The sequence below is a fragment of the Cetorhinus maximus genome, chromosome 20, assembly GCF_964194155.1.
Source record: "Cetorhinus maximus chromosome 20, sCetMax3.hap1.1, whole genome shotgun sequence".
Classification (NCBI taxonomy): Eukaryota; Metazoa; Chordata; class Chondrichthyes; order Lamniformes; family Cetorhinidae; genus Cetorhinus; species Cetorhinus maximus.
This window is the reverse complement of record NC_135898.1, coordinates 52,999,591-53,121,486: the sequence shown is the minus strand read 5'-3', so window position 1 is coordinate 53,121,486 and position 121,896 is coordinate 52,999,591. Positions and strand designations below refer to the sequence as shown.

General features: G+C 41.8%; 1 protein-coding gene across 1 annotated transcript; it reads left to right on the top strand.

Moving 5' to 3' along the window:
• Positions 1 to 382: 382 nt before the first annotated feature.
• fhip2a (FHF complex subunit HOOK interacting protein 2) lies at positions 383 to 67,176 on the top strand. Its single transcript, XM_078564686.1, has 17 exons — positions 383 to 675; positions 21,365 to 21,443; positions 23,828 to 23,997; positions 31,799 to 31,903; positions 32,934 to 33,056; positions 38,278 to 38,613; positions 39,189 to 39,385; positions 42,728 to 42,842; positions 44,237 to 44,313; positions 48,591 to 48,780; positions 50,659 to 50,828; positions 53,478 to 53,621; positions 54,801 to 54,891; positions 56,670 to 56,813; positions 62,319 to 62,459; positions 62,645 to 62,748; positions 65,538 to 67,176. The coding sequence occupies exons 1-17, from the start codon at positions 631 to 633 to the stop codon at positions 65,641 to 65,643; spliced, it is 2,337 nt and encodes a 778-aa protein (XP_078420812.1). The 5' UTR covers positions 383 to 630; the 3' UTR covers positions 65,644 to 67,176.
• Positions 67,177 to 121,896: the final 54,720 nt, after the last annotated feature.

Below are 121,896 nucleotides of genomic sequence, written 5' to 3'. Positions count from 1 at the left end.
AATTGTACTCTTCACAGCCCCCTGGCGATGGGAGGACCACACCATAAGTCAGTGAGTGAACCAGCCCGGACTGTGCTCTTTACCGCCGCCTGGCGTTGGGAGAACCACAATACCAGTCAGTAAAACACGGCAGAATGTGCTCTTCATCGCCCCCTCGCGCGGGGAGACCACATTACCAATCAGATCGTACGGACTGTGCTCTTCACCGCCCCGGGGCGCTGGGAGGCCAACATTATCAGCCAATGAAAAAGGCAGTGCAGACTGGGCTCTTGCGCGCCCTCTGATGCCAGGATGACCGTACAATGAGTCAGTGAGCGAGCTGTTGCAGAGGCAGAGCGACGCCCCCTGGTGCTAGGAGGGCCGCGCTGCGTTTGGACCAACAGTCAGTGTTGGCGGTGCCACGGTGTCGGTTGTGTTCTGTTGTTTGGGTGTTGAGTGTTGACTGTCCGAGTCCCCGTCTGCCCTCGTCCGTTTAATTTAATTGGATTTTTTTTTTATTTTTACGGTGTATTATTTCATTGTGTGTGAGTCGGGGGGGCCGCATGAACAGCCAGGCTGGATCGAACCAGGAAGAAGATTGAGGAATCCAAGGAGAAGATCCGCCGGGAGATCCGCGAGTCCAAGGCCAAGATGTTCACCAAATTCACCAACATCCTGCAGCAGGCGGTGGAGGCGGTGAGTACCGACCCCGCGCCCCCCCGGGGGACAGCAACCAGCCCAGGATCCATACCCAGCCTGGGCCGGGCTCCCTTCCCCTTCCCTTTACGACGGGGATCCCACCGAGGCCTAGATTGTGCAATTAAATAAAAACTGGGGGTTTTCCTTCCGGGGGGGGGGGGGGTGGGATACCAGTCAATTAATTTTATTAATACGCATAAAATCAAATTCGAGCTTCATTAATTTATCGATATCTATTGGGGGGGGGGGGGAACTTCTCCGGGAACGATCAGGTTTTGAGGTCAAAGGGTTATTGATTTTTTGTTTGGAGTTGCCTCCCTGCCCAGTTTGTGTGATAATCCCAGTTTACTGGATCCTGGAGCAGTCAGTCCCGCCCGCAGTGGTAAAGGACTGCGACTGCTCCCGTGTTGTTGTCCTGGAAGCAGCTGTTATTCCTGAGGCTGGGTTTGTTTCTGCACTGCCCCCCCCCCCCCCGCCCCGCCGCTTTCATTGTGTGCAGGAGATGCTTTTGTCTGGGTTATGGCAAAATCCAGCAACGGGGGATGGCGATGATGCGGAGGCAAAAAACTTCTTCCAAAACACGCTGCAGAATACTCATGATCTAATATTTTGGTTCATTTCTACCTGCTTTGTGTTTAACTTCAATGTGCAATGGGGGAAATAACTCGCAAGTGGAGATTTATTTAAATGCAGCATGCCATATTTAAGAATTGAGGGAGATATGTTCAACAAAGGTGTAAATAGACTCAATGCATTATCAAATAATCAGTGTGTCTTTTGGAAAGCCCATATATTTATACACAGTTTGCAATGTGCTATATAGCACAGTAACACATTGTGAGGAGAAATTAAATGATGTGTCACAACATTTGAAAGTGAAGCACCATCGTCAGTTATTTGGTCTTAACAGATTCTACTCATTTTTCTCTTACTCGTTGTCTGCTTTTCCCCCTTTGTGTCATGTAAATTACTCTAAGACATATTATCGACAATAAATGGCACAGGGAAGTAATGTTAGTCTGTAGATATTTGGCGTTTATAGAAATCGTTTTATTCAGATGTTTTATGTTTTGTAGCAGTTATAGTCTTGCTTGATGGAGGAAATGCGTGATTTTTAAATTATAATGTTATTGGAATATTTGAACTGTCAAGTTTTATTTTGGTCTATTTTATAACTATCACTTGTAGTTATGTAGTGCATTTAACATAGAAAAACACCCGAGGGTGCTTCAGAGAGGCATATTGGGGGAAGAATGGATACTGAATTAGGAAGTAGATATTAAGAGGGCTGAACAAAAGTGTGGTCAAAGAGGTGGGTTTTAAGGGAGGAAGGGATGTGGAAAAAAATGAGATCCCATAGGGTACAGGGGAAGGTGGTGAGTTGGATCCAAAATTGGCTCAGCAACAGGAAACAAAGGGTAATGGTCAATGGATGTTTTTGCGAATGGAAAGCGGTTTCCAGCGACGTTCCACAGGGCTCAGTGTTGGAGCACTGTTTGTTGTTCATTAATGATTTGGACTTAAATGTGGGAAGCGTGATTGGGAAATTTGCAGATGATACAAAAATTGGCCGTGCAGTTGATAGTAAAGAGGATAGCTAAAAGCAAAATACTGCAGATGCTGGGAATCTGAAACAAAAACAGAAAATGCTAGAAAAACTCAAGAGGTCTGGCAGCATCTATCTATGGAGAGAGAAACAGAATTAACGTACTCGAAGAGGATAGCTGTTGTCTCCAGAAAGATATCAATGGGTGGAAAAGTGGCAAATGGAATTCAATCTGGAGAAATGTGAAGTAATGCATTTGGGGAGGGCAAACAAAGCAAGGGAATACTCAAAAACAGGAGGATATTGATGGGGGTCGAGGAAGTGAGAGACCTTGGAGTACATGTCCACGGGTCCCTGAAGGTGGCAGGACAGTTGAATAAGGTGGTAAAGAAATCATATGGAATGCTTTCCTTTATTGGACGAGGTATTGAATACAAAAGCAGGGATGTAATGATTGAACTGTATAAAATGCTGATTAGGCCACCGTTGGAATTTTATGTACCGTTCTGGTCATGTGACATAATTGCTCTGGCGAGAGTACAGAGGAGGTTTACAAGAATGTTGCCAGGGCTGAAAATTTGCAGCTATGATGAATGATTGGATAGGCTCGGGCTGTTTTTCTTAGAACAGAGGAGGCTAAGGGGTGACCTAACTGAGGTGTACAAAATTATGAAGCGCTGAGATAGGGTTGACAGGAAAGACTTGTTTCCCCCAGCTGAGGGATCACTTACCAGGGGACGTAGGTTTAAGGTGATTGGTAGAAGGATTAGAAGGGACATGAGGAAAAACTTTTTCACACAGAGTTTTGGGTGTCTGGAATTCACTGCCTAAGTTGGTGGCTGAGGCTGAAATGCACAACACATTTAGAAGGTACCTGGGCCTGCACCTGAAGTGCTGTAACCTGCAAGGCTACAGGTGCTGGAAAGTTGGATTAAAAATGAGCAGCTAGTTTCTTTTTTCTCTTTTTTTGGCTGGCATAGACACGATGGGCTGAATGGCCTCTTTCTGCACTAACTTTTCTGTGGTTCTGTGGAGAGGTGGAGGATTTGTGGACAGATATCTATATACATGGAGTTGAGATGGTGAATAGGACAAGGGGTTGTGGAAAGATAAAGAATCTGGAATCGGACGAACTGGAGTTGAGGTGAATGGGAAGATTGTTCTGGAGGTTATTGAGATTGGGGACAGATAAAGCAATATAATCATATGGTAAAGTCACACCTTCAACAGACAATAGACAACATATGACTTGTCTTGTACTATACTTAACAGCAAAGGCATGTTTGGTCACTAAATTTGCGGCAAGTGTTTCAACTTTTGAACGGCATGTGTTCAGAAACATCTGATTGTTCTGTCACTCTAAGTCAAATTGAGGACCCTGAGTAAGAGTCCAGAAAATCATAAGATTTATGCCCCTTTGTCATCAGAATTCCATATTTTGTTCGCTATGTCATTTCTGTTGATGTATACTTGTTTTCCAAACATATCTCCTGAACAATAGCACAGTTTTTCTTTGGGAAACCGACACATTTAGAAGTCATGATGGGGTGCATCACTAGGCGAGTAAGTGAACCATGCATGTTACCATACCTAAATGATAGACACCCTGCCACTCCTGACATAATCCCGGATCTTCAGTCCTAATTTCTGAAGAGCAGTATTTACTGCCGAAAGAAAAACATTATTGTGTTTGCATAAAGTGTTTTCTTATTAAAAGATTTACATTTTTATAGCGCATTTTCACAACCAGATGTCTCAGAACACTTTACAGCCAATGAAATACTTTTGAAGTGTAGTGTTACAATCGCAGCAAAGACCAGTGACTTGTTTCTTAAAAAGAAATCCAAAATCCTAGTTATTTACTAAAAGAATGAAGCCACAGGATTCCACAGTTTCAAACAAACTTTTTTTACCATACAAGAGTCAAACAAAGCAAACATTAAATCTTGGGTAACCTCCTATACTCAAACCCAGAATCAACATAAGTTAAACATGAATTAACAGGCAATTTGCAGTCAATTATAAACAATAAATTACACTTTAAATGGCAGACACAACTAATATGGATCTTATGAATTGGCTCAGCAGTCGCCTCAGCATATAGATCATCAATCTCAGTCACAAAGCCCTTCAAAACTTTGTCTTCCTCACAAAGAATTTCAGCTCCTCTTCACAGAGCTAGCCACATCCCTAACCAACAGCAATGCGTAACCATTCTGAGTTCCACAGGCATGGTCTTCACCAAAAATGGCTCACGTTTGTAGAACCTCCTCAATTCGGCCTGGGTGGTGTAGATCCACCAATGTTATCTCGTAAGAGCTATATCTTTGCTTATTCTCAGCTTCTGGATCTAGATCTCCAACTTCTTCATCCAACCTGTACAGCAACACTAGGATCATCATCTGCTACTGAGCTTAGATAGCTCTGTGTCTTTGTACATGCTTTCAACCAGGTTCAATCTCCCTAGAAGTTTTGGTTTCCAATCACGGTTTCAGTCTTAGTTTCCTTAGAAACTGGTAGGGCCAGTTTCTTAGTTTCCCTTTTTAGTTTCCCATTTCTATTAGGGTCTGTCTCAAAAAATACAAGCTTAGGTTCTTTAAAGTAAAATTTCAGTGCCAGAGAGATGGTTTGGCCATAATTAAAAGTGACCACACCGTTAAAATTTCACTTACACTTGTGCAGACAAGCCCTAACCTTTTCTGATGAATTTAGTGGGTAACTGTCGTGTAAATACAACAAAATGTATTTTATGCTTTTCAATTCCAAATCTCAATAAGATACTGTTATAAAGCAGCTTCTGGAGGAGAAGGGCAACTCGAACAACAACTTCCTGACTTAACTTTTTAAATGCACGTTTGCTCATGCAGAGTTGCTCTCCGATATGCTGTTTGATAATGGTGAGCATTGATACCTTCACCATTATTCCTACGGCAAAGTCCAGGCTATTGTATATTTGAGAATTGCATCAGAGATGTGGAATGTCATAAAAATGGCAGCAGAACTACACTATCTCTGAAGTATTACATTTGGTGGTAATTCTCTGATTTCTCAACAGTTTACCTCCTGCGTTTTGTCACTGTTTTTCTAACCTTTAGTCAGGTTATTGTCAGATTATTCAAGACTTTGAACTACTCTCATAAATTGAAAACTTGTAGCCTATCACCTGATTAAAAATAACTATAAGCAGCTAAAATGTTATTGTTAAAATGTTATTGTAAGTTTCAAGTTGCAGTGTCCTTATCATAAATTGAGACATGTTGTTTACATTGATGCATTTTCTTTTGAATTTTAACTGAAGGTGATAATTTGTGCTGGAGTATGGCTCTACTGATTTCAGCAGCTGAGTCTGATTTTGTCTTTGCTCAGTGTGTACACTCTTGCTTGGCCCTGTCACCTTACCCATGGAAACAGAGACCACTTGTGACATGTGACAACCTCAGCACCATTTTCGCTGAGATCAGCTAATTTAGCACAGTGGTCAAACCTGAGGCTTGGTCCACATGACTCAGTCACATATCACTGTAGTGCATTTACTGATAGTGAGAACTGTTTCAGGTATGAAAAAAAGCCTCGGAGTGATCTCATTCCAAATGTTTGCATGCAGGCCAATTGACAACACAGAACAGCACTTTGAGTCAAACTGCTAAATCCATTTTGCACTTGTAGTGAATATAATTACTCTGCTCATGTTGCACCTTGATTTAAAAATATTATTTGCATAGGGTACTATACCAAATTAGAGTTGGCAATTTGAGTAAGGGCAATTCACCCCATCTTTCAATGTTAATGGATTCTTTAAAAGATTTTCAGGATCTAAACCTGTATCTTCACCAAAAAACTAATCCGTTCTTCCTTGGGCCATGTACTATCTGTGTACCAAGTTTCGTTGAAATCTATCCATTAGTTTTTAAGGTATATTGTTTACAAACAGACTAATAAATGGGTGAAAACATTACCTCTGCCCACCTTCAGTGTGGAGGTAATTATATTTATTTCTATTTCTACAATTAAAGATCATTAATTTTGATGTTATTTGCACTTCGCCCTATTAGGAAAAGTTGCAGTTTGCAAAGGTGCTTAAACCTTGAGTGAATTAACTCCTAAGAATTTGTTATAGCTTTCACAGTATTTTCAGCTGAGCATTCAACATTACAGCAGTGTCAGTGTTAATAAGGAGCCATTACTAAAACCTGGCATGTTTTGCCAGTCTAACATAACCTGTATCGCCTCTAGGTTCTGTGTTAACAAGCTTTAACAGATCCCTTGTTAAAACGTGCCTTTTTGTATCACTCCCTAAGACTGCTTAGAGAGGGCCTGCAGGGAGGTGTCAGCTGTGGCTCAGTTCGTAGCACCCTCGCCTTTGAATCAGAGGGTTGTGGGTTCATGTCCCACTCCCGGAAACCAAGAACTGTGATTGTACTTGAAAGAGTTGCAATCTGTGACTGTTGATAACTTGAAAGAGTTTCATAGTGACTGTACTGTGTTGACCTAGATGGTGAGGTCATTTGAAAATACAGCTTAGAGAGGGCCTGCTGATTCTATCAGAAGAGCTCATGAATAATTAGAATTAGTTGGAGAAAGAAAATTAAGAGTCAGATCATGCAGGATTGGAGAAAAAGAGGTTGGCAGCATTAAATCGCATTCTAAATTGGTTCTAAATATGGTACTGCAAGTCTAAATCTTGTGTTTAGATAGCTGTGTGAACCATATGGCTGGGGTTTGAAACAAAAGCAGTTTCCTGTTGATTGTTAGTCAATCTGACCAAACTGTGCTGAATATGATGCAAATTCATTCCCCTAATTTAGAAAATATATTCTAGTGCAGATAGACGCTGCATCCCAATCTCTATCGTCAGATATGCACTGTAATGTTTATGACTGCTTTTAATGATTTTTGCCCCATTTCTGTTTACTGAAGCTCATGCACTGATTTAAGTGCATTTTAATCTTTCAAATATCCAGCCTGTTCTGAGCAATGTGACCAGTTTAACAGGAGAAATAGAACATCAAGGCTCTAGTTTTGATTAATAACAGATATGTGTAAGGTTGTGCAAATGCAGTGCAGCAGGTACAATGCAATGGCTAAAGATTTCAATAAATGTTAGCAATTGTAGTTAATTGGCTCTTTACTGCAGCTAACTAGTGCTCAATGGGATGAATCTTTAATCATGCATTATTCATAATGAAATATTACTGGTGGGGACTGGCCAAAGATTAGCAGTGCTATTACAATGTTCTGTTAGTTATTGCTAGATGTAAATGTTGTTTTGGATTAAATGCACATCCATAATAATGGCATTGCTTATTTTATTTTGGAACATTGTATTTTGGATTTACCATCTACAAGTATTTTTTAGCAAGCAATTGAATGTTGTGATTTATTTTCAGAAATAAAATATTGCAGTGGTGTAAAATTGCCTTGAATGGGAAAAGTTTGAGAACTTCATGCCATCAGAGTTGGTCTCTTTTTACAGGTTAATGCAGAAATACCAACATACTGCCTGCAGGAACAGTTTCATTGGGCTGGCAATCGGGCTGCGAGGTACACCAAGCTGCTTTCCGACTGACGGCACTGTCAAAAGTCACTCTCTGGGATCTCAGTTAAGATGTAAATGAATAGGACAGGATCCATTTTTGTTGGGTTATTAATATTTCAGAATAATACACAGCAGCACGGAGTTAAACTACTGCAATTCAAATTGAGTAGAAATGAAGAACTTACAGCGCTGAAAAGAAAAAGCTTGGACAGTCAGTGAAAATGAACAGATGAATGAAGTGCAATTTTAGGATTAAACTTGCCCTCTGTCTATTTTTTGTTCCAAATGATGGATATTGAATGGTGCACTTTTTAAATAACCTTGAATTTTGACTTTTTAAATACTTTACGTGTGAGCTAAGGGAGTAGGATCAGAAATGTAATATAGGTACTACAACAACTGTGAGCACTTCCACAAAATAACATGTCCAAAGGTACATTGCAGGGACATTATGAAACAAAATATGACACTAAGCCATAAAAGGAGACATTACAGTAGATGACAAAATACTAAAGAGGTAGGTTTTTAAAGAAGGAAAGATTTCCATTTATATAATGTCTCTCGCAACCTTAGGACAATCCAAAGCACTTTACACCCAATGAAGTTCTTTAGGAGTGTAGTCACTGTTACAGGAAATGGGGCAGCAATTTGATAATGACCAGTTAATTTGTTTTTTTGTGATGCTGATTGAGGGATAAATGTTGGCCAGGACACAGGGGATAACTCCCTTGCTCTTCAAATAGTGCTATGGGATCTCTTGCATGCACCTAAGCAAACAGGTGGCGCCTTTCATCCAACAGATGGCAGTTCCAACGTTGCAGCACTCGCTCAGTACTGCACTGGAGTGTCAGCCTTTATTTTTGTGTTCAAGTCCAGAGGGGGACTTGAACCTGGAACCTTCTGACTCAGACTCGAGTGCAAACACCTGACCATGGGTGAGGCAGTGAGGTTTAGGGAGGGAACCGGAGAGATTAGAGCCCAATCAGCTGAAGACACCTTCCACTAGTGATAGAGTGATTAAATCAGGGATGCTAAAGATGCCAGAATTAGAGGAGCGTGGATATCTCTGAGGGTTGTGGGCTGGAGGAGATTTCAGTGATCAGGAGGGCTGTAGCCATGGAGGGATTTGAAAAAAGGGATGAGAATTTTAAGATCAAGACCTTGCTTGACCAGGAGCCAATGTAGGTCAGCGAGTATAGGGGTGATAGGGAATGGGCCTTGCTTGCGAGTTCAGACATGGTCAGCAGAGCTTTAGGTGATGTCAAATTCACAGAAGGTTGAATGTGGGAAGCTGGGCAGGACTGGCTTAGAGTAATCAAGCCTAGAAGTAACAAAGGCACAGGTGAGGGTTTCAGCAGCAGCCAAGCTGAGGCAGAGATGGAGTTGGGCATGTTACGTAGATGGAAATAGCCGGTCTTAATAATGACACGAATATGTGGTCAGAAGCTCATCTTGGGTCACATGTGACACCAAGGTTGCAAACAGTCTGTTCAGCATCAGAGAGGGATGGGGTTGGGAGCAAAGGAGCAGAGTTTATGGCGAGGACCAAAGACGATGGCTTCTTTGTTCCCAATATATATCTGGCAGAGGTTTGACAACTTGGAGACAGTGGACAGGTTGAGAGAGGTGGTGATGAAGTCGAGCTGGATGTCATCAGCGCGTATGTAGAAACTAACATGTCACTGATTATGTCACTGCATGTAGTTGAGAAGTATGAGGGGACCAGGTAGAGATCCTTCGACACCACAATAATCCCAGAGCAGGAAGAAAAACTATTACACCTGATTCTCTGGCTATGTTTAGATAGATAAAGAATTAAGCAAGTACAGTCCCACCCAGCTGGGAGATGGTGAAGATGCATTTGAGGAGGATGTCAAAGGCTGCAGACAGGTTGGGTAGGATGAGGAGGGATAGTTTGTCTTTCTCACATTCACATAGAATGTCATTTGCGACTTTGATAAGACTTGTTTTGGTATAATGGCAAGGGTGGAAATCTAATTGGAAGGTTTTAAACATGGAGTTCTAAGAAAATTGAGCACAGCTTTGGGAGGTAAACACATATTCAAGGACTTTGGAGAGGAAAGGGAGGTTGGATTTGGGATGGTAGTTTACTAGGTCAAGGGCTAGTTGAGAGGTTATGGGATAGTTTTTTCAGAGGGGTGATGATGACAGATTTGAAGGGAAGGGAGATAGTACCTGAGGAGAGAGTACCTTAACAATATCAGCTAACAAGGGAGCCAGAAAGGATAGGTGGGTGGTCAGTTTAAATGGAATTGGTTCAAGGGAGCAGCAGGAGGTGGGTCTCATGAACAAGTTGAGATCAGAGAGGGCATGAGGAAACGGGAGAGAAATGAAAGAAAGATACAAATTCAGGGCTAGGGCAGATACAAATCCTGAAGTTAGCTAAAGATGGTGTTAACCTTCCTTGAAACAAAAGCAGCAACTGATTACCAAGAAACTAAATAGGAAGTCTACATTATAAAATCAGCACTTCAAACTTCTCGTCAAATCTGCATTCCCTACAGTCCGAGATGCCCACTGTGATTGAAAGAATATTGTATTCCATTTTTGTCATCATTTCAATTTGTAATTTCCATCTTTTTGTGGGCTGAAAACAATTGCAGTCTATTTATGAAATAAATTGTTTTAAATCTAAATTATAATAATGATCAATGAATTGAAGGCATTCAACATGCATTATATTTGACAAGCACTCTGCTACGTACGGTAGGGTATTTTGTACAGACAACTAAATCCTAGCTGTGTTACTGTCCCTGTAAGCATAGGTAAAAATGAAGGATTATGCTAAAACTGTTTGTCAGCCACCGCTGCAAGTAAAACAGTTATCAGTAAAGTTTTAGCCCCAAACAACAGAAGTTGCAAGGGTAGAGCACTTGGAACAGGGCAAAGGGAATTAGGTATATCCCCTTGGCCTCTTGGAGACGTGCTCAAGTATGTCCCATCCACAAAAGGCAGGACAGATTCAATCCAGCTAATTACCACCTCATCAGTCTACTCTCACTCATCAGCAAAGTGATGAAGGTGCAGTCAACAGCGCTCTCAAGCGGCATTTACCCAGCAATAACCTGCTCACTTGATATTCAGTTTGGGTTCCATCAGCACCACCCAGTTCCAGACCACGTTACAGCTGTGGTCCAAACATGGAAAAGGGGTGAGGTGAGAGTGACCCAAGATGGCATTTGACTGAGTGCGGCATCACGGAGCCCTAGCAAAATTGAAGTCAACGTGAATCATCAGGAGGCAGCTGTTGCAGAGCAGGGAAAGGGCGCTACCCACTGTTTGAGGCCACACCTAGCACAAAGAAATATGGTTATGGCTGTTGGAGGCCAATCATCTCAGCCTCGGGACACTACTGCAGGAGTTCCACAGGTCAGTGTCCTTGGCCCAACCATCTTCAACTGTTTCATCAAAGACCTTCCCTCCATCATAAGAACAGAAGTGGATTTTTTGGCTGGTGATTGCAGCGTGTAAAGTATCATTCGCAATACCTCAGACACTGAAGCAGCCTGTGTCCACATGCAGCAAGATCTTGGCAACATCCAGGCTTGGGTCATAAGTGGCAAGTACCATTTATGCCACACAAGTCCTGGTCAATTACTGTCTCCAACAATAGAGAGTCTGACCACCTCTCCTTGACATTGAACAGCATTACCACTTTCAAATCCCTCACCATCAACATCCTCAAAGTCACCATTGACCAGAAACTTAACTGAGGCAGCCATATGAATACAGTGGCTACAATAGCATGGCAGAGGTTGGATACCCCGCGATGAGCAACTCTACTCAACTGACTCTCCAAAGTCTGGCCACCACCTACAAGGCACAGATGAGGAGTGTGGTAGAATATCCTCCACTTGCCTGGATAACTGCAGCTTGCACAACACCCAAGAAGCTCGACACCATCCAGGACAAAGCAACCCACTTGATCAGCACCCCATCCACCACCTTAAACATTCACTGTCTGCACCATTGGTGCACCATGTCTGTGCCATTTACAAGAGGCACTGTAGCAGCTCGCCAAGGCTTCTTTGTCAGCATCTCTGAAACCCACAGCCTCTACTGTCTTGAAGGACAAGGGCAACAGGTTGAGCAGCATGAGAACAGCAGCCCTTTCAAGTTTCACACCATCCTGACTTGGAAATTGCCATTCCTTCATCTTTGCATCAAAATCTTAGCATTAAAATCTTAGCATTTTGGTCTATTGAGGACCTATTGAGTGTTTTTTTTAAATTAACTATGTTCCTTCAAATTCTCGGTGTCCTAAAGTTCTCTAGGGTCAGATGTAAAGTGCTAGCATGATAACTTTATCATGTCGACCCCACAACAATGAGCTACTGTAGTTGAGATCTTAAAATGTAAAAGAACAGGTTATATGTTAACTAGCAAAACAGATTTTGCACAAATTGTAATGCACACAATATAGATGTGTTTGAATGAAACTCTCAGCAACTGTGGCAACATTGAGAGAGTGCCAAATATATATATATATATATATATTTCTTTTCAGAGTGCTCTATCGAGCACCTAGATTTATCCTTTTCATACAATTTTAGTTTTCATATATTTATGGTTTATGATATGGAGACATGCGCAGTGCAATCTTTCATTGTAGCACGTTGAATACCAGCAATTAGTCCATGACTCACCGCCTTCTAGCATTCCTGGAATAGCATGAAATTCTTGGCCTAATGTCTGAATAAATCAATAGAAGTAAACAGGAATTTGTAATATATTGAAAGTCTTTGTTAAATTCTTCAACTTGATCTTTTTTTAAATCTGTTGAGATGTAAACTATTTGTAATTAATTCTTGTCCTGCTCATTGAAAAGCTAAAGTTGTGCATATTGATAATATTAAAAGATTGTGTTGGGGAGTGGCTCTATTAGAATATACATTTCTGATTTTTGCAGTAGTTTGTTTTAAAGATATAGCATACCTTAATTTTTAATAAGATAGAAGTATACCCTGATTCCTCATACAGGTGTATAATATATACCAGAATAAACCTAAGCCTGTCAGTCCTGCCTTTTTTCAGTAAGAATCCAGTTTTGATGTCTACCGTGTCTATTCCTGCTGTGGCAGAGGGTTCAGGTACAAGTTGAGTAGAATGTATAGTTTAAGTCTGTTCATTCTACCCGCTCCTAAAAGTTTTAATACAGTTTCAATAGGGCTAAATTAAGAACTTTTTAAAATATAAATAAAATTCTTTTACTGGAGATAGACACTTTTATAATTGCTGATGGAAGAAAAATATCACAACTGGGAAATCTGACTGTATTTTGGGCACCCACATTTGAATCAAGAACAGCCTAATTACTGAGTAAAATTCATTCTTCACCTTATTTCACCATTGTAACATTCTCATTTTCCTCACCTATCATCTGTATAGTCTTTCTTACTAAATTTGTCAATTTCTGTTGTGTTGTCTTCCCAAATTCACTTCAATTAAGACCTTAATCCCCTGTTTGCTAAGTTTCTTCCCAACATTCTGGGAAAGATTCAAGGCACAAATTTGTTGTATAAAATAGTGATATTTATAAAAATAAGTTAATTACAGCCTTCCTATGATTCTTTTTAGATTTTCCAGAATCCACTGTAACATCTTTTAAAATGCTTTCTGCTTACTTTTCTCCCCCCTGCCCCCAAAGAAAACTCTGCCACAATAGCAGTGACTCATTTTGAAATATCATATTTTTAATCTTGTATAAAACAAGATTCAACTTTGAATTGAAGCAGTTCAATTACAAACTTCAGGGCTTAAACTTTGAAAATTACTTCACATTACCTTCAGCAAGTTGGAGAGTCTCATGATCAATTCTCAGTCCACACTGAGTTAATCTCAGCCAATATGATGGTAAGAATGTTATAACTGGCTCAGCACTCCTGGATGAAAAATCAACCATTGTTCCTGCTCTTGATGACTGCTCAGTTTCTCCTGCTAGAAAGTATGCCTGTGTGAGCAGTGGGTGAAGTCACATGATTGTGATGCTCCTTGTGGTTGAATAGCCAACTGATGGCCACAATCTAGACTCTCCAGTGAAAAGCTGATTAATTGGGTAGGATATCAAAGTATTCTCATGGCTTGGCCATGCACTAAAGCAAATAGTCAGCAATTTTCAGGAGCATGTTCAATGCCTGTGGACTGTACCCATGCATGTGAGCATCTTCAGGAGAGGAAAAGGGGAGAAAGTTAGCCAACTGCCAGTTGAGTGAAGACAGTCACTTTTAACAAAGTACAATGTTAAAGGAGCCATTTCCTGTTTTTAAATAAATGTCAGGATACTATTTTGCACACTATAATAGCATTAGCAAATCATGGGAGCTGCTGCCTCATGCATGTGAGTGAAACAAATTTGAGGAAAGATAGTCTCAATCCCTCCTGAAAAACCACTGCTTTTGAAGATACCTGTGCTCTTAAGTGTTGCTAATGCTACCTCCTGCAGCTACCATTTTGAAAGTTGATGAGCTGAGTGATTCCAGCAACTAAAACTTTTGGGAGAGTGAAAATATAACCAATGTTTGAAAAGGAAATAGATTTTTGATTGTATAAAGTTATATCCAGTTTAACGCCTGATGTCTTTGCAGTGGTTCCTGTATTTTTGTTTGCTTGCCTGTGAAATCTAAGCATGTTGCAAACAGACTTGCATAATCTAATTAGAATGGTTGCTTTCAAACATCTTTTTAAAATTTGAGTAACCCAAGATAAGTTTGCCAATCAGCAGCTTAAGGCTGCTGCTTACTCAGTTTTATACATTATTGCATATAGAGGGCAGGTCCTGCAAATAGGAAAATGTGAAATGCAGAGTCAAGGATCAGTCATTTAAAAAAGCATTCTGGTGTTTTAAAGACACAGCCCATTTTGAAAGCACTTACAGCCTTCTAATTGGAAATAGGGACCAGATGTAATTGCTTCTGGAATTCTTAAGTGGTAATGTTTAGAGAGGGGTGTAATGTCTGAAAATTAGTGATGAGCGAGGAGTTGATTGGGTGTAGAGGTGCAGAGGGATATGCAGCAATGTAAAATGGGAGGAGATTGCAGAAGTTACATACAAACATGGCAAATTTATGGCACAGAAGCAGACCATTTGGCCATGATGCCTGTGCTGGCTGAAAAAGAGTTAGACCTCTGGATTTGACCTGAGGTCACAGCCAGGGAAGTGAATGGATTCAAAGCCAGCGTATTATGTACTGATGGAAACCAGCGAGGATAATGTCAGTATTCCTGAGGTTTAGCTGTGGGTGGAATTTCAACTCACCATTGCCTCAGTTCTAACTAGGCAGTTAGATACTGCTGTAACAGTGGAAACGATAGTATGGGATAAAATCATAATAATCACTTAAACAAGTGAAGGATAATTAAGGAAAGCCAGCATGGATTATCAAGGGAAATCATGTTTAACTAACTTGCTGGAGTTTTTTGAGGAAGTAACAGAGAAGATTGATAAAGGAAACACTGCTGATGTGGTGTATATGGATTTTCAAAAGGCATTTGATACAGTGCCACACAACAGACTTGTAAGCAAAATTCTAGGTCATGGAATAACAGGGAAAGTAGGCACCTGGATAAGAAATTGGCTGAGTGACAGGCAACAGAGTGGTGATAAATGGTTGTTTTTCAGATTGGAGGCAGGTTGTAGTGCAGTTCCTCAGGGATCAGTGTTGGGACCATTGCTCTTCCTGATATATATTAATGACCCTGTGGTATGCAGGACATGATTTCAAAATTTGCAGATGATACGAAGATTGGAAATGTTGTCAACTGTGATGAGGATAGTCCTAAACTTCAAAAGGACATAGACATATTGGTCTATGCTTCTACCTTCTACCTCCTACCCAAAATCCACAAACAGAACTGTCCTGGCAGACCGATCGTGTCAGCCTGTTCCTGCCTCACGGAACTCATTTCTCGTTATCTTGACACCCTTCTCTCTCCCCTTGTCCAGTCCCTTCCCACCTACATCCGTGATTCCTCTGACACCTTACGTCACATCAACAATTTCCAGTTCCCTGGCCCCAACCGCTTCCTCTTCACCATGGATGTCCAATCCCTCTACACCTCCATCCCCCACCAGAATGGTCTGACGGCCCTTAGCTTCTTCCTTGAACAGAGGCCCGAACAATCCCCATCCACCACTACTCTCCTCCGTCTGGCTGACCTTGTTCTCACACTGAACAATTTCTCCTTTAACTCCTCTCACTTCCTCCAAATAAAAGGTGTGGCTATGGGTACCCGCATGGGCCCCAGCTATGCCTGTCTCTTTATGGGGTATGTGGAACATTCCTTGTTCCAGTCCTACTCCGGCCCCCTCCAACAACTCTTTCACCGGTACATCGATGATTACTTTGGTGCTGCTTCATGCTCTCGTCGGGACCTGGAAAAATGTATTAATTTTGCTTCCAATCTCCACCCCTCCATCATTTTCACATGGTCCATCTCTGACACTTCCCTTCCCTTCCTTGACCTCTCTGTCTCAATTTCTGATGATAGACTGTCCACCAATATCCATTACAAGCCTACCGACTCCCACAGCTACCTCGACTACAGCTCCTCACACCCCGCTTCCTGTAAGGACTCCATCCCATTCTCTCAGTTCCTTCCCCTCCGTCGCATCTGTTCTGATGACGCTACCTTCAAAAACAGCTCCTCTGACATGTCCTCCTTCTTCCTTAACCGAGGTTTTCCACCCACGGTCGTTGACAGGGCCCTCAACCGTGTCCGGCCCATATCCCGCGCATCCTCCCTCACGCCTTCTCCTCCTTCCCAGAAACATGATAGGGTCCCCCTTGTCCTCACTTATCACCCCACCAGCCTCCGCATTCAAAGGATCATCCTCCGCCATTTCCGCCAACTCCAGCATGATGCCACCACCAAACACATCTTCCCTTCACCCCCCCCCCCGGCGGCATTCCATAGGGATCGTTCCCTCCGGGACATCCTGGTCCACTCCTCCATCACCCCCTACTCCTCAACCCCCACCTATGGCACCTCCCCATGCCCACGCAGAAGATGCAACACCTGCCCCTTCACTTCCTCTCTCCTCACCGTCCAAGGGCCCAAACACTCCTTTCAAGTGAAGCAGCATTTCACTTGCATTTCCCCTAACTTAGTCTACTGCATTCGTTGCTCCCAATGCGGTCTCCTCTACATTGGAGAGACTAAATGCAAACTGGGCGACCGCTTTGCAGAACACCTGCGGTCTGTCCGCAAGAAAGACCCAAACCTCCCTGTCGCTTGCCATTTTAACACTCCACCCTGTTCTCTTGCCCACATGTCTGTCCTTGGCTTGCTGCATTGTTCCAGTGAATCCCAACGCAAACTGGAGGAACAGCACCTCATCTTCCGACTAGGCGCTTTACAGCCTTCTGGGCTGAATATTGAATTCAACAACTTTAGATCTTAAACTCCCCCTCCCCCCATCCCCACCCCGTTTCTCCCCCCCCCCTTTTTTTTCAATAATTTATATAGATTCTTCTTTTCCTACCTATTTCCATTATTTTTAAATCTAAAACTAAAACTTTGTTAGTCTTTCCACCCCACCCCCACTAGAGCTGTACCTTGAGTATCCTGCCTTCCATTCTTAATTAGCACTTTTCTTAGATAATATCACCACCTTCAACACCTCTTTGATCCTTTTGTCTGTGACATCTTTTGATTATCTGCTCCTATCACTCTTATCCCCACAATCACCCCACCCTCAACTTCTCTCTCCCCCCGCCCCCCCACCTTAGACCAGCTTATATTTCACCTCTCTCCTAACTATACTCAGTTCTGCCGAAGGGTCGTGAGGACTCGAAACGTTAACTGATTTCTTCTCCACCGATGCTGCCAGACCTGCTGAGTTTTTCCAGGTAATTCTGTTTTTGTTTTAGACATATTGGTAGATTGGGCAGATGAGCAGCAGGTGAAGTTCAATGCAGAGAAGTGTGAGGTGATTCGTGTTGGCAGGAAATATATGGCGAGACAATATAAAATAAAGGGAGAGCCTCTAAAGGAATTGCAGGAACAGAGGGACCTCAGTGCATATGTACATATGTCATTGAAGGTGGCAGGGCATGTTGAGAGAGCAGTTAAGAAAGCATATGGTATCTTAGGCTTTATTACAAGGGGCATTGAGTACAAGAGTAAGGAGGTCATGTTGAACTTGTATAAGACACTAGTTAGGCCTCATCTGGAGTACTGCGTCCAGCTCTGAGCACCATACTTGAGGAAGGATGTAATGGCATTGGAAAGAGTACAGAGGAGATTCACAAGAACGATTCCCGGGATGAAGAACTGTAGCTATGAGGATAAATTAGGGAGGTTGGGACTCTTTTCCTTGGAGAAAGGAAGGCTACGAGGAGACTTGCTAGAGGTATTCAGGATCCTGAGGGTGTTGGACAGGGTAGATAGTGAGAAACTGTTCCCAATTGAGAGAACATCAAGAACTAGAGGGCACAGATTCAAAATAATTGGCAAAAGGAATAAATGTAATGTGAGGAAAATTCTTTTCACCTAGAAGGTGGTTGGAGTCTGGAACAAAGTTCCTGAAAGGGTGGTAGAGGCAGATTCGATCAAGGTATTCAAAAGGGAATTGAATTGCTACCTGAAAAGAGAGAATGTGCAAGGTTACGGGGATAAGGCAGGGGAGTGGGACGAGGTGGAGTGCTCTTTCAGAGAGCCAGTGCAGACTCAATGGGCCAAATGGCCTCCTGCACCGTAAAGATACTGTGAACAACATTTGGATCAATAGGCTAAAACTAGGTGTCATCGGCATATTTGTGAAGTTGACCCCTTTATCCCAGATGATGATTGCTGAAGGTTAACAGTAAGATTTTCTTAAAGCATCTCTGAAGTTGGGAAATATCATTCTAAATAGAAGCATAGAAAATAGAAGCAGGAGTAGGTCATTTGGCCCTTCGAGCCTGCTCCGCCATTCATTATAATCATGGCTGATCCTCTATCTCAACACCATACTCCCCTTGATGCCTTTAGAGCCGAGAAATCTATCTATTTCTTCTTAAATATATTCAGTGACTTGGCCTCCACAGCCTTTTGTGGTAGGGAATTCCACAGGTTCACCACCCTCTGAGTGAAGAAGTTTCTCCTCATTGCAGTCCTAAATGGCCTACCCCGTTTCCTGAGATTGTGACCCCTTGTTCCAGACCCCCCCGCCCCAGCCAGAGGGAACATCATCCCTGCATCCAGTTTGTCCAGCCCTGTCAGAATTTTATAACGTTTCAATGAGATCCCCTCTCAATCTTCTGAACTCCAAGTCGACCCAATCTGTCCTCATACTTCTGCCATCCAGGAATCAGCCTGGTGAACCTTTGCTGCACTCCCTCTGGCAAAGTACATCCTTTCTTAGGTAAGGAGACCAAAACTGCACACAATACTCCAAGTGTGGTCTCACCAAGGCCCTGTATAGCTGTAGTAAGACATCCTTGCTCCTGTACTCAAGTCCTCTTGCAATGAAGGCCAACATGCCATTTGCCTTCTTAACTGCTTGCTGCACCTGCATGCTTGCTTTCAGTGATTGGTGTACAAGGACACCCAGGTACTTTGTACATCAACATTTCCCAATCTATCACCATTTAGATAACACTCTGCCATTCTGTTTTTTTCTACCAAAGTGGGTAACTTCACACTTATCTATGTTATACTGCATCTGCCATGTATTTTCCCACTCACTCAACTTGTCTAAATCGCCTTGAAGCCTGTTAACATCCTCCTCACCACTCACATTCCCACTTAGTTTTACATCGTCAGCAAACTTGGAAATATTACAATTGGTTCCATCATCTAAATCATTGATATATATTGTGAATAGCTGGGGCCCAAGCATTGATCCCTGTGGTACCCCACTAGTCACCGCCTACTATTCCAGAAAAGACCCATTTATTCCTACTCTGTTTCCTGTCTGCTAACCAATTCTCAATCCATGCCAATATATTACCCCCAATCCCATGTGCTTTAATTTTATACACTAAACTCTTATGTGGGAGTTTATCAAAAGCTTTCTGAAAATCCAAATGCACCACATCCACTAGTTCTACCTTATCTATTCTGCTTGTTACTTCCTCAAAAAACTCCAGCAGGTTTGTCAAACATGATTTCCCTTTCATAAATCCATGTTTACTTTGTCTAATCCCGTTGTTATTTTTCAAGTGTCCTGTTATCACATCCTTCATAATAGACTCTAGCATTTTCCCTACCACTGATGTTAGGCTAACTGATCTGTAATCTTCTATTTTCTCCCTCCCTCCTTTTTTAAATAGTGGGGTTACATTTGCCACCCTCTAATCTGCCTGGACTGTTCCAAAATCTACAGAATTTTGGAAGAGGACCACCAATGCATCCACTATTTCCACGGCCATCCGCTGGGATGTAGATTATCAGTCCCATTAATTTCTCCAGCACTTTTGTTTTTAGTAATACTAATTTCCTTCAATTTCTCCTTCTCAATTCCCTAGTATTTCGGGGAAGTTATATGTGTCTTCCTTCTGGGAAGTTATTTGTGTTATTGTTTGCATTTGTGCAGTCGTCTGAAGTCACTGACAGTTGCATTTATGACATTCCTGCTCCATAGTGTTTGGATATTTCCATTCATTGGTACAGTGGTATCAACAGCTAAATTAGTACCAAAGTTTTCTTAAGCAAGGATAGCTGACCCATTAGCACCTCATGGCAAAGAATAAGGCATATCATGCCTGCATCAGCTCTTGGAAAGAGCTATCCACTTGATCGCATTCTTCTGCCTTTTCCCATGCTTTTAATAAAATCCAATATTTATCCAGTTCCCTTTGAAATTTATTATTGATTCTGCTTCAAGCCTGTTTCCGGTAAGGTATTTGAAGTCTGAACAACCCACTGTTCAAGATAATATCTCCTAAGCTCTCCTGTTCTTTGGTACTGATCACTCTTGTTAGCAACTTGCCTAATCAATGGAAGTTCAGCTTATCAGTAAATTTCAGAATTTTTGAACACTATCAGATTTTCTTTTAACCTCTGACCTAGTGAAAAGAACTCCAGTTTCTTTAATCTCTCAACTCTAACATTTTAGTGAATATCTTCTGTCCTCTTCCCATATCTTTGACACTCGCCATTAAAAGAAGTGCCCAAACCAGGACACAATGGCCTGAATTTTGTAGTTCAAAACAACATGGTGTCCTCTATGGGGGGGGAGGCGGGGGAGAGATCTGGCAACTACATGAACAGGTCAAGCAATGTCTTTTTAACCAATCGTATTGAACAATCCTTACTGAGACACGGAGAGTCACTAGGAAGTTAGAAACAAAATAGAGGGATATAAATATGGAATGAAGAGAATAATAAGGGACTGAAAGATAAAGTTTTTTTAAAACTCTGCTTTAATATGGTAAGCCAGTAACCTGTTTTTGGTATTGTAATGTCACTAAATATTGTGTGAACTCCTTCAAAAATGAATTTTTATCTCTATTTTAAAGCTATAGTAGGTGATTCATAATGAGGTTGTCATTTAGTTTAATTGCATAAACCAGTGAAATACTTCACTTGGAGTATTCATCAAAGCTTTACATTTCAACAAGCCTAACCTGCTATTATCATTTCTATTTTGAATTTGATAGTTGGCTCCTTCCCTTCCACTGCAAGAAGACTTTGTGTTTCACTGGAAGGCCATTACCCATTATTACATTAACACATCAGGTAGGAGTCTTTAAGTTATATATTTTTAATTGATTTGTTTTATCCCGTGACAGCAAAAATGTTTCTGTGTTGCAGTACAAAAGACTCATGACTAGAGTCTAAACAGAATCAATAATTAATGGGGAAACTGAGCAGAGATAGTGCAACACAAGAAGTTCCATAGCCTTCCAGCACAATTTTCCTGCTCAGTTTCTTTTTTTAATTTTAATCAGCTGTATTATTGAAGTACCAATGTTCTATCCACTTAACACTGAAAGAAATTTGTGATTGATTACTATAACAGCTAATTTCAGCAAAGTGCTCAGCTCACAGGAACTACTTTAAAGTAAAATTTAAATTTAAGTGATAGTGAGCAAGAGTGTTGAGTCTTTAAGAGCAGCTGATCTAAACAATTGTCAAGCAGTTAGGTCCACTTTCCTCCGCAGCACTTTTGCCAAACTCTGATCTTAACCAGTGCTGGTTAAACAGGCACCATTGCATTCGTGATTCAGAGGCCTTGGATCATGCTCAGGGGACATGGGTTCAAATCCCACCACAGAAGCTGGTGGAATTTAAATTCAATTAATAAATCTGGAATAGGAAACTAGCCTGAGTAATAGTGACTATGACAACTATCATTGATGGTCGCAAAAACCCATCTGGTTCACTAATGTCCTTTAGGGAAGGAAATCTGCCATCCTTATCCGGTCTGGCCTACATGTGACTCCAGATGCATAGCAATGTGGTTGACTCTTAACTGCCCTCTGAAATGGCCTAGCAAGCCACTCAGTTCAAGCGCAATTAGGGATGGGCAACAAATGCTGGTCTTGCTAGTGGTGCCCACATCCCATGAAAGTGCAATAAAAAGGTGAGCAGAGCAGATTACTTGTTGACTGCGAGAGTAGCTAATGCAGTAACCAGCTGGAAGTTTCCTGTATTGTTTGTTTGAAATTGATGTGGTGCGAAGTGGAGGAACTGACCAAAACCGTATGGGGAAGTGGAGGATTTCTTCAACTGTCCATAATTTTTGCAATTTCAACCTTGCAATATGAAGTTTTTGCCATGCCAAATCATTTGACGTAGCTAACATAATATTCATGTTAGGGTACTGTAACCAATGTTTTAGATTTTTCTTGGCTCCATTTCCATCTAGGAATTTAAGTTCACCTGCTTGTCTGCAGAGTAATTACCAAGTTATCCTACTCATTTTCAAACTTGTCACAGGGACATCAGGAATCCATATGTCAGATTTTGGCTGTTGTGGATACATGGGATTTAAGTGCTCCTTTACTTTATTAAATTTATTGCTTTTGACCTTTTATTTTATAATATGCCTTAGTTCACTTCTGTAATGGCCTGTTCCTGACTTGTCTTCTAATTCAAAATTGGTGGTTTCTGTCAAAAATGCTTTGCATAGTATTATGGAAAGACGTTGGTGTGGTGGTAATGTCACTGGACTAGCAATCCAGAGACCCAGCCTAAATCTCTGGGGTCATGGGTTCAAATCCTACCATGGCAGCTGGTGGATTTTGAATCCTTTAAGAAGTTAAATGCAGATTAAGTTGTGTTGATATCATTTGGAGCTGTAGTATATTATTTCAGGCCCTTCCAATTGTTTGTTTTAATTTGGCAATTGACCTTTTAGGTAACTATTACTAAAAGTATCACTAGATTATCATACTGTACTCTCTATGTGCTAGAAACTAGCAGGTTAACTTCTTCAAGTTCAAAAGATAATTTTGTCCTTAGAACTTAATTTATAAATAGCCTTAATGTGGCAAAATTTGCATGCATAAGCTTGCTATTCAAAGTTGATGCAGTTTTTGACACATCATTCATTCCAGCATCAAATAATTCACACTTTGTCACAATTTCTCATTTTCAGCGGCATCTTGGCATAATTGCCAGATAAATGAAAGAGGAGAATTGGATTAGTTGTCCCATAATCCTCATTCTTTGAAAATAGTTTGTCCTCTTATACTGAAGGTTGTTCTTCTACTCTGTTGTGCATAGCTCTGATTTTGAGCATGTGGGCATTTGTTTAATTTTTGCCAAATATATTTTTGTCTGATAAGTAAATATTTCCAATGGTTTCATTCATTAAAGAACTTGGATCTCATGACACACAAGTAGGAGGGGATCGCTGGGCCCATAAGTCTGCAGTGAATAAAACTTTAACAAGTCACAATTATTTATGTGACTTTCCCCTCTTCTCATTTCCAATCCCCTGTTGGATATAATATTTAACATATATAAAGATTGAAGAAGTTGATATTAAAGGTAGACACCAAGCTTTGTTAAAGCTTAATTTTTCTTATTTAAATACATTTGCTATTTGATTAGATGTTCATCTTGAAAGAAATAATGGGAACATGTAAAACACGAGCTGTTATGTTTTTTGACAGATGATAAAGCTCCAGTAACAGATACAAACATCCCATCACACCTGGATCAGATGCTGGATATTTTGGTTCAGGAGGAACATGAAAGGGAATCTGGGGAGACAGGGCCATGCATGGAGTACTTACTGCATCACAAGATTTTGGAGACTCTGTACACATTGGGAAAAGCTGATGTATGTTTTAAGTACTGATGCTGAATTGTTCCTTTTAATCAATCATGCTGAATAATATTGCAGGTTTTTAAAGCTCTTGGAAGACCTTGTATGCAATGAATCATTAGCCAAGCATCTGCATAACAACTGAAAGTAAAAATGTAGATTACATTTTGAATATGACCCTACCAATGTAAATTTTAATTATGGATTAATTAAATTAGTAAAATTCTGGTCAGCACTTCTCTTGTAAATGTAACTTAATTTCATTCGGGGCGTTGAAAAGACGGACTAGATATAGCACTTCGTAACACACATTAGTTTCTAAACAATTCAACACTTAATTTGTTATTCTATCTGTCCAAGATAACACCTAAATTAAAATGAATGAGCACTTTCAGAAGCTTATGGAATCTATCCGCCAGAATCGAACACATGGATTTTGATGTCAAAAACACTTGGGGGAGAATTTTCTCCCAGTCGGTCAGGAGTGGGCGCGGAGCTGATCAACACCCACGATCGGCTCCGCGCCGCCGTTTTACATGTGGGCCAATTAAGGCCCGCACAGCGTGAAACGCAGCTCCCGAGTACAGTGGGAGTGGGCGGGTGGCGGCAGGACTGCAGTGACCGCCGGGTCCAATGGCGCTCCTGCAGCCTTGCAAAGGTTGTGAACCATGGCCAGCAGAAGGACGCTCGAGAGCGCTGCTGGTGAGCAGGCGAGGCAGGAGGGTAGGTCAGTGGGGCACTGTGCCCCTCGCTTTTCAGACGAGTGCCTTGCTGCCCTCGAAGTGGCAGCACGGCGTGAGATCCTCGTTCCCATGGACGGGAGGAGGAGCGCCCCCCCACCACCACATCACCAAACATGCCTGGGAGGAGGTGGCAGAGATAGTGAGTTCACACGACGTGGTGCGATGCACTTGGGTTCAGTGCCGCAAGCGTTTTCAACGACCTCTTGCGCTCGGAAGGGTGAGTACCGTGTTGGCATGGGTCACTTAACACAGCAGTAAGGCTCTTTCCCGCCCCCCCCCCAACTCTGAATGTAGTTACTGCATTGAATCATTCATGGCATGTGTCATGGGCCAGCGTTTATTGCCCATGCCTAATTCACCCTGAGAGGGTTGTGCTGAGCTGGGTTCTGCACCTGCTGCATGTGGTGGACTGACACCCACAGTACTGTTTTGGGGCTACCTCAAGGATCTGCACCTAGGCGCAGTGCTAGAACTCCAAAACATGTCATAGTCAGGCTACTGACACGCTGGGAGGGGAACTTCCAGGTGGCGGGACACCCATCCATCTGCTGCCCTTGGCGTTCCACGTGCTTGTGCGTCCTTGCTTGCAAGGTTAAACCGTGTGGGTAGCAAATGTGATGGGCGCAGCATATGGGCAAGGGGATTCAGCTCTGGCTGCTTGGCATGAGTGTGCGGCAGCTGCAGAGTCACGATTCACTGCAGTCCTGCAATGTTTCACTCAGGTTGGGGTGGCAGGGATGCAATGGCAATCCAGGTACAGGGTGGACTAATCAATGCTCCTCTCTTATTTTCAGGAGAAGACTGCACACAATAACGCAGAGCGGATGCGGACTGGCGGAGGTCAGGCACGGTTGGCCATTATAACCAGGTACGAGCAGGAGGCGATAGAGCTGGAGAGGCGCCATGTGCCCAGGTCCACCGGTGGCAGTGAGGCTGGGGTGCCGGGGGAGGTAAGAGTGCCATGCACTGAGGTCACCATATCTGTCCCTGCAACCATCCCACTGTTGAATGTTTAGTAATTTAAGCTTCCAACATTGATTATGGAAGGATGGGCGCATACTGATCTGGGGGCCAGGCATGCACATTGACATTGTCTCGACTTTTAACTAATCAAATGTCCTTGTTCTTCCTTTCAGCATCACCGGAGCAGGGCCAGGAGGAGGAAGCAGACGGGCTGCCACTAACATCTGAGGGCCCAGAAGAATTACAAGCACCAGCGTCACACCATCTTTGCCAGGCAGGCACCAGCGCAGATACTAGCATGTTGGTGGGGATTAGGTCGTCGGCTAGTGTCTCGGGGCACAGCGGTGAGGGCACACTTGCTTGAGGTGCAGGCAGAGACAGAGAGTGCCCATGGCACCGGCAGTCAGAGGACTGCAGGGAACCAGGAGCATGCTCAGTCGGTGTCTGATGATGTGCCTCTGGAGTTGTCCCTGAGGCAGTAGATGCTGGAAGACCAGAGGGTCTGCGGGAGGATCTGGCGGAGATACATGAGGCTATGCGTGGCATGGCCTTCATGCTGGAGGAATCCATGCGGAGCATCAGTAATGCATTGACCCTCATGGCCGAGCGCAATACTTTCTCCATGAAGCAACTCTCGTGGAGAGGCTCCTCCAGGAGAACAATCAGGGCTTCCTGGGGTTGTGCTCGGACCTGCAAGCCCTCACAGCGGCATTGACCTCAGCTGGTCAGTGCCAGTGGAGAGATGGATTGGGCACCCAGTATCCCAGCTCAGTGCCCATCTGTCAATGGTGAGTAGGGAGGTCCGAAGCAACCTCACGTCGGTGCATGAGCTGCCTGTCGTCTCTGCAGCTCCTCTCAGGGCACTCCGGATGAGGGTAGCAGCTCCTCTGCCAGTGACCGTAGGACCCGATGAGGCTGTGGTGACTGGGGAGATGCCAACCGTGGAACTGGCTGCTCCCTCCCAGGCTGGGCCATCAAAGGCTCCACGGGGCGGAGGACGCCCGCCAAGGGCATCAAGGCCAACAGGTCAGCAGAGTGAGCAGACTGTCTCGAATGCCAGTGCCAGCAAGGGGAGCACCTAGACGTAGCACTCGAAAACGTAAAATTAAGGCACCTTAGGCACACCACGGGCTTCTCGCTGGTGGTTTTAAGTTGCCCTGCTACTAGTTGATTATAATTTAATGTGCTGCTCAACATCTTTGAATTAAGTTTCTTTTCTGTTTTATTTTGTGAATTAATTAAATGTTTCATATGTGAACGTGGCTCAGGGTGATTCCTTACTTCTGCAGATGGACAGGAACCCATGATGTTATGACTGACTTGTTTGTCATTGAGCATTATTGACAAGGCACATAGTTAATGTTCCTGACCAGGCAGATGTTTCTCTCAGGTATCGAGTATGGAGTCTGCAGCCCTGGCGTGTGTTGGAGACCCATCTGTGGTGGGCTAGCTGAAGCTTCGTTGGATTAAAGCCTCCCGGGCGTCCCTGCCTTCCTGGAGGTTGCCCAGGTCTGCGTCTTTCTCCTCAGTGTTCTCCTGAACGTGCTCATCCTCGGACTCACTACTGGACTCATCGTGTGCAGCCGGAGCATCTGCATCTACATCCCCTTCCTCTACTGCGTCCCCCCTTTCCAGCGCCAGATTGTGGAGAGCGCAGTGTGCAACCACTATCAGCAACACATAATCGGGGGGGGTATTGGAGCGTGCCCCCTGAACGGTCCAGGCATCGGAAGCGTGCCTTGAGCAGATCGATGGCTCTCTCTCTACCACAGCCCTTGTGGAGGCATGGCTCCTATTGTATCACTGCTCAGTCTCTGTTCTTGGATGGCAAAGGGGCATCATGAGCCACCTTTTGAGGGGATTGCCCTTGTCACCCGGCAGCCATCCATCCAGCCGGGCTGGAGCACTGAAGAGCCCCGGCACCTGGGAGTGTCTCAGGATGTAAGCGTCATGGGAGCTGCCTGGGTACCTTGCACAGACTTGCAGAATCTGCATCCTATTGTCACATACAATCTGCATGTTCAAGGAGTGGAATCCCTTCCTGTTGACAAAGGCACCCGGCTCAGCTGCTGGCACCTTGATAGCCACATGTGTGCAGTCAATTGCACCCTGGACGCAGGGGAATCCAGCAATTGTTGCGAAGCCTCTGGCTCGCACGGTGTGGCTGGCCTCATACCAGCGACAGTGAGTGAAAGTCAATGCGTACCTGAACAGAGCATCTGTCACCTGCTTGACACAAGTGTGGACAGCTGACTGGGAGACTCCGCAAAGATCACATCTAGAAAGAGCCGGAGGTATCGAAGTTGAGGGCAGTCGCGATCTTCAACGCCGGTGGCATGGGGTACCCACCCACACAGTTGGTGCAGATCTCAGGGCCTATCATCTGACAGATGGAGGTCACTGTCTCCCTTGAGAGACAGAGCCTCCTTCGGCACTGCACCTCAGACATAGCCGCTTTGCCACCTGTAAACCCTGGCAGCAGGATAGTGGCATCTTGCACTTCCTGTTGGCCCTGCGTCCCTTGCGCCTACACCTGTCCTCTCAAAGGTGGCTCCCCTGGAGGCTGAATATGGACTCCTGGCCTCCTCCCCCTTCTAGCCCTCCCTCCTTAGAGGAGGTGTCTCCAGTGGATAGCACAACTTCCATTCCCAGGTAAGGGAAGGCTTCCTGAAACCAGCAAGGCCCCAAAAATGATGTTTACTCCAGAGTCCTGACCAAAGCCTGTTATTCCTGTCCAAGCAGCTGTGAAGAGATTTGAAGTTTTCCTGCTCACACAGACAAGTAGCAGTAAACTTAAACATTAAATGTCTACCAAAGACCATTCGCGATCCTACTCACCCCTTTTATCCCGCCCGTGGATGAGGTTTTTAAAAATATGGCCTGCCCGTTGTGCCCATGTGACAATCTAAATATCGCACGGGCCCCAAAAAATCGCCGTCAATTAGTGGCTCAAGGGCCTTAACTGGCCCATTAATTAATGGCAGGCGCGCATCGGAGATCATCACGCGCCCGCCCACTGAAATATCGCGAAGGCATATGATGACGTAGGGACGCACGCCCAACGTCACCGTGCGTCATTTTACGCGTAAGCATGCAGGACCCACCCCTGCACGCCAACGAGAAAATTCTGCCTTTGGTCACTCCCATTGAGAGGGAGGAAGTATTTAGGTGGTAACCAAGCTGGTTCCTTGTTGTGATGTAAAAGATCACATGGCACTATTTATAGAAGAGCAAGGGAGCTTTGGCATCCTGGTTAACAGGTATCCTTCATTCAGAATTTCCAAAAACCGATAAACTTGTCATTTAACTCATGTTTGTGGAATTCAACTATGTTCAAATTGGCTGCCAAAGTTTGACTACAAAATAATGACCGCACTTGGTAAAACAGTTCATGGCCTTGAAGCTCTTTAGGACATCCTGTGGATCTGAAAGGCGCTATGTAAATGCCAGGTTTTTTTGCTTAAAAAGGATCTTCTCATGTCTGCAGAAACTAATTTACAATTATCTTCCATGCAGTAAATTACTCAGGTAGGAAAACAGGATCTCTGAGTTAGAGAATTAGAGATTTTCATTGTTCAGTAGAATCCACATGATTCTTATCTGACCTCAACCAACCACAGACATAATTCCTGGTCTAAGCAAACACCCTCTGCAAATTTCAGGTTTAAAGCAGCAGGTCTAGAGTTAAATGTTTTCAAATCTATTTAAAAGTCTGTTTTGAGTTGATGTTTGATATTTCTTTCAATATAGCACTCACGGCAATTTAGAAAATAAATTTCTGCAGCATAAGAATATATTGACATTATGAAACAAACAAAATTGCAAACTAAACAACAGTGGATTCTTAATGGGGAGCAAACTCTCCCCTGGAATACCTCATCACATTGAATTGTGCAGACTCCCTTCCAGAAAGTTTATCCAGGTTTTCAATAGTTGTCATGATATTTGTCCTTATTCACCTGTTTTGAAAAGAAGGTGTGCAGGTATTATCAAACCAAACTCGTACCAGTGACCTGAGAACTGAGAAAGCAGAGCCGTTGCCTCCTTTTAGCTAAAGTGCATGTATTCTATACAGGAAGACCTAGCTTAACGTTGTTAATGGGTTCCAGGAAAACATGCAATGTGCAAAACATAATTTCCCATGGACGCAATGTTATAAATAGAGGTTACTTTCCTGGTGGAAAGCTTTTGGAATATACATTTCTGTGCAAACATATACATTAACACTACAAAGTTAAGAAAAATTAAGAACATCAACAAGAAATTTATCCTACAGTGAGAAAGCTAAGAAAACAAAGTTTGGGTACTCACCAAGCTGTGAAACTGTCCCACTTAGGGGAGTGGATGAGTGCTGGTGGGGTTGGGATTTACTGGAGGTTGGGAGGAGTTTTAGTAGGACTCTTCTCAACATTCTTTAAAGGGTACTGTACAGTGGAACTTTTCAGAAATTTTTCCAGTGACAGCTGCACTTGGCTTTTTTCTTTTCTCTGTAGAGTTCCCTGTAGCAGTTGACTGCTTTGTTAATGCTTCTGTTCACTCTTGAACTATGTTCTCTGTCAGGATCGTCTTCACCAGGATGGCCATTGCCTCTTCAAGCTTTTTCAAGGCATTGATTTTGAGCTAAATGTCTTGGCTAGTTGTCCTTGCTCATCCCCCTCCCTCCTCTCCATCCCTCAGTTGTTTCATTTCTTTAATCAATATATCTGTGTGGGAGACAAGTAATTCTGCAACATCCTTGGTGTTTAACTCATCCAGTCCAATTTGTTTGCTGTCTTGTTGACAGCTTTTTGCTGTCTTTTCTCAACAGAAAGCCTTCATAATCACTGGCCTTTTTTGGCTCATTCTGAATTAATTTTATGGGAAAAATAAATGAATAATACCACAACAATTCAAGACAACCAAGATGGCATTGGGGCGATAACTGTTTTGCTGGTTCACCTGATTATAATATTGCATGCACATTACCCATCTATACAAAGTGGTGAGTGTTTAACTAGCGGTCTTTAAAAGGGACCACTGGAGACCATTACAGAACATTGCAACCTCAGCTCCAGCACAAATAAAAAAATCTGGGCTGTTTCTTGTCTGAGGTTCAGATCCCCTCTCAAGATTGCCTGCACCCACCTCACCCAAGACCCAGCTCTTGGAGGCTCAACATGGAAGTTACACAGGAATGTCCAGGTGTACGGGTTTAGATGTGCAAACAATATTAATGTGAAACAGAAAAATGCAGTGCGAATGCAGGGTATTGGAGAGCAACGTTAATGTGAAATGACACTTTGTGGGATGACATTAAGTGAGGACTTCCTGTTCTCAGTTAGATTGTAAGGATTGATCTTCCCTGATCAATAAAATGACTAGCGTGTAACCTTCAGATTAGTTATTTTGTTAGTGAGCACCAACTATGAATTTAAAATAAAATCAACGTTTAAGTGATGCTACTAAAAATGTTGTATGTCGCAATGGCCTGTAAATTTCTTGTATCTGTTCATCATTATTTCAAATTATTATATTTTTTGCTTGAATTTATGAAAATGTGACTAATTTAGACAGCACTGAAATGTTATTTTTTTTCTGAGAAGTGATTTTAATTAAGCCCTAAAGTTGTTTTGTTCAATAAATGTAATATATTTTCTTCCTAAGTTCTTTCATTTGTACATGCACATGCATAATTCCTATAGGCATACTGGTAACTCAGGACTTCTCTGACAGTTAATGAGTAGAAAGCATGCAAAAGAGGGACAGGATGCCAATTGTATCATGCATGTTTTATGTTGAGAAGTCCCAGAATAATCTTTACATCAACTGAAAAGCTGAGTGTCAGCGTTATTGGAAATAAAATTGCTGTCGTCAAGATTGAAATAAAAAAGAACCAGGCTAATGCAGAGTTTTTTCTAAAGGAAATGTTAGCTCAATATTATTAAGCCAAAATGATGCCAATGACCCAAGTATAGATGAAACAAAATCAGTGTCATTCCAGTTAACTGTGCATGCATTACACATTGTAAACAAGCAGTTGTTTATATTGTGAAATTTGAGTCATTTGTTGAATTTATTTTCCTCAAGTGAGTTTAATTTTTCATTGTTACTTTCTTCTGTGTGGTTTGTAGTGCCCGCCAGGAATGAAGCAACAGGTCCTGATTTTCTATACAAAATTACTAGGAAGGATCAAACAACCCCTGCTGCCACACATAAATGTCCACAGACCCGTCCAGGTATGATCTCGCTACAGCATCTAAAAGTGACAGCTGCAGATATTCTTTCACAGTGATGTGCTAATATTTTTAGAATTATGCAAATGCACACTTTCTGTGATGTAAACAGGTGAACTGGCAGCAGATCTAGTTTGAATAGAGAATGTTATAAAAAAAAACTTCAGAAACAGTTGTCAGTCACTCTAAAAATGAAGACATAATTTTTCACCCGTTAGCTTGGTGGGTAATTGCTTTGTCCAGTGTAAAGCTAAGCCATGCGAATAAGGAACTCCCAAGTTTAGAGCCATTCCATGAGCTAGGTGTTCGTTATGTGTACAGCAATTGTTGTATAGATTTGGTCATAATATCCCAGACAGGGCAAGAAAAGTTGCTTCTGTTTGCAATGCAATAAGCCATACTGCAAGTTATATTTTTGAGGATGTCAGTTGTGCACTGGTCCAAAGTCTATTGTGATATTTCCTACAATCTAAACTTATATGTGAAGGATATCCATTTGGGAGGAGCACCAGAAAATGGGCAGCAGTATGCCTCTGTCTATTGAACAAACCTTGGCTGTGACACTTGTGCATGAAGAATGGTTCCTTCATCAAGGCACCCAAGGCTACTGGCACTCGAGGAACTGTATATCAGCATGAATTATTGGATTAAAGATTGGGATATTGCAGAAAAAGGAAAGAAATTCAGAAACTGAAGCCCACTTTCTGTTGCAAAAAATGCTGAAAAAGCTCTGTTTCAGAGTTCCAGCATCCGCAGTATTTTGCCTTTATCCCACTTTTTTTACCCTGGCATAAACCAATGTTGTGATAAATGCTCACCAGTTAACTCATTTTTCAATTTGGCTAACTGAAGTTTTGCTGCCACACTGATTGAAATTGGCTAAAAACATTCCAGAGTTTGAACCTAGCATCTCCCTGGTCCATATGGATCAGTACCTCTTTATTTAGTGTAAATGTACAAAATATTTTTATTTTAAAAAATGATTTATTTTTTAAAATATTCCACTTTTCTGCTACATATTTGTTTTCTATAGAAATTAATTCGACTTTGTGGTGAAGTTCTTGCTGCCCCAACAGAAAATGAAGAAATACAATTTCTCTGTATAGTCTGTGCAAAATTGAAGCAAGATCCCTATTTGGTCAACTTTTTTCTAGAGGTTTGTATATCATGCTGTAACCATTTTCATAAAGCTGTATAACTAATGCATAGCTCTTGGTTGTTCCTTTTATTATCTTTGAATTTCTTAAATAAATGATGTAATGCCATTATTGACCAGAAAAAAACCTTAATGGAAAATTTGTGCCTGGTGCCTCCCTCCATTTCTCAATAGGTTACATATTTTAATGCATATGTGAGGAAGTTGCTATTAACTATTTAAACTATCTTACTCAAGTATTAAGTATGCTGTTAAATTGTTATTGGTGTTCTAGGCCAAAGTTCCAAATAGGGTAAAGTACTGTAGTGATGTAGTAGAATTCAATAATTCTGGTATTTGTTGGTTAGCATGAAAGTTATGTTTGTAAAAATCCAACTGATTCACTGATATCTTTCCTATAGGAAAGAGAATCTGCTATCTCTACCTATTATGTCCTACATGACCTATACTACATGCTAGACCCTTAATGCCTTCTGAACTAGCCAAGCAAGCCAGTCAAATGGAAAAACTGCTAGCCAAATGATATGTACCAAGTCTCTAACTATAATTTTTATTTAGGCCTGTCAAATTAGACACCACTGCAAATGTATATATTTTTTATTAAAAATTTGATTTTTATTTATGACAGACTTCGAGTACCGGCCAAGCAGGAGCATGATCAGGACAGTAAGAGGTCGCTGTCCAACATTACTGCTATAGGGCACCCTTACCAACAGAACACAGTGATCATCGCTGTTCTAGAAGCTGTGCTTCTTTCTGTTATGGAAAATTTAATGCAACTCCCCATCGACCTAGAGACTTTCTCCCTTCATACCCTTTCTTACCACTGATATGTGACAGCTCTTCTGTAACTCCCTTTTGTTTCTCAGCTTTTCCATGAACTTTATAACACATGTCAAAAGAGATGATGTCCTTTTGCTGTCCTTGTATTTAGCACTGTTAAACATCAGTTACTTTTTAACCAGCATACACTATCCCTATCTAATAACAACTGGGAACCATAACACTTGCATGTCCACAAACCCCAGCATTTTCCAGGAGTATTTCCACACAGCAAGGTACTTTCTTATACAATATCATCTGTTTGGCATTCCAAAACATTGATTAGCTGTTTCAAAATATTATACTCCAAAACTATATTATTATGTTCAACTTTCACACGGTTACAGCACGCTCACTGTCATCAAAAAGCACAAGTAAACTCCATATATTTCTGTAGTTATCCTGATTAACATCCATCCTGATTCCTGCATCCACCCAAATTATTATCCAACAAAGTTTAATATAGTTACTCATAAATCCAACAGGAAATTCAGGAGAAACTTATTTACCCAAAGAGTGGTTACCACTGTGAGTAGCATAGAGACATGTAAGGGGAAGCACATAATAGATAGATGAAGTACTGTTCCCTGAGCTTGTGGTGCACTGCATTACGATAGAATAAAAGACCAAAAATGTAATAAATGATAATGGAATTGGAAAAAGAAAGTAAATTGGTGAGGGATGAAGGTGTTTGACGAAGCACTCACCTAATCTGTTTTTGCTCCTCCCAATGTGGAGGAGAGAAAACCATAGATGGCATATAAAGTATACAGTTGGAGTGGGTGAAACACAGGTAAATTCTTGTCCTGTGTAAGATTGAATGCTTAAGCAAGATGGCAAACTGTAGTTATAATGTTGCTGGTAAAATGTATTTCTCAACAACCCAAATTTCAATATTACTGTACAAATTGATTCATGTGCAGAGGATTTCCTGGTTATAGGTAGAACTCCAGAGAGATGATAGGAAAAAGGTTTTTGCACCCAGTTGGTACTAATTTATTTTTACTTATGATCAAACTTGCCTAAAAATCAGACCTGTGTTATTGTTCACTGAGGAGGAAACCATGTAGGTTAGGTTTATTTATAGAATAGAACAACCTAGTTTTGTGAAACATTCAGTTTGAGTTGTACCTAAATACTTATTGCGTAAAATGTTTATCTTAAATTGGCCTGAAACCGAAAAGATTCTTCTTTGCAGTACCCAACTTGAAAATTACATGCTTTAAACAAAATAGACATTGCAGGTTTTTCTGATGATAGTTTGTGCTTAATGAACCTTCCATCCATTTTTATAATCAGTACTCTTTGGAGAATTTTTATCCCCAACTACTAAAATCTGAGAGTTTTTTTTGTTTGCAGGATTTATCATGATTGCGTTTAGAATTGGTTTCTGTTTATACATATGAAATGTTACACTACAGGATCAATGTTGACTTTTCCAGGACAAAGACACAGTTTAACTGAAACAAAAGTCACTTGTTGTGGAGTGTCATGACTTTGCTTTAGGTTATAGTTTGATCTGACAGATGAGTTTGTATTGATTCTTCAGTACGTACTTATAGCAGAATTAAAGTTTTTAAAAATGCTATGACAGTGTTTACTAATACTGCAGCTTACTCAACAAAAATCTGTATGTTTCTGTAAACCAACTATTAACTTCAGTGAAGAATATATACCTTTTTAAAGAATTGATTTTAAAAATTCACAATGACGCAACCATGAGGGGATTCTGAGGAGTGTTTTAACAGAAATTGTACCTGTATAATCTGTTGGCAAGATGTTTAAATAGCCCTTCAAAATTAAAATATGCTGAATAGTATCTTTATAATGTTTTTAATTTTAGGATCTGAAATGTTGAAGTAATTTACTTATCTAACTGAAAGTGTTGAGACCTTTGTATAATAATGTGCCATGGTTCCAAGCCTAACTAAAACAGAATCTTAAATCACAACTAGATTTTTGTTATCGACTAATGTTTATTAAGTCCTATATTTTGACTTTTTTGGTAAAATAATACATGAAACTTTCCAGCATTTTTCTATTCTAAAAGCTGTTTGTTAGGCGAGCAAGGATCTTGTCCTGTAGTCCGACAGGATACACATGAGCAGCCAGATTTCACTAACTGCATGGCTTCCTCATCAGCATTTGTGTGGACTATGGTTAAGCGCTGTGAAAGAGTTCAATTAACTATTTTACTCTCAAGATAATTGAATTTTAGAAGGATAACCCTCCAACAGTTCCCACTGTTTAGCTGATTTTTTTACCATTCCTGAATATTTTTGCTTTTGCCCAGACCCAACCAGATTCACACTGGTGTCCTAATGCCCTATCCCCAACCATTTCAACTGCTTCATCAATGGCTTTCCCTCCAACAGAAGTGGGGATGTTTGCACAATGTTCAGTACCATTTGCAACTCCTTAGATACTGAATCAGTCCTTGTTTGCAGCAAGACAAGGACAATATTCAGGCTTGGCTGCTAAGTGGCAAGTAACATTTGTACCACGCAAATGCAACGACCATCTCTGACAATAGAGAATCTAACCATCTTCCCTTGACATTCACCGGCATTACTATTGCTGACTCTCCACTATCAACATCCTGGGGGTTACCATTGGTCAGAAACCTAATTGGACCAGCCATACAAATACCACAGCTACAAAAGGAGGTCAGAAGCTGGGAATTCTGTGGTGAGTAACTCCTCTCCTGACTCCTCAAAAACTGTCCACCATCTACAAGGCACAAGTCAGCTTGTGGTGAAATACTGTACATTTGCCTGGATGTGTGCAGCTCTAACAACACTCAAGAAACTCAACAGCATCCAGGGCAAAGCAACCACTTGAATAACATCCCATGCAGCACCTTAAACATTCCCTCCCTCCACCTCCAGAACATCTACAAGATGCATTGTAACCGCTTGTCAAGACTCCTTTGACAGCACCTTCCAAACTTGTGACCTCTACCACCTAGAAGGTCATGCAGCAGATGCATGGGAACACCACCACGTCCAACTCCAAGTCACACACCATGTTGACTTGGAATTATATTGCTGTTCCTTCACCATCACTGAGTCAAAATTCTGGAATTCCCCAACAGCAATGTAGATATACCTATATCTCGTGGACTACAGTGGTTCAAGAAGACAGCTGACAACGCACTTGTCAAGGGAATTAGGAATGGGCAATAAACACTGGCCTTGCAGGCGACGCTCCCATCCCATGCACAAATTTTAAAAAACACCCAAAGAAATAAATCTTAACAGCTAACTGTAAATCATAACTGAAGAGTTAAATGAAAGGGCAAAGTTTTGAAACAAAATAACAGACTTGACCAAATATTAAAACACCTTTTATAATCACGAAAATACTATAGAAGTGATCTAGTTTACTTTCAAAAAAATTTGAATACAATTTGTATTTTGCAGTTTGGCACTATTTCATGAACAACCCTTACAGCTAGGAAACGTTAGGGACTTAATTGCACCAATCCAGTCTGAATTTGACCTGGATTAGAGATGAATGGCCAGTGTCCAACTTGCAACCCTGAGCTGCATCACTGTGGAACTTTGAACCCCAGGTGACATGGTCCCAGTTATGCTATCTTCATTTTTGTTGATTTATTCTGTTTGAATATTGTGGGTCTGGTTGTTTGGAAAGTTCTGTTTCTAGTGCTGTTGCCTTGTTGGTAGGTACTGCCTAAATCAGTACACCACGATTTCTTTGGTATTACAAACTTGAGAAACGGGAAAGTTGATGTGGATGTGGATTTAAATTTTGTTTATGGCTGCTGAAACTAGTCTAAAACTAATTCCATTTGTTTAAAGTAATTTTAAATTAAAAACCCTAGCACTGAGCTGCATACTTATGTTTGCGGCTAGAGTCCTGTTCCAAATATATAAGTGTTCAATTTCCCAGTATTGTTCTGCTTCACCTTGATCGTAAACATTTTTTTTACTTCAAATGTAACTGATCTGATTTACAACTGATGTTTTTAATGTTCTTAGTGGGGTTTTGAAATAAATATATTTAATGAAAATACACTTTTCAAAAGCTAGGCTTGTTGTAAGCTATCTAAAATTTGATTGGGTACCAAGAAAAATAGCTTATCAGATCCTTGCTTTTTCTATTTACGTCAGTCTAATCGATAAAAACAGACCTGCATACACCAGAAGTCTTCTACATCTTCTCCCTTCAATGTGGTCTGTGGGTAGGTTGATGGAAACTATAATTTCATGCTGAGAGTGGTTCCACAAATGTTCACCCTTCTTAGGAGCTTGCTTGAACAGATCAACGTTTTGCTTGTATATTATTGAGTCAACAAACCAGAGCCTTAATTACTCTCCTAGGCTGCTTAGATTTTTCTTTAGCTTTACATTAAAAGCCAAATGTTTTCCTTTTCTAGAACAAATCTCCAAGAGCTATAGGAGGTGCCAGCTCACAGAAAACAGAAGCAGACAGTTCAGACAAAACAGTCATGTCGGAAGACATATCATCAGAGACTGAACATGCCCAATCTTCTGACGCCAACACAAAGACAGAACTTTTCAATGCCAGCTGTAAAGCTGTAATCAGCCCATTGGACAGCAGTTGCAAGTCATCTCAAAACAGTACTGCTCTATCTGCATCATTAAATGCCATGACCCTTTCCCCACAAACAGCCACTGCAAGGTCCTCTGATCATTGTCAAAATCAAGATTACAATCTAGTGAATTCATTAATAAACCTCAGTAAAAGCCCGGTAGGTGTACTTTTAAATGTGAATGTAGACCATTTTCATTTGCTGCTGACTTGCTCAGGGTCAGATTTTTATGGTGGTACTTTTGGAACAAGTTGAGAGAAATATCCAAATACAGTATACTACTGCATCTGCCTTGGTATTGTAATGAGAAAAATGAACAATTAGTTTACTATGAAGTGGTAGGCAGTTTGGGAAAAATAACAATAGTGAAATATTGGGGTTCATATTTACTTCCTTAAACATTCTATTTTAATGTTTTTACAAACACATTAATTAGCATCACAAAACTGTTATTAAAAAGCTGCTAAAGTCCACTTACAAAGTTGATGCTAGAAGAAACCTTCTACTTACTTAACCTTGTAGCTAGTGTAGTAGTTGCCATATTCTTGAAAGCATGCAATAAAAATTGTATCATGAAAATGTGGAAAGTGCTAAGAACAGCTCTGTATAAGGTTTACTTTAGAAATGCAGTTGATAATTAATGGCCTGTTAAGGAAAATTGGTTGAATTATGCTATGAGTTTGTATTCTTTGTATCTGTAGCACCAACCAGTTGTTTTTCTGTTTGCATTTCAGGATGGTCGAATTGTTGTTAAAGCATCTGAAGGTCTAATGCTGCTAGTTAGTTTGCCAGAGCCAGCAGCTGCAAAGTGCCTGACTGACAACACTTCTCTATGCCAATTGCTTACAGAAAGACTGGGCACGCTTTATAGAGCGCTCCCACAGTCGATAGACCCAATGGATATTGAATCTTTGGAGTCGGTCAACTGGGGGTGAGTAACATCTTCAATGTTTTTGTAAAGGGTGTATTGACAAAAAAGCTTGTATTGGCACGTGCAAGCAGTACTGAGCAGATATATTCCGACAGTTTGCAATGATCGTTTGCTAAATGGAACACTTAACTATTATGTTTCTTTAGCTATTGAAATCTCTGCTACAATTATAGGGAGGCTACAGGAAAGACAAAAAATGAACCCTGCTCTCTCATGGTATTGTACTTGCTGTTGAATTAAATAATACATGGCAACTTGATTACAATATAGAGAGTACTGATGTCCTCCAGTAGTCAAAATCATGAAAGTGTTTGGGGCAGGCAGGGTGCTGGTGAGGAAACAAACATTAGTTTCCATTAATCAAATTTTGACGATTTTTCTGTAAGTAGAATTTTTAAAACAGTTCATTAGCTTCAAGCAAAATGTACAATTGAAGTAAAACTGTAAATGTGACCCAGTGTTTTTTTTTAAAGAATTCATTGAATGCTGGTTCACACTGACAAATCAGCAATTCCAATTCTGGCTGCAGTACAAGATATTAATGCCTAGCCGATGCTGCATCCACTTGTGAGAAAGACACGTAATTTTGGGTTGTTGTCTCACACCTTCTGCCAATCAATTGAAAGACAGTGCAGACAAAGGCATATTTTATTTATATTTTTATATATATATATATATATAATATGTAAAAATATATATATATATAATATATATATATATATATATATATATATATACCTTTTTCACTAGAAGCTGTAGTATACTAAACGATGCTTAGGTTTGATTCTGACTGAAGAGAAGCAGTGGAGTGGGCAGCGTAAAACTGCACGGAATATAACTCATGTTTTAATAACTTGTTGCAGACAGAACTTTTGTGTTTTATTGTTGTCCATGATCAAAGCCTTTTAATGTGTGAAGTTAGTGTGTTTTCTTACCCCCAGAGTGGTTTGTCCCAATTTAAATGTTTCTGGGAGCATGCTTTTGTTAATTTGAAAATAAAGATTATTTATTATCACATACTTGCCCTGGAGGTTTAAATGTGACATCTCACACACTATCACACATATAAAGATTAGATATAGATGTAAGGAAAAAACAATACGATTACAATCTGGAATTATTTCAGTCTCTTTCATAGCTGGTCAGTGGTTTCTTTGATGAATTGATTTTTTAGCTAGAGTGAAGGTCTTGTAAAAGCAGAGGATTCTCAGTAAGATGTGATGTTTCTTGTAGTTGAATTGGCAGGAGGTTGGCTCTCAGTTGAGCATGAGGTTGGAACAGGATGGGGGAGCCCTTCTCCCACTTGCAAGGTATAGCTGTAGATTACCTTGGCTGCATAGCTGTCTTGCTGCTGGTTCAATGATTTAGGTGGTGTCTGTTTCAGAACAGCTTCTTGCTGTTATATTTAAAAGCAGGTAACAAACCTGGCTGCCTTACCCATGTGACCTGTTACAAGTCCAGAGCCATTTTCCAAATAATTTGGTGTGTTAGGCTGGTAAAACATCCTGTTTTGTGGCTTTTCAAGCCCTGAGAATTTCAGACAGCCAAAGTCTGTGTTAAAAGCAAAAAACTGCAGATGCTGGAAATCCAAAACAAAAACAAAAATACCTGGAAAAACTCAGCAGGTCTGGCAGCATCTGCGGAGAGGAACACAGTTAACGTTTTGAGTCCGAATGACCCTTCAACAGAACAGCCTGTGTGTTTGGAATGAGGAGCTAATACAATACAATGAAATGTCTATGAGATCTACTTCACATTTGTCTAACACCCATTGAGTTTTGATGTCTCTATTGCCCATGGGGAAGCAGAAAGACAAGCCAGGTGGTATGTTATAGTCTTTTCTGTTGACAGTGCATCCTTAACAAAGGGATGTGTGAATTTCACAAGCAGCTGTGATTGTCTATATTTTAATTAGGTATTTGTTTGAGTTTCAAGACTGTCTGGGGCTGGAAACTTGAGCAGGTTTCCTGATTAGTAATTTATATATGTAATGCTACAGGCTAGGATTGTAAGGAGCACTTTGCTCCACATGTGTCTTGATTAATTCTAGACCTTGATACTTTTTTCATTTATGACTTTGGCTGTGAATTGTGGACTACAGTTCAGTGCCTTATTGAACTCTTGTCCTTCTGTAGGATGGATCACAAACTGCTATGCTTCTTTTCTACTCCTGTATTAACCACAAACAAAATGCACTGTCCAGCTTTATATTTTAATCAGGCGTAAATGGTTTTCTCATGGCAATGACTTTTTTTGAGGTAATCTTCCTTTATTTTGCTGTTCCTTTATTTGGCATGATTGCTTTTCCAGTCTGATGCAGTAGTCTTGTTGATACCATATTCAACTGCAAGCTTCTTTTGTAATTCGTATTTTTTGAGCCCCTTAATTGCCCAACTTAATTTTTCTTGCTTTTGTTGTATGTGGGGGCACTGGGTAGAGGGGCACACAACAAACACAATGAGAATGATAAAAGAAAAATACTGTGGCTGCTGGAAATCTGAAACAAAAATAAAAATAGCTGGAAAAACTCAGCAGGTCTGACAGCATCTGCGTAGAGGAATACAGTTAACGTTTCGAGTCCGTATGACTCTTCATCGGAACTATGGAAATATAGAACAAAAACAAAAATATCTGGAAAAACTCAGCAGGTCTGACCTGCTGAGTTTTTCCAGGTATTTTTGTTTTTGTTTTGGATTTCCAGCGTCTGCAGTTTTTTGCTTTTATCTTAAGGAAATATAGAAATGAGGTGAAATATAAGCCAGTTGAGGGGGGTGGGACAGGTAGAGCTGGAGAGAGGGCCAGTGATAGGTGGAGGCAAAGAAGAGATTGCCAAAGATGTCATAGACAAAAGGACAAAGGGGTGTTGACGGTGGTGATATTAGCTAAGAAATGTGCTAATGGTGACATTAAGGGTGGAAAGCAGGACGATCAAGTGACAGATGGCCCTAGCGGGGGTGGGGTGGGGGCAAAGGAACGAAATAGGCTAAAAGGTGAAGATGAAACAATGGATGGAAATACAGTTCAAAATAATGGAAATAGGTGGGGAAAAACAAATATATTTTAAATATATAAATTAATGGAAAAAGGGGGATCGGAAAGGGGGTGAGGATGGAGGAGAGAGTTCATGATCTAAAGTTGTTGAACTCAGTGTTAAGGCCGGCAGGCTGTAAAGTGCCTAGTCGGAAGATGAGGTGCTGAGAATGATGCATTGTCTAACCTGTAGTGTTCACTGATTAGTGTGATAAGGCGCTATCTTTAAAAGTTAAATTCTATTAAATATCTTGACACTATGGACAGGTAATTTGTACAAATTAATTCTTGTTTTTACTTTCTTTATTACAGTTTAGATTCTTATAGCCATAAAGAAGATGCCACAGCTTTTCCAGGAAAGCGTGCTCTCATCTCTTTCCTATCTTGGCTGGATTACTGTGACCAGCTAATTAAGGAAGCCCACAAGGTCTGAATAACATAACGAAAAGTGAATTCATCATTGAAAAGTTTATATATTGTTTTATCAATTTTTGTAATGCATTCTGTGATTGGAGCTCGTCTCCAACATGTTTCCATAGAGGCTGTGACATAATTTTAATGGGGATTCCCTCTGATAGTACAAATCTTACAATATACATCTTTTACTCACCCTTACTCCAAAATGAATTTAATGCTGATAAATATGAAGTATACTGTTCATTGTGAATGTTGCGGGAAGACTTAAAAAAGAATTTGGGAGAAATTGCTGACTCCTTGCCCCCAGATTTTACTGTTTGCCACTGACCTTGAAGAAAAGGTATGGAGCACAGAATAGCATCTAGCGATCTCTTATGGTATGGATTTCGCATTTCCTAACAATTTCATTCCTGTGTAAGCTGTAGGGCTCCCTGGTGTCCAGCAGCCAGCTAAACAGCCAATCATGTTGAAAAATTCTCACAGACAGCAAACCAGGAAGTAAAAAACACTTATTATCCTTCACCTGTTTAATCATTTGAGAGAGTGAAATAAAAATTGGGACATACACATGAGATTAAGGTAGAAATTGGAATATCATAAACAAACTTTAAAAAAATATATTTTCATTATTCCAGAAATCTGTAGGTTTTATCTTTCACCATCGTAGAGAAGGTTAACATTCCAGAAATAGAAAATTACTTTTCAGAGCCAGAGGGGTTGCAGCTTGCCATTAAAAACTTAGCAAGGCATAACTTGTTCAGGAGTATTTACAGCGAGACTAATAGCATAAAAGTGGAAGTTTACTCAGTTCCATCTACAGAATTTAACAGTGCACCCTGTGGAGGAACAGGGAATCGCTGACAGCAACTTTTGGGTTTCCATGCTTAACCATGTTTGTGCAGACACCTGAATGCTGCCAGTTTCACAGTTATAGGGATAGCATTTCACTATCATTACAACTGCAAAATCCAGGCCAACATTTTCAATGTTGTGATAATGTGGGAAAGTCATTAAGAAAGCTAATAAATTGCTGAGATACATAGAACCATGGCATACAGGTCCTTGGGGGTTATGTTAAGTCTTGACCGTGCACTTGCACAGCAATATGCATTAGGTAGGGTATAGAGAAAAGTAAGAAAACTGATCTCGAATGTAAAGATCAGCTATGCAGCAAGGCTTAAAAATAACTCAATTTCTGCAGCCTCAAAAATATATATTTTTTTTAAATTTGTTACATAATGTAAACCAAAATATTAAAGTAAGCCAAAAGCATTAATTTAGTGAAAACAGGTATATATTAGGAATAACATCTCTACTCAGAGTGATAAATGTTTGGAGTAACAAGTGAGGCAAAGTGCTGAGACACCAGCTGTATAATTATTTGTGCTGCTCTTCATTTTACAGCTCACTGCAGTTGCCTTGGCAAGAGCTATTCGAGAGAGATTCTTTGTTCCGGTTATGGAACCACAATTACTTCAGACGTAAGTTAGTTTAACTTTTTGTTATAGAGTCATAGGGGTCTATAGCACAGAAGAAGGCTCTTAGGCCCATCGAGTCTGCGCCAGTCAAACAAGTACCTAACTTCTAATCCCATTTTCCAGCACTACTCCCATAGCCTTGTATGCCATGGCATTGCAAGTGCACATCCAAATACTTCTTAAATGTTATGAGGGTTTCTGCCTCCACCACCCTTTCAGGCAGTGAGTTCCAGATTCCCACCACTCTGTGGGTGAAAAAATTCTTCCTCACATCCCCTCTAAACCTCCTGCCCCTTACCTTAAATCTATGCCCATTGGTTATTGATCCCTCCACCAAGGCAAAAAGTTCCTTCTTGTCTACCCTATCTATGCCCCTCATAATTTTATACACCTCAATCATGTCCCCCCTCAATCTCTTCTGCTCCAGGGAAAATAACCCCAGTCTATCCAATCTCTCCTCATAACTAAAACACTCCAGCCCAGGCAACATCCTGATAAATCTCCTCTGTACTCTTTCTAGTGCAATCACATCCTTCCTTTAATGTGGATTCCAGAACTGCACACAATATTCTGGCTGTGGCCTAACCAGCGTTTTATACAGTTCCAGTATAAACTCCCTGCTCTTATATTCTATGCCTTGGCTAATAAAGGCAAATATCCCATATGCCTTCTTAACCACCTTATCTACCTGTCCCGCCACCTTAAGGGACCGGTGGACATGCACACCAAGGTCCCTCTGATCCTTGGTACTTCCCAGGGTCCGACCCTTCATCTTGTATTCCCGTGCCTTGTTTGTCCTGCCCAAATGCATCACCTCACACTTATCCAGATTAAATTCCAATTGCCATTGATCAACCATCTGACCAGCCCGTCTATATCCTCCTGTAATCTAAGGCTATCCTCCTCACTATTTACCACTCCACCAATTTTCGTGTCATCCACGAACTTACTGATCAACCCTCCTACATTCAAGTCTAAATTGTTTATATATACCACAAACAGCAAGGGACTCAACACCGCTCCCTGTGGAACCCCACTGGACACAGGCATCCAGTCACAAAAACATCCCTTGCCCTGTCGCCATTCAGTGACATCCCTCTGCTTCCTGCCACTCAGCCAATTCTGGATCCAATTTGCCAAATTGCCTTGGATCCTATGGGCTGTTACCTTCGTTATCAGTCTTCCATGCAGGACCTTATCAAAAGTCTTGCTGAAGTCCAAGTAGACTACGTCAAATGCATTGCCCTCATCTACACACCTGGTCACCTCTTTGAAAAATTAAATCAAATTGGTCAAACATGTCCTCCCCTTAACAAAACCATGCTGACTGTCCTTGATTAATCCCTGCCTCTCCAAGTGTGGATTAATTCTGTCCCTCAGAATTGCTTCCAATAGTTTCCCCACCACTGAGGTTAGACTGACTGGCCTGTACTTGCCCTGGTTTATCCCTTCCTCCCTTCTTGAATAACATTGGCTGTCCTCAAGTCCTCTGACACCTCTCCTGTGGCCAAGAGAAGGATTGAAAATTATTGCCAGTGCCCCTGCTATCTCTCCTCCCTTGCCTCACACAACAGCCTGGGATACATTTCATCCGGGTCTGGAGATTTATCTACTTTTAAGCCTGCCAGACCACTTAGAACCTCCTCCCTCTCTTTGCTAATTTCTTTAATTATATCACAGTCCTTCTGCCTGATTTCCATACCCACATCACCCCTCTCACCTGTGAACACTGACACAAAGTATTCATTTAGAACCCTACCTACGTCTTACGGCTCTACATTCAAATTACCACCAAGGTCCTTAATGGGCCCTACTCTCTCCATAGTTATCCTCTTACTCTTAATGTACTTGTAAAATAACTTTGGATTTTCCTTTATTTTACCTGCCAATGTTTTTTTAATGCCCCCTTTTTGCTCTCCTAATTTCCTTTTTAAGTTTCCCCCTAACACATTCTGTACTCCTCTAGGGCTTCTGCTGTTTTGAGCCCTCGGTATCTGCCATAAGCCTCCCTTTTTCTCTTTATCCAATCCTGTATATCCCTCAACATCCAGGGTTCCCTGGATTTGTTGGTTCCACCCTTTGTCTTTACTGGAATATGTTGGCCCTGTACTCTCCCTATTTCCTTCCTAAATGAGTCCCACTGCTCTGACGCAGATTTACCTAAAAGTGGCTGCTCCCAGTCCACTCTGGCCAAATCATATCTGATCTTATTAAAATCGGCCTTCCCCCAATTTAGAACTCTGATTTCTGGCCCATCCTTGTCCTTTTCCATAACAATCCTGAATCTAACCGAGTTATGATCACTATCTGCAAAATGTTCCCCCACAGATACCTCTACCACTTGCCCGGTCTCATTCCCTAAAATTAAGTCCAGGACCGCCCCCTCTCTTGTAGGACTGGCTTAAAAAGCTCTCCTGGATGCATTTTAAGAATTCCGCTCCCTCTAAACCTATCACACAATGACTAACCCAGTTAATGTTGGGGAAGTTGAAATCCCCACTATTACTACCCTATTATTTTTACACTTCTCTGAAATTTGCCTATATATCTGCTCTTCTATTTCTCTGACTGTTTGGGGGCCTATAGTACACTCCCACAATATGATTGTTCCTTTTTTGTTTTTCAGTTCTACCCATATGGCTTCATTTGAGGAGGCCTTCTAAGATGTCATCCCTCCTGACTGCTGTAATTGATTCCTTGATCAATATTGCAATACCCCCTCTTTTACCTCCTCCCCTGTCTTGCCTGAAGACCCTATATCCTGGCATATTGAGCTGCCAATCCTGCCCATCTCTCAACCATGTTTCTGTGACAGCAATGACATCATACTTCCATGTGTTAATTTGTGCCCTCAACTTATCTGCCATATTCGTCACTCCTTGCATTAAAATAAACACCATCCAACCTTGCCAAACTCTCTTGTGCCTTAACTGGCCTATAATTTCTGTGTCTCCAGACTCACTTGCTCTCTTTTCTAATTTTGGCTGTGCATCTCCCCCTGCTGAACCTCCTCTCAGGATCCCATCCTCCTGCCAAGTTAGTTTAAATCCTCCCCAACACCATCAGCAAACCTTGCCGCAAGGATGTTGGTCCCATTCTGGTTCAGGTGCAACCCGCCGGCCTTATACAGGTCCCACCGTCTCCAGAAACGGTCTCAATCTAAAGCCCTCCCTACTGCACCATCTCTCCAGCCACACATTCATCTGGACTGACCTCCTATTTCTATACTCACCAGCATGTGGCACCGAAAGTAATCCAGAGATTACTACCATTGAGGTCCTGTTTTTTAATCTGTTTCCTAGCTCCCTAAATTCTGCTTGCAGGACCTCATCCCTCTTTCCACCTATGTCGTTGGTACCAATATGTACCCCGGTCTCTGTCTGCTTGTCCTCCCCCTTTATAATGCCCTGCAGCCGTTCAGTGACATCCTTGACCCTGGCACCAGGGAGGCAACATACCATTCTGGAGTCAAGTCTACAGCTGCAGAAATACCTTACTAATGAGTCTCCTACCACTATTGCTCTTCCCCACTCCCCCCACCCCGTGCAGCTGAGCCACTCACAGTGCCATGAGCGTGGCTGCACTCCCCAGAGGAACCGTCACTCTCACCGTTTTCCAACACACAAAAACGGTTCTCAAGCGAGATGCACCCTGGGGATTTCCTGACTTCCTGACTACCTGCCTGACATCTTTCCTCTTTACTGATGGTCACCCATTCCCTCTGTCTGCACTTCCATAAGCTGTAGGGTGACCACGTCTAAAAACGTGCTATCCACAAAACTCTCAGCCTCACGGATGCACCTCAGTGCCTCCAGCTGCCGCTCAAGCCAGAGCACAAAGAACGTCTAGGACTTCCCGCATGTTGCAGGCATGCTTGTTGTCATATCACTATTTTGTTCCATCTGTTGTAAAGCAGTACATAAATGAGTTTTTAATGCATCAATAATCTTTAAACCAGTTTATTAATGGGAACTTTGTAACAATTGTGACAGACTGGGTTTTAGGAAGTTGGAGGGCTGGTTTTTACCACTCCTGTCAAATGAAATGGGATGAACACATAGATGCGGATGGTTCTATGAATTGGGACAGTGTGAAAGGCTGAGAGATGTTCTTTTGCTTATTTGTTGCTCAGTTCTCATTTTTTAAACTCACTCTGCTTTGTATGTACTTATTTGAAGAAGTTAAGAACACTATTCTCAAGGTACATCCCACAGTTTTTTTTGGCCCATGAAGACTCCATAATCATTTGCTTAAAATTGCTCTTTTTTTTGTGTGTGTAGATCAGAGATTGGTATTCTGACCTCAATATCGCTGCTAAATCGCATCATCCGTCAGATCATGTCGAATGCAATGCTACAGGAGTTAGTTTTCTTCCTCTTAGGAGAACAGAGACAGCCTGAAACAGCTGGAGACAATAAGCATCATCTGCGAAATCGACTTATAGAACACTGTGACCATCTTTCAGATGAGGTAAATACTGATGAGTATAAAATCTGCTTTATTGCATTCAGGTGTTTTATAAATAATTATATCCCCATATTTTCCATATCCCTTCACTGTTCCAGTGGAAGCTTTTTGTGAAAAAAGCTTGGACCATTTGGGCAAGAGGATCCAATCTGTTATCTTTTAACTTGTTCCATCTCCTACACTACATAATTAGAATGATGGGCAGTGTAGCATCTGTGCCCAAACCGTACAAAAATTGGAAAAATTATGGGTGAAATGCATGGCAAAATTCCCTCACCCTACCTATGCTGAAAATAACATCTCATCAGGGGGAAAGGAAATTACAAATAATGAGTTTAAAAGTGGTGGAAGGTCTGCATGGTTCAAGTGCATCTGAGCCAAAAAGGGGTCACTGTTTAAAAATAGGGGGTCGCCCATTTAAAACAGAGATGAGGTGAACCTTTTTCACTCTGAGGGTCGTGAGTCTTTGGAACTCTCTTGCTGAAAAGGTGGTGGAAGCAGTATCTTTGAATATTTTTAAGGCAGACCTGGATAGATTCTTATTAAGCCAGGGGATGATAGATTATCGGCAGTAGGTGGGATGCGGATTTCAGGTTACTATCAGATCAGCCATGATCTTATTAAATGGTTGAGAAGGCGCAAGGGACTGAATGGCCTACTCCTGCTCCTTGTTCATATGTAAATGGAGGAGATATATCTTCATAAATGTATTAAGAAGTACTGGTGGGTAAGTACTTGTGGCAAATTGTCAGTGGAAATACATTAAAGCATCTGTTTGAATAGAATTATCCAGTCGTGAAATGTTAAATGACATGTGTATATTTGTTTAATTCAAGTTGGAGACTGAAATATTTAAATCATGAGTTTATAGCAGTATACTGTATGGCAGTAAATCATGAATCTTGTTCACTATGTTTAAATAGTTGCCACTAGGTGGCGTTAGTTTGCTTTGTAAACATTGTCCTGTTGAAAGCTAACAACAGCAGTTGCCTTTAACATAGTAAAATGTCCCAAGGCACTCCGCAGGAGCATTATAAAGCAAAATTTGACACCGAGCCAAATATGTGATATTAAAGCAGATGACCAAAAGAGGTTTTAATGGACATCTGAAAGGAGGAAAGATAAGTAGTGAGAAAGAGAGGCATAGGGAGGGATTTTCAGAGTTTAGGGCCTAGGCAGCTGAAGGCACAGCCATCAAAAGTGGAGCAGTTAAAATCGGTGATGCTCAAAGGGCCACTATTAGCTGAGCATAGATATCTCAAAGGGCTGCAGGAGGTTACAGAAATAGGGAGGGGCGAGGCTATGGAGAGATCTGAAAACGAGGATGAGAATTTTAAAATCAAGACATTGTTTAGCCAGGAGCTAATGTAGGTCAGCTAGCACAGGGGTAGTGAGTGAACAGGACTTGGTGTAAGGACACAGCAATAGAGTTTTGGATGACCTCAAGTTTGCATATTGTTATTTCCTTTAAATCCTCAAATGGCCACATGCATTAACAGAATTTTCGTTTGAATTGCTAATGCCATTTTAGGAAATTGCAGTTAAGTGATCTTCTGGTTTTGCTGAAAAACGCTGCTACCTAAGGGACTGAGCTGGGCTCCATCCTTTAAACACTTTGGAGGTTGAGGCAGATGAGGGGTGGAAATATCACACCTATGGAAATGCCAGCAAGGAATAGCTTATAAATAACTGGTTGTCCAGATTTGAGTATTCTAGTTTTGTTCTTCTGTCTATAGTTTGATGGTATTAAACTGTTTCAAATATGTTATAAAAGTTAATCCTATATTTATAATTCTGCAGCTTTTTGGTAAAATAATTTACTCTTAGTAAAATTGCAAATAATGGGATGATTCAAGATGTACCGCATGCTACATTTTACAGATCAGTATAATGACACTGAGAATGTTTGAGCATCTATTGCAAAAGCCAAATGAGCACATTATTTACAGCATGGTCCTAAGGAATTTGGAGGAACGGAACTACGTTGAGAATAAACCAGCTTGCCAAGAGGACAAGGATATAGTTGAAAATGGACAGATAGCAGGAGCAGTGTAAGTTGCTTCTTTTCAGATTTGTTCTTTTTCACCAATTCATTAGCTCATTACTATTTTAACATTAATATTTTTTAAATATGTATTGATGTGTTGTGGCTTAAAAGGAAAGGGCAGCAATTTATTTCAAATTTTACAAAAAGAGAGCATTTTATATTTTACTGTGTGTTTAATGTGTGTGCTTTTTAATATATCCTTAATTTTTACTTGTCAATTTCTGTAATAGCAAAAGCCCTCAGCATAAAAAACATGCTCCTACAATCAAGTTATAACAATTTTAAAATGGGTTCTTGGAAAATAAGTGAGGACTGCTTCACTGCAATTCCCAGTAGACATTGTAGTAGAATTTGCACACGGCGCAGCCCATTAAAAAAGCGATGTAATAAATGACCAGTTAATCTTTCTTTTGATTATGTTGCTTGAGAGACAGACATTGGCAAGGACACCAGGAGCATTCTCCTTGCTCCTTTTTAAAATAGTGCTGAGGAATAGTTCCCATCCACCCATGAGAGCAGCTAGTGCCATGATTTAGTGTCTGATCTGAAAGAAAATACCTGTGCCAGTTAACAAAAATCTAATTTCCAAGAAAATTTTGCCTTTACTTGGCACAGAAAGATAGTAGCTAGTCAACAAATACAGAAACCTGACTAGTTCACAGACTCCATAATGCCAGGGGATCACAGTTTAAAACCTAAGTTTTACAAACTACTATTTGCACTAAACACTAATATTGCAAAAATCAAGTTTCTTCACTGTCAGGAATACTATTACTATGGCAGCATTGATCCTATATAACTAAAACATTTTGAACACTTAAATCATAATATCTCCTACCTTTGAACCAATGATTCTTTCCTTGAGTAGGCTTCATAGATACCTGAGGGAACTTCAATCAAGTGATCATTATTCTAATGTGTGGTGAATAGTGAAGGGGTATCCGCACCTGGGAAGGTGCTACAGAAGATCTCAGGATTCCAGATATTTGCACTTTTCAGCAAAGTTCACTGGTTAGCAATCTGGAGCAGAAACCTCGATAGACCGCTTCTAATTCTTCCACCTCCATCCCAGCTGAGGTTAGCCAACTCGACACGAGTTGAGGATCAACCTTGGGGGGGCTTTCTGATACATATGAATTAGCTACTTGCTGGTTAAACTCACTCAATCATTGGGGAAATAAACATAACGATTCTTAAAATAAAATTTTAACACTCCCCTCTTCACTGCCATTCTTATTTCTTTCTGTTCTATTAATTTTCTCCACTGTTTTTAGAAATTTTGGAATCTTTTAGTTTTCTTCTTCCTGGCTCCTACCATTCATCTAAGAATTAGGTGGAATTTTTTCTTTGACCAAGTTTTTGGAATCTGGATTTTCAGCAAGTCATAAACTGAGACATTAAAGATTAAAAAGGGGGAGCTGAAAATACTGGAAATCTGAAATAAAACAGAAATTGCCACAAAGTTCTGTCAGCATTTGGCATCACACACATTGAAAATTGACAAATCCTATCATACATTTAATCAGATCAATCCTGCTTGTTTATATGCTTTAAAGCAGGTAGGGAATAAAGTCCTCAGTGGTCCCATCAGGTCAGCAGCACTCTGCAAAGTTATCTCATCTACAGAACTGAATGGGTTTACTTTGTGTAAAGTGCCCAAGATTGCCATCCAAATACAGATATCTGAGAAAATTAGCCAATATTCAAATTTTCCTAATTGCTTTTAAAAATAAACTGCAGTTTACTTGAGGATCATTTTAAATAGTACCATATAGTTTAACTTCAAACCTTTTAAATTTTGTTTGTCTAACTTTCTTTACCTCCTTTTGCTCCTCCTAATTGTCTCCTTGATGCCTTACTTGAAGCAAATAGTTCATACTGGGGTGTGATTCCATATACTTCTTCAGATTTCCACCCAAGCTAACTGGTTCTTCATTTCGGAACTTTGACAGTAAATGTCGATGAACTATTCATTCATGTACAGTATCACAGAAAACCCAGTCTTCTCCGCAACCAACATCTAAACATCACCAAAATGTGTTATTTTCCACCTTGTGCACAATGCAAAATAAACATTAGCATCTCAGCAGGGAGACTGCTGCGGGCCTCTGCTGACTGAGTTGAGACAGCCCAAAGCTATTTTACACCAGATTGGTACGGCCACCAGACAGAGACAGACTTTCTGGCTCTCAGGGGTAAATGGCCAAGTATGCACTTAGTCTCTCAGTAACCATGTTGTTACCACATTGGCATCAGCACGGGATAGAAAAATAATGCACTTAAGCCAAAATGTTTTAATAGTGCACAAAGTTCATTTCATGTGATGCTCGTAATAAAATAATTTCTGAAATCGGATTACTCCCACTACTGCCACGAGTAGTCACAGGCCTGTTAGCAATAATGGTGGGTACCTGACCATGCTCTCATAAAAATAAACCCACATTTTAAAGGATACAGTCTATAATAGTATGGCTGGGTGTTTTCAGTTGAAGTGAACTAAGCAGGCAAATTTCACACACCCATTACTATGCTTTGGTAAAATCTTAATGGCAATGTTGAGCATTGTTTTTTTGCAATGGAATGTACTATTATATTTTATAGACAGTATATTTTTGAATAAAGTTTCCTACTTATTCTGTATTCCTTGTTTCAGAGACTTGGAGGAAGATCCACTTTTCACTGATTTGTCACCTGATAACAGACTTCTGGGATCCAATTGGCTGACTGCTTCCCCACCTCCAACACCAGACCACACAAAATGTGATGGGAAAACAGAAGTTCATAAAATTGTTAATAGGTATGTTCAACGATTAATTGTAACTTCTCCACGCTAAATGTAACACTTAATATGCTTGTGGGGAACAGCGTAACTAGAGGCCATCAATATAAGATAGCTACTAAGAAATCCAATAGGGAATTCATAAGAAACTTTTTCACGAAAGAGTGGTAAGAATGTGGAATTGCTATCAGGGAGTGATTGAAGCGAATAGTATGGATGCATTTTAGGGGAAAGAGCGGAGCATAAACACTGGCATGGACTGGTTGGGCTGAATGGCCTGTTTCAGTGCCATAGATCCTATGCAATTTGATGTAATACTGGAGTTATCTTTTTTAAGATAGCAATTTAATTGGATAGTTAACATAGGAAATCTCTGTTGATGTGTCCTTAAAGAATTTGAGCAAATTTTCACAGAAACTGTGTTTATACTGTTTCCATTAACAATATTAAAATCCCACTTAGAACTTATGGGATAGAAGAAGAATGCACTTAAGCCATAATACTTTATTAATGCACAATGTTCATATGTGATGCTCATAATAAAATAATTCTGAAATCAGATTACTCACAACTGCTACCAGTAGTCACAGGCCTGTTAGCAATAATGGTGGGTACCTGAGGGCATATTCAAACAATAATATTGTAATTATGGCTTGACTTTAAATTGGAGATCAACACTAATTTTATTATTCAATGAGTTTACGAAGAAATAAAGCATTTGTGTAGCTCCTTTCATGACCTCAGGACGTTCCAAACTACTTCTTAATTGAAGTGTACTTACTGCTGTCGAAAGGAAGCAGCTGATTTGCAGACAGCAAGATGTCACACAAACATGATATTAATGATCACATAAGCAGTTTAGTGATGTTCAGGGATTAACATTGTCCAGGACACTTGAGAATTAGCATTGTACCCTTTAGTTGGTGTCGTGGAATATTTTATGTCCACCTGAACACTCAGATGGTGTCTTGAAAATATAAGTTCTAAGAAATCTGATCAAAGATCGAAGTATAATCTTGCCAAATATAATATATATATTAGATATATAGTATCTATATTATAAAAACTTATTGGAGGTGCATTGCAGTAGTATTAAAATACAAGATTTTGCAATGAATTATAGTTAACAGTAAAATGGTTTGATTGCATAATGTAAAATAATTGACTTTTCTGTTCTAAATTCCTCTAATATTTTAGTTTCCTATGTCTTGTTCCTGATGAAGCAAAATCATCTTACTATGTAGAAGGCACAGGATACGATACCTACCTCAGAGATGCACATAGGCAGGTAAGGCAAGTAAGATGAAAGGTGAAAGCTTAAAAAAAAATGCACCTATGTCAAACAGTCCTTCATCATAGTTAGTTCATGGGGTCAGCTTCCATCTGTATGCTGATGGCACCCAGTTTTGTGCCTCTGCTTTGATTCCATGCCTCTCGCTCTTGCCCTATCAATATCTGATATCTAGTTGTGGATGAACCAGAACTTTCTGCAGCTTAACTTTACCATGACCAAGGCTGTTCTGTTTGGTTTCCACATTGAGATTTAAATCAGCATTTTGCAGCATAGAAGGATGCTATTTGGTCCATCATGTCTGTGTTGGCTCACTGAAATGCACTAGGTATGCATCCTGAGATTCCATCCTCCTTTCTGGCTGCTTTCTCATGCTGAACCTTATGGTGCATAAACACTATATCGTGAACTGAGTGTCCACTCATCTGTGCTGTCCATCACTAAGATTACCTACGTCATTCTTTAAAATATTACCTGTCTCAGTCTCCACTTTGTCCATGTCACTGATTAAATTCTAATCTGAACTTTCAGGTTCAGGTTAACCAATATGTTCATCCTGCATCATCCCAACCTTTTCTAAGCCGCACTCCCATCACTTGTCCCTACTAAACTCAAGTATTTCCATTCCTCAGCAAATCGATTAACCTCATATTCTGGAACCCTTCTGCTTTGCCTCATCTTCTCCAGGATCAAAGCCTGCTAAAAATCTAAATCTATCCTTTCTTGTAACGAATGGTGGATTCAGTCTCACCATGTGGTATGATGACTGTGATAACTTATGCTTTTACGTCTTTAATATAGCAAAAACGAGTGGGGCCCAAACCAAAAAGGTGCATACAAATAACAGAAGGTTTTAATGAAAGCTTTAAAGGCACTCCTGCTCATAATCTGTGTAAAATAACTTATTCCTAATTATATCTTTTTAAAGATACAGCCTTCTGAGCCTTTGCCTAAATCTCTTTGTTTGGACCTTGGGATGAGAGGGTTGTCCTATGATGAGAGGCTGAGTAAATTGAATTTATATTCTCTGGAGTTTAGAAGAATGAGAGATGATCTCAGTGGAACATTCAAGATTACAAAGGAGCTTGACAGGGTAGAGACTAAGAGGATATTTTTCCCTGGCTGGGGAATCAAGACTATGGGTACAGTTTTAGGATAAGGGATCAATCGTTTAAGACTGAGGTGAGGAGAAATTTCTTTACTCAAAGGGTTGTGAATCTTTGGAACCCTCTATCCTAGAGGGTTGCGGAAGTGACATCATTGAATATATTTAAGGTTGGGATAGGCTGAATTTTGGTCTTTCAGGGAAGGGAGGAATATGGGGAGCAGGTAGGAAAGTGGAGTTGAAGCCTAAGATCAGCCATGATCATATTGAATGGCAAAGCAGGCTCAACAGGCCCTGCTCCTATTTCTTATGTTCTTAACCCAACAAACAATAATTCCCCATGTTCGCTCCTGAATGGAAAATAAATTATTCCTAAGAAATTTTTACGCACAGATAATAAATATGAACAAATACTATAGAGATTTTCATTATAATGTTTGGCTTTGGCATGGTTTGTTTATTTATGCTTTATAAATTTTCAATGGCAAAATCACAAATTCAAAAATTCCTTGAGCTTGAATTCATTGAGTACTGATCGTTTCAAAGTGGCCTAATACTATGTGTAAGATGCACCAATAGTGTAATTTCTTCCACCTACTGAAAGAGAGAGCCATCTGTTGGTGAAGTTGTTTTACATGCTTGAGTTAATTAATGCTTATTTTATTGACAGTTCCGAGATTGTTGTGGTAACTGTATGAGGTGGGACTGGCCAGCAATACCTAAACCTTTGGAGAAATGCAATCTGGAATCTCCTTTCTTTGAGGGACATTTTCTAAAAGTTCTGTTTGATCGAATGGGCAGAATCCTTGATCAGGTACTGTGAAGCTGTTGAAACTATTTTCATGATGCATTACGGAGAAAAAAGCAAGACAATTTTTGGGTTGTTCAGGAAATGTATTTGACCTGTTGTATTAGAAATGAAGATGACAGGCGATCACTGCAATAGTTTTACCTTGCTAGGGTCTTACTGTTAAATTGGGGAAACTGATCCACATATATAAAGTGGTCAATCATTCGTTTATGTACTAAATTAAAGTCAAAATTACAGTATAAAGTTTTTAATACTGCACAATTAAATGCTTGGTGATGTGCTCAGAAAGTAGTTTACGGCTGCATGATTTGTGTTTTTAAAATGAACTTATTTCTGTTGAATGTTAAATAAAAGTGGGAATACACAAATGAACATAAGAAACAGGAGCAGGAGTAGACCATAGGATCCCATAAGCCTGCTGCACCATTCAGTAAGATCATAGCTGACATTCCGCTTCAACTCCATGTTTCCGCCCCATCCTCATATCCCTTGATTCCTTTAGTGACCAAAATCTACATCAATCTTGTATATTCACAATGACTAAGATCCACAGCCCTCTGGGGTAGAGACTCCTCAGATTGACATCCGTTTGAGTGGAAGAAATTTCTCCTCACCTTTTTGTTTTTGTGGATAGGACATACCTGAGCAATTTTCCACTTTGTTTGGTAGAGGCCAGTGTTGGAACTCGAAAGAAACAGCATTTCTCTCATCTCAGCCTGAAATGGCCAACTTTTGTCTGAAAACTGTGTACCCTAGTTCTAAGCTTTCCAGCCAGGGGAAACAGCCTCTCAGCATCTGCATATCAAGCAATTTAAGATGTTGTATGTTTTAATGAAATCAGTCTGAAATTGAAGATGGTTAATGAGAAGGAACCAGCTCCCAAGAAGGGAGCCAAGAAAGCCTTAAAGAAACCGGCAGCAAAAAGCAGCGAAGATCGAGGAAGGAGAGTTACTCCATCTACATCTACAAAATGATGAAGCAGGTTCACCCCGACACCGGCATCTCCTCCAAGGCCATGAGCATCATGAGCTCATTTGTGAATGATATTTTCAAGCGCATAACAGATGAGACTTCCCGCCTGGCCCATTACAACAAGCGCAGCACCATCTGCTCCCAGGGTGATCCAGACCGCCGTGCGCCTGCTGCTACCTGGGGAACTGGCCAAGCACGCCATGTTGGAAGGGACAAAGGTGGTAACCAAGTACACCAGCTACAAGTAAAACTCCAGAACGTGCTGAAAAACACATCTCATCCTTCTAAACTCCAAAGGATATAGGCCCATCCTATTCAGTCTCTTATAGGACAACTCTCGAATCATAGGAATCAATCTAGTGAACCTCTGTTTGCACCCCCTCTAAGGCAAGTATATCCTTCCTTAGGTAAGGACACAAAACTGTACACCATACTCCATGTGGCCACACCAAAGCTTTGATCCACTTGGGCCAACTCATTCCCCGGAACCAGGTCCAACAGTGCCTGACTTCTCGTTGGACTGGAAACACTGCTGCTGAAAATTATTTTGAACACATTTCAGGAACTCTTACCCTTCTTGTCCCTTTGGACTATTCCTATCCCAGCCTATATTAGAATAATTGAAGCCCTCCATTATAATTATGCACCTCTCTGTAATTTCTTTGCAAATTTGTGTCTCTGCATCCCTTCCACTAGTTGGTGGTCTATATCCTACACCGATCAATGTTATTGCACCTTTTTCATTCCTTACATCTAGTCAGAGAGATTCCATTCTTGACCCCTCTAGAACATCCTCTCTCTCCAGTACTGTAATACCATCTTTAATCAATACTGTCACTCACCACCCACCACCCCCCCCCACAACTTTTCTTTCTTTCCTGTCTCTCCAAAACACCTTGTACCCATGAATATTTAACACAGAGTCCTGCCCTTCTTTGGGCCAGGTCTCTGTTGTAGTAAAGATATCATAATTATCATCCTGTGCCTGTAGTTCACCAGTCTTATTAAACACACTCTGTGCATTCACATGCATGCACATTAAGGCTGATTTAGGCTTTTTACTTTCCCCCTTACTCTGACCCCATCTAATGACTTACTATCTCCTTCTCTAATCCTATCAATCACTCCAAATATTCTATTAACCTTGACACTATTATCTGATATATCTTCCCTATAATACTTCTCTACTTCCCACTGCCTGTTTTTCTCCTCTCCACTCTGAATTTCCCCTCAGATTCCCATGCCCCTGCCAATCTAAACCCTCCCCAACAGCACTAACAAACCTCCCCTCCTGCTTTTTTATTCTTCCTACCATTTCCCCATATTATACTGCATCTGCCACCTTCTTGCCCACTCACTTACCCTATCTATATCCCTTTGCAGCCTCTTTGCTTCCTCCTCACAGCTCACTATCCCACCTAGGGTTGTACAGTAAGTCCTCACTATACATTTATGGTTGCGTTCCTCAAAATGGCGACTTTAAGTGAAATAACTTTGTGAATCATAGGTTCCCATAAGAATCATTGTTAAAGCCGGAGTTAGACTCCTTCAGATATTTCTTGCCCAGAAAAACTACTGTACATGTTGAAATACTGTACTGTATATGTGCAGCACTGTGTATTCCCAGCTGGAATAACTTGCAAAATAAAGTAAATCACTGAATGTAATTCAATACTATATACATTGAAATTGGATACTGAAATACTAAATCACCCAAACAAGCCCTGAGCAGCACAGCTTCTTGAGTCACCCACGGCACTCCTGAAACTCAGCTCAACTTTTTACTTGCTTTCCTTTCCCATTCTGTCTCTCTCTCTCTCCCTCTCATTTCCAACTCTCTCTCTCTGTCTCTCCTTGCCCTCCCCCCTCACTCCTTTCCCACTCTCTCTCTCTCTCCTTTCCCACTCTCTCTCTTTCCCACGCTATTTTTCTCTCCTTTCCCACTGTCTCTCTTCTTTTCTCTCTATTCTTTCCCACTCTGCCTCCCTCTTCTTTCCTACTCTCTCTCCCCCTTCTTTCCCACTCTCTTTCTCCCCTTTCCCACATGCTCTCTCACTCTCCTATCCCTCTCTGTCCACAACCTGGATACCTCCCTGACAGTTTTCAGGGGCCGAGGCCCTGTCCCACAGGGTGCTGTGGAAGAAACTGGCAATGGAGCCGGCAGGGCTGCGGAAGGAGCTGGCAGGGCTATGGGAGGAGGCTGAGGGGACTTGGATGGAGAGGGGTTTTGTCGGGGGGGAGCGCTCCCTGCCCCCGGCTCCCCTCCCCTTCCCTTCCCAATACCCGGGTTAATCTTAGTTCGGTGGCTGGCAGCTTCCTGTCCTTGTCCTGCGCTCCTGCTCCCAGGATCTCGGGCCTCTCTCTCGCCCAACCTCGGCTTCTAGTGACTGTGGCAGCTCTGACATCAGAGCAGCATTTCAGCACAGGGGGTCAGAGCCAGAGTGCAGACAACGTAAAATCAAATTTGGAGACATAAATTGAAAAAAGCTCCTAAAGAGTAAACAACGTTGTAGCAAAATGACTTAGTGACTTATAGTGAGGACTTAACTGTATTGTCAGCAAACTTGGATACATTATATTCTATTAATATCATTAATGGAAGAATAATGATGTGCCTATTAACTGCAATAAATTCTAGAACCGTGACAGTATTTTTTAGCTTGAGGATATAACAGTTATTTGGCCAATCCTGTTTGACACAATGTTGGTGTTTTACTTGATAAGGCAAGTGAAATCTTGGGAGGATTATGAAATGTTTCCATTTACGTCTGTCAGTTCTTATCCATTTGAATGCTTTAGTTCTGGAAGTGGCATACTTTGTACCTAGTGACAGCATCAAGTCTGATGCAATTGAGGTGGAGTGCAAAGTTCCCTTGTGTTACTGATGATAATAGTCTTCAACATCTAAATACAGAATCAGTGCAACTTTTCATTTCAGAAACCGGATAACTTTATAACTTTAAAAGCAGAATTATGCAGATGTTGGAAATCTGGAATAAAATAAAATTTTGGAAACACTCAGCAGGTCAGGCTGCATCTGTGGAGAAAGAAACAGGATTAATGTTTCAGATCAAGGACCTTTCATCAGAACTGGAAAAAAGAGAATTGGAATGAAGAGATCTATTAGATTTTGAGCAAGGGGTGGATGGGACAGGGAGGAATGGAAGTTCTATGATAGAGTGGAAGATGGGCGACATTGAGTGACAGAACAGTCAGCATTCCAGTGCCAAAGGGAATGCTGATGGGGCAAGAAAAGAAACAAAAGATGTGCCTAGAGCTACTGTGTGAAAGTGAAAATAAGAAAATAAAAAAGAGAAAAACGAACAATGCAAAGAAAAGGAAACAGATTATGATCTGAAATCATTGAACTCGGTGTTGAGTTCGGAAGGCTGTAAAGTGCCGAATTGAAAGATGAAGTGCTGTTCCTCAAACTTGCTTTGATCTTCATAGGAACAGTGCAGCAGGCCAAGGATAGGGTTGTCAGTGTGAAAGCAAGATGGAGAATTAAAATGGCAGGCCACTGGAAGCTCAGGTTCATACTTGCGGACTGAACGAGGTGTTCCGCAAAGTGGTCACTCAGTCTGCATTTGGTCTCCCTAATGTAGAGGAGAGCACATTGTGAGCAACAAATACAATATACTAAATTGAAAGAGGTACACCTAAATTGCTGCTTTACCTGGAAGTAGTGTCTGGGGCCTTGGATGGTGAGCAGAGAGGAGGTAAAAGGGCAGGTGTTACATCTCCTGCACTTGCATGGAGAGGTGCTGTGGGAAGGGGACAGGATGTTGGGGATGATTGAGGAGTGGACTCAGGTATCGTGGATGGAACAGTTCCTTTGAAATACTGGAAGGGGAGGGGAAGATGTGTTTGGTGGTTGCATCACGCTGGAGATGCGGAAATTGATCTGTTGAATACAGAGACTAGTGGAGTGGAGGGTGAGGACAAGGGGAACCCTTCTGGTTCTGAGGAGGAGGGAAAGAGATGAGAGCAGAAGTGTGGGAAATGTGGCAGACACAGTCAAGGGTCCTGACAACCACGATGGGGGTGGTGGAATCCTCGAATGAGGATAAAGGATGACATCTCAAAAGCGCTGGTGTGGAACCTTATTGCTACTTTGAGGTTACACAAGTATTGCTAATAATACCATTCTTCAAAGCAGTTCTGTGATGCACATAAAAACCATTAGAAACTATAATGAGATCAGCCAGTTAGAACACTTAATTTTTGGTGATGTGATTATAACCTTAAGTTACTTGGGTCATGATTACAATAATGGCATTATTTTCTGAATTCTGCAAAGTGTAAACAAAACAGCTTTCAAGCTAGTATTTGGGGTAGCACTGAAAGGATAATGGTAATGCATAATGTGATTTATCTTTGTGCAGGGTTTTTCATTTAGTAAGGAAGCCATAATCAATGCATGTTCTTTCTATTGCCGCCTTGTATCTGAGAACTTACAGGCTATTTGAAATGATCTGTCTCTCGTTATTTTTATATACAAATGCTAATTATTTGGAACTTTTTCTCCTCTTCCAGCCATATGATGTGAATTTGCAAGTGACATCTGTTCTGTCAAAGTTATCTTTATTTCCCCATCCCCACTTACATGAATACTTACTGGATCCTTACATTAATCTGGCTCCTAACTGCCGGTCTTTGTTTTCCGTTATTGTAAGGGTAAGTGCATAACACACTTAGGTTCTTTATATTGTTAGATGTGAAAATTATGCACATTTAGTAAAAATAAAATTTCTTTTAATTTCAAATGGATGCTAGTTTTTACTGTTAATGCAAACTGACTTTTAAATGAACTGTAGAAACATGAAGGATATTACACTAAATTCTTGCTAATGAATTTCTAGGTGGTTGGCGATTTAATGTTGAGAATACAACGTATCCCAGACTTCACACCAAAGCTTTTGCTAATCCGAAAACGTTTGCTGGGTTTTGAGCCAGATGGACCTATGTAAGTTCAGATTAATCACTTTTTCTCATTCCTCTTTCATAATATTGATATTGTGCATGTTACTGTAAGTGAGAATATGGTAAATGCCTAAATCCAAGATGTTGCAACAGAACCCCCTAAATGGCATTTTCTTTCTCATCTCTGCCACCTTCTTTGGGTCATTCCAACCTCAGGAAGCACATTTAAATTCCATAAGTTCTGCTGTTTAAAAAATATATAGAAAAATGCATTGATGCCTGCAGAATTTACTGCAGAGGAGGACATTTGGTGCCACAGCTAGTTCTTAAACTGCGGGTATCAACTCTAATCGGATTTCCTTACTATTTCTTAGTACCCTTTTATATTCTTTTTTCAGCACTTAACCAATCCCTTTAAGTGACATGCTAGTCAATGGGCATTTGTAATAAAGCATTCCATGCTCTAATAATCCCCTGTGAAAATAGTTCTTAGTGGTCACCTTCATTATTCCATGATAATCCCCACTTTTATGCTTCCTTGTTACCAATTCACCAGTACTTTACCCTCTTGAGAACTTTTATGATTTTGACAGCTTCAGTTAGATCTCCCACCTTCTTTGTTTCAGTAAAAAAGCTCGTTTTTTAAAAAATCTTAAAACATTTTACATCCAATTAATTACTTTTTGAAATGCTGTCACATTTTGTGATTTCCCACAATTACCTAATCCTTCCCCTCAATTTGCCATGCCTCCTAATTCAGTATCATTTCTCTTGTGCCTTAGTCCAAATCATTTAAATAAGTGGAAAATTCTCAGCACAGACCTCCAGGCCATACCACTGTGCACATCGTACCAATCTCAAAAGCATCAATTACACTCCAGTTGTCTCTCTATTCCCATTAATACCACGTACTTTAAATTTAGCAAGTCTCTTATGTGATAATTTATCAACACTTCCTGAAAAGCCACATGTACAACATCCATCACTTTCCTTTTACCTCCGGTTTCCTGAAAGAATTCAGTGAAACTAGTTGAATGTGATCTGTTTTTTACCAATCCATGTTGATTGTCCTTAATTATCTCATGCCTTCTAAATATTCACTAATCTCATCCTGTATTATGGATCCTAAAAATTAATCCACAGACTGGCCTGTAATTTCCAGGTTTATTTCCCTCTGCTTTTTGAACCAGGTGTAACATTGGCCACACTCCAGTCTTTTCACACAATTTGTGTTTCCAGACAGTTTTGAAAATTGTTATTTTTCTCTCCACTTGCCTCAGGGTTCAGTTATACCATCTGTGTCTGATGAACTATTTGCAATAGTTTTGTTTTGCATATGCCTCTGTGCTAATGGATCTTCCAGTACCTTTTTGGAAACGCCTGTAGTCTCGCATTCACTGTCTCCTTAAAGCTGAGGTCCTTCCTTCACTCTTACCTAGAAGAAGTCCCTCATCTTTAAATGGGTCCTCTGCCTTTTTGACTATCCTTTTACTTCTGAATGTGGTCAGTTAAAAAAAGAAGCTTTTGCTATTTCCCTTTACATTGACTGCCGTATTCATTCTGTACCTTATATTTTTTTCAGTTTTCTGCTGTATTATTCTCAAGTTTTATTATATCTAGCTTATATCCTTTACAAGCTGTTCAACTGTCTAATCTTCCTCTACCTGTCTGAATTAGTGTGTAGCACAGTAGCATTCAAGAATGTTCCAAATATGGATCTGCTACAGATATCTTCCTGAGTGCAAATGTCACTTTTTTCCTTAGATAGTCTGTGCACCTTCCTTTTATGGAAGTTGCCTCTGACTGCCTCAGTATCTATCTACTTGTATGGTAATATGATCCAGGAGGGTAATAATAAAACTAACTTGTGACCTGGACTAAATTCATTGCCTTGCTTGTGCACCCCTTTAATCTTTCTGGATGAAGACCAGAGTAACAATTGGTGAAGCAAAACTTGGTTTTAATTGCAAGCTATCTTATCCTACAGTAGATGAAGCACAGAGAACAATGAAATTAATGAGATGCTTGCAATGTGTTTGGGTTCCTATATGCAGAGGTCTGGCTTCTTATAGCCGAACAATGTGAGAAGGCAGTACAACCATAGAGTCGGCTTGCTATTCTCACAAAAGTGTTCCAGTTACTGCACTTATCTGCTTAAAGCCAAGGTCATTACTTCACTCCTACCCAGAAAATGTCCCTCACTTGCTATTCTCACAGAAGTGTTCCAGAACAAAGGCAAATGAGAAATAACAGATTTGCAATTTGATTCTGATTGGAAAAGTTTTAGGTTCATAGTGCAAATTTTGAGAGCCATTTGCTATATGTCACTGTTTGGTCCTAAAGTGAGAAATCATAGCCAGGTAGATTTAACCAGATCATGGATTAGGTTCCTGAATGATTAGTAGCTGCCTTTTTGCCTCTTAGTAATTAGATTGTATCTTTTTTTGAAGATTTACAGGAAATGCAAATATAAATTGAGCACCTTCCTTTGCAACCTGCCTAAACTATTTGTCTTCCTCAACTTCATCCTAGTTTACTTGCTTATGATATACAAATAAGATCTGATTTTTAATCATTTATCATCCATTGTAGGTTGTTTGCTTTTGCTGACAGTATTTGAATAATAATTTCCTTGAGGGAATGCATTGTATTGAACTTAATTCATTGGTGTAGATATATATATATATAATTGTTAAATTTCATTTTTTTAAATGTTGGGAACTTTAATTTTGTAAGTTGAATTGGATGATGAACATTCACAATATCAGCAGAACAAGTGTACTTTCAGAAAAAGTCGAAACTCATTTCTTTTACCTTTTCTCCCCCACACAGTATTGACCATATGACGTTGCTGGAAGGTGTAATTGTATTGGAAGAGTTCTGTAAGGAATTAGCAGCAATAGCTTTTGTTAAATTCCATGCTTCTACCACGCCCTAATTATTGGCTGGATTCCACACACAAGCATCCCATCAGCACTTCAGTTTTACAAGTCAGCTTCCATGGAAATGTTTGGAACAACAAAGCCAGCTGTGACTGCTAACTGTAGTATGCTGCGCGTCAGTGTCTTGGATATGGATAGAAAAAAGGGAAATACGTGCAAAAGTGGAGCAACTAATGCAGTTGTCTGTAAAGATGGGAAAACATGTCAAGAAGACTATCAATACTTTAATTGACATTAATATTGGAAGGGTGTTTTTCAAATAACAACAAGTCTCAAAATGTTGTGCATGTTGTATTTTACAGAGAGAAGTAGTAGTTTTCCTACTTCTGGTCCCTCTTAAAATCATGATCCTTCTCTTAAAAATTGTTCTCGACACTTGAGAATAAGTTGGGCAAAGGTCAATATCAGAAATATTAATCAGTATTTTATCAAATCAGAGAATTATTTAAGTAACGAAAGCTGGGGTGCTGATCTGAAATTATTGTATGTTTCTGTGCCTTTGAAATGGGCAGCATTAGGTGTTAAGTCATGTTAATCTTTAGTCGCTCTGTTTTCTTCCCCTCCCCAACACTTTCAAACAGTCCAGAAGCCAAAAACCACATGGGCAACGGCTTTAGTGTCTGTTTCCGAGCCTTCATACTCATAGCAGGGAATCGCCTCCATATTTGGATGCAAGTCTAAGCTTAAGTATTGTATACTTGCATAAAAAAGTGATGTTTGGTTTATGGTTAATGCTCCATTTTAAGTGTTCACTCTTAACAAGTACTTGGTGTTCAGCAAAGCTGTAATACTACGAAATTTTCAATCTAACGTTACAACCACAACCCAGTGTTAATGAACTATTTAAAACAGCCATCACCAACTTTTTTTATTAAACTAGAAAATACAGAACTATAGATATTTATAAAGCACTATAACCTGCATACTTATAAAAAGTTAAATTGTTCAATATATTTCACATTGGATGCCTAAAATGAAATGGGGTTGTTGTGCAATGATTTAATGATGAAATCTTTACAAATGCTTCATAACTAATGTTTGTTACAAATTATGTATTCTAAATTAAGTTCTGTATTTACACTTTTGCTAAAATATTACCAATGGTCTTTCTTTTCTATTTTCATTTCAATTATAAAATGTTAACATTAAACAACAAGAGCTCTTTTTATAGTTAGCAGCATTGGGCTTTATTGAACATGGAGTACTAGTTTATAGTAGGTGCTTGAAGTGTTGATTTATGTTTCTGTAAATAAGTCTTATTTGTAATCTATTTGGTGTGTTCCAACCAAATATTTTGAGAGTTCATCACATTTAATGTCTGAGTCTTCCTTTTTTTGTTCAGAAGAGTGCAACACTTTTTTTGCGTGCAATATAAAAGCTGTATTACCTTAAGATGCAGCTTATATGCAACACTTCTGTCATATATAAGAAAGTCTTATATATTGATCTGTGCTTGCTTCTACTGTCACCATTGTATATGGTAAATGGGTTAATAATCTGCCTAATTTACATTAAAAATACATTCAGAATTTTCCTGTTGAAGGAATTTTTTTTAGCACCCTCATACTTTGACATACCATACCTTTATGACTGACTCCAGTGTAAATTTATTGTTTGAACTGGGCACAATAAGAAAGGTGATCTTTAAATCACATGTCACTGTGGTTCTTGCTGTATCCAGGGCTAGGTTAACAGCAGGTATTCTCTTGTTGCATTTTTAGTGACTGTTAGTTAATCAAATTTCTGTTTTAAAAGTACAATATCTCCACCAATCTAAACAACAAGGTCATTGCTGGCTTCATAGTGGGGAAAAAAGGTGCATGTAAGCTTTTTGAAGATGACCAGAATTATTAACATGGAGAAAAGGTTATTAAGTTAATAAGATTGACCCTGGCGTTCTTTCAAACTACCGCCCCACCTTCAACCTCCCATTCTTCTCCAAAGTCCTTGAATGTGTTGTTGTCCCTTTCCCAGAACTCCATGTTTGAATCCTCCAATCACATTTCCATCCTTGCCACAACACTGAAACAACTCTTAACAAAGTCACAAATTACGTCCTTTATGACTGTGATAAAGGTAAACTAGCCTTCCTCATTCTTCTCGAGCTGTCTACAGCTTGTGAAATGGTTAACACATCAACCTCCTCCAACACCTCTCCACTGTCATGCAACCACATGAGCCTGCATTCAAATGGTTCCGTTCTATTTAATTGTAGGCATAGTATCAATATGATGGCCTCTTTCCCTACTCCTGCCCTATTACCTCTGGTGCCCCCTAAGGATCTATCCTTGACCTCCTATTTCTCATCTACATACTGTCCCTCTGTGACGTCATCCAAAAGCATAGCATTTAGCTTTCATATGTACGCTGATAACACCCAACTTTACCTCACCACCACCTCCCTCGACTCCTCCACTGTTGCTAAATTATCAGACTGTTTATCCGACATCCATTACTGGATGAGCAGAAATTTCCTCCAGTTAAATATAGGGGAGACTGAAGCCATTGTCTTCAATCCCTGCTTCAAACTCTGCTCCCTAGCTACTGACTCCATCCCTCTCCCTGGCAACAGTCTGAGATTTAAGCCAAACTATGTGCAACCTTAGTGTTATATTTGACCCCGAGTTGAGCTTCCAACCACATATCTGCACCACAAAGACTGCCTGTTTCACCTTCGTAACATCACCTGACTTCGCCCCTGCCCCAGCTCATCTGCTGCTGAAATCCTCATTCATGCCTTTGTTATCTCTAGACTTAACTATTTTAACGCCTGGTTGACCTTCCATATTCTACCCATCCAAACTTGAGGTCATCCAAAACTGCTGCCCGTCCCCTTACTTGCACGAAGTCCCATTCACTTATCACCCCTTTGCTCGCTGATCTACACTGGATCCTGATCAAACAACACCTCAATTTTAAAATTCTCATCCTTGTTTTTAAATCCCTTGATAGCCTCACACACCTCCCCCCCCCCGCAACCATCTCTCTAATGTCCTCCAGTCTCTCAAACCTCCAAGATATCTGCATTCATCTAATTCTGGCCTCAGGAGCACCCTCGGTCTTAATTGTTCGACCACTGGTGGCTAGACCTTCAGCTGCCTGTGCACTGAGCTCTGGTATTCCCTCTCTGATTCTCTACCTCCTTCAAGACACCTTTTAAAACCTACCTCTTTGACCAAGCTTTTGGCCATCTCTCCTAATATTACCCTATGTGGTATGGTGTGTAATTTTGCTTTAATAACATTCCTGCGAAGCACCTGTGGACATTTTATTACATTAAAGGGATTGTATCGATATAAATTGTTATACCAAGTCAGTAGTGATATTATTGGTGTCATGCTGCTCCATTCGTTTTTCAGTAAAATCACTGTTTGGTTAAGGAATTGCCATTATACTGCATCTTTGACAGTTGCCCTTCATTTTGGTTAAATCTTTGCTTTGTAATGAAGTGGATTTTATGTATACATTGTCATAGCTAACAGAAATTGCAACGATGAAATCCTCTTCATTTTCATGTTTTACTGCTTGTTTGCACATAAATCCCCAGGGATAAATTAGTTTTTAACTAGTCTTTCAGTCTAAATTGAAACTAGCTTACAAGCGCCTGTGATTTTTCATATTTTGTGACCCTTAAGAATTTGTCTTGCTCTCAACTTCCTGCTGTGTGCGAAGGTGGGATTTACTGTGGGATGTGCAATTATCGTTTGTCTCCTGATAATTAAATTTGGTCTCGTACCATCTCCTGTAGATTTTGCACCATTTTTCCTCCCCTAGAAATTTCAGGGGTTTTTGTTCAAAGAGTTATGAACAAACAAAAACATTTAACTGTAAATTTTGTATAGTATGTGATCATTCATGACAGCCTCCTTCATAAAAAAAAACCTATAAACAGCCTACTCTTCTGTCATTTATTTATATTCTTAATTTTTGATCATTTGAATCTTTAGCAGAAAAATAACTTCACATTTTCAGGTTACTCCTGTAAAACTGACGTTTTTAAGTTGAGATGGCAATGAATCCATCGACATTGCTTTAGTATTAGTTTAAAAACATATTGCCAAATTTAATTTTCAACCTTTCTATAAGTTACTGTTGGTGCAGAATTTTAGCGTGTATGCGCTGGAGAGAACATACCACCAAAATAATTGTAATGTGATTCAGTTGTCTATGCAAATTATCCTGCTATTAACTACAGGTTCACAATGGGGAAAGTTTAATTGATGTCCTGCTGCCATTTGCAGCACACAAAAAGTGTACAACTTTTGCTTTCGACATGGTGCTGAGCCCAAACAAATTTTTTCAAATGAAACAATAAGTACTGATGGAAAAAGATTCTGAAGAAGCTTAAAGATTGCCTTGTCATTTTGTCCTCATTCTTTGAATTAAAGCATTCTGCAGGCACTTTTAGAGAGGGTTGTGTTGATTTCTGTGAGGGAAAGGCTACAATGGAGGTCATCTTTTTATGATGTTTTGTCCATGTGGGCTTGGCTGTGGTCGTGCTGTTAAAAAGGTTACATAAGGTTAGCAGAATTGTGATTTGTTTTGACTTGAACACCCTGTGAGGAGGACTCTCTACAAAGGCCTGAAGGGAAGATGAGTAGCCCAGTGTGTGAAGATGTCTGTGTTCAAATACTAAAGAAGATCCTTTCATTCTCAACTTTCTGTAGACATGAGAGTAGTGCCAAATAGCACAATTAGAAGAAGGAGAAAACAGACTCCAGCTGTCAAGATGCACTTGCCGAAATGGCAATCATCTATAGTTGTTGGCCCCAAAAATCAGTAAAGGTATTTAGGTTACTTAATGAAATTTTCTGCACATTTGTTTAGAAAATGTTCATTACAATCTCACGTCTAAACTTGAAGACTTCTTAACTGGTGAAGTGATAGTAGTGGAGAATCTGCTTTATTATCGTGTGTTTCAAAATGGCCATACTCTAGATTTCAGTTCATGTTCTGGAGTTAATTAGCAAATATCTATCTGTAAAATAACATAACCTGAGGGATGTAAGTGCATCAAACTCTCAAACTGGATACTGTAAACTGGCACATGCTCCTGCTGTCGGGGAATGCACAACAATGGTAGATAATGTATCTTTTTATATTTTCCAAAATATAAATTCTATACAAAAAGTCAGTAAAAGTCAACGTTTATAGTTCATTTGGCATTCTGCTCTATGAAAAATTCTCATTAACTTCTGTTAGGTCGCCTCTTCTCTGTTCCAAGAAAAATAGTCCTAACTTTTCCAATCTCTCCTCATAGCTGAAGTCTCCCATCCAAGGGAACATCCTGGTAAAGCTCCTATGAACCCTTTCTAAGACCTTTCCATCTTTCCTGAAGTGTGATATCCAGAATTGTCCACAATATGTCAGCTGAGGCAAACCAATTTTTTTAATCCAGGACACTGGACTATCACAAAAGGAGTATTTGGGAAATAATTCTGTAAAATTCTTCTACTAGAGGAGTGATGATGAGAATGACAGTTGTGATTTTTCATGAATGTATGTTGCATCTATTTTAAGAGGCACTTTCTCTAGATGGCAGCAAAAGCTGTTAAGTTGCAATTCTCTTAGTCTTCTGTGGTGCATGCAAGTATGTGTTCATTGGATATTTTTATATACTGTTGATGTGTTTTTTTTTAAAAAACCCTAGAAACTATAATCCCACTTAGCTTTCCAGACAAGATGGACTTATTTTAAACAATTCCAGCTGGAACACTGAACATATTCTGACTACAGTATGTTTGCTCTTATAGATTACTTTGCTTACAGTACGAATAAATAAGAACTACAAATGCTGGAAATACAGGGGCTTGTCAACATGTGAAGTCGTAAAGAAGTATGTTTCAGGTATAGCCCCTTTGCCAGGTGTTTTAACAAAGGATCTACACCCAAAGTTAAAATCTTTTCCTTACATCACAGCAGCAGTTACACTCCAAAAAGTACTCTGTTGGCTATTAAGCACTTGGGATGTCCTGAAATCATGAAAGGCGTTGCATAAATGCACGTCCTTTTCTTAAAGTTATGGGGTAATTCTCATCCATTCCTGTCTTTTACCCTATTCTTGTAGTTTGAGTGAAGCATAAGCACCAGCACCAACGTACTGCAAAGGCTATGGGCCCTGACAATATTTCGGCAATAGTATTGAAGACTTGTGCTCCAGAACTGGCCGTGCGCCTAGCCAAGCTGTTCCAGTACAGCTACAACTCTGGCATCTACGTGGCTATGTGGAAAATTGCCCAGGTATGTCCCGTCCACAAAAAACAGGACAAATCCAACCCGGCCAATTACCACCCCATCAGCCTAGTCTCAATCATCAGTAAAGTAATGGAAGGGGTCATCAAAAGTGCTATCAAGCAGCACTTGCTTAGCAATAACCTGTTCTCTGACGCCCAGTTTGGCTTCTGCCAAGGCCACTCAGCTCCTGACCCCTATTACAGCCTTGGTCCAAACATGGACAAAAGAATTGAACTCCCAAGGTGAGGTGAGAGTGACTGCCCTTGACATCAAGGCCACATTTAACCGTGTGTGGCATCAAGGAGCCATAGCAAAACTGGAGTCAATGGAAATCGGGGGGGAAACACTCTGCTGGTTGGAGTCATATCTAGCACAAAGGAAGATAGTTGTGGTTGTTGGAGGTCAGTCATCTCAGCTCCAGGACATCACTGCAGGAGTTCCTCAGGGTGGTGTCCTAGACCCAACCATCTTCAGCTGCTTCATCAATGACCTTCCTTCTATCATTATAAGTCAGAAGTGCGGATGTTCAGCATTCGCAACTCCTCAGATACTGAAGCAGTCCATGTCCAAATGCAGCAAGACCTGGATAATATCCAGGCTTGGGCTGACAAGTGGCAAGTAACATTCATACCACACAAGCGCCAGGCAATGACCATCTCCAAGAAGAGAGAATCCAACCATCGCCCCATGATATTCAATGGCATTACCATCACTGAATCCCCACTATCAACATCCTGGGGGTTACCATTGACCAGAAACTGAGCTGGACTAGCCATATAAATACTGTGGCTACAAGAGCAGGTCAGAGACTAGGAATAGTGCAGCGAGTAACTTCCCAAGCCTGTCCACCATCTACAAGGCATACGTCAACAGTGTGATGGAATACTCCCCATTTGCCTGGATGAGAGCAACTCCCACAACACTCAAGAAGCTTTACACCGTCGAGGACAAAGCAGCCCGCTTGATTGACACCACATACACAAACATTCACTCCCTCCACCACCGGATGCACAGTAGAGCAGTGTGTACCGTCTTCAAGATGCACTGCAGGAATTCACCAAGGCTCCTTCAACAGTGCCTTCCAAACTCATGACCACTACCATCTAGAAGGACAAGGACAGCAAATAGATGGGAACCCACTGCCTGCAAATTCCCCTCCAAGCCGCTCACCATCCTGACTTGGAAATATATTGCCGTTCCTTCAATGTTGCTGGGTCAAAATCCTGGAACTCCCTTCCTAGCAGCACTGTGGGTGCACCTACACCACATGGACTACAGCGGTTTAAGAAGGCAGCTCACTACCACTTTCTCAAAGGCAACTGGGGATGGGCAATAAATGCTGACCCAGCTAGCAAAATCCACATCCCGTGAATGAATAGAAAAAAACACTTGGGCCAAATGGTCTGTTTCTATGCTGTGAATATTATATAATAGCACCATTAAAACAGGTGGGATGAGAGAGAAAACAGGGACTTCCCAGTTTATGACCAAGAACGAGATAAGACCCTGCACAGACCTTTCGCCCTGTGTTCTTCTGTCCTGACCCCCCCCTAACTCAATCTGTGCATTATTTGCTTCTTTACTACTAGGCTCCAGAGCAGATAATTTTACTGGGCACAATTAGATAGTGTTAGGATGTGATTCATAGAATGTGAGGGAATCAAAGGAGTGGGAAGCAGGCGAGGATGTGCCCCGTTCCCAGTAAAAGCCCAGTGAGAAGGGTGTCAGTGGTTTCTGATTCGTGGATACTTGTCTGAAAAGATCCTGAAGGCTCTACGATTAGTCTCTTTAAAAAAGTTCTGTAATTGGCATGTGCAGTTTACAGCTGTCGTTTGTTGCAACATCATGGAAGTTTTGTCTTTGCAAACCCTAATGGAGCTCATTGGAATTTATCAGCTAAGAAACAGCTTGAACCAGTTGGGGCCTCTGTCTCCATGAAAGCACAAACTGCAGCGCTGTTGGCAGTAGGAGAGATGAGCAACCCACATAGCGACTTCCACAGCATGGTGACTATGATGCATGCTGCTGTCTCAGCTTTATTAAACCAGCCATCCCACTGCATCTAGGCCTGGTCTGGTGATGGCTGGAGTTCACCTGCTTTGACACCGCAGTTTCTCAGGAGGCAGCACCACACCAGCGGAATTTGAAAGGCAACACCAGGTTTCCCAGGTGCATGTAACAGTGATGCAGCCCCAGTGTCAAGCTACCTTGGGGATGTTAGAGGCCAGTTTTGTCATCTTTCTTACTAAAAGCTCACTATTTACATGCACACATTCTTGGGTATCCAGTCAAGAAGTAACTAATTTCTGAAAATCATGCTGTTTTCATTAGAATTAATCATCTTCCAATAACTTCCCATTTTAAATTCATAGCAGTAAGTGGTGAGAGAGGAGTGTCTTCTCCACATTTTTCATGGTTGCAAGTTCCAATCTTACTGGAGCCTGCTTACCATATGTGTACTTGATTTCATCAGCTTGTACCCAGGCCAATGATGGGAGTAAATGCAAGTGGATAATACATAATGTGAACAAAATTGATGTTAAGAATTACATTACATGCAAAAGCTTTTTGTACTCGTGTGTAAGGTAACCTGAGATATTTCACAAATATTACAGGTGTAATATAAATGCAAGTTGCTGTTGTCTGCTGTAAATCCAATTAAGTTGTAAAATCTTAACTCACTTAAAGGTAAAAATGCCCTTTTGAGGTTTGTCTATGCCTTTAGGTGATAGAAATTCAGCTAAATGATGGGACAGATGAGCATAAGCTTGGTCAAAGAGATAGATTTAAGGAAGTGCCTTATAGGAGAAGAGAGAAGCGGAGTGGTTTAGAGAGGGAATTCCAGAGCTGAGAACCTAAGCAGCTGAAAGCATAGCCAACAATGATGGAGTGATTAAAAGCAGGGATGTGCAAGTTGTTTCTCTCTCCAAAGCTGCCTCTGACCTGCTGAGTGTTCCAGCATTTTCTCTCTTTATTTCAGAAAAAATGTAGAGTTTAGCAGGTCAATTTTATTGCCCTGGAGTGAAGTAAACTAACCTGGTTAAGTTTGGATAACCACGTCTACCACAAAGTTGGCATGGTTCTTAATTACCATTGGCAAACATGTCATTGTGGAGCCACCTTAACCCCAAAGACACCTTTGCGTTCTCCCCATAACCCACAAAGAGGATAATCATTAGTTGGCAATTGGACAACTGGCAAATATGGTTTGAACCCTCACAGGGCAGATAGCAGACAAGGAGCTTCTCAGAAGAGGCTTGATGAGTAGCAGTTATTTCAAATAAGTAGTCATTTTTTGCACTTATCTGCATAAATTGCTTCATCGAAATGTTTGCTTTGTAACAACAAATATTCTTGACAGCAATATTTATTAATTTGCATTTTTGCTATCTTGCCAATCTAATGCTTTATCATCACAAGGAATAATGTGAGGTTAAAATACAGTAATATGAAAAGGATATTAATAATTAATAAACTGAAAAATGTTTTGGGTTTAAAAACTGCACTAACGTTTTCATAACTATATTCTTACAGGCTTTCAGCAAATACAACTCATTGTTCATTTTGACTTTCATTTAAATTGTACTGCTAGGTGACAAATGCCTGTCTTCTAGCACTCCAAACTGTTAAATATTTCTGCCATTCTACTATTTATTCACTGAGTTCAGCTGATGGCAATTTAACAAAATTAATTTGTAGTGCAGTTATTATTGAAATATGAAGCACAGTATTAAAATTTTGAAATGTACTGGAAACATAATTATGATTTTGGATTCAGGTCAAAATGTGTAATACAAGAACATAAGCAATGATAGGAGAGGTAGGCCACACAGCCCATAGAGACTTCTCTGACATTCAATAATCATGGTCAAACTTCTACATCAACTCCATTCTCCCTCCCTATCCCTATAATCCCTGGATTTTCTTAGTGCCCAAAAATCTATTGATCTTGAATACACTCATCGACTGAGCAATGTATAAAACTATTTCCTTTCACTGTAATATAAGATATGGTTAGGATGTTGCCAAGCTGCCTACCACTACAATTATTCAAGTGTTTATTTTGTTTTTACAATGCTGCTTAAAAGTCAGATTAGCTTCGAAAGCACTATATTTGTTTTGGAAATAATGCAGCAATTTTAGTTGATAATATTTGTCACCACCAATTGCAAAGATTAATTTTAAATGTTTTTAATTTATGCTTTATATTCTCTGAAAGCACAAATGGCTGCTGCTCTACAGAAGGTATTGAAAATTCCAAATGAGTATCCTAATGGTATCTGTCTGTCGCTGCAAGTTGTATGTCTTATAATCAGATACTTGAACCTTTTAATATTTTTCTCAGTGGGATTAGAGCGATAAATTGATACTGCAGCCTGTGGTTCTGTCACACACACGGTTGATTGACAGCTGAGCCTTTCTCTGCTAAAATATGCAATTACTGTTAATTGCTTTTGGCATCTGTGGTGTTTGTTGGATGTTAATATAATTGGAGTTCCAAAAACACACTTACATACAATTTATGTAATCAATGGTGTGTTACTAATAAAATGTGTTAAATTCAAGATTAAACTAAAATATTTAGCTTTTTAACTTTTTGGTCCCTCAACTACACTCCCCTTCTAGTAAATAATGGACAAAAGTAATAGTTCAGCAAAAATGGGTCAGGTTGTCTGCTTCATAGATTAGTTCATAATGGTGTTTACAAAAAGAAATGCAGACCAGTAGTATTTGTACAAATTCACAGTGCATGTATTTTGTAATATTATGGGGTGAATGTCTACAGGACTTCTCCTGCTTATCTACTCTAACTTGGGCAAGAGAGCTGCAAACAGACAACATAAACCACATTTATGCCAATTTTGCAGGATTTTGAAGACTCTCCTGCTGAAGTAACAAATGTTCAGGAGAACTCATTGAAAGTGATCCCCCCTCCCCACCACTTTGGAAGATATTTGGCTGACTTCCCAACTAATGGGTAGTTTGAGTTCTTGGACCAGCTAATGCTGTATAAAATACCTACAACAGCCGAACAGATATATTTGCCGAAAATTCTGGTGTTCAACAGCCTTCCAAGCCTTCAATATGAGAGGTAGTAAACATGCACATATTTCCAGCCGGAAATGTGCCGCATGCCACATTGGTGAAGAAAATAATTAGATGTGCAGGGTATTATGACACAGCTGATGGTAAATGCTGAGCTGTTCAAATCCCAGAGGGAAACTTGAAATAACTGTCATGATCTATTTTGTAGTTTGTATGTTTCGAGATGCAGGCTTTGAATTCATAGTATTAAAGAAGATTTTATAAAACTAAATTAAACATTTATTAATATAAGAAAAATTGTAAGCACATACATATGTCTACAAAATTACTACTGTAATAACTACAATAATCCCCTAATTAATCTGACTCCTAGTTACACCTCTGTTAGGGCAACAGTAAAAAAACACAGACCCCTGGCAAAGCACACCCTGGACAGTCAAATTCAAAATTAATTTCTTTCAGCTCTGGGTCCTTGCAGACAGTGGCTTGAGGCTTACAAGCTGGAGGCTTTAGATCTTAGTATTCCTTTCCCTTTACCAACAGCCTTTTCTTCCTTGATACATATTTTCCTCTGAATGCAAATTCGCATTGGGCAGAATTTTCTGCCTGTCGGGCGGGCCCGACCCAATCTCCGGTGGGCAAGGAGCCAATCCCCGCCGGAGAAGCGGGCCCTGCTGCCATTTTATGTGGGCGGGCCAATTAAGGCCCGCCCAGCGTGACGTCCGCGGGTAGCGCTATGCACTTCCTGTGCGGGTGGGGGGGGATTCCCCAAAAGCGAGAGTGCGTTCTTTGGCGCTTGCACACGAAAGAGCGCACATCTCCCTGAGGCTAAGTGCTGCCTCAGGGAGATTGCTGACATTTTTAAAAAGATTAAAAATAGAAATTTTTTTAAATCCTTCACGTCTCCCTCATGTGACAATGTCACATGAGATGGGACGTGTTTATAAATTACAGTAAAACTTTATTAAACTGTTTAAAATCCTGCACGAAACCTCATTCCGCCGGTGGATGAGGTTTCATGGTTTTTCTATTGCCCGCCGGGGCTCCTGGCCTGCCCGCTTAAGGTTAGGCAGGCAGGTCCTTTAATTGTTTCAATGATCCTGTCAATGGACTCCATTGGCCATTGACAGGTCGGCGGGCGCACAGCTGATTTTGCTGTGCCCCCTGCCTTCCTGAAAATTTAAATGGGGCGGAGTGACCTCGGGGGTTCCCCCCGACATCATCCCGCGTCATTTTACACGTCGGCGAGTGGGCCCCGCCCCCCTGCTCGCCAACAGCAAAATTCTAGGTCTTCTGAACTTCACCTCTTCTAACAATAAATCCCCTTTCATAGCACCAATTTTATTAATGTGCTTTGGAAAAAATAAACACATTGTTTAGCTTCTTCTGGCTAGGTGTGATATTTCACCCATTGTTTTGAATGGTTTCTTTAAAAATGCAAATTGCCCCCTTTTCACTTCACCTTGTAACTTCCCTATGTTTACCCAATTACCATTTCAAACCTTCTCTTCTATACATCAAAGCCTCTAGACCAGCTGGCTTTGATCCAATTAAGACACACACACCCCTACATGGACACAGACACTACTAAACTCTATTTTAAAATAATTTCCAATAACATTATAGACATTATATCTTCTTGACAAGGGCTTATGTTCAAAACAGTAATAGGCCCTTCACATATGCAAATAACAGGGCTGTGGTCTACTTGAAGACTCCATTGCAAGATCGGTTTGCCCTGAGGCCTTGGGAATAATGGTAATTTTTTTTTTAAATTACTTTCCTGCATGTGGAGTAGGATGATCTCAGTTTCCTCTTCACTGTCAGTTCACGCCACATCGGATCCACTGAGATGAGGCCTGATGCCCAATTTTGGGGGTGCTTTTTAGGCCTTCCCAGTCAGGCATGGGGTATGTTCTGAATTATTACACATCATCACATGGAAAGGAAATGGTGACTATTATATTTTGCAGTTAAAAGAATGATCTCTTAATTAATATGTTTAACAAGGTTCGGAGTGAAGAGAAGCGACATAGAAATCTGAAGGGGATATGCTGCATACTTCATATTGTATAGTTATTTGAACATTATCATCTGATTGAAAAATAAATTAACATTTAAAAATTCAAAACTGGTTCTGTGATTCTTGTTTGAAATAGGATTTGGGTAAAAATGCCATGTTTCTCAGATTTGCAATCCAATATCTGCCAATAATTGGAGTGAACAGTATGTGTTTCATTCTCTCCAGCAGTTTTGTAATGAATTGACCTATAAAAACAATTATTTTATCCAAATAAGTGATAGTTGTAAAGTGTTGACATCAGGAGCACCTGATAGTGATGTAACTATGATGCATTGTTACATGACTAAGACTGCGATCTAGTAGGAAGCAAAAATACAGCTTCATGTAGAATACTGAGATATACAAAGATCTCTAAATAAAGGTGAAGTTTTTTATGAATAACAGTCTATGGTAGCATTCTTAGGGAAACAGGAAAACCCTAAAGAAATCCAATCCAGACCCTGAACTCAAAACGAAACATGGCAGCAGACAGATCATAAAGTCCCAGAAAAACTCCCAAGAGAAGACCGCAAACCTGAAAGACCTACTAATACTTGGAAAAAGAAGAAATAAGATTGAAGACTCACCTGAGAATGGAGCATTGTAAGTGCTGCAGATGCAAGCAGACACAAACCTAGGAATCCAGACAGCAGGGAGTACAGATCACAATCTACATCCCAAGCTACTGAAGCAGCAACAGATCCAGAGATTAGGACAAGCATGGAGTCTACACTGCCATTCCCAGAACTGTTCTGAAACACTGAAGGCTCACAACAGGCTCAATACTGGGACAATTGGAGGAAGAGATTCTCCAGATGCAGAACAGCTTCAGGTTTGTATAAGAAGGGACAAAACTATCAGGTCGGTACTTAACTCAATGCAGTAGGGCCTATTGCAGACAATGTAATAGCGAGGCAGGGAGTTAATGAGGCTTCAAGCTAATACAATGAAATCCTCCAGGCATTCGATTCATACTTAAGTGTTTGAAATAATTTGATCATTGAGCGAACAAAATTTAATAAGAGGGAAAATAAAATGGGTGACGACATAGATTCATTCATAAATGACCTGCACCATTTGCAACTACGAGATCCTCAGAGATGAATTAATACATGATCATATAGTGGTTGAGGTCTTAGATGAAACCCTATCAGATTTTTTCTATTCATTCATGGGATATGAGCATCGCTGGCTAGGCCAGCATTTATTGTCCATCCCTAATTTCCCTTGAGAAGTTGGTGGCGAGCTGTCTTCTTGAACTGCTGTCATCCATGTGGTGTACGTACACCCACAGTGCTGTTAGGGAGTTCCAGGATTTTGACCCAGTGACAATAAAGGAACAGTGATATATTTCCACATCAGGATGGTGAATGGCTTGGAGGGGAACTTCCAGGTGCTGGTGTTTTCATGTGTCTGCTGCCCTCATACCTCTAGATGGTAGTGGTTGTGGATTTGGAAAGTTTGCAAATGAGGGAAGATTTAACTCTCACAAAGGCAGTACAAAAAGGACAACTGACTGAGCTTAGGAAGCCAAACAGAGTGGTTGTTCATGGGGAAATGAGTGAGGCCATTCAATGTATCTGTCAAAAAAGGGAATGCAGTGAAGCAAAAACTGGTGCAATCACAAAAAACGCACCAACCATAACCTGGAGAGATCTCGGTATGACGGGAAAATCCTACACAAGTGGGAAGAATGTCCAGCAGAGGGAGCTGAATGCTACAACTGTGGGAAGTAAGGGCATTTTAAAATAGTGCAGATCCAAATTTCCTACAGCTCACAGGAAAAAAGATACCAATGAAACCAAGTAAAATCCAAGAAGCAGAAGAGCTGCAGAAAAAAACAAATAACCTTCCTAGAAGTTAACAAAACAAAAAGTAACTACAGTACTTGAACATCAAATTAGAAATTAATGGTCACCCCACAGAATTCAAGGTAGATACTGGTGCAGGTGTTTCAGTATTATCCAATTAAGTAAAATGGCTTAAAAATATCACATTAAAGCCATCAGGTCTAACAGCATCTGTGGAGAGAAAAAAACAGAGTCAACGTTTCGAGTCCATTATGACTTTTTGAAATTTATACTGTTTAAGGGGTGTGGCGTAGGTGAAGCTGGATAGAAGGCCAGTGATAGGTGGAGGCAAAGGAGAGATTGCCAAAGATGTCATGGACAAAAGGGTGTTAATTATAGTGGTACTGGCTAAAGGAGGTGCTGATGGTGGCATTAAGGTCAGAAAGCAGAATGTCATAATAGCAGGACAAGGGTAAGCAGTCTGGAAAGATCAACATGAACAAGTGACAGATGGCCCTTGTGGGGTGGGGGGAGGAGACGGTGGTGGGAAAAAAGATTGAAAATAGGATGAAAGGTCAGGATATATCAATGAAAAAAAAAATAAGTGGATAAAAAATGAAAATGAATATTGAAAAGGGGGATACAAAAGGGGGTGAAGGTGAAGGAGAGAGTTCATAGTCTGAAGTTGTTGAACTCGATGTTAAGTCCAGAAAGCTGTAAAGTGCCTAATCGGAAGACGAGGTGCTGTTCCTCTAGTTTGCGTTGAACTTCACTGTAACATTGCAGCAGGTCAAGGACGGACATGTGGGCATGAGAGCAGGATGGGGTGTTGAAATGGCAAGTGACAGGAAGGTCCAGGTCATGCTTGCGGTCACCTCTACATTGGAGAGACCAAACGCAGAATGGGTGACCACTTTGCGGAACACCTTCGGTCTGTCTGCAAGCATAACCCTGCTGCAATGTTCCAGTGAAGCCCAACGCAAACTGCAGGAACAGCACCTCATCTTCCGATTAGGCACTTTACAGCCTTCCGGACTTAACATTGAGTTCAACAACTTCAGACCATGAACTCTCCTCCATCCTCACCACCTTTTTTAATCCTTTTTTTTCAATATTCATTCTCATTTTATTTTTTATCCACTTATTTTTATTTTCATTTTCTTCCATTGTTTTATCCCCACCTTTCATCCTATTTTCAATCTTTCTTCCCACCACTGTCCCCTCCCCCAACAAGGGCCATCTGTCACTTGTTCATGCTGTTCTTTCCAGAGTGCTTATCCTTGTCCTGTTGTTATCACATTCTGCTTTCTGATCTTAATTCCACCATTTAGCCAGTACCACTAGTATCATTAACACCCATTTGTCCTTTTGTCCATGACATCTCTGGCAATCTCTGCTTTGCCTCTACTGATCACTGGCCTTCTATCCAGCTTCACCTGCTCCATCCCCCCTTAAACAGTATAAATTTCATCACATCTTTACTTCTCTTTAGCTCTGAAGAAGAGTCATATGGACTTGAAACGTTAACCCTGTTGTTTTCTCTCCACAGATGCTGTTAGACCTGCTGAGTTTTTCCAGCATTTTCTGTTTTTGCTTCAGATTTCTAGCATCCGCAGTATTTTGCTTTCACACTAAAGCCATCTTCCATCCACTTGCAAAGTCCAGGAAACAACACTAAAAGCTATAGGCCAACACTTGGCAAGATTAAGATATAAGGATAAAGAAATTATTGAACCTCTGTACGTTGTACAGAACCAGGAGTTATCATTATTGAGCAGAAAAAAACATGCTTGTAGTTGAGGCTGATTTACAAGGTTGATGAAATTGCTGATGAGCAGTCCAGTAATGTATTCAGAAATGAATTTCCACCTCTATTTTCAGACTTAGGAAAGCTGAAAACAGATCACATAACCCTAAGGGCAGTTACTAAGCCTATATGTCACTTCACAGTGAGGAAGGTCCATCACCAACTCTTAGACAAAGTCAAGGGTGAGATTGAACACATGCGACAACAAGGGTCATCTCTCCAGTGACCATACCAACAAAGTGCTGTTCTGGAATGGTCACAGTACCAAAGCCTAATTAGAATCTGTGTAGGCTTGACTCAAACAAATCAGTAGAGTGTGAGATCCACCTGATGGCATCAGTGGATGAAAGTCTTACCAAATTAGCAAAAAGGACCCTCTTCACAAAATTAGACGCCAGCAGCAGCTTTTGGCAGTTGCCTCTGGACAAAGAATTCAGATCGCTAACTATTTTTATGCCATTTAGTCGCTACTGTTTTAACAGGTTACAATTTGGAATTCTTCTGCACCTGAGATATTCTAAAGAACAATGCCTCAGACCCTGGAAGGCATGGAAGGAGTAATATGCCATATGGATGACATTCCCATACATGGTTCATCATGGAAGACCACGACAGTCAAGTGAGAGCAATCCTCAAAGTTCTACAAAAAGCAAGTTTGACATTAAACGACAAATGTGAATTTGCAAAGCCTTAGGCCGCATTGTGCAAGCTTCAGGAATTAGGGCCGACTTGCAGAAAACCAGGATGATTAGAGAGTTCCCACAGCCTAAAAACATCACACACGATTACAAAGATTCCTTGAGATGGTCAATCAAATAGGCAAATTCCTACCAAACTTGGTAGAAATCAGTGAGCTGTTACAACAGCCATTGAGACAGGGTCAACAGTGGTGCTGGAATATGGACTTGCAAAATGCTTTTGACAAGATCAAAAATCTCCTCATTTCACCAGAAATTCTAGCGGACTACAATCCAGAGTTGCCAACAATTGTGGTAGCGGACGCATCATCTACAGGCTTAGGCGCAGTGTTGTTTCAAGTTCAAAAAGATGGACAACGAAGAACTGTTTATTGCGCCTCAAGATCTCTCGGACACAGAGAGGTATGCAACCATTGAGAAAGAAGCATGAGCAGCCACATGTGCCTGCGAGAAGTTCTCTGATTACGGTTTAAAATTGAAACCGACCACAAATCTTTACTCGTGGGATATGATTCAGTTACCAAGTACATTCAAGGGAAATACTAGACAACAGCAGAAGCATTCTCAAGAATACCAGTGGAAGGAGTCAAACTGGAAGATTCAAATTTTACTGAGGAAGTGGCAGCACATACTTCATTCATTACTAAACATATACCAGCCACAGATAAGAGATTACAAGAGATTAAGCAAGCACAACAGCAGGACAAATGCGAGGTAATGCATTTTGGAAGGTCCAATACAAATGCGAGGTAATGCATTTTGGAAGGTCCAATACAAATGCGAGGTAATACATTTTGGAAGGTCTAATACAAATGCGAGGTAATGCATTTTGGAAGATCTAATACAGGTAGGAATTATACAGTAAATGGCAGAACCCTTAAGTGCATCGATGGGCAGAGGGATCTGGGTGTACAGGTCCACGGTCAATGAAAGTGGCAACGCAGGTGGATAAGGTAGTCAGCAAGGCATATGGCATGCTTGCCTTCATCGGCAGGGGTATTGAGTTCAAAAGCTGGGAAGTCATACTGCAGCTGTATAGAACTTTGGTTAGGCCACACTTGGAATATTGCGTGCAATTCTGGTCACCACATTACCAGGAGGATATGGAGGCATTGGAGAGGGTGCAGAGGAGGTTTACCAGGATGCTGCCTGGTCTGGAAGTTATTAGCTATGAGGAGAGGTTGGAGAAACTCACATTGTTCTCACTAGAGTGACAGAGATTGAGGGGCGACTTAATAGAAGTTTACAAAATTATGAGTGGCATGGACAGAGTAGATAGTCAGAAGCTTTTTCCCAGGGTGGAAGAGTCAATTACTAGGCGACATAGATTTAAGGTGAGAGGAGAAAACTTTAGAGGAGATGTGCGGGGCAAGTTTTTTACACAGAGGGTAGTGAGTGTCTGGAATTCGCTGCCAGAGGAGGTGGTGGAAGCAGGTACGATAGTGGTGTTTAAGAGGCAGCTTGACAAATACATGAATAGGATGGGAATAGAGGGATACGGACCCCGGAAGTGCAAAATGTTTTAGTTTGACGGGCAATATGATCAGCATAGGCTTGGAGGGCCGAAGAGCCTGTCCCTGTGCTGTACTTTTCTTTGTTCTTTGTTCTTTGACATACGAACATATGAATTAGGAGCAGGAGTAAACCACTCGGCCTCTCAAACCTGCTCCACCATTCAATAAGATCATGGCTGATCTGATTTTGACATCAACTCCACATTCCTGCCTACCCCCGATAACCTTTCACCCTTTGTTTAACAAGAATTGATCTACCTCTGCCTTAAAAATATTCAAAGACCCTGCTTCCACTGCCTTTTGAGAAAGAGGGTTCTAAAGACTCACAATCCTCTGTGAGAAAACATTTCTCCTCATTTCAGTCCTAAATGGGTGACCTCTTATTTTTAAATAGTGATCCCTAGTTCTAAATTCTCTCACAAGAGGAAACATCCTCTCCACATCCACCCTGTCAAGGCCCTCAGGATCTTTTATGTTTCAATCAAATCACCTCTTACTATTCTAAACTCCAGCAGATACAAGCCTAGCCTGTCCAATCTTTCCTCAAATGACAACCTGCCCACTCCTGGTACTGGTTTAGTAAACCTTCTCTGAACTGCTAACACATTTACATCCTTCCTTAAATACTTAAAGACCATTACTGTACAAGGTACTCCAGATGAATGCATCTAAATAAAAGCTTATTGTTAGAACAAATGGTCAGTTTATACTCCAAACAAAACCAGTACTTTGCCAGTACTTCAAACAGAGAAAACATCTCTTAATCACTGATGATTTCTTAGTTTTTAACAACAGACTAGTCATCCTGAAAACACTTCAAGTTGAAATTCTCCACCAAGGTCGCTTGGGAATAGTGAAATGCCAAGCAAGAAGTCAGCCTGGTGGCCAGGCATTAGTGATTCCACTGAAGAATTAACCTCAAATTGCTGAACATGTGCAGTGAATAACCAACAGCAGAGTGAACCACTGGCATCTTTCACTTTTCCTTCGAGGCCATGGCAGTGCCTGGGCATGGATTTAGTTAAGTTTAAGGCAAAGTTTTCATGATCATCATTGATTACTACTCCAGATGGTTTGAAGTGAGTAGACTACACAGCATCCTGGTGGAGGCAATCATTGCATCATTAAGAAGAATCTTCGCAACACATGGCATCTAGACGTTGTGTCAGACAGTGGTGCTCAGCTTGGTAATGAGCTGTTCTACAACTTTGTGCAGGAATATGGTTTCATGCATGTGACTAGTTCACCTAGATATCCTCAGTCAAACAGAGAAGCAGAAAGAGGAGTTCAAACAATCAAGGAATTGTTAAAAAAGAATGAAAATATTAGCTCAGGCCTTCTTAACTACTGAACCTCACTGCTAAAAAACAGGTTCTCACCATCAGAATTATTGATGAGAAGACACTGCGAGCACAATTTCCAGCTCTGCAACAAAAACTACAACCTAACATTAGTCATGGATCATGAGAGAGTTGGGAACCGTGAAGAGGATCAAAGAGACAGTCAAGCATGAAATTTCAACTTCAGACACAGAGCACAAGACTTGAAAGTTCTACAGCCCAGGGAGAGAGTATGGATACAAGATCAACGGAAAGAAGGCACAGGAATAGAAAAAGCCCCACAACTGAGATCTTATAGAATTGAGACGGACCAGGGAAATATCAGAAGGAATTAAAGAGCTCTGATATCATTGGGAAGGAAGCCAATGTAACTTTAGGCATACTATTTGAATCTGGATGGAAACAGGGAACCAGAAACAAGTAGAAACTCTACAACCACCCATGGGGAAGACACTCCCATCAAAAGATGAGAGAATGCAGTTCGTCCTCAACCTCAAAATGAACCAGATCAGGGAGATTAGTCAAGGCACCGTTGAGACTAGTCTTGTGAAGTCTGGGGCCATTGGGGAGATGTAGGATGTATATAATTGGGATAAAGACTTGTGGGGAGATGCAGAGTAAAGGATTAACATCAGGAGCACTTAATACTGATGTAACTATGATGTAATGTCACATGATTAAGACAAAATCTGGTTGAAAGCAGAATTACAGGCTCGTGCAGAGTACTGAGATGTGCATAGATCTGTAAATAAACAAGAATGATTTTTATGAATAACAGCCTTTGGTAGCATTCTTGAGGAAACAGGAAATCCCTAAAGAAACGCTATCTAGACTCCAAACTCGAGATGAAACAATATCCTTTTCCATGTGTCTTATTGGCAACTGAAAATAGTTGAAATATATCCCTTCTACATGTGTCTTCATAAATATTATCTAACCCATGCCAGTAATTTAGGAATGCTTTAAAATTTTAACCAGACTTCATGAGTGTCTTAAAGGAATTTGCTCCCCTTAAAAAGATGCAGTCCTGAGTACTGTCTATGTAAACAATTTTCAAAATTCAAAATTGGGAAAATTTCCAATGTTCAACTGTTTTGAATTTTATAAGTATTGGTGGCAGTGTGGGTGGAATAAGTTGGTTCACAGATATTTTCTGCTGCAAACCAAATGACTGGCACACTGCACATGTCAGAAGAGATGTGGCCCACAGACCAACCCAAATTGGTGCTGCAGCTTCATCTTAATATTTTTGGCTCATATCAAGGACGCAAGTTTGGGCAATTGAGGGCTGATAGTGGCCATAAAACAATTTTTAAAAAAAATTAGCATCATTATGGCTCATAGAAATAGGTTTCCTCACCAATGCATGGCACTTCTCCACTATCCCAGAGTTTAAATGAAGTTGTGGTAACTGTACATAAATAAAACATAAAACTCAAACTGGAAGTTGGAAGTGAGGTATCAATAAAGCAGTGGCTTCCCATTCAGACAGCTTTTACTTCAGTTTTAGATGTCTTTAGACTAATTTTCCTTCATTGAACACACCACCAGTGTGTTCCTAAACGGCAGTGAAAAGCTTTTTAAAGAATCAAATCTGTCTGCATGTATCGATCTGTGGCAATTGATGGCATGCTGTAAGTGATGTTGTGATGTAAAGGTGTTCTCAATGGTGGCTTTCAGCCCCTGGGATGTCCTTGCAAATATTTCAAGTGGTCTACCACTGGCTCCTTGTCTTCAATGTGCAGACAACTTAAATTTAATGCTAATTTCCAAAGATTATAGCATACTGGGCAAAGAGTTTAACTCTCCAGTCCCAAGTAACTGATTAACGTCAGCACAGTGTCACTTTAGCTCCTGACCCTGGCCCCACTCAGAATGGGAGGAGCCAGAAAATGCCATGGCCCAAGAGGCTCATGGTCATCAGGCCAATGCTGTGTTGTTAAGGAGACAGAGTTGGGTTTCAACAGTTATGTTCTGCTTGGTTCATTAAGAATGGATGAGCAGAAGTAAGAGTTGGTATAGCAGACAGCACCATTGGTGTCGTCAGCACTCTCTCAGTTCGAGTGATAGTCTATCAACCTCTGACAGTCTACCATGAACCTCAGTGACACTTCACTGACTACCCACCACAGCAATGGTCCACTAAAGCATAAGCAAACCAGAATGAACATTAAGCATGACATGCACGTATGCTTTTTGAAGCTACTTCCAAGTCTTGACAGAATTGTTCCTTGGCACCAGCAACAAGTTTCACATTAAATAAATGAAACAAAAAAAATTATATTTAATTGTATAACTAATAGTTATAAAGCAAAAATACTTCCATTACGTCAGAGTGTCCATGGAATTTTTATAACATGGGAATGGGAGCCTCAGAAGTAAAAAGGTTGAGAACCGTTGATGTATGGCTAGAGGTCTGGGATATCCCACCGTTTGATTGAAAGAGATGGAGGAAAGCTATCCAACAATTTTTAAAGAAACTTTCTACTTATTTCCATAAATTTAAAATTACATTTTTCTAGGAGCTGTTGATTTATTTGCACTTTCTTAAACTCTGATAAAAAAATTATTTTGATTCACATTTAAAGATCAAAGAAGCTTTCAACAAATTTAGCCACAGTAGATATTCAGTTTATTGTGATACTGCATATCCATGTGTACCACATTTCAACTAATTTTTGGGGCACTTTAAACAACATTTTCTATCATTTTGTTATGAATAGAGAAGGAACTCTGACTTTACTTTCTTTTTAATACCCAGTGCCAAAGAATGAAGTTTTGAAATTAGTTTTATTTCATGTTAATTCCATCTGCATGACTTTCATGTAACTGATGCATAGACAGTTTGTAACTTCTGACTAACCCTTTGAGGGTGATGTTGAATAAGTATGGTTTGAAATGATCTGAATCTGTTTCATATCCAGCATTAAAATTTATAGAAATCGATTTTGAAGAAGTTACAATGTGTGGATTTTAAAATCTAATCTACAAAGAACGCTCAAAGAATTAATCACTGCTGCTGCAGAAGGAAAGCATTTCATGTGTAAATGTTTTGATGTGACATGAACAGTAAGTAGTGTGATATTAATGTTCATTTTTGGGATTAGTATTTGGGGATTAATACTGTAATAGCACTGAACTAAAGCTTGTATGAAATGGGATTTTCTTTTCAACTCAGTTTATGACAAATAAGTGCAGCTGGTTGATTAATGCTAAAATAAGTACAGTTGACCATTAGTGTAATAACAATTATGTAAAAAGCTTTTGTTTCTTCAGGCTGCTATAGGAGTTATTGAATGGTATCAAGGCACATACTTGCTCCCTGTTCCATCTAGACTTTCCCAATTTATTAGCTGTCCACGGTACCTTTCTGAAAGTTGGCAACAGCTAAGGAACAAAGTGTTAACAAATTAGATTTTCTACTTTAAATGGTACAGCGATTTACAACAATGGGAAAGCATTCTGTCAACCTTAAAGGTATAGGTCAGTTTGCACCAGCGTGATGTGCCTGAAATTGGCCAAACCAATGTTTAAAAAAAAAACATGGAACTTTAAGCACAAGTTAAATTGAGCGTAAATTGAGTTTCCTTGAGCTTTAAGAGAACTGATTTTAAAAACATGTTGGAAGCTGGCCAACATGCCCACAAAGCTGACCACATCTCCAGATGGAAATGATGAGCATGGCGACTTGCCACCAATTTATGACCCACCCAACGAAGTCGCCGCTGACTCAAGACGGCAAACATGCTGGGAACCCCACATGCTGCTCTACTTCCATGTTCTGCACTCTGTCTTACCACAATTTGTCTGAGGCTACGGAGGTGGAAGCTGTTCAGTCACTTTTCTTGGCTTGCATAAGTTGTCCTTGCCTCGCCACTGAAAGGAGGGTGATGAGAATACAAGCCTGGTACATATGGAGCTTTGTATTTTTGGTTAGTTTGCTGTTGGTCCACACTCAACTTTGACATGACAGTTGTGGCCTTAGCAATCCCACTGCAGAGGCAAGTTGCTGGTAATTGTTGATCCAAGGTTTGTGAAGCTGTCAATGACCTCCAAAGTTAGGTTGTCAATGTTGATGGAAGTGCAGTCTCCACGTCCTGGCCCATAACTTCGGTTTCCTTGATGCTGATTGTCAGCCCAAACTCCTTGCAGGCCCAGGAGAATGAATCTACAAGCTAATGCAAGTGAACTTCAGTATGTGATGCCAGCACAGTATCATCAGCAAACAGCAGTTCATGAACATTATACACTTGGGTCTAGGCATACAGTCTTACCAAGTTGAACAGCTTGACATCAGCTCTGGCATGCAGGCCTCTCTACAACCTCATTTGAGTTACGAAAAGCGTGTAATAGCAGCATGGAGAAGAATATGCCAAACAGTGCTGGCGCCAGGACACAGCCCTGCTTTACCTCTTTGCTGATCTTGAAAGGCTCTGATGATGTTTCATTGTGAATAACGAAACTGTGCATGTTCTCGTGGAAAGAAGAAATGGTGCCCAGGGATCAAGGCCAGTGGCCTGTTTTCCGCAGCAGTTTAAAGTTTATTTCTTTACTCTGCTTATTTTTACCACCCCCGCACCTCCAACCCGCCGCCGCCGCTATGTGAAAGAGCAATTAGGCAATCTGCTACTGATAATCTTAAGGCACTGCCATGAAGTGGCAATATGTGCAGAAAATACATGTTCAGTTCTTCTTAAAGGGTTAGGTAGCTGGAGCTTATCATGTCAAATAGGTTTGAGGTGCTCACAACCTGTGTGGATGAACGGAAGTCTGCGAGGTGGATGAGCTGGCTGGCCATGGCACTGTAGTACAGGAAGCCATCCAAGCAGGGGGAGCAAAAAGGAATGTAATGGTAGTAGGGGATAGTTTGGTGAGGGGGATTGACACTGTTCTCTGCAGCAAAGAGCGAGAGTCCAGACGGCTGTGTTGCCTGCCAACTGCCAGGGTTCGAGACATCTGCTCAGGGCTGGAGAGGAACTTGCAGTGGGAGGGGGAAGGATCCAGTTGTCATGGTCCATGTAGGCACCGATGACATAGGTAGAATTAGGATAGAGGTTCTGCAAAATCAGTATGAGGAGATAGGTACCAAATTAAGAAGCTTAACCTCAAAGGTTAATCTCTGGATTATACCTGAGCCACGTGCAAATTGGCATAGGGCAAGTAAGATTAGAGAGATGAACGCATGGCTCAAAGACTGGTGTGGGCGAAGTGAGTTCCGGGTTGTGGGGCACTGGCATCAGTACTGGGGAAAGTGGAGTTACACCATTGGGATGGTTTACATCTGAACTGTACTGGGACAAGTGTCCTCACAGTGGGAGGCGATGGTGTAGTGGTATTGTTGCTGGACTAGTAATCCAGAGACCCAGTGTAATGCTCTGGGGACTTGGGTTCAAATCCCATCATGGCAGATAGTGGAATTTGAATTCAATAAAAGTCTAATGATGACCATTGTCGATTGTTGTAAAAACCAATCTGGTTCACTAATGCCCCTGTAGGGAAGGAAATTTGCCATCCTTGTCTGGCCTACATGTGCATTGTGGTGACTCTTAAATGCCCTCTGAACCAGGGGTGGGCAATAAATGCTGGCCTAGCCAGTGATGTCCACATCCCATGAATTAATTTTTAAAAATCACATAACTAGACAAGAGGGGTGAGGGATCAAGCTTGGGTAGAGGTAGCAATTCAAGGTATTGAGTCAAGACAGGAGAGCAAAATAGTAATATGAGAAATGAGAATCAGAGAATGGCAGGAAGGGACAGAGAGGAAAAAACCATCAACAGTCAAGACTAGACTAAATTAATTGATGGCCCACACTGAAGTAAATAAATATGATCTGATAGCAATTATGGAGACGTGGCTGCAGGACAACAAAAATTGTCCTTAATATTGAAGGGTACATGACATTCAAGAAAAATAGGAAGCTAGGTAAAAGTGGAGGGGTAGCACTGTTAATCAAAGAGGGCATTGGTGCAATAATTAGAGATGACCTTGGTTCAGGAGATCAGGATGTAGAATCGATTTGGGTGGAGATGAGCAATAGTAGGGGGAAAAAGTCATTCATGGAAGTGGTCTACAGGCCCCCTAACAGTAGCCACAGTGTCGGACAAAGTATTCAAGAGAAAATGTTGTGTGCTTGTGATAAAGGGACGGCAATAATCAGGGGTGATTTTAATCTACACATAAACTAGAAAAATAAGATTGGCAGTAGTAACCTGGATGAAGAGTTCTTACAATGCTTTCGAGATAGTTTCTTAGAGCAGCATGTTCTGGAACCAACCAGAGAGCACGTTATATTTGGTAACATGACAGGATTAATTAATGACCTGAGAGTAAAGGCACCCCTAGGTAGCAGCGACCATAATATGATTGAATTTTACATGCAGTTTGAAAGGGAGAAGAATGGGTCTAAGACTAATATCTTAAACATAAATAAGGGCAACTATGTGGGGATGAAAGCTGAGCAAGCTGAAGTGAACTGGGAAAATAGGCGAGAGGACAGATCAATACAGAAGCAGTGGCAGACATTTAAGGGGATATTTTGGAGTATTCAAAATAAATACATTCCTACTATAAAGAAACATTCTAAGGGGAGGACCCACCGTCCGTGGTTAACTAGAGATGTTAAGGAAAAAGCATACAACTCCGCAAAGATGAGTGGCAGGACAGATGATTGGACAGGATATAAAGAACGGCAGAGAATAACTAAAGGGTTAATCAGGAGAAAGAAATTAGTGTATGACAGGAAGCTAGCTAGAAATGTAAACACGGAGAGCAAGAGTTTCTACAGGTACTTAAAAAGGAGAAGAGTAAGTAAAGTGATTGTTGGTCCTCTAGAGAGTGAGACTGGGGAGTTAATAGTAGATAATAAGGAAATGGCGGAAGAAATGAACAAATATTTTGCTTCTGTGTTCACTATAGAGGATACAAAATACATTCCAGTAATAGCTGCAAATCAGGAGGTGAACGGGATAAAGGAACTAGGTGAAATTGAAATCACTAGGGAAATGGTACTGAGCAAATTGTTGGAGCTGCAAGCTGGCAAGTCTCCTGGTCCCGATGGACTACATCCTACGGTCTTAAAGGAGGTACCTATAATGAGGTAGCTGATGCGCTGGTGTTAATTTTCCAAAATTTGCTAGATTCTGGAAAGGTTCCATCAGAATGAAGAGTAGCAAATATAACCCCTCTATTCAAGAGGGGAGAGAGGCAGAAAACAGGAAACTAAAGGCTAATTAGCTTCATATCTGTCCTGGGGAAGTTATTAGAAGTGATCATTTTGAATATTAAGGAGGTTATAGCTGGGCACTTAGAAGAGCTCAAGGCAATTGGGAAAAGTCAGCATGGTTTTGTGAAAGGAAAATTATGTTTAACCAATTTATTGGAGTTTTTTGAAGGAGTAACATGCACAGTGGATAAAGGGGAGCCTGTAGACGTACCGTACTTGGATTTCCAGAAGGCATTTGATAAGGTGCCACATCAAAGATTATTAAGGAAAATAAAAGTGAATGGTGTAGGGGATAACATATTAGTATGGATAGAAGATTGGCTGGCTGGCAGAAAGCAGAGTATGCATAAATGGGTCTTTTTCTGATTGGCAGGTTATGACAGGGGCCTGTACTAGGACCTCAACTTTTTATGATTTACATCAATGACTTAGATGAAGAGAGTGAAGACATGGCAGCTAAATTTTCAGATGACACAAAGATAGCTAGGATAGTATGTAGTGAAGAGGACATGAGAGGGTTGCAGATAGATATGGATAGGTCGAGTGAGTGGGCAAAGATCTGACAAATGGAGTTTAATGTTGGAAAATGTGAAGTTGTTCAATGACAGGGTGAACAAAAAAGCAGAGTATTACTTAAATGGAGAATGGCTGCATAATTCTGAGGTGCAGAGGGATCGAGGTATTCTAGTACATGAGTCACAAAAAGTCAGTATGCAGGTACAGCAAGTAATTAAGAAGGCTAATGGAATGCCGTCCTTTATTATGAGATGGATTAAACATAAAATTAAGGATGTTATGCTTCAGTTATACAGAGATTGGTGAGACTGCACCTCGAATACTGTGTGCAGTCTTGGTCTCCTTATTTCAGGAAGGATATAAATGCATTGGAGGTGGTTCAAAGGAGGTTTACTAGATTGATACTTGGAATGAGTGCTTGTCTTATGAGGAAAGGTTGTACAGACTGGACTTGTTTCCACTGGAGTTTAGAAAAGTGAGGGATGATTTGATTGAAGTATACAAGATCCTGAACGGCCTTGACAAAGTGGACGTCAAAAGGATGCTTCCTCTTGTGGGTGAGTCCAGAACTAGGGGGCACTGTTTTAAAATTAGGGGTCACCCTTTTAGGACAGAGATGAGGAGAAATTTTTTCTCTGAGGATTGTGCAACTTTGGAATTCTCTGCCTCAGAAGATGGTGGAGGCGGGGTCATTGAATATTTTTAAGAGGTAGATAGATTCTTGTTAGGCAAGGGAATCAAAGGTTATCGGGATTAGATGGGAATGTGGAAATCGAAACACAAGAAGATCAGCCATGATCTTATTGAATGGCGGAGCAGGCTCGAGGAGCCGAATGGCCTACTCCTGATCCTATTTCTTTTGTTCTTATGTGTGGAATTATGAATGAACTCACATCCCGCAAGAGGACATGCTGCTATTACAGATTCATAATATAAAACTAAATTATGGTACAGAATCATAGAGATATTCAATTGCAGAAGACATTTCTAAACTTATCGAATGCATACAAGACAGATGTTTTGAACCCTGAAAAACATTAAAAATGAAATGAAACCTTGGAATTGAAATGAATGAGAACTGTCACTAATTTTTGCATTCAAGGGGAGAAGTGATCACTGAAAGGTATACAATATAAAGAAAATGAATTTGAGAAGGAGGTTATCGAAAGCAGTATGGCAATGCCCTAGATTCTCATGTCGTTTTCAGAAATTCCACTTGGGTCTGCAATGCATTAAACTGACATCTGCATTCCTCTGGGCATACATATTCCTGGCTGTTGGAAAACTATGTCATTGTTTAGTAAGACTGGAATTAGTCCTCTGATGCACACACACCTGCCATTACACACACAAGGAAATGACCAGTCTATAAGTGACTGATTCCTCACAACAGCCACAATATTAATATTTGTAATGAGGCATCTCTCTAAAAAAGACTTGGAAGGGTGTATTTTAAATTCATAGACTAGCATTTACAATGTACAACAAATCTCAGTATTAAAATGAGTCCTGAATCTTTGACAAAGTCTATTGCATTTTTTATTTAATTGTCTGAACTGTTTTAATTTAGTGCAGATACCTAAGGGAAAGGTAATATTGTATAAACACGCCTATGGCTTTTGGACTGGTGAGCTTTTATGCTCATGGAGCCACTATTGTGGCATTAATACAACAATTGCTTTAACACTCCATAAACAAGCTGTTGTGTCTGAAGTGTGATTGGTGGTCTGAGTGACACCGAATTGTGAATAGGATGTGGAGCACAGAGGGGGTATAGAAAATTCAGATGTCAAGCTGAAGCTGTAAAATTGGGTATTTCCAGAGATAACCTGCAATACTGTGACTTGTACTGTCGCTGGCTGAGGACATTTGAAGATGACATTGAATGCTACTAAATTAGTGCTGCAAATATCCTCGCACTCCTTGTCAGTGACATAGAGATTGCTTATTGTAATATCATCAGGTGTAGCATAGCTGTGGCAAGTATTTAGATATTACTTTAAGAGTGGATGTTGCGCTAAATTGAAAACTAATTTTGGGTCCATATAACATGAAAAGAAAACTCAAAACTTTATTCTTTAGCCATTGTTGCTGATCCCAAAAAGATGGCTGCTACAAGTCACATGACCATAGAACTGGTCCTTTGTTTTTGGAGCTACCACCAGGCATTACAAGAACAAAATAATTCCTCCCTCAAGCTGTGGAATCTCATACCTCATTGTACAGACCCCTCATAATCAATGAAAGCAGAGGACGTGCAGGTGAACTGGCTCCCCAACCTGAACTATCACAAAAGAAAAAGATCAAAACTCGTTATTCCTGCAGAGCTGTTAACAGACTAATCTCATACCTGGGATTGTCCAGGTCCATTTGAAAAGGGGACCACTGAGGGAACAATGGAATCTGACCAGAAGCACAGAAACTGATTGTTAAACTGCAATTAACCATTCATAGATCCAAGCCTTTGCCTTAAGGATAGTTTAAACATTACATCTTTGGTCTCACAGGCAGACTGCTGTATTAACTTCAAAGATGGAAAGAACTCTAGCAGCCCGGCTGAGCAAGCACTCAGATACTATCACTCAGCTCCATGAAACCTGCTTGATTTTAAAAACCTCTGATCAACACCTGCCAAGCAGTCTAAGCACAAAAAGAACATTGTGTTTGCAGCACATTTATTTCAAAGATTTTTGTGTTGTCGTCTCTAACCAGAAACTCATTGGAACTGAACTCAGCCACAAAGGAAACACTCTCTGGACTTTGACTTCTCAGACTCTAGAAATCGCATGAACAAATATTCATTTATGTGGTTCTTGTACTGTTACTATCCATAGTTGTAAAATTCCTTTTTCTATCTCCTCTTTTACTGTTGGGAGGATCTTCCAGGCGGCAAGCGGGGGCAGGGCCCACTCGCCGACGCATAAAATGATGCGGGATGACGTCGGGTGGAACTCCCGACGTCACCCCATGTCATTTCTATTTTCAGGTCAGCGGGGGAGCAGCAGAATCAACTGTGCGCCCACTGATCTGCCAACAGCCTATTGAGGCCATTTAAAAAGCACTTAACATCACTAATGAACTTGCCCGTCCAACTTTAGGGTTGGCGGGCAGGCTAGAAGCCCTGGCAGGCTTAAGAAAAAGCATGAAACCTCATCCAAGGGCGGGATGAGGTTTCATGAGGGTTTTTAAATATTTAATAAAGGTTTCAGTAAAAGTGATGGACATGTCCCAACTCATGTGTCAGTGTCACATGAGGAAACATGTCAGAGAAATTTTGATATCGTTTCTTTAACATTTTTAAATTTGGAGTCGATCTCCCTGAGGCAGCACTTAGCCTCAGGGAGATCAGTGCGCTCTTTTGCGCACATGCGTGAAAGAGCACAATCCCAGCTGAGGGAATCCCCCCCCGCCCGCACAGGGAGTGCATAGCGCTTCATGGCGGACATCACGCTGGGCGGGCCTTAATTGGCTCACCTACGTAAAATGCGGCACGCCCCCAATCGGGGGCGCCGATCGGAGGTGCACCTGCCCGCGCCCACTCCTGCACTTCCCCCCTGACAGGGGGAAAATTTTTCCCTGTGTGTGTGTGTAGTGGAGTGGGAAGTTGCGAAACACTCCTCCCCCAGGTTTTGAATGTGAAATAAGCTAACCTTGTGAGTTCATCATAACACGAGTTTGCTGCATGTTATTAGTAAATTGGATCACACAAACCTAGAGTTTGGGAAAACAGTCTGCAGCATACATTAAAAAGAATTCAAAACACCTTCTACTTATGGACAGTTGGTGAGAGAAAAACAAATACAGTTTGCCTCTATTCTTTATCTCTCGCTCAAATTATTTTTCTGCTTCAAATTCTGACTTTGATACCAGATATCAAGAGAATCTGATGACCCGAGACCAGATGCAAAGTGTTTTGTTATTCAATCACAGGATGTAGAAGTTGCTGCACTGCCAGCATTTATTGCTGAGAAGGTGGTGATGAGCTGCCATCCTGAATACAACTAAGTGGCTTGCGAGATCATTTCACAGAGCTTTTAAGAATCAAGAACATTGGTATGGGTCTGGAGTCACACATAGATCAGGCATGTTAGGATGGCAGATTTCCTGCCCTATGGGAGGTTCAGTGAACCAGATGGGTTTTTACAACAATCTGGTAGTTTCATGGTCACAATTACTGATAGTAGCTTTTGATTCCGGATTTATTTGGTTATTTAAATTCCCTTGTTGCCATGGTAGAATTTGAACTCCCTTCTCCAGATCATTAGTCTAAACCTCTGGATTATTAATTCAAAAACATAACCATCATGATGCAGGACTCAAGAGGCGGTATTTAAAGGAGGTAGTGGGGGTTTCAGGAAGGCCTACCGAATCAAGTGTCAATCAGGCACCTATCTGGGCAGTGGCGGGCCTTCCCTGGGATCAAGGATCCTGGGGATATAAATCCCACCCTCGAGAGACCGACAGCTGTGCATGCTTGGCAGTGCCAGCAAGAGCAGTAGCTGCTGCTGGTAAAGCACCCACCCGAGGCCAAGGATCGCTGATGGACCCAGCCCACAGGTGAGTGAGGGTGGGATGAGGGTCATGGGTTGGAGCTTGCAGGGAAGGGACAGTCAGCAGCAAGGGCAGGGGAGTGGCTCACAGTGGGCCCCCCTCCTTCCCAATGCTGGGTCCCTTGATTAGGCACTGAGTGCTTTTGAACGAGGGATCCACCCCCAGAAGCCCGCAAGCAAACATGCTAAGGTTTGCTTTCTGGGCTTCCTGCATGGTGAGTCCTCTACCTGGCAGAGTGGGGCACTAATTCCCCACTTAAGGACCTCAATTGGTGGCGGTGTGGGAAGGCTACCCATGAGCCTTCCTGCCCTGGAATTAATCGGAGCAGAGGCGGCAAGGCAGTGGGGTTTTCACCCGATTAAATGCCACACCGCCACAAAACTCACCTTGGGGTAGGGCATTAAATGCTGTCAATAGACTGAAAATGATGTGAAAGAACTCTCAGACCCTTTGACAAAGGTATAGCATATAGAATGAGAGGATAAAAGCAAAATACTGAGGATGCTGGAAATCTAGAACAAAAACAAAAATACCTGGAAAAACTCAGCAGGTCTGACAGCATCTGCGGAGAGGGGTACAGTTGACGTTTCGAGTCCGTATGACCCTTCATCAGAGAGGATGTCTCTTTTGTGCAAAATGCACACTTCTTGTTGTAAGACATTGTTGTTGAGCAGTGGATGCAGTTTTGGTGCATTTCCAGCAATGCATTACTCAGGCTGGATGCTGTTTATTTCCAATCAATTACTGTAAAAAGAGATGCTTTTTCGATTTCTTGCTTATTTTGACAATTACTTTATGACCAATGAATTATATATTTAAAAAGTAACGTTTAAATTACAGTATCAAAGCGCCATCTCCTAAAATTATAAACCTAGAAATTACTGTTTCCAATATTAGGGGATGAACATTTAACACTTGTAGGATTTTCTTCAATTCACTATTTTAACACCCTGTCATTAGCCATTTATTTCCAATTGATTAATGTCTCCATTAAAATAAGGAACAAACGATGAACATATTAAGTGCTCATTCACTAATAATGGAATAGTAATTTCCAGGCTTCGGGAAGAAGTATCACTTATTAACGTGACTTTTTCCCTGAGGCTTATTGAGATCTATACTCAACATCAATCATTTAATTTCATGGATATTTAGCTGCAATTAAATGTGCTCACTCCTGAATGGATTTAATAAAGTTTTACTTTTCTATAAGGTAGGAAGTTCCTTGCACTATCTCAGATGTTGTTTCCCTGGATGAAATGTTAAACCAAAGCCTTTCTGCTCTCTCGTGGGCATAAAATATCCCATAGCACTGTTTTGTCACGAAGCAGGAAGGTTCTCCCTGGTATCCTGACCAATAACAATCCCTCAACCAATATCACTTAAGCAGATTATCACGTTGCTGTTTGTGGGATACTGCTGTGCACAAATTGGCTGCCACAAAATTACAACAGTGGCTGAACTTTAAAACTTCATTGGCTGTAAAATGCTTTGGAACATCCCAAAAGCCACTATATAAATGCAAGCCTTTTTACCAAACAAGAACTTAGATTTAATACAGTGCCTTACATGACCATAGGACATTCCAAAGCACTTTACAGCAAATGAATAATTTCTGAAGTACAGTCACTGCTCTAACATTGGAAAAACAACATCCAATTTGCAAAAAAACAAGCTCTCACAAACAGCCAAGTGATAATGACTAGATAACCTGTTTTTTTTCAGTGATCATGATTGAGGGTGACACTGCCTGAACAATCCCTTTACCTGGATACTTCTTATTTCTTGGATTATTATAGTGTTAGGACTTTTTATTCTATTGTTTTGATATGCATTTTTAAAGAGAAAAATATGTTTTTTAAAACTTTTGCTTTGGTCATTTGTAATTCAGATATGTAATTGACACCAAAATTAACAACATTGGTGCAATGGAGCAGAATCATTTGAGGTATGAGGCTTTATTCATTCTTTCTGAGACCATTGGTCAAGCCATCATGGATAATCCCCTGCTATTTTTCAAAATAGTGACATCCACCAGAGAGGGCAAATGGAGCCTCAGTTTAACATCTCATCCAAAAGACCACCTCCAACAGTGCATCAAGTGCATTAGTATTTCCACCAACAACATTTAATATATCCCACTGTGAGTGCTATAACTGAAACCATAAAGTTGTGACCAAGCTGCTGTTTCCATCTGTGCCACTTTCTGTTATCTGGTTTATGCACTGGTAAATGTTGGTACTCTTCCACTAATGGAGAGGAAACCTGTTATTCAAGTTAGTTGCACAGAACATTCTCGCCTTCCTCTGTCCCTTTTCTCTTTCAAACCCATGAGAATTAATTAGAAACAGTTGTGCCAGGGTCTCTTCTGAAAAGATTTGCAAAATAGAAATGGAGTATACAATGTGTGCGCTCCCAGTAGATCACACTTCAAACATATGTTCTCTACCCCAGTACATGCCTCAAGTAATCTTATAGGAAAGACTGCTGAATGCTAGCTTCTGCAGGACCTTCATTTGTATTTCAAGGTTTCACATTTAAAAGTTGATTCACATTGGTAAATGAATGCTACGAGTGTTGCTAGGAGACAATGTTTTACCCTGAAGGGTCAATTGAGCAAAGATGAGACGCTGATAAGCTGCATTACCACAGATAAGTATATCTACTTGAGAGCCACCATCATGTCAGCCTCCTTATTCATGGCTGAATGTGCTGTGAAATATAAATGTTTTCATTTTAACAAGCCTTTTTGTCTCTAGGGCATTGCCAAGAGAAAAGAAGTACGTGAATTCTGTGTGCACCAAAAAATCTATGATATTTTGACTGACTGTACTTCTGCCCAAGGTCACACAGTATCTTTCAATTAGCTGGATAGCACACTTTAATTCAGAATATTTAGCTAGCAAAAAGCAAAATACGACCACGATATAGCTATATGCTTCACCAATTTAGTATTACATTTTAAACTTACTGCAGCTGGAGAGTTTCATTTTTAACAAAGGAACTATGACACTGCGATTGTAAGTTTTGCCTTGTTTATGGTCTGATATGCCAAAGTACATTGTGCTGTATGATAATTTATTTTAGAACCACATACAAATAACTCTGATCTGTGCACATAAAATACAACCTGTTCACTGCATATTGAAATAGTAAATTTAATGTTGTTTCAAACAAAGTGCAATATGATTGAAAGTATCAAGGCTTTCTTCTTGAAAGTCATCTCATGTATTAATAGAATAATTTGGATGAAAACCTGATAACCAATTGTTCGATGGTCTTAAAACCATTTATTAAATGCCTATCTTCTGCCTGCCAGAATGAAAAAAACACCAGTCGACGTCGTCCCAACACAGCTGTGGAAGGGACTGCCACTCATGGATCGGCCCCCACAACCACAACAGAAGTTCAATACAGAAGTGACACACAACTTGGGCGCAGACATCATCTACTGAGGTGGACAGATGCCAATCTTTATAATTATATTGCTCATTCTATAAAGTTAAAGAAACATTGGGCTGAATATTCTGAGGAGTGGCAATCACCGTCAGACTGCCACTCAGCTCTTATTTACTTACCTTGCACTGGAACTCCACATTTCTTGTCTGGACTGCCGAACAAGAAAGGCCTCCTGAGAAATGCGGAGTGTAGAGTCATCGTTCGTTATGCAGTAGCCGTTGGGGGAAGCCAAGCCACATCCACTTTTTACGGCACTAGCTGCTGTATACCGGTAAGTTTAAATGTCCCAAAGTCACTTTGACAAGTTACGAAGAGAAGCTGTGTGCAAGGCAAGTGGGTGAGAAGGTAGGGTGAGTCGAGTGAGGGGCCAGTCGAGGGATCAGGGTATTTAGGATAGTCAGATGGGGGGCATTTAAGTGGGGGGAGTATTAGTCGGGTGGTTGGGGAGTTAGATGGATGGTTGGGAAGGGTAGTTGGTGGGTCCAGTGGTGAGTCAGAGGGTTTGTAGTATAGTTACCCCAGAGTTAGAACTGGTTTTAATCCATCTAACTTTTCCTGGATAATTCTGGTAAATAAATCAGAACCATCCAAGTCTATGACTTTAACTCAAAGCTTTGGAGGGTTCCAGATGCAAAGTAATTGCCCATTGGAAGTCCAAGCTTCCCGGCAATTCCCGTGTAGTCAGTGTGTGGGGACTTCCGAGGAGTCCCCCAGCGCATCTTTTGGGGCACCTCTGGGTACGACAACCCGGAGGGCATGGAAGTTCTGGATATCGATTTACAAAACTACCATTAGGAACCTCCAAAGTTTCTTAATATGTATTTTTTCTCTATGCGCATCCATACCCCAATGTCTTGCAATTAGAAGTTATCTCTAACCATAAAACAGGAGTAACATCACTTAAAATTTCACGTGAGCGGAATGTGAAAGCCTGAGGTTCCAAAATCATAATCTCGCCACAATAATTTTGGAAGTTAAATTTAATATATTTTTAAATGCATAGGCCTTGACCCACAATGTTGTAAAAACCTAACCAGCCACACCCCAGTCTGGCAACACACAACTTCAGTTGCTTACTAATACCAAAGCAAAATACTGCAAATACTTGAAATCTGCACAAAACAGAAAATGCTGGAAATACTTAGCAGGTCTGGGAGTATCTGTGGAGAGAGAAACAGGCTTAATGGGTTGAATTTCCCAAATCCCATGTTGCCCACCTCTGGGACAGAAAGCAAGTCCTAAGCCCATGCAGAAGGAGAGCGGGACCTAAGGCAGGAATCCAATGGAAGACGGTGACCCATCTCCCAGAGCTGTTGCCCAATCAGAGGGCTGATCTCAGCAACCTTGACAATGCCACGGTGGCTGCTGCTGAGGCTGCAAGAAGAAGAGGGGCGTCTCCATGTTGAGATGCCCCCTCAAAAGGTCAGGTAAGATTTTTTACTTACTTTGCTGGGGTCAGGCAGGGAGGCCCCAGCAACTGGGTGAATCCCCCAGCGTTGGTGTCAGAGCTGTGGGGAGAGCCCTTCTATGGGCTATGGAGCAGGCATGAAGGAAAACTTCCCCCAACCCACCCCCACACTGGGAACCTGCTTGGAGGCTGCCACCGGTTAACAGGCTATCTCCCCAGGTGGTGGGGGACCGTCCATTTTTTTTATTCATTCAAGGGATGTGAGCATCACTGGGTAGGCCTGCATTTATTGCCCACCCCTATTACCCTTGAGAAGGTGGCGGTGAGCTGCCTTCTTAAACCACTGCAGCCCAGGTGGTGTAGGTACACCCATAGTGCTGGTAGGGAGGAAGTTCTAGGATTTTGACCCTGTGACGGAGAAGGAACAGCGATATAGTTGCAAGTCAGGATGGTGAGTGGCTTGGAGGGGAACTTCCAGGTGGTGGTCTTCCCACCTATCTTCTGCCTTTGTCCTTCTAGTGGCTGTGGGTTTGGAAGGTGCTGTCTAAGGAGCCTTGGTGAGTTCTTGCAGTGCATCCTGTTGATTTTACACACTGCTGCCACTGTGTGTCGATGGTGGAGGGAGTGAATGTTTGTGGATGGGATGCCAATCAAGCAGGCTGCTTTTTGCTGGATGGGGTCAAGCTTCTTGAGTGTTGTTGGAGCCGCACTCATCCAGGTAAGTGGAGAGTATTCCACTGCACTCCTGACTTGCGCTTTGTAGATGGTGGACAAGCTCTGGGGAGTCAGGAGGTAAGTTACTTACGCAGAATTCCTAGCCTCTGACCTGCTGTTGTAGCCACAGTATTTATATGGCTAGTCCAGTTCAGTTTTAGGTCAATGGTAATCTCCAGGATGTTGATAGTAGGGGATTTGGTGATTGTAATGCCATTGAATGTCATGGGGCGATGGTTAGATTTTCTCTTACTGGAGATGGTCATTGCCTGGCACTTGGGTGGCACGAATGTTACTTGCCACTTGTCAACCCAAGCCTGCATATTGTCCAGGTCTTGCTGCATTTGGGCATGGACTGCTTCAGTATCTGAGGAGTCGCAGATGGTGCTAAACATTGTGCAATCATCAGCGAACATCGCCAATTTTGACCTTATGATGGAAGGAAGGTCATTGATGAAGCAGCTGAAGATGGTTGGGCCGAGGACACGACCCTGAGGAACTCCTGCAGTGATGTCCTGGAACTCAGATGATTGACCCCTAACAAACACAACCATCTTCCTTTGTGCTAAGTTATGACTCCAACCAGTGGAGAACTTTCTCCCCGATTCCCATTAACTCCAGTTTTGCTAGGGCTCCTTGATGCCACACTCGGTCAAATGCAGCCTTGATGTCAAGGGCAATCACACTCACTTCAGGTGTTCAGCTCTTTTGTTTATGTTTGAACCAAGGCTGTAATGAAGTCAGGAGCTGAGTGGCCTTGGCAGAATCCAAACTGAGCGTCAGTGAGCAGGTTATTGTTAAGCAAGTGCCATTTGATAACACTGTTGATGACCCCTTCCATCACTTTGCTGATGATGGAGAGTAGACTGATGGGACAGTAACTGGCCAGGTTGGATTTGCCCTGCTTTTACTGTACAGGACATACCTGGGCAAATGTCCACATTGCCGGGTAGATGCCTTTGTTGCAGCTGTCCTGGAACAGCTTGGCTAAGGGTGCGACAAGCTCTGGACCACAAGTCTTCAGTAGTACTGCCGGAATATTATCAGGGCCCATAGCCTTTGCAGTATCCAGCGCCTTCAGCCATTTCTTAATATCACATAGAGTGAATCGAAATAGCTGAAGACTGACAGCTGAGACACTGGGGACCTCCGGAGGAGGCCAAGATGAATCACCCACTTGGTACATCTGGCTGAAGATTGTTACAACTGCTTCAGCTTTATCTTTTGCAGTGATGTGTTGGGCTCCTCCATCATTGAGGATTTGGATATTTGTGGAGCCTCCTCCTTCAGTGAGTTGTTTCATCATCCGCCAGCATTCACAACTGGATGTGGCAGGATTGTAGAGCTTAGATCTGATCCATTGGTTGTGGAATCGCTTAGCTCTGTCTATCGCTTGCTGCTTATGTTGCTTGGTATGCAAGTAATCCTGTGCTGTAGCTTCATCAGGTTGACACCCCTTTTTTAGGTATACCTGGTGCTGCTCATGGCATGCCCTCCTGCACTCTTCATTGAACCAGGGTTGATCCCCTAGCTTGGTGGTAATGGTGGAGGATATGCTGGGTCATGAGGTTACAGATGGTTGAGTATAATTCTGCTACTGCTGATGGCCCAGAGTGCTTCATGGTTGCCCAGTCTTGAGTTGCTAAATCTGTTCGAAATCTATCCCAGTTAGCACAGTGGTAGCGCCATACAACATGATGGAGGGTATCCTCAATGTGAACAAGGCCTGTGCGGCAGTCATTCCTACCGACATTGACTGTGCTATAGCTGTCCTGGAACAACTTGGCTAGGGGTGAGACAAGTTCTGGACCACAATCCATCATCAGTAAAGTAATGCAAGGTGTCATCAACAGTGCTATCAAGCAGCACTTGCATAGCAAATAACCTGTTCATTGACGCCCAGTTTGGGTTCCGTCAGGGCCAGTCAGTTCCTGAGCTCATTACCATTGGTTCAAACATGGACAAAAGAGCGGAAATCCTGAGGTGCGGTGAGAGTGACTGCCCTTGACATCAAGGAGCATTTTACTGAGTGTGGCATCAAGGAGCCATAACAAAACTGGAGTCAATGGGAATCAGGGGGAAAATTCTCCAATAGTTCGAGTCATACCGAGCACAAAGGAAGATGGGTGCGGTTGTTGGAGGTCAGCTCCAGGACATCACTGCAGGAGTTCCTCAGGGTACTGTCCTTGGCCCAACCACCTTCAGCTGCTTCATCAATGACCTTCCTTCCATCATAAGGTCAGAAGTGGGGATGTTCACTGATAATTGTACCATGTTCAACACCATTCGCGACTCCTCAGATGCTGAAGCAGTCCATGTCCAAATGCAGCAAGGCCTGGATAATGTCGAGGCTTGGGCTGACAAGTGGCAAATAACATTCGCGCCACACAAGGGCCAGGCAATGACCATCTCCAACAAGAGAGAATCTAATCATTGACCCTTGACATTCAATGGCATTACTATCACTCAATCCCCCACTATCAACATCCTGGGGGTTACCATTGACCAGAAACTTAACTGGACTAACCATATAAATACTGTGCCTACAAAAGCAGGTCAGAAGCTAGGAATCCTGCGACGAGTAACTCAGCTCCTGACTCTCCAAAGCCTGTCCACCATCTACAAGGCACAAGTCAGGAGTGTGATGGAATACTCCCCACTTGCCTGGATGAGTACAGCTCCCACAACACTCAAGAAGCTTGACACCATCCAGGACAAAGCAGCCTGCTTGATTGGCACCACTGACCCACAGTCGCAGCAGTGTGTACCATCTACAAGATGCCCTGCTGGAATTCACCAAAGCTCCTTAGACAGCACCTTCCAAACCCACAACCATTACCATCTAGAAAGACAAGGCCAGTAGATAGATGGGAAGACCACCACCTGGAAGTTCCCCTCCAAGTTACTCACCATCCTGACTTGGAAATATATCGCTATTCCTTCACTGTCGCTGGGTCAAAATCCTGGAACTCCCTTCCTAACAGCGCTGTGGCTGCACCGACACCACATGGACTGCAACAGTTCAAGAAGGCAGCTCACCACTACCTTCTCAAGGGCAACTCGGGTTGAGCAATAATGGTCCAGCCAGCAAAGCCCACATCCTGTGAAAGACAACAAAACTTGCACCAGGCAGGTTGGTGAGGATGAGGTTAAGTATGTTTTTCCTTCTTGTTGGTTCCCTCCCCACCTGCTGCAGACCCAGTCTAGCAGCCATGTCCTTTAGGACTCGACCAGCTCGGTCAGTAGTGGTGCTACGGAGCCACTCTTGGTGATGGACATTCAAGTGCCCCACCCAGAGATGGTGATGGTGGTGTCTGGGACATTATCTCTGAGGTATGATCCGTGAGGATGACTATGTCAGGCTGTTGGTGACTAGTCTGTGAGACAGCTTTCCTAATTTTGGCACAAACCCCCAGATGTTGGTAAGAAGGACTTTGCAAGGTCGACAGGGCTGAGTTTGCCATTTCTGGTGCCTAGGTGGATGCCGAGCAGTCTGATCGGTTTCATTCCTTTTAGGCTTTATCATGGTTTTGAGACAATTGAGTGACTTGCTAGGCCATTTCAGAGGGCACTTAAACATGAACCACATTGCTGTGGGTCTGGAGTCACATGTAGGCCAGACCAGGTAAGGACAGCAGATTCCCTTCCCTGAGGAACTTTAGTGAACCAGGTGAGTTTTAACGACAATTGACAATGGTCTCATAGTCATTATTAGACTTTTAATTCCAGATTTTTATTGAATTCAAATTCCACCATCTGCCATGGTGAGATTCGAACCTGGGTCTCCAGAGCATTACCCTAGGTCTCTGGAGTACCAGTTCAGTGACAATGGGCAGAATTTTGCCTTTGGCATGCAGGGTCGGTAGGGGTGGTCGAGAAGTCGACTGCTGCCCATGACTGGCAGTGCACCGTGATTTTACGCGGGCGGGCCAATTAAGGCCCGCCCAACGTGATACGTGAGCAGCAGCACTGAGTGCTGCCTTTGCGAGCGGGGGGAGGAGAGCGAGCAGGCCTAGTGTGCATGCACGTGAGAGAGCGCTGAATAATCTCACTGAGGCAGGGAGCTGCCTCAGTGAGATGAAGAGATATTTATTTTAAAATAAAGAGCAGAAAAATGTAATGAAACATGACCCCTCATGTGACTCTGTCACATCAGCAGGGACGTGTTTATAATTAAAAAACAAAGTTTTTATTTTATTTGTATTTGCTTTTGGAAACCTCATCCCGCCCGTGGATGAGGTTTCCAAAAAAAATGCAAAGGCTGTTTGGCCTTTTCGCCTGCCTGCCAACTGTTAGGTTGAACGGGCAATGAAAAATTAAAGTCAATTGATAACTTAATGGCCTTAATAGGCCTTTTAATTGTTGGCAGGCGTGCTGCTGGCAACAGCCCGTACCCACCGACTGAACTATTGCCCGACTGCGCGATGATGTCAGCACGCTCAGACGATGTCATCACGTGTCACTTCATGCTCGGTCAGTTTGAGAGCACGCCCACCCACTGAGCTAAAAATTCTGGCCAATAGCACGACGCACCACCCTCGGGAAATGCCGGTGGGAGTGGGAAGTGGCTAATAATTGTCAGTTAATTAGTCAGTTGGACACCTGCCCCTGGTTGGCAGGCAGCCACACCACAGCCTTTCCCACCGCTGAGAATATCCAGTGGTGGTGGGAAGATACCAGGCTTCCCTCCTGTCACCCATATTTAAGGCTGCCCACCTCTCACATGTCTCCAGGTGCCGGGTGGCAGGTAAAATCCAGCTCCCTGTCTCAGGTCAATAACCTTTCATCAGAACACTCTTGCATTTCACTGATCAATCAACTATTATGTTGCACATAGGTAATCTTGAGGTGAAATAGGCTTAAGGAACAGGGGGATACACCATTGGATCGGGAGAGCAGGTGAAATTTAAACCCAATTTTTATGTCATACACTACGTTCTGATGAAAGGTCATTGACCTGAAACATTAAATCTGGTTTTCTTTTCACCGATGCTGCCTGACCTTCTGAGAATTTCCAGCATTTTCTGTTTATGCTTCACATTGCGTGGTTATCCTCTGGAATGGCCGTGCGAGCCACACCATTATAAAAATAATTAAACCAACAGTTACCTCAGGGCAACTAGAAATGGACAGTAATCTGTTATTTAATGATGCTGATTGAGGGATAAATATTGGTAAAGGACTCCAATCTTATGAAAGTCTAATGTAACTAATTTGCAGTGTTTTTGGTACTTATTGTGAGGAGATTGATCAATCCATTACACTGACTTTGAATGCAGAACAGAGTAATGTAATGAAAGTCTACATTCTGGTAGGTAGAAGGGCCATCAATAAATTAGATTAGGAAGTTTCAATATATTTTCTAGTGGGTATGAATCCACAGCATAAAACTGCTCATAATTTGGCACTAATTGGCATTAAATTGGCAATCTGATTTAGAGTGTATAAGGGTGGTTGATTTGGGAAATTGAAATGTCACAATAATGCAGACAGACTTTGTGCCTGAGATTCAGTTAACATATATTATTGAGAGAATGTAGCAATAGCTTAATTCCGCCCCTCAGTAATTCTGTATCTGATCTAGCAGTGCATAATGCTGATACTAAGTGCAAAAAGTAGATTAATGAGATTAGGCCTTGTTGCAACAATGTAGAGAGAAATTTATCCTGTATCTAATTTATGTCTTAAAAACACCTGATAATAAGATTGAGTGTAAAGTCCGGAAAAATGTTTCCTTCTCTAATGAAATTCCTCACCTTGCTGATCAAAAAAATTCTCCAAAGAAAAGTTATAACAATCCCTCTCGTACTCAACCAATAAAATATCTACCAAGAGCAAATGTCACAAGTCCACTGATCTAATTATATTAAGAAATGCAAATCTGTATGGGATCACATTTCTGTACAGAGGCAAGCCAAGAACATTGGTGCCTGGCATTGTGCCTATTTTATGCGTATTGTATCCATTTGTTGTTAATAGGAGATAATCCGGATCACACAGTTTTAAGAAGTGCATGTTCAAATAATGAGGGAATTGAAAATATAACAATATTTTGGCCTTCATTTCAAACTGCCTAAGCCTACAGAGTTCAGCAACATGGTTGTCATAGCCAAATTTTTTTCAAATTCATTCACTGGATGTGGGCTTCACTGGCTGGGCCAGCATTTATTGCCCAGTCCTATCTGTCCCTGAGAAGGTGGTGATGAGCTGCCTTCTTGAACTGCTGCAGTCCATGTGGTGTAGGTACACCCTCAGTGCTGTTAGGAAGCAAGTTCCAGGGTTTTGACCCAGCGACAGTGAAGGAACTGCGATATATTTCCAAGTCAGGATGGTGAGTGACTTGCAGGGGAACTTGCAGATGGTGGTGTTCCCATCTATCTGCTGCCCTTGTCCTTCTGGATGGTAGTGATTGTGGGTTTGGAAGGTGCTGTCTTAGGAGCCTTGGTCAATTCCTGCAGTGCATCTCGTAGATGGTACACACTGCTGCTCCTGTGCATCAGTGGTGGAAGGAGTAAATGTTTGTGGATGTGGTGTCAATCAAGCAGGCTGCTTTTTCCTGGATGGTGTCAAGCTTCTTGAGTGTTGGAGCTGCACTCATCCAGGCAAGTGGGGAGTATTCCATCACACTCATGACTTGTGCCTTGTAGATGGTGGACAGGCTTTGGAGAGTCAGGAGGTAAGTTACTCGTCGCAGGATTCCTAGTCTCTGACCTGTTCTTGTAGCCACAGTATTTATATGGGTAGTCCAGTTCAGTTTCTGGTCAATGATAACTCCCAGGATATTGATAGTGGGGGACTGAGTGATGGTAATGCCATTGAACATCAAGGGGTAATGGTTGGAGTCTCTCTTGTTGGAGATGGTCATTGCATGACAATTGTGTGGCGCAAATGTTACTTGCCACTTGCCAGCCCAAGCCTGCATATTGTCCAGGTCTTGCTGCATTTGGATATGGACTGCTTCAGTATCTGTGGAGTCGCGTAATGATGCGAAACATTGTGCAATCATCAGTGAACATCCCCACTTCTGACCTTATGATGGAAGGAAGTTTATTGATGAAGCAGCTGAAGGTGGTTGGGCCAAGGACAGTACCCTGAGGAACTCCTGCAGTGATGTCCTGGAGTTGAGATGACTGACCTCCAACAACCACAACAATATTCCTTTGTGCTAGGTATGACTCCACCCAGCGGAGAGTTTTCCCCAGATTCCCATTGACTTCAGTTTTGCTAGGGCTCCTTGGTGCCACACTCTATCAAATGCTGCCTTGATGTCAAGGGCAGTCACTCTCACCTCACCTTGGGAGTTGAGCTCTTTTGTCCAAGTTTGAACCAAGGCTGTAATGAGGTCAGGAGCTGAGTGGCCCTGGCAGAACCCAAACTGGGCGTCAGTGAGCAGGTTATTGCTAAGCAAGTGCCGCTTGATAGCACTGTTCACAATCCCCTCCATTACTTTACTGGTGATCAAGTGTAGACTGATGGGGCAGTAATTGGCCGGGTTGGACTTGTCCTGCCTTTTATGTACAGGACATACCTGGGCAAATTTCCACATAGCCGGGTAGATGCCAGTGTTGTAGCTGTACTGGAACAGCTTGGCTAGGAGCGCGGCAAGTTCTGCAGCACAAGTCTTCAGTATTATTGCCAGAATATTGTCAGATCCCATAGCTTTTGCAGTATCTAATGCCTTCACCCATTTCTTAATATCACGTGGAGTGAATCGATTTGGCTGAAGACTTGTATCTGTGATGCTGGAGACCTCCGGAGGAGGCACAAAGATCCTAAAATGCCATCTGTCATAACACAAAGATAATAAATTTCAGTTATGGTACTGCATAGTCAATATTATTTCCATTTACTTGCACATTATGGGAGTCAAAGATTAAGGGCTAACCAATCTGCTCAGTTCAGCGCGCCAGTCATTTTCTTAACTTAGCATAAATAAAATTATCTTGAAACTTTACAAAAACTTGCGTATATTACAAATTAATCTATCAAATACATTGCTGACTGAATTTATACTATTTGGAATATTGCCGTTTTTGGCATCACACTGAAAAAGCAAATAAGATTATTCCAACTCGTGGAATATTTCCTTTCTCTGTCACATATAATGAACAGATTTATGATACAAATAATGCACACAGGAAATTTCCAATAGTTTTTAAAATTGCTGCTATCTTATTACAACACATATATTGTACATGACACTGTCAGCACATGGTACAGTGGTATAGTCTGCATGGAACATTGTAATAGTGAGTTTTTTTAGAGCAACTTGAATTGCAAACAATACTGGGGAATGACTCTAGGAAATAGCAATGGTATGAAGCACACATGTATCATCTTTTGCAGTGATTCCTGCATTGTGGAATATTACTATTATCATCATGAGCCCCATTTCCCATTTATTTGTGAAAATTACATTTCCAGATATCAGCCGTTCCATGGATCCCTGTGTTTGAAATGAACTACTTTAAGTACAAGATCTGTCAGTTTGATATAGCTTCTCTGTTACAAACAAGCACAGTTCTTACAATCCGCAAAAATTGCATTTTCCCCTCCTTGGTAGCAATTGCACCCAACATTCCTTGCTAAAAAGGAATGCAAGAGCTCATAGCAAAAGCTAAAACTTGGAAATTCTTTATATGACACATTTATTCCAAGAGGAGTCTACATCTCACCTTTTAAATGTTTCATTATTTTGATTAACTAAACACAATTGCCCCGACATTCCTGGGCTGAAGGGGGCTGGAAATCTAATTTCTGTCATGGTAAACCGAAATCTGCAATTTGATTGCTTCTTAAATTCTGATTGTGTCGGGGAAGTGTCATCCCCCTCCCCCAACATGTCAAGGCATTGTTTCTGGGGCATTTCCCACAGGCATCCCTAGGAATTACCCCAACTTTTCCCATCAGTACATCACAACAACTGAGGCCTTTTAAAAGGCACTCCTTTTCAAGGGTAATAGCCCAGAAGGGATTCATTACCTTTGTCTACACTGAGCGCTGAGTAATTTTGTAGCCAGTTTTTTTCTTGGCTTTTGCCACCTTTTGGCTGCTTCACCCTTTCACAGATGAATTGAGCAGATTCGGTGTGCTGTGTGGGTCATGTGAATGGTTCTATCCATGGAATTTGCGGCAGAATCTCCAATTTCGGCAGCTGGCAAAGTAGGGCCCTAGTAATGTTGGGACTGATTATCATTAAATTTTCCATGTTTCCTCTAGAATTTCCTATCAGAGTTTTTTCTTCAATATGACTGCTGGATTTTCCTCCCTGTTGGAGTTGGAGGGTCTATTCCCTAATGCAGACACTCGTATTGCATTGGATTGCTGTCTTCCATTAGGGAGAAGGGGAAACCAACTAAAATTGGTGTTACATGAAGTTAAAAGCAAAAAGGATAATGTAGAAGATGATCTGGGCTGGACTGAGCAAACGGTTGTTGATTCTAGAATTTATTTTATCTGTTAAAACCACATAACCTTTATACAAAAGATGCTTCATGACCATGATAACACCGCCACACTCTATCCCTGTCCATCCGATATTCCAATTTGCATATTTAGGGAATTGCTGGTGGAGATCATACCCAAGGGAACTAGACTTTGACATGACAGCGTTTTCAGTTTTAATTTTTATCAGCCATCTGTGAGAATCACCCTTGAAACTAATTTTTGGTCAAAGGTCAATGCAACATCTTGGAAAGCTTCCCTGACCAAATTAGAAATCAAATCCCAAATGAACGTGCCAGATTTACCCTCAATCGTTATCATCCTATTCTGTTTCTGGTCACGATTGTGGTGTTATATTGACTTGGTGGTAAGCAGTATTGAGGAAGTGCTGCACTGTTGCAGATTCTGTCTTTTAGATGACATGTTGTTAAACTGAGGCCCAGACTGTTCTTTATGATGGATGTAAAAGTCCCCACGGGACGACTTGGAAGAAGGGCAGGGGCTTTTTCTCAGAAGCCTGCCTAATAGTTATTTCTCCATCAACATCACCAGAGCAGATTATCTAGTCATGTACAGTATTTCTTTTCTGTTTATGGCATCTTACTGTGTACACATTGGAATGCCATATTTCTTGACATTGCAACAGTGACTGCACTTCAAAAATACTTCATTGGCAGCAAAACACATAGGATTTCGGGGCAGATGTTTTATATATAAGTTCAAGCCCTTTCCTTTCTCTCCTTATGTATTCTTGTGCAAGAATCAACAAGTATCTTGGGGATGAATGTTGTAGCTCCTTGTTGAACTTGTATTGAGTTGTCAGATTCTCAACCCAATGAATTTGTAGAGCGACCCAAGGGCACTTGACAATTTTAAAAGTTATGAGCTAACTGTATCTCTCTAGAAGGTGCATGGGCATAGACTGCAACCTGATTTAGCATAGCACTATTGGGGAGACCACACACCATCATTTGTTTGGCAAAAGGATATTAGTGACAGGGCTGGGGCATTTCAAGTACGTGGGCAAAATTTTCCGCCGAGCGGGTGGGCACGTGCCCGATCCGCTCGAGCATAAAATAACGTGCAATGACGTCGGGCAAGCGTCCCAATGTCATTGCATATTCGCACGATATTTTGCTTGGCGGGCGCGAGCGGGAGTTGGAGCTGTGCCTGCCATTAATTAACAGGCCAGTTAAGGCCCTTGACAACCCAACTGACGGCAATTTAACATTGCCCATGTGATTTTTCGCTCGTCGCATGGGCAAAACAGGCAGGGATGCAGGCAGGCCACAATTTGCAAAACCTCATCCACGGGCAGGATAAGAAGGGTCAGCAGCATTGTCAATGTGAGCAGTGAGGAATTTTGGGGATAACTTGCTGCTGGTGGCTTATTGAGATTTGGCAGCTTATTCTCTGATTGGGGCTTCATTCTTAGCATCTCCAGGCTTCATTTCTGGACTCATTGGTGACTTCCAGGCCCGCTGAGGATTTGGACCGTGTTGACTCTTCCAAGTTTCAGACAGCGCTCCCTTAGCCTGCTAATGGGGACTGTGGTCTCCACTGGAGGCATCTCCTCTGTGAGGAAGAGAGGGGCAGAACGGAGAGGAGGCCACGTGTCCCAATGCAGCTTCCAGGAGAGGGACTTGTGGGAGGAGAGGCGCAGGCACAAGGGTCGCAGGGTCCACAGGAAGTACAAGGTGGAAGGGGCCACAGAAGACGCTATTATCCTGCTGCCAGGGCTTACAGGTGGCGATGCAGCTATCTCAATATGTCTGAGGTGCAATGCTAAAGAAAGCTCCGCCTCTCAAGGGAGACCGTGACCTCCATTTGCCAGATGATCAGGCCTGAGATTAGCTCCAACTGTGTGGGTGGATACCCCATACCAGTGGCTCTGAAGGCCACATTGGCCCTCAATTTCTATGCACCCGGCTCTTTCCATGGGTCAGTGGGGGATCTATGTGGAATCTCCCAATCAGCCGTCCGTAGTTGCATCAAGCTGGTGACAGAAGCTCTGTTCACGCGGGTATTGACTTTCATTCATTTCTGTACGGACCAAGTGAGTGAGCCAGAGGCTTTGTAGAGATTGCTGGCTCCCCCCACCGTCTAAGGTGCAATCGACTGCACACATGTGGCCATCAAGGCGCCAGCGGGTCAGCCGGGTGCCTTTGTCAACAGGAAGGGATTCCACTCCATGAACGTCCAGAGAGTGTGTGACCACAGGATGCAGATTCTGCAAGTCTGTGCAAGGTACCCTGGCAGCTCCCATGATGTGTACATCCTCAGACACTCCCAAGTGCCGAGGGTCTTCAGTGCTCCAACCTGACTGGATGGATGGCTTCTGGGTGGCAAGGGCTATCCCTTGAAAAGGTGGCTCATGACGCCTCTCCTCCACCCCAGAACAGAGGCGGAGCAGCAGTACAACAGGAGCCATGCCTCCACATGGGCGGTGGTAGAGAGAACCATAGGTCTTCTCAAGATGCGCTTCCGATGCCTGGACCATTCAATACCCCCCAGAGTGGGTGTCACTGATAGTGGTTGCATGCTGCGCTCTCCACAATCTGGCCCTGGCAAGGGGGGACCCACTGGAGGAAGAGGATCTTGATGCAGCTGCACAGGCAACAGAGGATGAATCCAGTAGAGGAGCACGGTGAGGAGAACGCTGAGGGCATAGACCTTGGCAACCTCCAGGGAGGCAGGGACACCAGGGACATCTTGATCCAACGGTCCTTCAGCTAGGCTACCAAATACCATCTCATACCTCCATCGTGGATCGCAGGAATGACACTTTCCTTGGCCCCCAAGATACACTCAGTGCCTGTGCAATAAAGGTTCAAGCTACCCACATCCAGCATTACATACTGGCCTACCCTGCACCTACAAAATAAATGAAGCATACTCAAGCCATAACACAAAAGCAAATTTAATTTTATGTTGTAACTCACATAGTCTTGAACAGAAAAAAACCGGTGTTGGAATTCACACCATTAAAAAAGAAAAACAAAATGGGGGAACAAAAGATCACCCATGACCAGTCCCTCTTGTGCTTAAGGTGCTTTAAACTTACGTTTACGGGTGCTACGTCTAGGTGCTCTATCCTCGCTGGCAATGGCATTGGAGATAGCTTGCTGACTCTGCTGTCCTGTTGGCCTTGATGATCTTGGCAGTTGTCCTCTGGCTGGTGGAGCCCATGCTGGCCCCACCTGGGAGGGAGGTGCCACAGCTGGCATCTCCCCAGTTGCCGCAGCCTCATCAGATGCCACGGTCACTGGCAGAGGACCGGAGAAGCTGCTGCCGTCATCCAGAGCGCCCTGAGAGGAGCCTGCGGAGATAACAAGCAGCTTGTGCGCCAACTTGAGTTTGTTCTGGACCTCCATACTCACCATTGATGGATGAGCACCTAGCTGGAATGCTGGGTGCCCCCATCCATCTCACACACGGACACTAACCAGCTTGCAGATCCAAGCACAACCCCAGGAACCCCTGATTCTTTTCCTGGAGCAGCCTCTCCATGAGAGTCGCCATTCTCTCTATGGTGGAGGCCATGAGGGTAAACGTAGTGCTCACGACTCCTCCACAATGGAGAACATGGCATGCATGCCCTCTTGCATCTCCGCCAGATCCTCCCGCACACCCCACTGGATGTCCAGCATCTGCTGCCTAATGGACGACTCCAGGGACCCATCATCAGCCTTCAAATGAGCATCCTCCTGGTCCCCAGCAGTCCTCCGACTGCTGGCACCCTGGGCGCTCTCTGCCTCTGCTTGCAACTCAAGCGAGTGTGAAGTTCCCTCACCAATGTGCCACCCCCAGCCTACCCTCCTGCCTGGCGTTTGCTACCACACTGGACTCCATCCTTGCATCGGCAGACCAATGTCCTACCCTGGCAGCCTTTCTAGGGCTGCCTGGGCCGTTTTTAAATAGGTCGTTGGGCCGCCATTGGACCCGGTGGCTGACAGGTCCCCGCCCCTGCTTGGCCCTTCCCGGCCAGTGATGAGCCGTGTTTCATGTTGGGCAGGCTTTAGTCGGCCCGCCAGCATGAAATTGTGGTCAGGCCCCGATTGCGGCCGGCGGTCGGATTTCCGACTGCCCCCACCCACCCCCACCCAACGAGGGAAAAATTCTGCCCCTTGCGTTGTTCTTTGAAAGATGCATTGAGAGACACAAATGGTCTAAAATTCAACTTTGTTTTTAAGCTAACATATCTTTTGGAGAAGGATATTATGTTCTATGAACAACAGCAATCAGCCTTATTATGCTGTGAAATACTATCGTTTTATGTCAGTGTTAGCAAAGGGCAACTGTCTTTACTATGCATAATACAAACTGATGAATAACTCATTAAAAATCTTGAATCCACTTAAGTTAAGAGTTGTGATCCAGTAGGGAGTCAGAAAAATGAATGCACTAATGTGGCAGACACTAAGGCTGCATCCTGAACTGTACATTTGAAACAATTTAATCTGCTGTACAATATAAACTAAATTAAAGAGTGCATTGTATTTAAATGGATCTATGTGTGTGGCTTATGAAGAAGATGCTCCAAGTGACAGAGGAAATTACTTTTATTTAGAGTGCACTGATGTGAGCTATTTCCACACATAGAATCTGTTGACAACAGTTTATTTGTGATATGGCATTTCTTAAAAATATAGATAAAAAATGCATTTAGATAATTAATTGAATTTCTGTGAGCATTGTTAAGTACTGACAGTATAGTAAATGCTGCATGACTATGTGATGCTTCTGCAATGTATTGTCTCTCGATATGAAACTGCGGGCGGAATGGTCCCAGATTTGCACTAAGTGTGGTAGCAGGCAGGAAAGAGAACGTTTTACCTGCCAGCTGCAATGGCGGCTTTTCATGCCATATTGTCCCAATCCCACCTCATTAATCATGCATTCCTGGGAAACATGCCATTTTGATGGCGGGTATGCTCTCATTCGCCCGCCATGCCATCAGCTTGCTGCTTCTTCACGTCGGGCGCCATATTTAAAGTGCAGCTGCACGCACACCCTCTCAGTGCTTCCAGCCCAGGACTGCTGCACAGAAGACATGGCCCTGAAAGGTGAGAAGACTCCAGTCCCCTGTTTCAGTGACGGGTCTCTCGAGCGCCTTTTGGATGCTGTGGAGGCCCGTCGTGATGTCCTCTACCACCACTCCGGCAAAGGCCAACAAGCAAGGTCACCAATCCAGCATGTGAGGCGATGGCAGCAGTAGTCAACACCAATGACTTGCAAAAGAGGACAGCAAGAGGGTGAAGGGTCTCATCCATTCTGCCTGGGTAAGTCACTCTTCTCATCACCCCCATCTCACCCCCCTCCCTCACATCTCCATCAGGCTCATATCCTCTTGAGCTCACACCCTCATTCGTCCGTGGCTTCGCTCACCACACAAACATTCCTCGCAGTGCCGTGCGTCCTGCTCACACTCTCCATTTGTTTTCACGCAGGAGAAGCTGGCTCAAAGCAGCAGGGAGATGTCCCAGACTGTGGGTGGAGTGGCCCACATTAGGCCCCTCACTCATTTTTGCGGTAATGGTGAGGTCGGCGGCAAACACCCACGTGAGGATCCTGTACCACATCATCCTTCTCTCAACGCAAATGCGAATGTACCCTCTTGCTTCTGACTGTGCTGCCATGCACTAATTATCTCTACTTTGGTTCACAGGGAGCTCTGCCAAGCAACCGACACCCACAGCCAGCCAGTCCCTCAGCTCCATCCAAGAACTCACCTCCAGCCAAGAGGTTACCTCCTCCATTGAAGAGCTGGAAATAAGCAGCCTTGAAGACCCATCACAGCGCTTATCTACACCCTCCACCACGCAGAGACACACGCCTCGGTGGGATCTAGATCTAGAGCAGGCTTGGGTTCACAATCTGGTTGTCACCGCATGGGCACATGTTCACAGCAAGAGAAGGCAGGTGTGGTCGAGCTCCCAGGCACTCAGAGGGCTGTTAGGGAAAGAGGCATCTGTGAGGTTTTTATAATCTGAAAATATATTCACTTCAACTGAATAATGTGCAATGGTGTCTTTCATCTTCATTTACAGGCTTCGTGAGTCATCCCACCAACCCCACTAGCACTTCAACTGCACACAGCCAGCCCACGAGTGATTCTGGAGGGAGAAGTGCACGTGTGGCAGGACCTTTAGGGGCCTCGTACAAGCACTCTCCCACACACGCAGATCCTTTCCCCATTACACTCATCTCAATGATCTGAGCATTTTCAATGCTGCCTGCTGGGGTTTGCTCTCATTGTCCATCTGAGCGGACCTGCATCTCTGCCCACCCACTGACTGCACTTCCATGCAGCACCTGTTCCCGTCCAACACGAGTTTTCTTTCACTTTCGGATTTGCAAGCGTGGTGCGTTTAACATTCTTCTTCAGGTTCCCCATCCTTTCCCCTCCCCATGTCCTTTCCCCCCATCATTGTAGGCCCCCTTGCATCACCTTCCATCTCCCTACCATCACATACCAGTCACAACTCTTTTCTTTAGGGGGTGTCCAGGTGAACGTGCACATTCCCTGTCTTCTCGAAAATTCCACCCCCATCCACATTAACGTCCCTGACCTCCTCCTTCCCACCTCCAGGATCCGTGTCTACCTCCGATCCCCACTAACCACCCTCACCGGCCCCTCTACTGATACTGTCACATCCTCACCCTCCCACCTCACTCTGCCCTCTATCATTCTCACCATTCCCTCCTATCACGCCCATCCTCAGTTCACTCACTTACTAAGATGCAGTCATCAACATAACAGACCCCTCCCTTGCACGTACACCTGGACATTTCCCCCTCCGGACTCCTTTCCCCCTTGGAACTCCTTCCCCTGCTGGAACTTCATCCTCCCCTTGGAACTCCTTCCCCCAGCCCAGACTCCTTCCCCCCGACTCCACCCACCCAGACTCCTTCCTCTCCAGATTCCTTCCCTCCCTCTTATTCCTTCTCCCTTCCTGACTCCTTCCTCCACCCTTACTTCCCCCTCTAGCCTTACTCCTCCCCCCTTTCTGACTCCTTTTTCCAGCCATACTTCTTCGTCCACCCATACTCCTTCCCCTCTCCAGTCTCCTCCCCCAGCCCCAGACTCCTTCCCCCCGGCTTTATCTCCCCCGGACTCCTTCCTCTCCGGACTTCTTCTCTTCTCCGGACTCCTTTCCTTCTCTGGACTCCTTCCCCTCTCTGGAATCCTTTCCTTACACTTTCCTCCTCTCTTATACATACCTCCCCAGTTACTCCCTCACCCCCCCACCCCCCCGACACCTTCATTCCTCCCTCCCAACCTCATTCCCCGATACCTTTGTTCCCCTTTCCAAATCTCAACCCCCAACACCTTCATTTCCCCTTCCCAACCTCCCCCTCCCCGACACACCTTCCTCGCCCAGTCAAACCCAGACCTTCCTCTCCCACCCCATCCCCAGTACATCTTCCTCTCCCAGTCAAGTGGACCTTCCTCTCCACACCCTCGACAATCATCTATAACAGATCATGGCCAAGACACTGAAGTACCAAAGCAGACCCTTGATAGTGATTTTCCACCTTTCGTGAACTGCTTCACGGTGGAGCAATGTCCATGAGAATCCATCCAGTATGCGATGGGTGTTCCTCCAGGGTCCTGTTGCTTTTGAGTTCCAGCATCTTCTGCTCCTTGGATGTCCACGATTTGAGCAAGGCCCTGATGGTAAGACCCGACTTCTGCACGTCACACTTGTCAAGACATGTTCTGCACCAGCATGTTTTCCTGCCGATGTGGAGGGAAGATTCCGGTGTGTTGAGCTTATAATGATATGCAGATGTAATACAATGAAGTTCCCATGTGCAGTGGCAGGAAACGTGACCTGCCCTTGATGGACAGAGCGGATGATTGCAAACTTGTTTCACAACAGCATGAAACCAATTTTTGGCCTTCCTGCTGTATTGTCCACTCGCCCACCATGATGCCCGACGCCAGCGTATCTAAGAAAGGTGTGAGGAGTAAAAAACACTCCTGAAGAAATGTGTCAGGCTTCATGTCAGCACATTTACTAGCTGTCGCTAGCAATGATTTTATGAGGAGAGATTGAGTCGGTTAGGGTTATATTCGCTGGAGTTCAGAAGAATGAAGGGGGATCTCATAGAAACCTATAAAATTCTAACAGGACTAGACAGGGTAGATGCAGGAAGGATGTTCCCGATGGCGTGGGAGTCCAGAACCAGGGGTCACAGTCTGAGGATACGGGGTAGACCATTTAGGGCTGTGATGAGGAGAAATTTCTTCACCCAGAGAATGGTGAGCCTGTGGAATTCGCTACCACAGAAAGTAGTTGAGGCCAAAACATTATATGTTTTCAAGAAGGAGTTAGATATAGCTCTTGGGGGTGAAAGGGATCAAAGGATATGGGGAGAAAGCAGGAGCAGGCTATTGAGTTGGATGATCAGCCATGATCATGATGAATAGCACA

Bases quoted from the DNA above. Each gene is read 5' to 3' on its own strand.
- fhip2a (XM_078564686.1), top strand. From the start codon at position 631: ATGTTCACCAAATTCACCAACATCCTGCAGCAGGCGGTGGAGGCG. The intron at 38,614-39,188 runs GTAGGTGTACTT...TTTGCATTTCAG, and splicing joins TAAACCTCAGTAAAAGCCCG to GATGGTCGAATTGTTGTTAA. The intron at 54,892-56,669 runs GTAAGGCAAGTA...TTTTATTGACAG, and splicing joins TCAGAGATGCACATAGGCAG to TTCCGAGATTGTTGTGGTAA.